This window comes from Ranitomeya variabilis, chromosome 7 (assembly GCF_051348905.1).
Source record: "Ranitomeya variabilis isolate aRanVar5 chromosome 7, aRanVar5.hap1, whole genome shotgun sequence".
In the NCBI taxonomy this organism is placed as follows: domain Eukaryota; kingdom Metazoa; phylum Chordata; class Amphibia; order Anura; family Dendrobatidae; genus Ranitomeya; species Ranitomeya variabilis.
This window is the reverse complement of record NC_135238.1, coordinates 63319125-63463303: the sequence shown is the minus strand read 5'-3', so window position 1 is coordinate 63463303 and position 144179 is coordinate 63319125.

Sequence of the window (144179 nt, the reverse complement as noted above, 5' to 3'; positions counted from 1 at the left end):
ACGAATTCCAACTTCAGCACAACAACTTAAGCAAGCCAGGAAGCAAAACTTTCACATGCAGGGATGAGAAGTTCTGGCCAGGTTTTATAGAGAAAGAAAATGAGCAGGACAGGAGCAGCTGTGAGATGGAGCTTCATGTCTCTAATCAGCATACAAAGAGTCGTTAACCTCTTCAGCTCCAAAGGAAACAAAGTCTATTTAATATGAGGAACAAAACACACAGGCTTAATGGGAGACCTGCGATTCACAGTATGTAAAGATCGCCTAACCCCAGATCTACCAGGAGGATGTAACAAACTCATGACATGTAGAACGTGATTGCATATCAGTAGCGTATTATGTGATATTAGTGAAGGTAAGTAGCACCCTTATGAATTATGACCCTTAAATGCTTATTTGTTCAGATCCCTGGTTGGTAGCATCACTCTACTTGTGATATACCAAAGAGACCTATGTCAGACCCCAGTGATCATACATAAAATAACCTAATGATAGAAATACCTTTTTTTACTAGATTCTAAAATGCTTCTAGACAGTTCAATGCCTACCTCCCACTCTAAAAAAAAATGACTACCAAATAGGATGTGCAGTAATACTGATTATGGACAACCCAGTCCTTCTGCATCTGGTATGTCTTTAAGTCTTATCCATACCTCAACACTACAGACAGGAGAGGCATGGTTTAAACTTACCGCTGTGTTCCCCATGCTACTGCGACAGTCATATTGTTTACACTAGAATTGGAATTCCTTGGTCTTAAGGCCCCATCTCACATAGCGATTTACCAACGATCACGACCAGCGATACGACCTGGCCGTGATCGTTGGTAAGTCGTTGTGTGGTCGCTGAGGAGCTGTCACACAGACAGCTCTCTCCAGCGACCAACGATCAGGGGAACGACTTCGGCATCGTTGAAACTGTCTTCAACGATGCCGAAGTCCCCCTGCAGCACCCGGGTAACCAGGGAAAACATCAGGTTACTAAGTGCAGGGCCGCGCTTAGTAACCCGATGTTTACCCTGGTTACCAGCGTAAATGTAAAAAAAAACAAACAGTACATACTCACCATCTGATGTCCGTCAGGTCCCTTGCCGTCCGCTTCCTGCTCTGACTGAGCCGCCGTACAGTGAGAGCAGAGCGCAGCGGTGACGTCACTGCTGTGCTGCGCTCTCACTGTACGGCCGGATCTCAGTCAGAGCAGGAAGCAGACGGCAAGGGACCTGACGGACATCAGATGGTGAGTATGTACTGTTTGTTTTTTTTTACATTTACGCTGGTAACCAGGGTAAACATCGGGTTATTAAGCGCGGCCCTGCGCTTAGTAACCCGATGTTTACCCTGGTTACCAGTGAAGACATCGCTGGATCGGTGTCACACACACCGATTCAGCGATGTCAGCGGGACCTCAACGACCAAAAAAAGTTCCAGGCCATTCCGACACGACCAGCGATCTCGTAGCAGGGCCCTGGTCGCTGGTACGTGTCACACATAGCGAGATCGCTACTGAGGTCGCTGTTGCATCACAAAACTTGTGACTCAGCAGCGATCTCGCTAGCGATCTCGCTATGTGAGACGGGGCCTTTAGTGGAGATGTCAGCAGCATGAAGAGTCAGACTTATCATTGGTGAAACCTCTGCAATTGCCCAGGGCCAAAGAGATAAGGGGGCCACTTCCACCTTCATAGGAGTACTTAAAGGGGTGCATTATGATAAACTTTGGATGATAAAAGACCCACATGCTTTTTGCACAAAAGTCCTCTTTTGTCTCTTCCCATACATGGCAAATAAACAGTGGCACAATGGAGGATCACTTTATAGTTCTTTCTCATGTTCTAATACTGTGCTAAATCTGACTAATTGCATTTTTTGCGTACAACTGATTGTGTATGGAGGTGGACAAGAGAGAAGACAAGTACAGTGAATGCCTAATTGAGTAACTGCAAGTGAACACTGGCATCTGCTGGTTAAATGAAATTGAAGTGAATGTTCTCGGGGAGAAGATTGAAGAAGAAACCAGATCAGGTGGAGTTGGCGCTAGAACCTGCACCATGTAGGTCATTTGGCTGTGAGGTGGGCTTACAGCCACCATCACCACAGAAAGGTCCGAGAACGGTCAGCAGTGCCAGTAGAGGACTCAAACAGCACCAGTAGAAGTCCATAAGCAGCACCAGTAGAAGACCATGACCAGATCTTAACGAGACTACAAAGGATCCAGCTGTATCAGAGCACCGTTCCTATGGGCTGTTACTTCAACTGTAGATGTATGGAACAGAGTATGGGCCAGGGTCGTGCTTGGTGACCCCCATTAGAGCCGGTGTAATGATCAGAGGAACTTACAGAGACTACGATGAGGATATGCCAAGTACTGAGCGTGAACGCTTGTTAAGCTGAGCCATAAAGGTATTAATAGTAATAGGAACATTAAAAACAGTTTTTATAATAGAATGTTGCTTATATATTCTATTTAGTCGCATTACTGTGTGCTGACAGTGTAATAATATACAGTATTGACTTTGCTATCATTAGCCATAATATAGTGCTTATTTGTGTGTGTTTGTATATATACATATATATACAGTATATGCACTTACAGTGGCATGTAAAAGTCTGGAGCAAGTTGAAGGTGAAATGATCTCTAAAGAGCCTATTGTTAAAGATGACACATTTCCTTTGCATTTTAGGCAAATATACAGCTCTGGCAAAAATTAAGAGACCACCACATCAAAACCCTGTCATGGGCAGCCCAATCTCCAGACCTGAACCCCATTGGAAACCTCTGGAATGTAATCAAGAGGATGATGGATAGTCACAAGCCATCAAACAAAGAAGAACTGCTTAAATATTTGCTCCAGATGCAGTGTGAAAGACTGGTGGAAAGCATGCCAACATACATGAAAGCTGTGATTAAAAATCATGGTCATTCCACAAAATGTTGATTTCTGAACTCCTCCTGAGTTAAAACATTAGTATTGTTGTTTCTAAATGATTATGAACTTGTTTTCTTTGCATTATTTGAGGTCTGAAAGCACTGTTTGTTTGTTTTGTTAATTTTGACCATTTTTCTTTGTCAGAAAAAAAATACAAAAATTATTGCTTGGAAATTCGGAGACGTTGTCAGAAGTTTATAGAATAAAAGAACAATTTACATTTTACTCAAAAATATACCTAGAAAGAGAAAAATCAGACAAACTGAACATGTTGCAGTGGTCTCTTAATTTTTGCCAGAGCTGTAGATATATATGTGTGTGTGTGTATATATATATATATATATATATATATATATATATATATATGTATATATATATATATACATATACATATATACACACACATATATATATATATATATATATATATATATATATATATATATATACCGTATTTTTCGGATTATAATATGCTCCGGATTATAAAACGCACCCCAAATTTTGAGGAGAAAAATAAGAAAAAAATATTTTTTAATAAATTGGTGGCACTTCTTATAATCCTTGCATCTTATTGCTTACCGGGGTTGGTGGCTGCAGTGAAGCGGGGTCCCAGGGTCGCTGCTGGAGGAGGCAGGAGTGGGACATGCTCCAGGCCACAGGCAGGGATGAGTGGGGGCTCCGATGTGTGGCGCGCTGCTTCGGGGATCTTGTGCTGCTGCAGGGTTCTTGTGCTGCTGCGGGGTTCATGTGCTGCTGCGGTGTTCAATTGCCCGGCGGTTGCTGGCCGTTGCTGCGCGTGTCTCCGGTGCTCAGCGGTGCTGCGTGGGTATCCGGTACTGCCCAGGATGGCACATGCACTGATGGTGATCTCGGGATCAAGATCTTGAGAGATGAGATTTCAGTGCTGAAATCTCAAAATCTCATCTCTCGAGATCTTGATCCCCTGCGGTGGCCATATTCCCGGAGACCAGCTCACATGGAACCCTGGTTGTGCCGGTGCTCTGGCCTGTCGCCAAATGTTGGCAGAGCCCCGGGCAGCGCCGGACACCCACGCGGCACCGGAGACATCCGCAGCAACAGACAGCAATCGCCGGGCACCCAGAGACCCCGGGACACCACCCAAGTAAAGCATGTTCGCTTTCTAAGACGCACCCCCATTTTTCCCCCAAGTTTGGGGGAAAAAAGTGTATCTTACAAAGCGAAAAATACGGTATATATATATATACAGTATATAGAGAGAAAAAAATGAGCTTGGTTTAACCCCTTCGTGCCATGCGCCGTACTAGTACGGCGCTGCCGACACTGCATTAGTGCCAGCCGCAGTACTAGTACGGCGCCCCGATCACCGCGGTCTCACGCTGAGCGCCGCGGTGATCGGGTGCGGGTGTCAGCTGTATATGACAGCTGACACCCCGCAGCAATGCCCACGATCGGTGCTGTCGCCAATCGCGGGCATTTAACCCCTCTGATGCCGCTGTCAATAGTGACAGCGGCATAGAGGGGGATCGCGCAGGGACGGGGGCTCCCTGCGCTCTCCCACCGGAGCAGCGCGATGAGATCGCGCTGCTCCGGTGACCTGGAAGGAGTCCCCGGATCCAAGATGGCCGCGGGACTCCTTCCGGGTCATAAGATGACCCTGCTTGCCGGCGTCTGCTGAGAATCCTCATAGCAGGCGCCGGCAAGCCTGTGGAACGTGCCTGTCACATCGGTGATCAGACAGAGTGCTATGCACACGGTCTGATCACCGATCTGTGATGTCCCCCCTGGGACAAAGTAAAAAAGTTAAAAAAAAAAATTTCCACATGTGTAAAAAAAAAAAAAAAAAAAAATTCCTAAATAAAGAAAAAAAAAAAAATATTCCCATAAATAAATTTCTTTATCTAAATAAAAAAAACACCACACAATAAAAGTACACATATTTAGTATCGCCGCGTCCGTAACAACCCCACCTATAAAACTATATCACTAGTTAACCCCTTCAGTGAACACCGTAAAAAAAAAAAAAAAAAACGAGGCAAAAAACAACGCTTTATTCTCATACCGCCAAACAAAAAGTGGAATAACATGCGATCAAAAAGACGGATATAAATAACCATGGTACCACTGAAAATGTCATCTTGTCCCGCAAAAAAAAAGCTGCCATACAGCATCATCAGCAGAAAAATAAAAAAGTTATAGCTCTCAGAATAAAGCGATGCAAAAACAATTATTTTTTATATAAAATAGTTTTTATTGTGTAAAAGCGCCAAAACATAAAAAAATTATATAAATGAGTTATCGCTGTAATCGTACTGACCCGAAGAATAAAACTGCTTTATCCTTTTTACCAATCGCGGAACGGTATAAACGCCCCCCCTAAAAGAATTTCAGGAATTGCTGGTTTTTGTTCATTCCGCCTCCCAAAAATCGGAATAAAAAGCGATCAAAAAATGTCATGTACCCGAAAATGGTACCAGCAAAAACGTCAACTCGTCCCGCAAAAAACAAGATCTCACATGACTCTGTGGACCAAAATATGGAAAAATTATAGCTCTCAAAATGTGGTGATGCAAAAACTATTGTTTGCAATAAAAAGCGTCTTTTAGTGTGTGATGGCTGCCAACCATAAAAATCCGCCCAAAAAACGCTATATAAGTAAATCAAATCCCCCTTCATCACCCCCTTAGTTAGGAAAAATAATAAAATTTTAAAAAATATATTTATTTCCATTTTCCCGTTAGGCTACTTTCACACTAGCGTCGGTACGGGGCCGTCGCGCTGCGTCGGCCCGACCTACCAACGCATACTGTGCAAGCGCCGCACAACGGGGGCAGCGGATGCTGTTTTTCCACGCATCCGCTGCCCCATTGTGAGGTGCGGGGAGGTGTGGGCGGAGTTCCAGCCACGCATGCGCGGTCGGAAATGGTGGACCGTCAGCACAAAAAAAGTTACATGTAACGTTTTTTGCTGCCGGCGGTCCGCCGCAACACGACGCAACCGTCGCACGACGCTTGCGACGTGTGTCAATACGTCGCTAATGTTAGTCTATGGGGAAAAAACGCATCCTGCAGATGACTTTGCAGGATGCGTTTTTTCGCCAAAACGACGCATTGCGACGTATGCAAAAAAACGCTAGTGTGAAAGTAGCGCTAGGGTTAGGACTAGGGTTAGGGTTGGGGTTAGGGTTTCAGTTAGAATTGGGGAGTTTTCACTGTTTAGGCACATCAGGGGCTCTCCAAACGCGACATGGCGTCCGATCTCAACGCGTTTGTTTGCGTTAAAAACGCATGCGTTTTTATAGAAAAAAAACAGAACACACACTGAAAAGTCACCCACCACCATCAAGGTGATAAAGGGATTCAAACCCTAACCCTAACCCTACCCCTAAACTCATCCCTAACCGTTTAATGAACATTTTCTGACAGTCATAGTGCCACGTATTTCAGTGCCACGTATTTCAGTGCCACGTATTTCAGTGCCACGTATTTCAGTGCCACGTATTTCAGAGCCACGTATTTCAGAGCCACGTATTTCAGTGCCACGTATTTCAGTGCCACGATATTTCAGTGCCACGTATTTAAGTGCCACGGTATTTCAGTGAAATACGTGGCACTGAAATATCGTGGCATTTACGTGAAATACGTGGCACTTAAATACATGGCACTTAAATACGTGGCACTTAAATACGTGGCACTTATATACGTGGCACTTAAATATCGTGGCATGTACATGAAATACGTGGCACTTATATACGTGGCACTTATATACGTGGCACTTATATACGTGGCACTTATATACGTGGCCACTGAAATATCGTGGCACTTATATACGTATATATCTATATACGTATATAAACGTATTTCAGTGCCACGTATTTCAGTGCCACGTATTTCAGGTTAGGGGTAGGGTTAGGGGTAGGGTTAGGGTTTTTTGGTTTTTTCTTGTTTTCTTGTGTTTTTCTATAAAAACGCATGCGTCTAAAAAAACGCATGCGTTTTACCGCGATTACATGCGTTTTTTCACACATGCGTTTTTTTAAAAAACGCAAGTGTGAAACCAGCCTTACCCTTGGGAAAATAAAAACATGGGGGCTAAAATATAATTTTCGTGGAAAAAAATATATTATTTATTTTCGCGGCTCTGCGTTATAAACTGTAGTGAAGCACTTGGGGGTTCAAAGTTCTCACAACACATCTAGATAAGTTCCGTGGGGGGTCTAGTTTCCAATATGGGGTCACTTGTGGGGGGTTTCTACTGTTTAGGTACATCAGGGGCTCTGCAAATGCAACATGACACCTGCAGACCAATCCATCTAAGTCTGCATTTCAAACGGCGCTCCTTCCCTTCCGAGCTCTGCCGTGCGCCCAAACAGTGGTTCCCCCCCATATATGGGGTATCAGCGTACTCAGGACAAATTGCACAACAACTTTTGTTGTCCAATTTCTCCTGTTACCCTTGGGAAAATAAAAATGTGGGGGCTAAAATATAATTTTCGTGGAAAAAAAAATATTTTTTATTTTCATGGCTCTGCGTGATAAACTGTAGTGAAACACTTGTTGGTTCAAAGTTCTCACAACACATCTAGATAAGTTCCGTGGGGGGTCTAGTTTCCAATATGGGGTCACTTGTGGGGGGTTTCTACTGTTTAGGTACATCAGGGGCTCTGCAAATGCAACATGACACCTGCAGACCAATCCATCTAAGTCTGCATTTCAAACGGCGCTCCTTCCCTTCTGAGCTCTGCCGTGCGCCCAAACAGTGGTTCCCCCCAATGTATGGGGTATCAGCGTACTCAGGACAAATTGGACAATAACTTTTGTGGTCCAATTTCTCCTGTTACCCTTGGGGGAAAAAAAATTGCGGGCTAAAACATCATTTTGTGGAAAGAAAAAATGATTTTTTGATTTTCACAGCGCTACATTCTAAACTTTAGTGAAACAACTGGGGGTTAAAAGTGCTCACCACACATCTAAATAAGTTCCTTAGGGGGTCTTCTTTCCAAAATGGTGTCACTTGTGGGGGTTTCCACTGTTTAGGCACGTCAGGGGCTCTCCAAACACGACATGGATTCCGATCTAAATTCCAGCCAATTTTGCATTGAAAAGTCAAATGGCGCTCCTTCCCTTCCGAGCTCTGCCATGCGCCCAAACAGTGGTTTATCCCCATATATGAAGTATCAGCGTACTCAGGACAAATTGCACAACAACTTTTGGGGTCCAATTTATCCTGCTACCCTTGGGAAAATAAAAAATTTGGGGCAAAAAGATCATTTTTTGTGAAAATTAATATTAATTTTTTTACGGCTCCACATTATAAACTTCTGTGAAGCACTTGGAGGTTCAAAGTGCTCACCACACATCTAGATTAGTTCCTTAGAGGGTCTACTTTCCAAAATGGTGTCACTTGTGGGGGTTTCCACTGTTTAGGCACGTCAGGGGCTCTCCAAACACGACATGGGTTCCGATCTCAATTCCAGCCAATTTTGCATTGAAAAGTCAAATGGCGCTCCTTCCCTTCCGAGCTCTGCCATGTGCCCAATCAATGGTTTACCCCAACATGTGGGGTATCGGCGTACTCAGGACAAATTGTACAACAACTTTTTTGGTCCAATTTCTCCTGTTACCCTTGGTAAAATAAAACAAATTGGATCTGAAGTAAAAATTTTGTGAAAAAAAAGTTAAATGTTCAATTTTTTTTAAACATTCCAAAAATTCCTGTGAAGCACCTGAAGGGTTAATAAACTTTTTGAATGTGGTTTAGAGTACCTTGAGGGGTGCAGTTTTTAGAATGGTGTCACTTTTGGACATTTTCTGTCATATAGACCCCTCAAAGTCACTTCAAGTGTGAGGTGGTCCGTAAAAAAAATGGTTTTGCAAATTTTGTTGCAAAAATGAGAAATCGCTGGTCAACTTTTAACCCTTATAACTCCCTAACAAAAAAAAATTATGTTTCCAAAATTGTGCTGATGTAAAGCAGACATGTGGGAAATGTTGTTTATTAACTATATTATGTGATATAACTCTCTAATTTAAGGGCATAAAAACGAAAAATTTGAAAATTGCTAAATTTTCATAATTTTCGACAAATTTCAGTTTTTTTCACAAATAAATGCAAGTCATATCGAAGAAGTTTTACCACTATCATAAAGTACAATATGTCACGAGAAAACAATCTCAGAATCACCAGGATCCGTTGAAGCGTTTCAGAGTTATGACCTCATAAAGTGACAGTGGTCAGAATTGTAAAAATTGGCCGTGTCACTTAGGTGAAAACAGGCTTTGGGGTGAAGGGGTTAAGTTGGTATACATGCAGCACGTAAACATAACATATAAAACCGTAAGACGGTATTTACATAGTGCATCTGTTGTCTTCAGAGGCAGGAACAGGGTAAGACAGTCCACATAGCTACAGTACATATACAGAGAGCCTGGTGTGGGCAGTGGCAGCTTCCTCAGCTCTGCTGCATTGCTAATTCTAAAAGCTCTGATTGTGTGAGAACGGCTGCACCCAGGAATCTAAGTGATACATCATTGCATTCAGCTTCTCTTGCCTACATCAGGCTACTCTCAGATGAGGTAGCAGAAACCTGCTGACAGATTCCCTTTAATACATCTTCACCCATTGATAAATGACCAGTAGTAAATATTACACAGCTGTAAACAGCAAATCATTAGCATTATCACTGCATATAAAAGTGCAATTCATCTGGCCTTCATTACATAAGGTAAGATTATGTCACACTGTAAGACTAAGAAGAATGAATCTTTAATAACACAGTTTTCTATTTTGATTCACCACATTTTCATTTCTGCAATTAGCTTGATAAACTTCACTCATTTAATTGAACATCGCATGGCATCAAAACTTTTACCACTCAATTACCGTATTCAAATTCTGTCAAATAGTAAATGTTTCCTTCCTAAATGAATATACGAAACGGACAGTCACTGCCAAACAGAAAAACAGGTGTGAACAGGTGCAAGCTAAGAGAGCATTGAAGTTCAGCTTTAATTTGTTAGTCACATATGGAAACTGCAGTAATTTGTCTTCCAGATAGATTCTAATTAGAAGACGAAAGGTTATCAATAATTGAGTATTCAAAATTTTACACACCTTACTGTGTTGTGCTGCAATGTTTTTCTTCCCACACATTGGGTGTGTATTAAACATTAGTTTCACACTTACACCCATTGATTATGTCTAAAGCATGTGGATAAACTTAGATTTATATAGTATTCATGCTCCATACATATATAAACGGCATAACAAATAACATGTCTTAGGAAGAACATATGATACACATAACTTGTCCTTTAATACAGACTTCAATCAACTAAATTGTACATGTCATCAGATGATGACTCCTTTACTGAATGCTACTGCTTCTGCGCAAGTGAGCCTTATAAAATGATTTGTTGATCTGTTGAAGGGAATCTGTCACCAATTGTTTTCTACTAGATCTGAGAGCAGCATGATGTAGAAGCAGAGACCCTAAATCCAACAGTGGATCACCTTACTGTTTTGATTTATCTGCTGCAGATTTAGCAGTTCTCTGACAGTTGATTATTTATAACCCCGCCCACACCATTAATTGGCTGCTTTCTGTGTACACTGTGCATAAGCAGAAAGCTGCCAATCAGTGGAGGGGGCGTGGTTGGACTTCCTGGCGGCAGGCCAAGTAGTCCTCTAGTGTTAATCTCCTGGTGATAAAACAGTGATTTTATCAAAACTCCACTAAGCAGACCCGTAATTGATACATCTCTGGAATCAGAGTATTCTCCCCTACATTATGCTGCTCTCCAATTAGATAGCAAAAAGTTGGTGACAGATTCCCTTTAAATAGCCTGCACAAGACAACCCACTTTAGTACCTTCAAATTTCATCAATTGTTGCAATAAGGCCCAGTTATTACAAATACTCTTACAGGCTATGGGCACCTATTATATTGGGAAACTGGAACATCAACCAGTAATTTGTCTCCTCTCTTTACAGGGCCTTGAATGAGCTGATTTTTCAGTATATATTCTTATCATCAAACCCCCAATGCTTTCAAAATAGGAACCATCAAATCCACAATGCACCCTTCATTTTCCTGCCTTTGGATAAGAGCAGCACTCACTTATTATATTTTATGGAAACTGAAGTAACGAGTAGCCCGCATGTTACAGCTTGGTAGTGAAATATTCACTACAAATGAATCAGCTGATTTCTTGATAGAATATAATATAATGAGAGGATATTATGCTGCTTGTAAAAGTCAGGGAACAGTCAGTACAGAGAATTAAATAAGTACAACATGTCATTACATCTTTCCTGGCTTCTATTGTTACACAGTTATGATAATTCCATTAAACTGCAGATAGATGACAATATAAAGTAAACTATGAAAAATGCAAATACATTTCAACTAGACCTCTGTTGTCTATTATCAGATATGGAAAGCTAATCCATAATACTGAGATTAGCATTGCTTATTATATGGTCAGTAATTATTACTAAAGACGCCCCTCAGAGGACTTTGCCACGCACTTCAAACATAAGATAGACCAAACAAGGCAAGTCTTTGTTTTCCGACCACCACAAGCTCCTTGTATGCCAGACCAATGGACCAATGCCCTAACCCCATAACTTCCCTCTCCAAAATCACTGAAGGACAGCTTGCTCATCTTCTCTCCAAATCACACCTCACCACTTGTGCACTTGACCCCATCACAACCCACCTCCTCCCCAACCTCACCACTAAGCTAATCCCATCCCTAACCCATCTCTTCAACCTATCACTAACTTCTGGTATCTTTCCCTCTGCTTTCAAACATGACACAATATCACCTATCCTCAAAAAGCCATCCCTTGACCCGAGCGCTATGTCCAGCTATCGCCCCATATCTTTGCTCCCATTTGCTTCCAAACTCCTTGAGCAGCACGCCCACACTGAACTTTCCTCTCACCTTGCATCTAACTCACTCTTCGACACCCTACAATCTGGCTTCCATCCCCACCATTCCACTGAGACTGCCCTGACCAAGCTTACAAATGACTTACAGCCAAGGCTAACAGACAATTCTCTATACTCCTCCTCCTAGACCTGTCCTCTGACTTCGATACAATTGACCACTGCCTCCTACTACAGATCCTCTCTTCCGTTGGTGTCAAAGACCTCGCCCTATCCTGGATCTCCTCATACCTTACCAAATGCACATTTAGCATTTCCTACTCCCATTCTACCTCTTCACCTCACCCTCTCTCTTTTGGTGTCCTCAAGGGTCTGTCCTAGGACCCCTTCCCTTCTCAATCTATATCCTTGGCCTGGGACAACACATAAAGTCCTATGGCTTCCAGTACCATCTATATGATGATGACACTTAGATCTAACTCTATGGCCCAGATGTCAACTCTCTGCTCTCCAGAATCCCAGAGTGCTTATCAGCCATATCCTCCTTCTTCTCCTCTCGCTTCCTCAAACTCAATGTGGACAAATCTGAACTAATTATCTTTCCTCCATCTTGCATATCCTCCCTACCTAATCTATCTATAACAATAACTGAATTCACACTTCACACTTTCCCCTGTCCCGGTAATCCGCTGCCTCGGAGTAACCCTTGACTCTGCCCTGTCCTTCAAACCGCACATCCAAGCTCTTGCCACCTCCTGTCGCCTCCAGCTCAAAAATATTTCCAGAATCCATTCTTTCCTCAACCCTCACTCTACCAAAATGCTTGTGCATGCCCTAATCATCTCCCACCTCAACTATTGCAACATCCTCCTCTGTGGCCTACCTTCTAACACTCTCCCACCCCTCCAGTCCATCCTTAACTCTGATGCCTGACTAATTAATCTCTATCCTCGCTACACTCCTGCTTCCCCTCTTTGCAAATCCCTTCACGGGCTCCCAATTTCCCAGAGTATCCAGTTTAAACTACTAACACTGACCTACAAAGCCATCCATATCCTTTCTCCTCCATATATTTCCGAACTAATCTCTCAATATCTTCCCTCATGTAATCTCCAGTGCTCCCAAGACCTCCTTCTCTCCTCCACGCTTATTTGCTCCTCACCCAATCGCCTCCAAGACTTCTCCCGAATATCCCCCATCATCTGGGATTCTGTGCCCCAACACGTCCGGTTAGCCACCACATTTGGATCCTTCAAATGGAACATGAAAACCCATCTCTTCAAAAAAGCTTACAACCTAATGACCACACGGCCACCTCAACACCATGGGAGCTATTGCAACCCCGACCTACTGTCTCCTTCCCCATAATCCTGTAGAATGTAAGCCCGCAAGGACAGAGTCCTCTTCCCTCTGTATCAGTCTGTCATTGATAGTTTTGTTTACTGTAAGTGATATTTGTATTTTGATGTAACCCTGTCTAATGTACAGCACCATGGAATTAATGGTGCTATACAAATAAATAAATAATAATAATTATAATGGGTTAGTAACACTTTTCTGGACAAAGTAGAGTGCTACATGTACTATACTGTTCTCCACTTGTACTACTTGCATTATTATTATTTATTTCTATAACACCATTGATTCCATGGTGCTGTACATGAGGAGGGATTACATAAAGATAGAAATATAAAATACGGCAAACAAACTAACAATGACAGACTGGTACAGAGGGGAGAGGACCCTGCCCTTGCGGGCTTACATTCTACAAGATGGTAGGATAGGATACAGTGGGTTTGAGGGTTTACGGCAGCTTAGATTGGGGTGAGGTGGCAGAGGGGTCATTGCAGGGTGATTTCATAGGATGGAGGACACTCGGGAAAAGTCATGGAGGCGAATGAGTGAGGAACGTGTGAGTGTGAAGGAGAGAAGGAAGTTCTTGGAGGAACGGAGGCTGCATGTTGGAAGATAAATTGAGATTAGTTTGAAGATATACTGAGGAAACCTATTACGGAGTGTTGAGTGTTCTGCATGTACTGTACTGCTCTAAAAGTATATTATATGTACAGCAGTGCTCTCTACCTGTATTTCTTTTATTATTTTTTATCTGCCTGTACTACTTGCACTATCTTGCTCTTTAACTGTACTATATGTACTGTAGTGCTCTCTCACTGTACTACTCGTACGGTACTACTGTACTTAATTCTATTTGTGCTGCCTTTAATGTTCTTCTATCTATGTATAATACCTGTCTGTGTCCTCCACAGCTCGCCCCCTGCCATCTAGTTCTCAAAGCAGCCTTATTCTTTCACCCATTGTACACCGCATGTCCAGGCCCATTCATTTTAGGCCTGGGAATACTGGCTGAAACCAGGCCTTGCATCACATGTCGCGACATCAGGGACATGCAACGTGCCATGACATTAGAGACCTCATTGTGGCCGGAAGTCCTGGACTAGTGAGAACATACCAGAGCTACGATGGCACAAAGAAGAGGCCCTGAGGACCAGAAAGCAGACAGTGAGCAGTGCTGTCTACTGTCCAGTCCTCTTATTTCCACTGTCTTCTTCAACCTTTGTGCAGAATCTTAAGAGAGATTCGATTTGCAGCTAATTTATTCTTCGCAAATTGAAAGTACCTTATTATGGTCTGTGGTCTCTCCAGACCCCAGAGCATAATAAATGTATGATGCAAAAAAAAATAAAATAAAATAAACAAAATGAAATTCTTTGGTGAAAAATGTGTGCTAAAATGTATAAGTTGTTGAGATAACTTGGGACACTCCCAAGTAACAGAGGAATTAGAGAAAGCCACAAACTCCCATACATGACTTTATGCCTCCAAATTATCACATACCATATTTTGCGAACTACAAGATGCACTTTTTCCCCCCCAAAAAGGGGGGAAAATGAGGGGTGCGTCTTATAGTTGGGATGCAGGCTTACCGGCAGTGGTGTGGCGGCGGCAGAGGTGCGTCGGCAGAGGTGCAGGGATGATGAGGCGCAGTGAGTGGTATGGCATGAGCAGGGTCCCTTCCACAGGTGAGGTGACGCAGCGGCCCGGTAAGCAGCAGAGCCGGGTGAATCATGGCTTTATCGGTGGCAGCGGCCATCTTCCTGAGGCCACGCGTGCGCAGATGGAGTGCTCTGCTTCCCGAGGCTTCAGGAAAATGGCCGCGGGAGGCCGCGCGTGTGCAGATTGAGATCGCGGCGGCCATTTTCCTGAAGCCGAGATCTAAATTTGTGAACTCGGCTTCAGAAAAATGGCCGCCGCGATCTCCATCTGTGCACGCCCGGCCTCCCGCGGCCATTTTCCTGAAGCCCCAGGAAGCAGAGCACTTCATCTGTGCATGCGCGGCCTCAGGAAGATGGCCGTTGCCACCGATAAAGCCATGATTCACCCAGCTCTGCTGCTTACTGGGCCCCTGCGTCACTCCACCTTTGGAAGGGACCCTGCTCATGCCATACTGCTCACTGCGCCTCATCATCCCTGCACCTCTTCCGCCACCACAGCACTGCTGCAACCCCCCATGGACACCAGGCCATGGCGTCGCCCACCTAAACAGGAAGGGACCCTGCTCAGGTGCACGCCATATCGTCCACCGCATCACCACACCTCTGCCGAGACCATGCCTCCTGTGACCCTACTCTGCAACCGCCAGCCCTCAGGTAAGATACTGTAAATTCTAAAGTTAGACATTTTCTGCAATTTTCACCCCAAATTTGGGGTGCGTCTTATGGTCTGGTGCGTCTTATAGTCCGAAAAATAAGGTACTTTTTTGTAAGATGTAATAAGCTTTATGAAGCTTGCTCCAAATTGCTGGTGCTGTTGAGGCCCATAGCAAAGTATTAACTCAACCTACTGATTTTTATGTAGGAGCTAATAAAAAAATATGTGGTTTTGCTTTAAAATTCAACTTAAACAGAAGTCATTACAGCAGTCCAAGTCTCAGCAAGGAACTAGGTCTGCGGTATTAAAGATGGATGAAGTAATATAACTAAAACATTTTCCAGTTATGATGGTTTAATTTTTTGCAAGAATATTTGGATACTTGAGCAAGGCATTAAGTAAAATAGTAACAGGAATCCTTAAAATATCATCAGCGACTAAAGGACAAAACAGGAGGAAAAAGTTTCATGAAACACCTGTGATGTCACAGCTAATGGAACAAAAGGTTTCTGGCATTTTCTATTTTGTGAACACCGCGCTTGCTTCTGAAGCACACACTAAGGCTACTTTTACACTTCCGGTTTTTTGAGTCCTTCGTAGTGCAGCAAAATGACGGATCGATGGACGTCATGAAAATAGTGGAAAATGTGTGTGAAGCATCCAGTGTAATGACGGATGCGTCGTCCACAAATTCCGGGAAAATAAATGTCCGGGGACGAGAGAGAGAGAAGGAGAGAGAGACAGAGAGAGAGATCCTGCATTCTCAAAAATCGATGGATTCTGATGGGAGCTGAAAGATGGAAGTGTGAAAGTAGCCTACGAGAAATTATTTTCCACTCCATAAATTGTTTTCCATAATTCTATATAACAATATTCACCGCGCTGAATAAAAGAGACTATGTAATGTGATGTGAGTATCAAAAATTAAGGTATATTCACTTTTGTAGTGGAGGTAGTTGGAAACTATTCATAGAGCCATAAAAGGATGAAATATCTGATGGTAGAAGCTGATGAGGTGATACGGTAATTAGTACCCGATATCAGTATAATTATAGTGACATACGAACTGGTTCTGAATAGTAGATAATTACTTACTCCAATAAACAGATGAAAAAGTACCGAAACTAGTCCAAAAAAGAAGCCATAGGCAGTAAGGGACTACAACACCACCACGCTAGAGGAAGGCTTTCATCTCCACCTGGTAAAGGGGAACTCTGGATTCGCTCATTCTTTACTGCATCGTTCATGATCCTCATCTATACACCTGGAGCCCTGGGGACACACTTCACCTGTGTGAAGTTATACCATCTAGCTGCCATAACATCACCCCAGTGGACCCCTCTAAGCAGCGTCGGTCCCTACTGACCGAATACCACAGGTGGTGTCACGAACAAACTCTATTCACCAATCCCTTTAAAGACTTTCCCCTTTTACATGGGTGCCCAGGGCCACGGACCGGGTTGCCGCCACCGTGACATCCCCCTGTGAACACCAGACCCGGTACCGGGTACCCCATGGCCCTGGCGGGCGACTCACTTCTACCATCGGATATTTCATCCTTTTATGGCTCTATGAATAGTTTCCGACTGCCCCCACTACAAAAGTGAGTATGCCTTACTTTTTGATACTCACATCACATTACATAGTCTCTTTTATTCAGCGCAGTGATTATTGTTATATAGAATTATGGAAAACAATTATGGAGCGGAAAATAATTTATCTTAGTGTGTGGCCCAGAAGCAAGCGCAGTGTTCACAAAATAGAAAATGCCAGAAACTTTTTGTTCCATTAGCTGTGATCTCACAGGTGTTTCATTATTATTATTATTATTATTATTATTATACATTTTTATAGCGCCATTTATTCCACGGCGCTTTACATGTGAAATATGGGGCAAATATAGACAAATACATTAAACATGAGCAAAAAACAAGGCATACGGGTACATAAGGAGGGAGGACCCTGCCCGCGAGGGCTCACAGTCTGCAGGGGACGGGTGATGATACACTAGGAGATTAAACTTTTTCCCCCGTTTTGTCCTTTAGTTGCTTACGATATTTTAAGGATTCCTGTTACTACTTTACTTATTGCCTTGTCCAAATATCCAAATATTCTTGCAAAAAATTAAACCATCAAAACTGGAAAATGTTTTAGTTATATTACTTCATCCATCTTTAATACCGCAGACCTAGTTCCTTGCTGAGACTTGGACTGCTGTAATGACTTCTGTTTAAGTTGAATTTTAAAACAAAACCGCATATTTTTTTATTAGCTCCTACATAAAAAAAACAATAGGTTGAGTTAATACTTTGCTATGGGCCTCAACAGCACCAGCAATTTGGAGCAAGCTTCATAAAGCTTATTACATCTTACAAAAAAGTATGTGATCATTTGGAGGCATAAATTCATGTATTGGAGTTTGTGGCTTTCTCTAATTCCTCTGTTACTTGAAAGTGTCCCAAGTTATCTCAACAACTTATACATTTTATAGTATTATCTGTTTTCCATAAGTCAACCCACCTCTGAGAAAACTGAGGCAAGACTTGGCGGAGATGGTCAAGAAAAAAGTTATTTCCTCTAGAACTTTTGTAATATTGCTCACGTACACATTTCCATAAGCCAATCAGACGATCAGAGTGATACAGGAAAAGGGTTGATTGAATCCAGAAACACAGCTGAAATCCCTGAGTAACAGAGCTAAGGAGACATTTCTGAGTTTCTGGCCAACTCATACTGTTCTAATTTTCATTAAAAAGAGAACTTGGTCTGAAGCTTTCGGATCTCTGAGCCACACAAAGTGTCTGACTCAGCAGGCTGGTTATGATAGTCTCTATTCTTTGTGGATTTACCAGGATTATTTTTTCAATGTTGGCAATGATCTTGTACAGATCTAACAGTACAAAGGCTTTAAAAGAAACAAGACATAAGTCCCTTATCTTTTTTTTTTTACTTTATAATTGTATTGAAAGTAAATCATTTATATATGACGGTATATGATTTCAGCTGTCAAAGAGCCATTTTAGTAACCATCTGGCATCACTGTCATTATGTTACCCTTCTTCTATGCATGGAATCGGAGGTACACAAAACACAAAATACACAAACAAATTAAATAACACTTAACAATTTCTCCTTTAAAGGAGTTGTCCTGGTCAGTAAAAAAGATCCCGCTTTTTCCTGCGATGTCTGCTTCTGTCACCAGGCGCCGGTGTAGAATGGAACCTGAAGATCTTGGCATGCAGGTTCTGTCCAGTCACTAAGATTAGGGCAGCTGGGATCATTAAGTCCGACAGTATGGGTGCGTGTGCTGTCCAGCTGGAGAAATCAGCTCCCTGCTTAAGCCAATTTGAAAGCACCACATCCTGCTAAAGCTCCCAGATATTTCCTTGCTCTCCTCTGGTACAGTCCTATGTGTTCAGCTCCTGTCTTGCGTATTTGTTTCCTGTTTTGACCTAAGCCTCTTTACTGACTAATCTTGTATCTTCTGATTTTGTACCTTTTCTGCCCTCCTGGTCATGACATGTCTACATGACCACTCCTGCCAGCAGGGGCTGGCTGGCAATTTTCAGCCTGGGAGGCAATCACAAGGCAGTGGCCCTCCTTTTCCCTGCTTATATCTGGCCACTGCATTAAAGTAGCAGGGATAACAGGCTTTAAAAACAGGCTGGTACACAGATATGGGAACTGAACGGAGCTTGCTGCATAGATATGGGAGCAGAATCGAGCTTACTCCAGAGATATGGGAACAGAACGGAGCTTACTACAGAGATATGTGAACAGAACAGAGCTTACTACAGAGATATGGGAGCAGAACAGAGCTTATTATAGAGATATGGGAGCAGAACCAAACTTACTAGATTCAGAGATATGGGAGCCGAACCGAGCTTACTGCAAAGATATGGGAGCAGAACCGAGCTTACTACAGAGATATGGGAGCAGAACCGAGCTAACAGCAAGGATATGGGAGCAGAACCAAGCTTACTGCAGTGATATGGGAGCAGAACAGGGCTTACTACAGAGATATGGCAGCAGAAACGAGCTTACTACAGAGATAAGGGAGCAGAACCGAGCTTAGTGCAGAGAAATGGGAGCAGAACCAAGCTTACTGCAGAGATATGGGAACAGAATCAACCTTACTACAGAGATATGGGAGCAGAACCAAACTTACTACAGAGATATGGGAGCAGAACATAGCATACTACAGAGATAAGGGAGCAGAACCGAGCTTACTAGAGAGATAAGGGAGCAGAACCGAGCTTAATAAGTCTACTACATGGAACCAAGTCTGCTACATAGAAACTGGAGCAGAACTGAGATTACAACATACATACAGTACCATAATCTAGATTACTACATTGATAGAGTACCAGAACCAAGCTTACTGCTTAGATATGGTGCCATAACGGAGCTTACTTACAAACATACACACAACAATACAGCTACACAGTGCCTAGTACTATCACCACTACACAGAGAATACATAATATTATAATATCACCATTACCTCTACATGAAACTACATTCTATACAAAGACCAATGATGCCACCATACACTCCCTGACACAAGTTATGTCGCTTATCGATGTTATGTAAAGAAAAGCTTATAACCTGATGTTAAATTCATCCATTGGTTGTATAAGTTATTCTTTTGAAAGCTGGAACCCTCCAAAATGTGATTTAGGTTAAGAAAATAAATTGTTATCAAAGCAGAAATATTGATCAGTTAATGGACACAGAATGGTCAGATTTTGGCAAGACAAAATTTTTGTTGTCCACAGACAAATAATTAACTTAAAATACAAATATATGTTGCATAACATTGGTGAATGAAGTTGTGGTGCTCATCTAGATTCTTTGGTTTTGTCTTCCAAGCTTCCTCTTTCATCCTTCCCCAAACATGATCAATAATGTTCATGTCTGGTGACTTGGCTGGCCAGTCCTTGAGCACCTTGATCTTTTTTGCCGGGAGGAACTTTGTTGTAGAGATGGATGTATGAGATGGAGCACCATCCTGCTGCAGAATTTGACCTCTTTTATGATTTGGAATATAAGCGGTAGCTAATACTTCTTGATATTTTAGGCTACTGATATTGCCTTCCACCTTGCAAATGTTTCGCACACCCCCATACTGAATGTAGCCCCAGACCATGATCTTTCAACCACCAAATTTAACTGTCTTTTGGGTGTATTTTGGATCCATACGGGCTCCAGTAAGTCTCCTGCAGTGTTTGTGGCAGCTGTGGTGTAATTCTACTGAAGAGAAATCCATCTTCTGCCACTTCTCCAGTGTCCATCTATTTAGCAGGCTGTGGGAGTTTGCAAATGCCACACGTTTTTTTATTTGCCTTTTGTTTAGTGCTGGCTTCTGGGCACTGATTCGAACCATGGAGGCCATTTTGAGGCAGAATCCTACAAACTGTTCTGGTTGACACAGGTAAAGGTTTAGGTGTGCACTCAGCCTTAATATGGCGAGGTGCTGGTGTAACGGACCAATGGCCCAGAATAACAGTAAAAGTTAAATTCACCGCACTCTCTCTATGTTTCTTATGCAAAGTCTGATATAAATTTATTATACATAAACTGGGAGCGTAACAGAATATTACAGCATCTGCGATTTTTTATATACAACGTTTCGGCTCAACCAGAGCCTTTGTCACGTAATCGCTTGTTCCAGCTAAGATAGTGATATACAGAGAAGGCGGAAAGTCCCAGCGGTGCAGTATAAGCTCTATTGTCATCTAAATGTCTGCCTATGGAAGATCCTGTCCAGTAGTGTGGACCTGCAGTGTCTGTTATGACAAGCGGCGCTCCCGCGCCTTGCTAACGATCGGCGTGTCACGTGCGGTGAATTTAACTTTTACTAGTTGACACAGGGACTTGAGGTGACCAGACCTGTTGGAGCTCTGCTGCTGTGGAAGAGGGGCTTGCTTTGGATTTTCTAACCAACAAACATTCCTCCTGAGCAGTTGTGTTGCGGGTCTGCCGGACCTGGGCTAGTCAAACACATCTCCAGTCTCTTCAAATTTTTTTTTAATTCTTTGTACTTGACGCTGAGACACATTAAAGGTGCCCGCCACCTTTGCAGTGGATCTGGTCTTTAGCCTCTTGATAATCCAGGCTTTGGTCGCAGGGTGGATTTTTGGCATGTTGTCAAGAGCTCAAGTTGCAGTTCAAGTGAAGGTCTGGGGTGCTGGGTTTCTTTTTATACACACACACTAAATAACCGATCATTTACTGAGCACAGGTGAGGATGTAAACTAGGATTGGGTGCATTATATGACCAGGCGACAAAACTTTTGTCTTGCTAAAATCTGACCATTCTGTGTCCATTAACTGATCAATATTTCTGCATTGATGTCAATTTATTTTCTTAACCTAAACCACATTTTGGAAGGTTTCAGCTTTCAAAAGAATAATTTATTCAACCAATGGATGAATTTAACATCAGGTTATAAGCTTTTATTTACATAACATGGATAAGCGACATTACTTCTGTCAGGGAGTGTACAACTTTTACTACTTGTATACTACAATACTGATCATTAATTTTAAAAAAGCACAACACTAAGTGCCATTGTATACAGGAACTCTATTTACGGTCAGTGTAAAGATACTACAGTGATCACTGGTGACATTATACACAGGAGATCTGTATAAGGTGTCAGTGTACAGGTAATACAGTGATCACCACTGCCAGTGACATTATACATAGGAGCTTTGTATATAGTATACAGTGTATAGTGTCAGTGTACAGGTAATACACTGACTCACTAGTGACGTCTCTAGCTGAAGTCCTTCATCTTTGCTTTTCATTTTCATCCAGCACAAACTGCCACCACTTCTTCCAGCCAGGACTCGTCTCTGCATAAAATAACACAGTTACCTAGAGCACGGCTTCCAGACCACATTTCCCACTTTTTCCCTTTCTTCTACACCATGTTCCAAATTATTATGCAAATTATATTTTTCTCGGATTTTCCTAAATGGTCTGTGCAAATGACAGTCAGTCTAATAAAAGTCATCACCCGTTAGAGTATACATCGAATTTTATTGGAGAAACCTCCCAATGATAACAGTATAATCTCCAAAATGAATAAAAACTCAAAATGCACTGTTCCAAATTATTAGGCACAGTAGAATTTCTAAACATTTGATCTGTTTTAAAGAACTGAAAATGCTCATTTGTGGAATTTGCAGCATTAGGAGGTCACATTCACTGAACAAAAAAAGCTATTTAACTCCAAAACATCCTAACAGGCCAAGTCACATGTTACCATAGGAACCCTTATCACCTTCACAATTCTCGCCTCCATTGAACTTGTGAGTCTTTAGAGAGTTTCTGCTTGTATTTCTTTGCATGAAGTCAGAATCGCCTCCCAGAGCTGCTGTTTTGATGTGAACTGCCTTCCACCCTCATAGATCTTTTGCTTTATGATACTCCAAAGGTTCTGTATAGGGTTGAGGTCAGGGGAAGATGGTGGCAATACCATGAGTTTATCTCCTTTTATGCCCATAGCAGCCAATGACTCAGAGATATTCTTTGCAGCATGAGATGGTGCATTGACATGCATGAAGATGATTTTGCTCCAGAAGGCACAATTCTGATTTTTATACCATGGAAGAAAGTTGTCAGTCAGAAACTCTATATACTTTGCCGAGGTCATTTTCACACCTTCAGGTACCTTAAAGGGCCCTTCCAGCTGTTTCCCCATGATTCCAGCCCAAAACATTACTCCTCCATCTCCTTGCTGATGTTGCAGCCTTGTTGGGACATGGTGGCCATCCACCAACCATCCACTACTCCATCCATCTGGACCACCCAGGGTTGCTCGACACTCATCAGTAAACAAGACTGTTTGGAAATCAGTCTTCATGTGTGTCTGGGCCCACTGCAACCGTTTCTGCTTGTGAACACTGTTTAGGGGTGGCCGAATAGTAGGTTTATGCACCACAGCAAGCCTTTGAAGGATCCTACACCTTGAGGTTCGAGGGACTCCAGAGGCACCAGCAGCTTCAAATAACTGTTTGCTGCTTTGTAATGGTATTTTGGCAGCTGCTCTCTTTATCCAATGAATTTGTCTGGCAGAAACCTTCCTCATTATGCCTTTATCTGCATGAACTCTGTCTGTGCTCTGTTTCAGTCACAAATCTCTTCACAGTATGATGATCACTCTTAAGTTTTCGTGAAATATCTAATGTTTTCATACTTTGACCAAGGCATTGCACTATTTAATGCTTTTCAGCAGCAGAGAGATCCTTTTTATTTCCCATTTTGCTTGAAACCTGTGATCTGATTTATAATGTGGAACATCATTTTTAAGTAGTTTTTCTTTAATTAGAATCACCTGGAAAACTAATGATCACATGTATTTAAGATTGATTTCAGTGATCCATTGAGCCCTGAGACACAATACCATCCACGAGTTTATTTGAAAAACAAAACAATTAAATCTTTATGACACTTAAATCCAATTTACATAATAATTTGGAACATGGTGTACACTAGACATCTGAATACAGAGGTGCACCCACAAACAATATATAATTGGTTATTATGCAACCTCATAGATTGTAAGCTTGCGAGCAGGGCCCTCATTCCTTTTGGTATCTGTTGATCTATGTGTTTATTGTTATGCTTAATGTCCATTGTCTGTACAAGTCCCCTCTAAAATGTAAAGTGTTGGCACTATAGAAATAAAATTATTATAATTATTATTATTAACTGACCATTCCAAATATAAATTATAATCCACCACTGTGCACCCACTAACTATAAATAGCCACTTGCCCCATTTAATATATAAATTAATTACCACCTGTACTCTTTCCCCCAATTCATTACCAGTCACTTCATCGTCAACGCCCCCCACTATGTACCTACCACTCTAACCCCGATTCATTATAGTTACACGCCACTCCAGCCCCAATTCATTGTCATGTCTCTCTCTCACCCTCTATTCATTATCAACTGCTCTACCCCACATTCAATACATCATTTACTCCCCCACCCTTAAAATTCATTATTTGTTCTTCCCCTAGATCATCATTTGCTCTCCCCACCCCCTCTTCAATTGATCATTTGCTCTCCCCACCCCCACCTTCAATTAAATTGCTGTCCCCTGTCCCTCACACTGAATTTATCATTTTGCAGTCCCCCCACTTTAAATTTGAAGTCCCCTTACTTCATTCATTGCAGTCCCCTATCACCCCCTCACTTCATCTGCAGTGCCCCTTCATCATTTGCAGCCCCCTATCCCCCTTCCATTTCATCATGAGCAGTCCCACATCAGACACACTTCATCATGTGCAGTCCTGCAGTCCCCTTCTCCCACTTCATCATGTGCAGTCCCCTTACCCCCCCACTTCATCATGTGCAGTCCCCTTACCCCCTACTTCATCATGTGCAGTCACCCTTACCCCCCACTTCATGTGCAGTCCATCTTACACTCCACTTTATCATGTGCAGTCCCCATTACCCCCCACTTCATGTGCAGATCACCTTACCCCCCCACTTCATCATGTGCAGTCCCCTTTAACCCCCAATTCATCATGTGCAGTCCCCCTTACCCCCCACTTCATCATGTACAGTCCCCCTTACCCCCAACTTCATGTGCAGCCCCACTCCCCCTTCATCATGCGCAATCCCCCTTACCCCCACATCATCATGTGCTGCCCCATTCCATCATGTACAGCCCCACTCTCCCCACTTCATCATGTGAAGTCTCCTTTATCCACTAAACTATCATGTGCAGCCCCACTCCCCCTTCATCATGTGCAGCCCCACTCCATCGTGTACAGCCCTACTCAACCTTCATGTGCAGCCCCACTTACCCCCTCACTCCATCATGTGCAGCCTTCTTTAACCCCCAAATTCCATCATGTGCAGCCTCCTTACACCCCCCACTTCATAACTTGCAGTTACCCACCATTAAATTTATTTTAAAAAAAAACCAAAAAAGTTCTTCATACTTACCTCACCAGTCGCTCCCCTGCAGTGCCTCTCTGCTTCTAGCATTCGGGTCATGTCGGCGTGTGCGTGAGGACGCCATCGCGCATGCCCAACACCTAACCTGGAAGTATAGAGAACATGAAGGGAGCAGTAGCTGCGCAGCCGTCAAGGTGACAGCCAAGCATAGCTCCTGGCCCCAGCGCAGACGTGTGCGCTAACTGTGATGCGGCTGTGTCTGCTGTCAGCCATGTCACAGTACAGCAGACATGGCTGCGCACAATTTGCTGTGTGGCTGTAGCCACCATCAGGCAGCCGGCCCTGAACAGCTGCTGGGGGAGTGGCCCGGGGGGCATTTGCCTCTTTGCCACCTGGGCCAGTCAGCCCCTGCCTGCCAGACTGCATGACCACAGAAAGAGGCGTACATAGACATCAAGGGACTCCATAGCAGAAGATCTACTTGGGCCTCTCTCCAAAAAGAATAATTATTTGTTGGGGTCAGAGAAGAGCAAATCTCACAACTTAGTCCTCCATACAATATAATGCCCTCCACACAGTATGGTGGACCCCACACAAACCAAACACTAAGAGGAGACGAAGAGCAATACAAAAAATAATGTGCACATCCAATATAATGCAATCAAAATTCATACAGCTTTATTGATAACATGGACAAACAACTGATTAAAAACATTCAGAAAACATGCAGAGCGTTTACCACAGATGATACTACCTCACGTGCATAGAAAATGCTCCTAGAACACCACAAGATGCCATGATAAGCAAAAAACACAGAAACCATTGATGTAGGGAGAGAACCCCATGCGTATCGCTGTTAAACAACAGCTTCGCTCTGCATATTTTCTGCATTCTCCTTCACTTGCTGGCGTTATTTAAGCATTATTGTTTTCCTGCTTACCAATTGCCCTGCTGTTTGTAGTTCATCTCCAATCTCAGCTAATTCGCCTCATTGTGACCTTTATACCATGCAATGTTACTATTTTTCATTGGGGTTATTTATATATTAAAAAATCCAAATAGGTGGCGCAGAGTATGTGTGCTAGTATAGATTTCCTGCAGCACTACCAAACAAACCTCCACTAACGGTTTGTGGAATAATACAAATATCAGTAATAGTATACCACCAGGTGTATACAGGTAAGTGCAGAGAAAAGCACAATCATAGAGAGACTAGAAGCCTCCTTCACTGGATAGTGACCTATTGTTACAGTGCCCAACCATACCGTGGTGAGGTGGGACAATAAAAATAAAAATAAACAGCAAACTTGACCTCTAATAAATAAAGGAATAAATGTGAGAGTCTTCCTACCTCCGTAGGTAGATGGGAGTCCGCAGCGTTTCTGCTTTCGGTCTGATATCCGGCAGAGAATATAGTAGAAACAGGTGGCTGCCCCGGCCGGCAGCAAGCCACCACTAACTAACCTCCTATGAGAAGCGGGGTCCGGTCAGAGTCAATGCCGCGAGGTGTTCCAGCGGTAAGTGCGAGCGATGTGCTAGTGTGCAGGACCTGCGTGACGCGCTTGGTCACGTGACCGTGGTTCTCAGAAGGTGAAGTACGGAGTGCGGATGGGATCAAAAACCGGGGGTTATTTATATATTAGTTGGAGGTGCTACTAACAGCTATCTTGTCTCACTAGTGCTCCCTGTAGCATGCCTATTTCACCCATACATTTAATATTCAGGGGTGGTGGTAGGTTATTGTATCATGCTTCCATGTTTTAGATGTTTTTAATAAGTTGTTTGTCCATATTATCAATAAAGCTGTATGAATTTTGATTGCATTATATTGGGTGTGCACACCATTTTTTGGTCTAAAGACGTAAAGATGCCATTGCATCAGCTGACGCTCCCTCCTCCAGTATCATTGCTCATTCGGTTGGGTGGGCTGGTGCAGGCACTGGCACCGCCCCCCAGTTCATGAGCCAGCACCTGCCCCCTGGCTCACAGGCCCTATAGCAGTCCCGTGGCCTGATACCATTGGCAGTACACCACTGTCCCTAGCCTAAGGGCCCCTGTGTAAGTCACTGGAGCTAAGGGTTGAAGACCAAGACAATATCTGAGATCTGGTAATTGGCTTGACTAGAGCCTGTTTGTGATAGACACTTTTAGAGCTGCCAGGTGACCACTGAAAGAGCCATCTTATGCCCCAGATCCCATGGACAAACATGGAAATATTCCTTTAAATGAGAAAAAAAGCTGTTTGTTTGTTTCTAATCCTGAGCAATCCTTTTGAAAGGAAACACATTAAAGGTACCGTCACACTGAACAACTTAGCAACGATAACGACAGCGATCCGTGACGTTGCAGCGTCCTGGATAGCGATATTGTTGTGTTTGACACGCAGCAGCGATCAGGATCCTGATGTGACATCGTTGGTCGGAGCTAGAAGGCCAGCACCTTATTTCGTCACTGGATCACCCGCTGACATCGCTGAGTCAGCGTGTGTGACACCGATTCAGCGATGTCTTCACTGGTAACCAGGGTAAACATCGGGTTACTAAGCGCAGGGCCGCGCTTAGTAACCCGATATTTACCCTGGTTACCATTGTAAATGTAAAAAAAAAAAACACTACATACTTACATTCCGGTGTCTGTCGCGTCCCCCGGCGTCCGCTTCCCTGCACTGTGTCAGCGCCGGCCAGCTGTAAAGCAGAGCACAGCGGTGACGTCACCGCTCTGCTTTCCGGCGGCGCTTACACAGGATGCTGGAGGAGTGCAGGGAAGCGGATGCCGGGGGACGTGACAGGCACCGGAATGTGAGTATGTGGGTTTTTTTTTACAATGGTAACCAGGGTAAACATCGGGTTACTAAGCGCGGCCCTGCACTTAGTAACCCGATGTTTACCCTGGTTACCCAGGGACTTCGGCATCATTGGTCACTGGAGAGCTGTCTGTGACAGCTCTCCAGCGACCACACAACGACGAAACAGCGACGCTGCAGCGATCGGCATCGTTGTCTATATCGCTGCAGCGTCGCTTAATGTGACGGTACCTTAATACCTAAAAGTGTCTCCTTCATCTTATTTTATGCGTTTCAATAAATAAAACTTAGGCTAGTTTCACATGTCCGATATTTACAGGCTAAATATGGACAGTGATGTCTCAATCGGTCATGGGACTTGCTGATTCAAACTAGGCATAGGAGTTTGTTGAGTTTGGCTCAGGATACCCGTGGCCAGTCTGGTCATCACAGTCTGTTCTCGAACTGTACATGTCAGATATTTGGAACCAGCTTATTCACAGGTCCTAAAAGTTAGCGTGGTTCTGTGTCTTAATATAAAGGTATAAGACATGTTTATTGTATATACAGTAAAGGAGTAAGGCTTGAGCTTGAAAATCATTATGAAAGAACCATATGGTAATTGTTACTGGCATGAACAGAAGTTTCTTCAGCCAAGAAACAATACAAGACACAATACACAAATACTCTGTCAAAAGTGCTGACACAAAGGCGGTAACCCACCACATGTAAGAAGCTTAGCCAACAAGAGTTTATTTCTTCACCATACTGTTTAATATGGATACACATAAAGAATGTTCAGTATCTCCCAATTTATTCATGCAAACCCATGTATCAGGTACAAAAGTATTACCTAGAAATGAATAAGATGAAGAAAACAAAGCTCGTTGGTTACGCACTACATAGTTTTCTTACAGAACTTTACATAAGCTTTCATTCACAATTCATGGCCACATGCGCAGAATCTAGAGTGCTAGCAAACTATGTGTGGTGCAACATAGTGCCACAAGCTACATAAAGATCGCAAACAATGTCCTTTTGCTAAGACTCTCTTACGTGTGCCTTAATGGACCTAAACATACTGATGTTTTATGAAAAATCTGTTTATTAAGACAAAATGCCTCCTTGTAATTAACTGATCAGATTTTTATTCTCACAATCATTTAATTAATATATTGGACATTTATATACTGTATGGTGCTTAAGATTATTTCTGGTCATGGTCAATAGTTACCTTGAAAACAATCACAAGTTTGGGAATATTTGGAAATAAAAAATGAGCAAAAAGATTTGCAGAATGGTCCAGTGGTCGCATGAGGAATCTGCATAATACGTGCATGTTGGCACACCAGGCCTACTAAACAGAAAAGATAGGGCATCAGTAAGGAGGATGGTTAGTCCATTGGTCACAGACTTCCAAGGGTCCTATATAACATTTTGCTTATCTCAATGGCTCCCTTCACAGATCCGAGAGACACGTTCTAAAAACTAAAAAAAAACTATTTTTGGTCACATCTGACCACATGACCTTCTCCCATGCCTATTCTAGATCATCCAGATGGTTATTGGCGAACTTCAAATGGGCCTGGACATGTGCTGGTGTGAGCGAGGGGACCTTGTGTGCCCTGCATTATTTTAATCCATGACGGAGTAGTGTGCAACTAATGGTAATGTTTGAGACTGTGGTCCCAGCACTCTTCAGGTCATTGACCAGGTCTTCCCATGTAGTTCTGGGCTGATTACTGACCTTTCTCAGAATCATTCTTACCCCACGAGGTGAGATCTTGCATGGAGCTCCAGACTGATGAGGACTGAGAGTTATCTTGTGTTTCTTCCATTTTCTAATAATTGTGCCAACAGTTGTTGCCTTATCCCCAAGCTGCATACCTATTGTCCTGTAGCCTATCCCAGCCTTGTGAAGGTCTACAATTTTGCAATTTTGTCCCTGGTGTCCTTAGGCCGGTTTCACACATCAGTGGCTCCAGTACGTGAGGTGACAGTTTCCTCACGTACCGGAGACACTGACACACGTAGACCCATTAAAATCAATGCATCTGTGCAGATGTCATTGATTTTTTGCGGACCGTGTCTCCGTGTGCCAAACACGGAGACATGTCAGTGTTCGTGGGAGCGCATGTATTACACGGACCTATTAAAGTCAATGGGTCCGTGTAAAACACGTACCGCACACGGACGTTCTCCGTATGCAGTCCCTGTGCCATGCAGGAGACAGCGCTACAGTAAGCGCTGTCCCCCCCACATGGTGCTGAATCCGCGATTCATATCTTCCCTGCAGCAGCGTTTGCTGCATAGAAGATATGAATAATAGTGTTTAAAAGAAAGATCTATCTGTCCCCCGCCCTCCCACCCCCTGTGCGCCCCCCCGCTGTTCTGAAAATACTCACCCGCCTCCCTCGCAGTGTCCTGTCCTGGCCGCACCTTCTACTGTATGAGCGGTCACGTGGGGCCGCCGATTAGAGTCATGAATATGTGGCTCCACCTCCCATAGGGGTGGAGCCGCCTATTCATGACTGTAAATGAGTGGCCCCACGTGACCGCATACAGTAGAAGGTGCGGCCAGGACAGGACACTGCGAGGGAGGCGGGTGAGTATTTTCAGAACAGCGGGGGGGCGCACAGGGGGTGGGAGGGCGGGGGACAGATAGATCTTTCTTTTAAACACTATTATTCATATCTTCTATGCAGCAAACGCTGCTGCAGGGAAGATATGAATCGCGGATTCAGCACCAGATGCTGGTATGTGCGGTGCATGTGGTACCCAGTGGGCAGACGGGCGGCACACGTGTGCCGCACGTGTGCCACACTGATGTACACCAGAAACGTAGGGGCACACGGACACGGATAATTCCGGTACCGATTGTTTCCGGTACCGGAATTATCTGGACGTGTGAGACTGGCCTTAGACAGCTTTCTGGTCTTGGCCATGGTGAAGAGGTTGGAGTGTGATTGAGTGTGTGGACAGGTGTCTTATATACAGGTAACAAGTTCAAACATGTGATTTTCTGTTTTTCATTTTTAAATTCTGACTCTCACAGTACCTGTGATAAAAAGTACAGACCTCTCTATTCTTTGTAGGTGGGAAAACTTGCAAAATCAGCAGTGTGTCAAATACTTATTTTCCCCACTGTATATGGAGCTATTAAGCTATATAAAGGAGTAGTATATTTCCGGTAGCTGAATATCCTCTATTTCTACTTTTAACCACCCTGGGGCCATTAATAAAAAATCTTAAGGCCCCGTCTCACATAGCGATTTACCAACGATCACGACCAGCGATACGACCTGGCCGTGATCGTTGGTAAGTCGTTGTGTGGTCGCTGGGGAGCTGTCACACAGACAGCTCTCTCCAGCGACCAACGATCAGGGGAACGACTTCGGCATCGTTGAAACTGTCTTCAACGATGCCGAAGTCCCCCTGCAGCACCCGGGTAACCAGGGTAAACATCGGGTTACTAAGCGCAGGGCCGCTGTTGTGAATTTGCTTTTTGCTCCCTCTAGTGGTTACTAGTTTTTTGACTCTGGTTTTTCTGTCATTCCTTTTATCCGCACCTGGGTCGTTAGTTAGGGGTGTTGCTATATAAGCTCCCTGGACCTTCAGTTCAATGCCTGGCATCGTAGTTATCAGAGCTAGTCTGCTGTGCTCTTGTCTACTGATCCTGGTTCCAGTTATATCAGCTAAGTCTGCCTTTTGCTTTTTGCTATTTGTTTTGGTTTTGTATTTTTGTCCAGCTTGTTCCAAATCTATATCCTGACCTTTGCTGGAAGCTCTAGGGGGCTGGTGTTCTCCCCCCGGACCGTTAGACGGTTCGGGGGTTCTTGAATTTCCAGTGTGGATTTTGATAGGGTTTTTGTTGACCATATAAGTTACCTTTCTTTATTCTGCTATCAGTAAGCGGGCCTCTCTGTGCTAAACCTGGTTCATTTCTGTGTTTGTCATTTCCTCTTACCTCACCGTCATTATTTGTGGGGGGCTTCTATCCAGCTTTGGGGTCCCCTTCTCTGGAGGCAAGAAAGGTCTTTGTTTTCCTCTACTAGGGGTAGCTAGATTCTCCGGCTGGCGCGTGTCATCTAGAATCAACGTAGGAATGATCCCCGGCTACTTCTAGTGTTGGCGTTAGGAGTAGATATATGGTCAACCCAGTTACCACTGCCCTATGAGCTGGATTTTTGTATTCTGCAGACTTCCACGTTCCTCTGAGACCCTCGCCATTGGGGTCATAACAGTTTGCCAGGCCAGTATTAAATGTTTAATGCATTGCAGAAGAGGGATTATAAGAAAGAAGATTCTGAGGTTTTTTTTTCTCCTTCCCCTTTACCTCAGAGTGGCTATGCTTGCTGCAGACATGAATGTCCAGACCTTGATTACAAGTGTGGACCAGCTGGCTACTCGTGTGCAGGGCATACAAGACTATGTTATCAGAAATCCTAGGTCAGAACCTAAAATACCGATTCCTGAACTGTTTTCCGGAGACAGGTTTAAGTTTAGGAATTTCGTGAATAATTGTAAATTGTTTTTGTCCCTGAGACCCTGTTCATCAGGAGATTCTGCTCAGCAAGTAAAAATTGTTATTTCGTTCTTACGGGGCGACCCTCAGGATTGGGCTTTTTCGCTGGCGCCAGGAGATCCGGCATTGGCTGATCTTGATGCGTTTTTTCTGGCGCTCGGTTTACTTTATGAGGAACCCAATCTTGAGATTCAGGCAGAAAAGGCCTTGCTGTCTATGTCTCAGGGGCAGGACGAGGCTGAAGTGTATTGCCAAAAATTTCGGAAATGGTCCGTGCTGACACATTGGAACGAGTGTGCACTGGCCGCTAATTTTAGAAATGGCCTTTCTGAAGCCATTAAGAATGTTATGGTGGGTTTTCCCATTCCCACAGGTCTGAATGATACTATGGCACTGGCTATTCAAATTGACCGGCGGTTGCGGGAGCGCAAAACCGCAAATTCCCTCATGGTGTTGTCTGAACAGACACCTAATTCGGTGCAATGTGATAGAAAAACCGCAAATTCCCTCATGGTGTTGTCTGAACAGACACCTGATTTAATGCAATGTGATAGAATCCTGACTAGAAATGAGCGGAAAATTCATAGACGCCGGAATGGCTTGTGCTACTACTGTGGTGATTCTACACATGTTATCTCAGCATGCTCTAAACGTATAGCTAAGGTTGTTAGTCCTGTCACCGTTGGTAATTTGCAACCTAAATTTATTCTGTCTGTAACTTTGATTTGCTCACTGTCATCTTATCCTGTCATGGCGTTTGTAGATTCAGGTGCTGCCCTGAGTCTCATGGATCTCTCATTTGCTAAGCGCTGTGGATTTACTCTTGAACCATTAGAAAATCCTATTCCTCTTAGGGGTATTGATGCTACACCATTGGCAGCAAATAAACCGCAGTATTGGACTCAGGTTACCATGTGCATGACTCCTGAACACCGCGAGGTGATACGTTTCCTGGTTTTACATAAAATGCATGATTTGGTCGTTTTAGGGCTGCCATGGTTACAGACCCATAATCCAGTCCTGGACTGGAAGGCTATGTCAGTCTCAAGTTGGGGCTGTCGTGGTATTCATGAGGATTCCCTGCCTGTGTCTATTGCTTCTTCTACGCCTTCGGAAGTTCCGGAGTATTTGTCTGATTATCAGGATGTCTTCAGTGAGTCTGAGTTCAGTGCACTGCCTCCTCATAGGGACTGTGACTGTGCTATAGATTTGATCCCAGGCAGTAAATTTCCTAAGGGAAGACTGTTTAATCTGTCGGTACCTGAACATACCGCTATGCGTTCATATATCAAGGAGTCTCTGGAAAAAGGACATATTCGTCCGTCTTCTTCCCCTCTTGGTGCGGGATTCTTATTTGTGGTTCCGCCACCTTGGTTTCGCCTTTTTTCTGCAACTCTGGTTTCCATCCTCGCTTTTCTTCGGGTCATGTGGAGCCTTCTGACTGTCCTGGGGTGGATTCTGTGGTGGATAGGTTGCAGCAGATCTGGAATCATGTGGTGGACAACTTGAAGTTGTCACAGGAGAAGGCTCAGCGCTTTGCCAACCGCCGCCGCGGTGTGGGTCCCCGACTACGCGTTGGGGATTTGGTGTGGCTTTCTTCCCGCTTTGTTCCTATGAAGGTCTCCTCTCCCAAATTTAAACCTCGTTTTATTGGGCCTTACAAGATATTGGAAATCCTTAATCCTGTATCTTTTCGTCTGGATCTTCCTGTGTCGTTTGCTATTCACAATGTATTTCATAGGTCCTTGTTGCGGCGGTACATTGTGCCTGTAGTTCCTTCTGCTGAGCCTCCTGCTCCGGTGTTGGTTGAGGGCGAGTTGGAGTACGTGGTGGAGAAGATCTTGGATTCTCGCCTCTCCAGGCGGAGGCTTCAGTACCTGGTCAAGTGGAAGGGCTATGGTCAGGAGGATAATTCCTGGGTGGTCGCCTCTGATGTTCATGCGGCCGATTTAGTTCGTGCCTTTCATGCCGCTCATCCTGATCGCCCTGGTGGTCGTGGTGAGGGTTCGGTGACCCCTCACTAAGGGGGGGGTACTGTTGTGAATTTGCTTTTTGCTCCCTCTAGTGGTTACTAGTTTTTTGACTCTGGTTTTTCTGTCATTCCTTTTATCCGCACCTGGGTCGTTAGTTAGGGGTGTTGCTATATAAGCTCCCTGGACCTTCAGTTCAATGCCTGGCATCGTAGTTATCAGAGCTAGTCTGCTGTGCTCTTGTCTACTGATCCTGGTTCCAGTTATATCAGCTAAGTCTGCCTTTTGCTTTTTGCTATTTGTTTTGGTTTTGTATTTTTGTCCAGCTTGTTCCAAATCTATATCCTGACCTTTGCTGGAAGCTCTAGGGGGCTGGTGTTCTCCCCCCGGACTGTTAGACGGTTCGGGGGTTCTTGAATTTCCAGTGTGGATTTTGATAGGGTTTTTGTTGACCATATAAGTTACCTTTCTTTATTCTGCTATCAGTAAGCGGGCCTCTCTGTGCTAAACCTGGTTCATTTCTGTGTTTGTCATTTCCTCTTACCTCACCGTCATTATTTGTGGGGGGCTTCTATCCAGCTTTGGGGTCCCCTTCTCTGGAGGCAAGAAAGGTCTTTGTTTTCCTCTACTAGGGGTAGCTAGATTCTCCGGCTGGCGCGTGTCATCTAGAATCAACGTAGGAATGATCCCCGGCTACTTCTAGTGTTGGCGTTAGGAGTAGATATATGGTCAACCCAGTTACCACTGCCCTATGAGCTGGATTTTTGTATTCTGCAGACTTCCACGTTCCTCTGAGACCCTCGCCATTGGGGTCATAACAGGCCGCGCTTAGTAACCCGATGTTTACCCTGGTTACCAAAAAAAACAAACCGTACATACTCACCATCTAATGTCCGTCAGGTCCCTTGCCGTCTGCTTCCTGCTCTGACTGAGCCACCGTACAGTGAGAGCAGAGCGCAGCGGTGACGTCACCGCTGCGCTCTGCTCTCACTGTACGGCGGCACTCAGAGCAGGAAGCGGACGGCAAGGGACCTGACGGACATCAGATGGTGAGTATGTACTGTTTGTTTTTTTTGGTAACCAGGGTAAACATCGGGTTACTAAGCGCGGCCCTGCGCTTAGTAACCCGATGTTTACCCTGGTTACCAGTGAAGACATCGCTGGATCGGTGTCACACACACCGATTCAGCGATGTCAGCGGGGCCTCAACGACCAAAAAACGGTCCAGGCCATTCCGACACGACCAGCGATCTCGCAGCAGGGGCCTGATCGCTGGTACGTGTCACACATAGCGAGATCGCTACTGAGGTCGCTGTTGCGTCACAAAACTTGTGACTCAGCAGCGATCTCGCTAGCAATCTCGCTATGTGAGACGGGGCCTTTAATGTAGTGGAAAACCTTTTTAAAGTGGTTTTCCATTCCAAAGCTATCCTCCCCAGGAATAAAGATGCAAATTCCCCTTTCAATCAACTTCTGCTATAACCACGAAAAAGCAAACACCCACAGAAAAGTTCTATAGTTCAGTCATTTTTATTATCAGGGAGAATGACTTTAGAATGAAAGGGCACATAAAACAAACTGTTCCAGAATCTGTGGAGCAGCTGCAATTGGGGGAGATAATCACTTTAAGGGATTAAAAAGGGGTTAAAAGTGATCCAGTGAGGGGTTCTTTTAAGCAGTGTACTTTTATATAGCACATATGGTATTCCTGTTATATTATACACTCTCCAAATTTCAAACAGTCATAATAATTAGAAAGTTAACATGACACTGGTGGTCTTGGGAAGTTCCCAAAACAGGCGCTTGTGATCTCTTCCATATGCTGAAGACATTTAAGATGTTTAATTACAGCTCCATTATAAATTATGTAATAAATTAGGCAGTTCAAATATGACATAAACATTGGAAAAAAAACACTCTACGTAGAACTTTGAAGACATATGATGTACAAGCAATTGTTTGATAGTCTAAAATATTTTCTCCAATTTTGTACAAATTGCAAAATAAAAATCTTCAAAAGAGAAGTTTAATTTCTTATCTTTTCAAAATATTTTCAATGCACATCGTTGGAAAAGGTTCAACCCCAATTTGAAAAAGTTGGGACACTGTGTAAAATGTAAAGAAAACAAGAATGCAATAATTTGGAAATCTCGTATCAAATGTTATTTACAACAAAACATAGAGTACAAACCAGAAGAGGAAAGTTAGACATTTATCCATTTTATTTGAAAATATTAATTCATTTAGAAAGTGATGGTAGTGACATACTTAAAAAAAAACAAGTTGGGATAAGGTATTGTCTACCATTGTGTAGCATCCCCTCTTCTTACAAGAGTTGGGAAATATCTGAGAGGTGAGAAGACCAAGTGCTGGAGTTTTGGGAGAGGAATTTTGTTCCCATTCTTGCCTGATGTAGGATTTCACACAGTCCTGTGCTTTATTTGCCAGATTTTTAAATTTCATAATGCGCCAAATGCTTTGGTCAAGTGAAGATGGCCGTAGCTCCTACAATTTATAATGATAATGATTGTTCCTCTAGCTCACTGTCACTATCATTGAAGCTTCCCCTTCTTTGTACTGGTCACTATAGTGAATGTGAATCAAAACCAAAAATTATTGGTCATCGGTTTCCATTGTTGGGTGCTAGAGGGATAAATGTGTTTTTTTTCCACCACAGACCTTTATGGCATTAAAGGGAACCTGTCACCCTCAAAATCGACGATGAGCTAAGCCCACCAGCATCAGGGGCTTATCTACAGCATTCTGTAATGCTGTAGATAAGCTCCCGATGTATCCTGAAAGATAAGAAAAAGAGGTTAGATTATACTCACCCAGGGGCTGTCCGGTCCGGGGCCTCTCATCTTCTTACGATGACTTCCTCTTCTTGTATTCACGCTGTGGCTCTGGCGCAGGCGTACTTTATCTGCCCTGTTGAGGGCAGAGCAAAGTACTGCAGTGTGCAGGCGCTGGGCCTCTCTGACTTTCCCGGCGCCTGCGCAGTGCAGTACTTTGCTGTGCCCTCAACAGGGCAGACACAGTACGCCTGCGCCGGAGCCACAGCGTGAAGACAAAAAGAGGACGTCATCGTAAGAAGATGGGAGGCCCCGGACCAGACCGCGATGCCCATTGGACCGGACCGCAGCGGGACTGCCCCTGGGTGAGTATAATCTAACCTCTTTTTCTCATCTTTCAGGATACATCGGGGCTTATCTACAGCATTCCAGAATGCTGTAGATAAGCCCCTGATGCTGGTGGGCTTAGCTCATCGTCAATTTTGGGGGTGACAGGTTCCCTTTAAACCAAATAACATCCTAAAACAATTATTAGTGGTGTTTTGAACACTATAATTTCTTTTGTCTTACTGGATTGGTACTCAATGTCCACTCTTGATGGAGAGGTGGTCAAGTCTCATCTAAAGGGATTGCTTGGGCTCAGCCAAGGATTTGTTTTATTTTTGGATTTGTGAACATGCCTTAATATTACCCTGTTAGTCTCTTCAGGTTTCTCCCCAGTATTGTCCTTGATGTATGTTATATTGTGATAGCAAATGTGCCAAAATTCTAATTCTGTCATCCAATTTGGCCCAGAAATTCAATTCAAATCAAAGTAATTTAATGTAAACAGAATGTTTCTTTTTATATTCTGGGGTCATTTCATAATAAACATAGGATGCTCACCCATACCACTGCTGGCAGCCTCTGTGCGCTCTTCCATGCAGCTTTTTCCAGCCTCTTCTTTCTGTTTATATTTCACAAAAAAAGCAAAAGTAAAAAAAGTTGTGTACTTTAAAGGTAAGGCTCAAGATGGAGTGTGTTTTCATAGTTAGATATAGAATCATTCATTGCTTGCAGACCATTTACAAGATGAAAATATAGATATTCATCCCTGACATCCTATATTTTAAATGTCAAAGCCAAGGACAGTCATGGAAACTAATATTGCTTATCTATTGCTTATCTATAATGGGGGCTATTTGGTTTCAATTAAGGTGTGCAGCATTTGGTGGATACTTCAATGGAAGCTGAACAGTCTGCATTATAAAGGGACACGTATGATAGTTTTTATATCCATCATGCAACAAATACAGTTTGCAACAAAACTGATGGTGGGTCTGGTGCTATATACCTGCATGGATAGTGGTCCTGATTATGTATTCACGTACTAATGGTGGTTTTGGTCTCATATTCTTGTACTGAGGGTGGTTGTGGTGACATCTTCATATAGTGATGGTTGTTCTGGTGCTGAATTCATGTACTATTGATGGCTCTGGTGATGTGTTCATGCATTGATGATGGTTATGGGGCTCTGTTTATCACCAGAATCATCATCACTACATGAATAAGAAAACAAAATCATCACCAGAGCCATCAACAGTACACAAAAACAGCACCAGAACCACTATCAGTACTTAATAGGTCACTAGAACCACCGTCAGTACATAAATGCATCACCAGAACCTCCATCAGTGCATGAATGTATCACAAGAGCAATTGCCTGTAAATAAATACAATGCCTGTATCATCATCAGTGCATGTATAAGTCACCAGAACCACCATCAGTACATGAATACATCACCAGAATCTCCATCAGCACATGAATGCATCACGAAGCTTAGTACAGCAATCAATTGTAATATCAAGTCAGGCCAATATACACTTGTATCTCATGAACCTACAACTCCCAGTATGTCCTTAACATTAGTGAGGAGATTCTTGGAGTTGTTGTTATCAGTCATTATTAGACTGTGAACCATATAAGAACCACAGTAATGATAAGATGAAGCCAGTATCAACAAGTAAACATTTACAGCCAGGTGACATCTTCTCTGATTGAGTAGTGTCTTTCTTTTTGTATTTATCTTGTCAAGATGTCATGGAGACTTTTCACATCCACAGCTGTTCTCTCCAGACTTCCCTACTATCCAGTCTTCTGTAGCACATCCTGACACATTGCCCTTGAAAATAAGAGTGTTATTTAAATGTCCTCTGCATAAAAATATCTGTCCACTTTATGACCAAAATAAGCCTCCTATGTTATATGGTCTCCACACTGCCTAGCCTTATCAGCTACACCCACCACATTGTTTGCCTTAAAGGCTAGGGTCACATTGCGTTATGTGACCGCGTTTAATGGACTACGTTACACCGCGGCATAACGCGGTGTTAACGTAGTCCGTTAACGCCGCCATAGCCTGTAATGGTGAACGCGTCTCTAGCGCCCGCCCACATTGGGCATGCGCTAGCGATATGCCGTCATTTGAGTGACGGACCTCGGACACTGCTTGCAGCGTCCGCGGCGCGCCCGAGGTCCGTTCCTCGCTAGTGCAGATCGGGGATCTGCGCTAGCGGGGACGCCAAACGCGGACCCTAGAGAAGCATTGCGTTAGCGCAATCCTCTAGCGCTATGCGCTTAACGGATTGCCCTAACGCAATGTGACCCTAGCCTTAATGAGGTATAACCACCCCACTGTCTGCCATTATGAGCTATAACCTCCACACCGTCTGCCTCATGAACCACGGCCTATACCATGGCTCAACTGTTTTCCCTTACACTCTCTATAGCTCCACACTGGTCCCCCCGCCATGCTAACCTCTCTCCATACTGTGCCCCTTTTTCACGCTATGTCCTTATCTTCTGTGGCGCAACTAGAGTCCTATGAACACCATTGCAAAATTTGAACCTAGGCCCACACACACACACAGCACGACGCACCATTTGCTCTACATGTTGGTCAGATGTATGGACTCTTGCAGCGCATCCTATAAGGCAGAGGTGTCAAACTGCATTCCTCGAGGGCCGCCAACAGGTCATGTTTTCAGGATTTCCTTGTATTGCACAGGTGATAATTTAATCACCTGCACAGAATGATTCCAGCACCTTGTGGAATGCTAAGGAAATCCTGAAAACATGACCTGTTGGCGGCCCTCAAGGAATGCAGTTTGACACCCCTGTTATAAGGACATATAAGTAGCCACCCCCATTATATAGTAATATCCCTCATCCTCTGCTTCTTTCTGGTATATGCAGTGGGGAAAATAATTATTTGATACACTGACGATTTTGCAAGTTTTCCCACCTACCAGGAACCCCACTGTATGTTCCCCAACCTAGGCCCATGCTAGTACATATGTCCACCATCCTGATTTTGAAGTCCCTCACCCTGGCCTCATCCTGGTATATACATGCCAGACCTCCAGCCTGGTATATATGTTCCCCATCCTGATATATATGTTCCCCATCTCGGTTAATATGTTTCCCGTCCTGGTATTTATTCCCCCCCATCCTGGTATATATCCCTTATCCTGGACCCCATCTTGGTGTACATGTCCCCCACCCTGGACACATCCTAAGTTATATATGCCTCATCCTCGTTTATATGCCCCTTATCCTGGGCCTCATCATGGTGAATATGTCCCTAATCCTGAGCCCCATCTTGGTATACATGTGCCTTACTCTGGACCTCTTCCTGTTATATTTATCCCCCATCCTGGTATATGTCCCCCAATTTGCCTCTGTTCTTTAATGTATAGAAAAAAAAAAAGTGACTCTACTCACCTTCCCTCCTCTCCCCCGCCGTGCAGCAACCGCTTCTGAAGCTGCAGGCTGACTTCAGCGTGCAAGCAGTATATATAATCACCGCACACTCTTGATTAAATTATAGCAGCAACTTTATTTCACATACAGTGAACGAGAAAGTGGCAATATATGGTGAAGGTACAGGAAATATTTACAGGTGGCAAACGACAAGATAACGTTTCAACCCTGCCAGGATCTTATTCATACAGTCGCTGCAGGAGTGAGATTAGAAGTTTGATAGGTGACCTGTAGAAATATGGTACATAGGTAACCTTATGGTGCGTCTGTATACTGGCACTCTCGCGTCTTCACTATTTGCAGCACAGCATATACATTAGCGTATTTTGTGGACTATAAGATGCACTTTTTTCTCCAAAATTGTGGAGGAAAATGGGGGGGTGTCTTATAGTCCAGATATACCGGCTCTGGCTGTATTGAGGAGGTGGGGGAGCAGCAGTGGTGGAGCAGCGGGGCACAGAGGCAGGAGCCAGCTGCTGCGGCTAACTCCTGTGCCCACTGCTAAAGAGAAATGAATATTCACTGCATTCCACGCCCATGAATATTCATTTCTCTTTATCATCCTGGTATATAATTTCCCATTCCCGTCCTGGTATGCATGGCCCCGTCCTTATTCTGGTATGATTGGCACCCACCCCCATCCTGGTATGCATACTAGGATGGGGGTGGGGGCCAATCATACCAGAATAAGGACGGGGCCATGCATGCCAGGACTGGGATGGGGGCCAATCATACCAGGTTAAGGATCGGGTTATGCATACCAAGATAGGGATGGAGCCATGCATACTAGGATGTGATGGGGACCCTGATTACCAGGATAGGGATGAGGGCGATCATTCCTGCCAGGATGGGGATGAGGGCCATGAATACCAGGATAGGGATAAGGGAACCATGCACACCAGGATAGGGATGAGAGAGCTATGCATACTAGGATAGGGATGAGGGGGCCATGCATACCAGGGTAGGGATAAGGGAGCCATGCACACCAGGATAGGGATGAGGGGGCCATGTGTATCAGGATTGGGATGAGGGGACCATATTTACCAGGATAGGGGATATTAAGTACAGAATTGACCATATTTTTTGCTTCAATTTTTTTTCATAATTTCCTCCTCTAAAACCTAGGTACGTCGTATGGTCCGGTGTGTCTTATAGTCTGAAAAATACGGTATTTGTTTACCTTAACTCAGATTTACACACTCCACATTTTTTGTAGGTATCATGTATTATTCAGGAGTTCAAAAGAAAAAAAAATGTCCAGCTTCACCGAATCCATGAAAAAAAGTTTTCTTTATTCACAAACTTAAACATGGAGGATACAAACTTCAGCACAAACCATATGGGTACAAATCTCAATGTGTTTCTGGAGACTAAGCTCCCTTAATCATGACATGTTTAAGTTTGTGAATAAAGAAAACTTTTTTCACGGAATCGGTGAAGCTGGACATTTTTTTCTCTTGGATTCTACACGCCTGGGCACAGCGGGTCCGTACTCCCGAAACTCAGCTTATGCATCACAGGTGAGCTGGTTTATATTCCTTCTCTTCAAAACTTGTCAGGAGTTCCCTATAGTTAATTTTTTTTTCGGAACCATGATTCTCATGACTATTCATTATGCCTATGTTTGGATATTATGAATATTCTTTCATATACTGTATGTCTGTAGACAAGCGGCAGTAAAGATAATCAGGCATGACCCAACAACATCCCTAGTAATAATAATTAATAAAAGGGTTAATGGCCCCTCAATTTCCTCCAGCTCAAAATTGAAACGTGTAGAAATAAAACGATTGTCCAAAGTCAATAATACATTTTCATCAGTCGTTATTGGAGCTTATCAATAAATATTCAAACTTAAAGAGTGACCACCATTCTACATTTTATACTTTCATAAATCAATGGTACAAGTGATAATAAAAAAAAATGTTATAATATATTGTATTAAAAATAATACAGTAGCTGCTATCTCCTCTTAGACTTATCACTCATTCTAAAAACTCTCAATTCACTGGTAAAATCTGCCTTCAATAAAAACAAATTTTCCTCTGGGAAAGGAGATGGCAGTTGGTGCTCATAAAGTTCTATGAAAAAGAGGCCCATTTTCTGTTTTGTTTTTTTTTAAATGTAAAAAATGACAATATATATTTTTTGCCTAAAATACAGTCATATGAAAAAGTTTGGGCACCCATATTAATCTTAAGCTTAATGTTTTATAAAAATTGTTTTTTTTTTGCAACAGCTATTTCAATTTCATATATCTAATAACTGTTGGACACAGTAATGTTTCTGCCTTGAAATGAGGTTTATTGTACAGAAAATGTGCAATCTGCATTCAAACAAAATTTGACAGGTGCATAAGTATGGGCACCCTTATCATTTTCTTGTTTTAAATACTCCTACCTACTTTTTACTGACTTACTAAAGCACTTTTTTTGGTTTTGTAACCTCATTGAGTTTTGAACTTCATAGCCAGGTGTATGCAATCACGAGAAAAGCTACTTAAAGTGGCCACTTGCAAGTTGTTCTCCTGTTTGAATCTCCTCTGAAGAGTGGCATCATGTGCTCCTCAAAACAACTGTCAAATGATCTGAAAACAAAGATTATTCAACATAGTTGTTCAGGGGAAGGATACAAAAAGCTGTCTCAGAGATTTAACCTGTCAATTTCCACTGTGAGGAACATAGTAAGGAAATGGAAGAACACAGGTACAGTTCTTGTTAAGGCCAGAAGTGGCAGGCAAAGAAAAACATCAGAAAGGCAGAGAAGAAGAATGGTGAGATCAGTCAAGGACAATCCTCAGACCATCTCCAGAGATCTGCAGCATCAACTTGCTGCAGATGGTGTCACTGTGCATCGGTCAACTATACAACGCACTGTGTTTTTTTGCCGCCATGCATAACGCCTTTTTCTATTACCAAACAACTCAATCTTGGTTTCATGAGTCCACAGGACCTTCTTCCAAAAAGAAATCGGCTTCTCCAAATGTGCTTTTGCATACCTCAGCCGACTGTTTGTGGCGTGCTTGCAGAAACGGCTTCGTTCGCATCACTCTCCCATACAGCTTCTCCTTGTGCAAAGTGCGTTGTATAGTTGACCGATGCACAGTGACACCATCTGCAGTTGATGCTGCAGATCTCTGGAGGTGGCCTGAGGTGGATTTTGGTGGATCTGTGAGAGATTTGTTCTTTCCAATGTATTTCTCCTAATTTATGTAGAAAGAGATTGTTTTCCCATTGATATTGTCCTTTTATCTAGATATATTTGGGACAAACAATTTCAATGAAAAGCCCCAGACAACATAGAGGATTTTATCACTTGTATGTACCTCATATACCAGCCCACAATAAGAAGAAAAGAGAAAGATCATGTTTCTAATTAGTATCCGGACTCTCAATTAGAAAGGCAATTATGTAATACTGACCACAATAATTGGTTTAGAATCACTCAGTTAAGCCGGCACTGTATAAAATTACATTTAATTAGTAATTCCTTGTAGAAAACCAGACCATGGAAACAACAATATTATTGAACTTTTTTTGCATTTAAGGTGTGGTATCATGTTTATTTTGGTGAAAGTCAGACTTGTAGAAAAAGATTAACACTATCCACTCCATATATCCATGTTTCATCTCTCTTGTATTAATATTTAAATTCTCTAATAAAAATTAAAGTACAGTTTACATTGTAGAGACATTTATTAGCTCTTTTTCATTTGATAATTTTGAGGAAGCGGAAGATCTGACTAAAGCTTTTGTGACAAGTAGAAGCTGCACTGATGATTTAGAATCATTCAGCAACTAGAGGGGTTAGAGTGGATACAGGAGACAGGGAGAGGTTAGCATAGCCCAAGGGGATTCTGGGAAAGTTGTTGTTGTGTCTGGATTCTCCAGGAGAAAGCTGTGTCAAAGAAAGTTTCCTGTCAGATTGAACTAAGATAAGCTACCAAGACCAGTTCTTTCAGGGAAGTTACAGATGGAAGCATAGAGGCAGTCATTACAACCAGGAGCGATCATTGTTACCTCAAGACAAAAGTGTGAAGGCCCCGTCTCACTAAGCGATTTACCAACGATCACGACCAGCGATATGACCTGGCCGTGATCGTTGCTAAGTCGCTGTGTGGTCGCTGGGGAGCTGTCACACAGACCGCTCTCCCCAGCGACCAACGATCAGGGGAACGACTTCGGCATCGTTGAAACTGTCTTCAACGATGCCGAAGTCCCCCTGCAGCACCCGGGTAACCAGGGTAAACATCGGGTTACTAAGCGCAGGGCCGCGCTTAGTAACCCGATGTTTACCCTGGTTACCAAAAAAAACAAACAGTACATACTCGCCTTTCGGTGTCCAGGTCCCTTGCCGTCTGCTTCCTGCTCTGACTGAGATCCGGCCGTACAGTGAGAGCAGAGCGCAGCGGTGACGTCACTGCTGTGCTCTCACTTCTCACTGTACGGCCGGGAGTCAGTGAGAGCAGGAAGCAGACGGCAAGGGACACCGAAAGGCGAGTATGTACTGTTTGTTTTTTTTGGTAACCAGGGTAAACATCGGGTTACTAAGCGCGGCCCTGCGCTTAGTAACCCGATGTTTACCCTGGTTACCAGTGAAGACATCGCTGGATCGGTGTCACACACACCGATTCAGCGATGTCAGCGGGGCCTCAACGACCAAAAAAAGGTCCAGGCCATTCTGACACGACCAGCGATCTCGCAGCAGGGGCCTGATCGCTGGTACGTGTCACACATAGCGAGATCGCTATGGAGGTCGCTGTTGCGTCACAAAACTTGTGACTCAGCAGCGATCTCGCTAGCGATCTCGCTATGTGAGACGGGGCCTTTAGAGAGCCGATATCAGACTCATACTCTCTCCCCCTCACTGCATAATGAACGTATAGTGCAACTCTGAGTAAAGACACTGTGAGTGAAAAGAAATTGTCTGTGAAGAGACTTTCATATATGTTTGCTGGAAGCATTGTATAAAGAGAGGTGATTCTTGTGATGGAAAGAAGCTTGATTAAAACCTTATAATCAACCTCTGCCTGGAAGCTGTTACCTCACATGACTGTGAAAGATTATGGATAATGGTCGCCCTGAGTAAAATCCCTTCAAGATTTCAAAGAACTCATGTTCCCTTGTGCTGCTTCCATATACTGAATGGTGAATATACAACATTTTGTTCACATCAAGCTTTATTTACACGTCAGTGGCAGCGTCAGGGTTTGTGTCTGAAGTCCTGAAAAACAGGATTCGGATGTATCCACCAAAAGGGCCATTGCGCTTAATGAAGCAGACAGAGTCACATTGTGCTCTGTTGGACATCACTTTAGACTATATCTGCCTATTGAGACAAGCACGAAAACACCTTTTTGGGCCTGCCAAAAATAGGTGGATACTTGTGAAAATGATGTCCAACAGAGCACAAAGTGGCTCCAATAGCTCCGTCTCCTGTTTTCCAAGGCTTTAGACGGAGCCACTGATGTGTGGCTAAAACATGATGTGGATATAGCCTTAAACACAAAGTAATTTTAAGGACCCACTGTCACGACTCAGTTGTCAGGTGACCCGGGACCAGGTGTTCCTACCCTGTCCCTAGCACTAGGGGGTGCCCTAGCTCACCCTATTGGTTCTGAAGGGGAAGATGCCGGGGCCCACGTATCTTGCCTTATTTACTCTATCCATCTGTACCCTTCCCCCACCCAGGGAAGAGGAGAGTAGTACTGTTGGAACGTGTGTTTACCACGGCAGGAGGAGTGATCACAGATAGGCGCATGCACCTGTCCACAGCCAAAGTGGACAAGCTCACATTCATTAAAATAAACCAGGTGTTTATTTTAATGACACAATACTTGTCCATACCTTTGGCTGAATATAGAAGTATACCAGTTGCACCCAGCCACTGTTAGATTGCACCGCAGTTTTATTTGTTCTATTTTCCATTCACAATGTTTTGTGGCCTACCCAAATAAAAAAAATAGAGTGTTTTGCAGAGCACCCCCTCATGGGCTGTTTTGCAGAGTACCCACACAAAGGCTTTTCCAGAGCACTCACACAGAGACGCATGCAAAGTATACACTCGTTTTTCTGGCACAGTATTCACACTGACACGGTTGCAGAGTAGAAAAACTCCCAGAGACACGGGTGCAGAGTATAACTATTTTTTTAGGCACACAACTCGTACAGACACAGCAGCACAATACAATTATTTTTTAGGCACACTACTCACACAGAAACAGCTGCAGAGTACACAAAGATGCTTTTTGGCACAGTACACACATAGGTTTTTTGGCACAGTACTCTCAGAGGCTTTTTGGCACAGTACACACAGAGACTTTTCAGCCCAGGAGTTGAGATCACAGACAGGTGCAAGCACCTGTCCACAGCCAATATGGGCAAGCTCACATTCGTTAAAATGAACCAGGTGTGGATCCCACAAAACTTGTCTGCACCATTGACTAAATATAGAAGTATACCAGTCGCACCCAGCCATTGTTAGACTTCATCACAGTTTGTTTGTTTTATTTTATTTTCACAATGTTTTGTGGCCTACCCAAATTTAAAAATAGGTGTTTTACAGAGTATCCCCACAGAGGCTTTTTTCAGAGCACTCACACAGACTCGCGTGCAGAGTATACACAGGTTTCTTTGGCACAGTATTCCCACTGACACGGTTGCAGAGTAGAAAAATTTGTTTTTACTAACAGTACTCCTGTAAACATGGGTACAGAGTATAACTATTCTTCAGGACATGGACAGGATTTGCAGGAAAACAGAGGAGTGCAGAGAGAAAGGTGTGGAAAACGGTCGTTTCGCGTTAGTCCAACGCTTCTACGAGTCCAGGTAGTATCTGCTGATGACTTCCTGGAAGCAGACTATGTAAACCTGGACTGAGCCTGAAGACATTGCCTGATTCTAGGTATTGTCCGTTTGTCTAAGAGATCGCTATTGTTATCTCTGCTTAAACACCATTACTGACCTCAGGACTGTTTTCTGAATTTGCTTCTACTTGACCCCCGGCTTGCTATGACCTATTGTACTATGAATTTGACCTACAATGTTTTTTTGGATTTTTTTTGCTCTTGTTATTCTAGCTGACCTCACATTGCGGATCTCTGGTTGCTTGACCATACTGTCCTGACCTCTGCTGCAGCTACAGTAACACCAACATGCTTAATATACATTTGTGCAAGACACTCACAGTCCATACAATATATAAATAAAGATAATTTTTGAATAGTTTTAAAAGAGCAAACTATTTGCACGTTTTTAGATTACAAAAATGTTCTGGACATTGGTCATAATGGAATTCTTTATTGTTTATATTGCTGAATGAAGACAATTGGCAAATAATTCAAAATTGGCAAATAAAAAATATTCAAATTTTTTTGGCGGGATGAAGTTGTGCTAAAGGCTGGACCAAGTCTAGGAAGATTCCTAAGCAAACCATTATCCATAGCGCACGCAACGTATTACAATACTCCAAATACATAGAGATAAATTGTGCCTAAATCATAGAGTCATACAGTGCAACAGGAATACCAACATTCAGGGTATGTGCACACGTAGGAAAAGAGGTGCAGATTTTTCTGCACAAAATCCGCATCTCCTGGCAGAATCCGCAGCCGCGGATTTACCGCCGTTTTTATGCGGATTTTGTGCAGATTTTGTGTGGATTTTGTGCGGATTTTCAGCGTTTTTTGCCACTGCGGAATTGTAACATGGAAGGGTGCAGAAACGCTGCAGATCCGCACAAAAGAAGTGACATGCACTTCTTTGAAATCCGCAGCAATTCCGCACTGATTTTTCTGCACCATCTGCACAGCTTTTTTTTTTGCCATTGAATAACATTATACTGTACATCACAGTGCAGATCTGCCACATTTCTGCGCGGAAAAATCCGCTGCGGATCCGCCCCAAATCCGCATCATGTGCACAGAGCCTCACTCTCTAAATAACTTCCTGCTGCTGTATTTTGTCTTGAAGGTAAAGGCCCCTAGATGGTGGAGTCCCAGGTTGTATCGCCTTAGGGTACTGTCACACCGTGCAATTTTCGTCGCTATGACGGCACGATCCGTGACGTCGCAGCGTCGTATGAGGATCGCTCCAGCATCGTAGACTGCGGTCACACTTTGCAATCACGGCGCTGGAGCGATGCCGAGGTTCGCTGGTAACCAGGGTAAACATCGGGTTACTAAGCGCAGGGCCGCGCTTAGTAACCCGATGTTTACCGTGGTTACCAGCGTAAAAGTAAAAAAAAACAAACCGTACATACTCACCATGTGATGTCCGTCAGGTCCCTTGCAGTCTGCTTCCTGCTCTGACTGAGTGCAGCCGTACAGTGAGAGCAGAGCGCAGCGGTGATCAGCGCTGTGATCTGCTCTCACTTTCCGGCCGGCGCTCACAGTCAGAGCGGGAAGCAGACTGCAAGGGACCTGACGGACATCACATGGTGAGTATGTACGGTTTGTTTTTTTTTACTTTTACGCTGGTAACCACGGTAAACATCGGGTTACTAAGCGCGGCCCTGCGCTTAGTAACCCGATGTTTACCCTGGTTACCAGCGAACGCATCGCTGGATCGCTGTCACACACAACGATCCAGCGATGACAGCGGGAGATCCAGCGACGAAAGAAAGTTTCAAACGATCTGCTACGATTCTCAGCAGGGTCCCTGATCGCTGCTGCGTGTCAGACACTGCGATATCGTAACGATATCGCTAGAACGTCACGAATCGTACCGTCGTAGCGATCGTAATTGCACTGTGTGACAGTACCCTTACACTCATGCAGCCACCGTACTTACCTAAAGAGCAGAATTGAGTTTGTCTGAATTGTATTAACAAGATTTGCCACAAATGTAGATATAAATGTAAATAAACATTGTTCTTATTCTCACCAGATGCAGCAAATTAGAAATTAAATCCATAGTCGCCAATGTCAAGCAAAGGCTGGCTCAATGGTGAAACAAGGATGCAGTGACCTCCAGATTGCAGACAACTTGTAATTTCAATTTTTACAGGACTCAGAGGACATGAACCTCCGCACAACACAAACCCTTATTCAAATAACAATAGGACCAGCCAAGAATATTTGTAAGCGCTGTTACATTTGGCTTTCATTGTCTTATGTCTAGAGCTATAGACATCTGGCTAGAGGCTTTTGCTTTTTCCTGTTCACCAATTCCCTTGGAAAGTTTGACCAAAGGAACATTAGTAAACATAATGCATCAGTAACTCAACTTGGTAGTTCAGCGGTTTGTGAAAACATATTCAGATTTTCCAGAGCTTCTGATCAAGGTATGCCATACTGTATGTGCGCCCATTTCCACAAGTCAGCTATAGCTACCGCCAGTCTGGCAGTGCTTGCAAGTGCTACCTCACTGACTGGTGTGCGATGTGACCAGGAGCTTGAACTCCACATTACACATGTTGGCAAGACTTTGTGAACAGCAGAGGGCAGTAGTTGAATAGCAGCTACAACATGCCTGTCGGTATTCTGGTCAGCCTCTGCACATAACAACTGACAAGTGGGCATGGATGTCTGACATCTGTGAGGTTTTCCAAAACTTTGAGGAATCAACCAAGATGTTGAGTAGTGATGACTAGAGATGAGTGGACCCCTGCATGTTCGGCTCCGGAGAGTTTGACCGAACAGTTAAGAAAGTTCGAGTTCAGGTACCAGAACAGGATTAGAACCCGAACCTGGAAACCATTCACTTGAATGGGGGGCCTGAACATCCAGTGTTTGCCACGCTGTCATGTGCATGACAGTGCAGCAAACACTGCTTCTGATCAGCGGTAAAATCATTACCGCCGGTCAGACAGCCGCAGTTCCCAGCATGAGCCCGCAGCTGTGATCGGAGGTAAAAAGTTTACCTATGGTCACTGGCGTCAGCTGATGGGACTACTGCTCCTATCAGCCTAAGCCTGCTGCCACTAATAACAGCAAGAGCAGGTGGAGGCTGAGTATTCATCAGCAGGCACCTTCGCTCTAAATAAATAAGTAAAAAAAAAACAGTGTGGGTTCCCATGTATTTTTTATAAACAGCCATTGATACTGACCCCCCTGGCCTGAAAATAGCAGCCCACAGCAACCCAGAAAATGCACTTCTATTAGGTGCGCCAATTCTGGCGCTTTGCCCGATTCTTCACACTTGCCCTGTAGCGGTGGCAAGTGGGATTCATGTTTGTGGGGTTGATGTCACCCTGGTATTGTCTGGTGACATCAAGCCCATGGGTTAGTAATGGAGAAGCATCTATAAGACACCCATCCATTACTAATCCTATAGTTATATCCAACATAAAGACACAGCCAGAACAGTCTTTTATTTGAAATAAAACAAAACATATATTTCCATTTTTATTTTAAAATAACAAACACAGTTACACTCACCTAATACCCATTCCATTGAATCCCTTGTCTCTTGTAATAAAACAAATTTTAAAGAAACCATATCCCTCACCTGTCCGTTGTTCTGTCCAATGCCATAATCCATGTCTGGGGATGAACAGTTTTCAACCTGAACGGTGCCAAGATGTGACGCTGAGAACCATTGGTGAGTAAGCTGCTGCGATCGCAGCATCAGTGACCAGCGGTGACATCATTGAGTCATGTTAGAATAATCATTCAATATTTTTTAGGAGTTGTTCAGAAATAGCTAGGTTGAAAAACTAAAAAACACCAGTCAGAATATCACACCAGGTAAATTAGCAAAAGACAATAGTTGGCAGAGTATATAGCATACAGATTAGATGAAGCCGCTGTCAAGACTGTCGATATCCCATCCTTGGATTAGTGCGCTGACTGGCTCCACTAATTGGTTGGTTAAACAGACTCCAAATAGCAAGAACAACTGTGCAATGCTCACGTGCCATCTAGCATTGCTGCAAGTCCCATCAAAACATCTGTGCTCAAACCGCAAATCCTGATCCAATTATATAGTTGGCTTTGTAAACCAGACTAAAGGTACATTCATTTGTCTTGTCAGAGCTTACATCCGAACCCCCTGCAAATGGGATTCAGGCTTGTGCACTGATGGGGCCATTGACTATAATGGTGTCAACATGTGCTCTGTTTTGTGTCATTTTCGAGAATTTATGTCTACTGTAAGTGTACACTCAGACGTAGTCTGCTGCCCAAAATTATGCATGGCAGACACATGTTGACTCTGTCAGCAATTTTCGGGTCAATGGCCCAATCGGCGCATACTCCTAAATCCTGATTTGCAGGGGGTTTGTACATAAACCTCAACGGGACCAACGAACGTGATGAAGAACACAGTGTGAAAGTGCCCTATCAGCCTCATATACTGTATGCCTGTAAGATTGTTAGATTGGGTCAGGAGACCCACAGCCAGTCCACTCATTGATATCCATGAAACACAGGCGTGTGAATACATCCTTACATGTGTAAGTTATCACAGCCATCGTTCAGATGCTTATGTGACAAACAGAATAAATATTCCATCACTGCTAAAGACATTCTAGATCTACTGTTCCATTCATGCAAGACAAACACATCACACCCTTGCAAATTATGCGGAATATTTAAAACATTTGAGAGAAGCTCTCTAAACAATGAATGGCATTAAATGTGATTATACAGTTCGAATATATATATATATATATATATATATATATATGTAGATATACAGTGTACATATATATATATATTTATTTTTTTTTTAAAGAAAAATACCCTGTATTTTTTCTTTAAAAAAAAAGCAAAAAACAGAGTGTTAAACTGCTTTGCCTTTTTATCGAAGAAGAGCTCAACTCATGCCTCTGAGCGGCGAGTTCAGCCCCAATAATGCTCATTAATCACATCCGGCAGCAGAAATTCTCCTACGTCCCACTGTGGAAGGCTTAACGTATACATATGATTTGAAGTATTTCTCCTTGAAATTTGCATGTGCTCTAAAATTATGGAAATAAATTAATTGTGTAATATTTTCTCAAAATTTTGTTCCATGGTTGAGTCAACTAGTCAATAAACAAAATATGAACTCTACATAGGATGAGACCACTGTAGTTTTTGGTTTCAGCCTACAGATGAGTTGTGTTTTAGGAACAGTAGAAAGATTTTGTTTTTCAGCTCAAGCTCACTGTCTTCGACCAGCGGATGCCTCTGCTAAACAAAATAGGAGCTACAATCTCTAAAAGTACAAGAAAGGAACATTTATTAGTTGGGAATAAAAGGTTTCTCCTTAATTTCCATCCTCTCCTACAAGATTATACAATTAACCACCTGCTGCCCACTGTTTGGTTCCCATGATACACATGCATTGTATGTTTAAAAAGAAAACACCGCCATCCACAGTAATATTATCTTTGTCCTACTCAGTATCAAACATTGCGCTCCGAAACACCATTATTAGTTTCGTACCCAGAACAAAGCCTGGGGCACGGCTGAAACCTGATGACATTTCAAAGCTGCTGAAGTTTTACATTTCAAATTCACATTCTTTGTGTAGCTACAGAGACACGTTCAGGTGAAGAAACTAATCTGTGTGCAAACATAATTGCGAGATAGCTCTCTATCACAATAATAAACCAGATGCAAACCTTAAAGGGTTACTCCTCACTTCTTCCTTCTGGAGCACACCGCTCCCCAGCCTCCCAATTTCCTGATTGCAGGGAATAATGGAGCTCCTGATTGAGGGATAGTTTGGGCCAGCAGCATCGATGTGCAGCTCCCCTGATCAATGCGCTCTTGTCGCTGCTACAGGATACAGCATAGATCGAAAGTGCAGCGGGTCAGAAGCCAACAGAAGGCAACACTTCTGCAATCCTAGCCAGCCTCAAGGCAGGCCTTACAAGCTGAGTAGGAAAAAGCTTGTAATCACTGCTAAGGTTCAATCACCACTAGATATGAGCTGATCAGGCAAAATTCAAATTTGCCTATCCGCGTGGATTTTCATGGGAAACTCGATTTGCGTAGAAGTTATTCTCCTGGAAATTAATGTTCCTTTTATTGCTCTGGGGAGTCTTTAGGACCAGAGGTTTATAAACGTAATATGTAAAAATATAACAAATCCTTTTACTTGTCTTAGTGCTCACCTCTCCATCCCCTCTGCTCCTCACCACCAGCTCTCCAGTTCTCATCCCGTTCCGTCTTCTGATACACACCACTCCTACTGAAATCCCTCTCGCACTGAGACGGGACCTCGGCTCTGATGAGGCCTGGGAGGTTTTTGCGCAAGCGCAAAAGGTCACAACATCTTGATGCCATGAAGTGTGCCATGACCTTGTTTGCGAATTGTTAGAACCGGAAGACCCAGCTCAGTGTAAGAGGTCCAGGGGTATCAGTACTTGTATGGAGAATTAGAAGAGGTGATGGGGACCACACGAATAACAGTGAGGAACGGAGCAGAGAGGTCAGAGTGGTGAGCAGTGGTGTAAGTATAAATATTTTTTTTTGTTTCCGTAACCTTTTGATGGCCCTTTATAGTTCAGATGAATAGAGGCCAGCGACCGCCATGTCACTGAATCCGAGCAGAAGTAAATTACAAAAAAAATCTGTATTTTGGTGAATGCATATGTTTTAAAAATTCAACTAGAAGTCAATTCCACTTAACTTTATTTGCTCATCTGTGGTCAACACTTCTAGATGGTAACAGTGTTCTGTCACCTTGGCAACAAGCTATACAGTGGGGAAAAAAGCATTTAGTCAGCCACCAATTGTACAAGTTCTCCCACATAAAAAGATGAGAGAGGCCAGTAATTGAGATCATAGGTAGACCACAACTATGAGAGTCAAAATGAGAAAACGAATCCAGAAAATAACTTTGTCTGATTTGGCAAGATTTATTTTGCAAATTATGGTGGAAAATAAGTATTTGGTCACCTAAAAACATGCAAGATTTCTGGCTCTCACAGACCTATAACTTCTTCTTTAAGAGGCTCCTCTGTCCTGCACTCATTACCTGTAGTAATGGGACCTGTTTGAACTTGTTATCAGTATAAAAGACACCTGTCCACAACCTCAAACAGTCTGTCACGATGTGACTGTCCTGGTGTGACACAACCTGGCGGATGGTCTGTCACAAAATGGCGAAACACACAAGGGTACACCGGGGACACTTTAACAACGGTGGGCCCTGTCGGTAGGGAACGGGGAATGGGCACCTCCTGCACTCACCTGAGGCTGTGACCTGATCTTGCTACCATCCCTATATGGGTTCTTTCAACCCGTCGCCGACCAGGATACCTTACCCCTCATTTGCCCTGCTCTAATCCCTACGTAGGGAACTGGCAGGTGAGAGCACTGGTCCCACCACTGCACTAATACAACACAGGGGAAGTTACAAATAACAAAGAAACAATAGCACTACACTTAGCTTTCTCTGCTGCAATGCACCGTACAGCAGAGTAAGGCACCAGGAATGAGTATTCAGCTGTAGAACCACAGCACTCAGCAAGCTCCTATTCCAGCAAGGTTGGTGTCCAAAGGACCTGTATAACCAACAGTCAGCTGATGCACCAGGTGACCTTTTAAAGGAAGGTGGGAGTGGTCACCACCCACATCAGCCGAACACGCAGCAATGCAATTACACCAGCGGCCACCGGGGGAAAAACTGCATTAACCCCTGATGACCTGAAAGGAAAAAAAGGTTTTAATCTGAGGGAAACCAGATCTACCACAGATCCAAACATGGATTGTGACACAGTCACACTCCAAACTCCTCTATGGTGAAGACCAAAGAGCTGTCGAAGGACACCAGAAACAAAATTGTAGCCCTGCACCAGGCTCGGAAGACTGAACCTGCAATAGGCAAACAGCTTGGTGTGATGAAATCAACTGTGGGAGCAATAATAAGAAAATGGAAAACATACAAGACCACTGATAATCTCCCTCAGTCCCGCGGGGTCAAAATGATCACAAGAACGGTGAGCAAAAATCCCAGAACCACACGGAGGGACATAGTGAATGACCTGCATAGAGCTGGAACCACTTTAACAAAAGCTACCATCAGTAACACACTACACCACCAGGGACTCAGATCCTGCAGTGCGAGACATGTCCGCCTGCTTAAGCCAGTACATGTTCGGGCCCATCTGAAGTTTGCTAGAGAGCATTTAGATTATCCAGAAGAGTATTGGAAGAATGTCATATGGTCTGATGAAACCAAAACAGAACTGTTTGGTAGAAACAAAACTCGTCGTTTTTGGAGGAGACAGGATGCTGAGTTGCATCCAGAGAACACCATACCTACTTTGAAGCATGGGAATGGCAACAACATGCTTTGGGGCTGTTTCTCTGCAAAGGGACCAGGACGACTGACCTGCGTACATGAAAGAATGAATGGGGCCATGTATCATGAGATTTTGAGTGCAAACCTCCTCCCATCAGCAAGGGCATTGAAGATGAAACGTGAATGGGTCAGCATGATAATGATCCCAAGCACACTGCCAGGGCAATGAAGGAGTGGCTTCATAAGAAGTATATGAAGGTCCTGGAGTGGCCAAGCCAGTCTCCAGATCTCAATCCCATAGAAAACCTTTGGAGGGAGTTGAAAGTCCGTGTTGCCCAGCGACAGGCCCAAAACATCACTGCTCTAGAGGAGATCTGCATGGAGGAATGGGCCAACATACCACCAACAGTGTGTGCCAACCTTGTGAAGACTTACAGAAAAAATTTGACCTCTATCATTGCCAACAAAGGATATATAACAAAATATTGAGATGAACTTTTGTTAATGACCAAATACTTATTTTTCCACCATAATTTGCAAAATAAATCTTTAGTCGCTGACTAAATACTTTTTTCCCCACTGTAAATTATAAAAAAAGATCACTATTAATGTTTTCAAGTGAACAACAAGAAATATTTAATATGAATAGCAAAGTTTCTTGCTTTTACAAACATCATTCAAAAATACCCTCGTATGAATATATGAAAATGTATACAGTGTCAGGCCTCATGTACATGGCTGTATTATGGTTCAGTTTTGTATGGAGCTGTATGAGGGCCACCTTAGAGGTCTAGTGAGTTTCCAATGGAGCCCTGCATGCCTTTGAATTCATATTAAATAAAATATCCCTGTACACACAAAGTGCAATGGAGATTGTACAACAGTGAATGGAGGTGTCTGCACAGGTTCCAGCTCTGCCATGTACAAAATTCATGAACACTAGTCATCTAGTTTGATAAAGGAGCAATATGGCTCCAATTACTTCTGGATTGATGTTTGCCAGGCTCACGTGTGCTAGCAGCAGGCATCGCACCTCTCGAGTTTATGACAGGAGCAAAACACCTGCCGCTTCTGCATGTGAACGTCAGATACAGTATCTGTAGAGGTGAAGTGACAAGCCACACTCACCTCTTGGTATTAAAGTGAACAGAGCCAGATTACCCATTTAACAATAAATCATCTTATCCAGTTAACTATAATCAAAGCTGATGTCGCGACTAACATTGATGGCCTATCCACCGATCAGCTGATATCAGCATTGGCTGCTGCTGGATATAAATGGAGCACAACAGCTCCATACATTGTTTAGTGGTCACTGCCGTATGGAATGGATATCTCTGTGTCTGTGCACCTAGCCTCTAGTGTATACCTAAAGCTTTTCCAGTGGTAACCTCGCGTCCCTTGGACCTCCGTCTAGCTAGCATACTATGTGTGTAACTGTATAGGAAAGGGCTGTAGAATTTTTCTATACAAAGCTACACTACAAAGAAAGTTATACCCCGTGATATATGTTTCTTTGAAGTGGGTCCTTATGTTGGACGGATGCCGCAGCATCCATCCAAACTGTGCACAATAGTTGGGCACAAGCCTCCTGAGTGTATACAGCCAACATAGTCCACAAACCTAATGTGAAACAAGCCACACGAAAGTAAATTTTAAATATAACCTCTAAATAGTAACCATACGTCTTAGTTAGTCCTGGAAAAGATGAAGGCTTGATGATTTTGCAAAGGTGAGTATACAGTTGTGCTCAAAAGTTTACATACCCCGGCAGAATTTTTGCTCTCTTGGCCTTTTTTGCAGAGAATATGAATGATAACACCAAAACTTTTTCTCCACTCATGGTTAGTGGTTGGGTGAAGCCATTTATTGTCCAACTACTGTGTATTATTTTTTTAAATCATAAAGAAAACCCAAAACAACCAAATGACCCTGATCAAAAGTTCACATACCCTGGTTATTTTGGCCTGATAACATGCACAGAAGTTGACACAAATGGGCTTGAATGGCTACTAAAGGTAACATCCTCACCTGTGACCTGTTTGCTTGTAATCACTGTGTATGCATAAAAGCTGAGTGATTTTCTGGGATCCAGACAGACTCTTGCATCTTTCATCCAGCCACTGATGTTTCTGGATTGTGAGTCATGGGGAAAGCAAAAGAATTGTCAACGGTTCTACGGGAAAAGGTAGTTGAGCTCTATAAAACAGGAAAGGGATATAATAAGATATCCAAGGAATTGATAATGCCAGTCAGCAACGTTCAAACTGTGATTAACAAATGGAAAATCAGGGGCTCTGCAAAAACAAATCCATGGTCAGGTAGACCAACAAAAATCTCATCCATAACTGCCAGGAAAATTGTTCGGGATGCAAAGAAAAACCCACAAATAACATCAGCTGAAATGCAGGACTCACTGAAAACTAGCAGTGTGGATGTTTCAAGATGCTCAATAAGGAGGCACTTGAAGAAAAAATGGGCTGCATGGTCAAGTCTCCAGAAGAAAGCCATTACTGCGCAAATGCCACAAAGTATCTCACCTACAATATGCAAAACAGCACAGAGACAAGCCTCAAAACTTCTGGAACAAGAAAATTTGGAGTGATGAGCCCAAAATTGAACTTTTTAGCCACAACCATAAACATTACATTTGGAGACAGGTCAACAAGGCCTATAATGAAAGGAACACCATTCCTGCTGTAAAGCACGGAGGTGGATTGCTGATGTTTTGGTGATGTGTGGGCTACCAAGGCACAGGAAACTTGGTCAAAGTTGAAGGAAAGATGAATGCAGCACGTTATCAGCAGATACTGGTGGCAAATTTGCACTCATCAGCCCGGAAGCTGTGCATGGGACATACTTGGACGTTCCAACATGACAATGATCCAAGACACAAGGCCAAGTCGACCTATTATTGGCTACAGCAGAACAAAGTGAAAGTTCTGGAGTGGCCATCTCAGTCTCCTGACCTCAATATCATTGAGCCACTGTGGGGAGATCTCAAGCGTGTAGTTCATGCTAGGCAGCCCAGGAATTTACAGGAACTGGAGGCTTTTTGCTAAGAATAGTGGGCAGCTTGTTGTGAATTTGGATTCTGGGCTCCCCCGGTGGCTACTGGTGGAATTGAACTTGTGTCATCATCTTCCCTGTTCACCTGTTCTCATCAGATCTGGGTGTCGCTATATAACCTGGCTTCTCTGTTAGTTGCTTGCCGGTCAACAATGTTATCAGAAGCCTCTCTGTGCTTGTTCCTGCTCCCAGACATCTACTAGATAAGTTGGACTTTCGTCCTTGTTTGTTTTTGTTTTTTGGTTCCAGTTCACAGCTGCAGTTTCGTTACTGTGTCTGGAAAGCTCTTGTTGATCAGGAATTGCCACTCTGGTATTATGAGTTAATGCCAGAGTCCTAAAGTAATTTCTGGATGGTGTTTTGTTAGGGTTTTCTACTGACCATGAAAGTGTGCTTTCTGTCTTCTGCTATCTAGAAAGCGGACCTCAAATTTGCTAAAACTATTTTCCTGCTGCGTTTGTTATTTCATCTAAAATCACCGCCAATATATGTGGGGGGCCTCTGTCTCCTTTTTGGGCATTTCTCTAGAGGTGAGTCAGGTCTTATATTTCCCTCTGCTAGCATTATTTAGTTCTCCGGCCGGCGCTGGGCATATAGGGATAAAAAGTAGGACATGCTACCTGGCTACTTCTAGTTGTGCGGTAGGTTTAGTTCATGGTCAGTACAGTTACCATCTTCCAAGAGCTTGTTCCTATATAGGCTTATGCTAGTTCTCTGGCCATGGAGATCATGACAGTTTGACCGGCCCACTAAAGGGTTAAAATCCTTGGCTGAGAAAGGAGAGAAATAAGAAGTCTGCTGAGAGTTTTTTTTTTTTTTTTTTTTTTTTGTGCTCTTAATTGGATCACTTGCCAGTCTGTCTATGCTGCAGTCTTTCTTTTTTTTCTCTCTCCTTCTAATCTTTGAATGGCTCTGTGTTCACCTGTCTATAATGGATCTTCAGAGTGTAACTGCAGGTTTGAATAATCTCGCCACGAAAGTACAAAGTTTGCAAGATTTTGTTGTTCATGCTCCGGTATCAGAGCCGAGAATTCCTTTGCCGGAATTCTTCTCAGGGAATAGATCTGGTTTTCAGAATTTTAGAAATAATTGCAAGTTATTTTTGTCCCTGAAATCTCGTTCTGCTGGAGACCCTGCACAGCAGGTTGGGATTGTGATTTCCTTGCTCCGCGGCGACCCTCAAGACTGGGCTTTTTCATTGGCACCAGGGGATCCTGCGTTGCGCAATGTGGATGCGTTTTTTCTGGCCTTGGGGTTGCTCTATGAGGAACCTCATTTGGAACTTCAGGCAGAAAAAACTTTGATGTCCCTATCGCAGGGGCAAGATGAAGCTGAAACTTACTGCCAAAGATTCCGTAAATGGTCTGTGCTTACTCAGTGGAATGAGTGTGCCTTGGCGGCTACTTTCAGAGAGGGTCTCTCTGATGCCATTAAGGATGTTATGGTGGGGTTCCCTGTGCCTGCGGGTCTGAATGAGTCCATGACAATGGCCATTCAGATCGATAGGCGTCTGCGGGAGCGCAAACCAGTGCACCATCTGGCGGTGTCCACTGAGAAGACGCCAGAAAGCATGCAGTGTGATAGAATTCTGTCCAGAAGCGAGCGGCAGAATTTTAGACGGAAAAATGGGTTGTGTTTCTATTGTGGGGATTCTACTCATGTTATATCAGCATGCTCTAAGCGTACTAAAAAGCTTGATAAATCCGTTTCCATTGGCACTTTACAGTCTAAATTTATTTTGTCTGTGACCCTGATTTGCTCTTTGTCATCTATTACCACGGACGCCTATATCGACTCTGGCGCCGCTTTGAGTCTTATGGATTGGTCCTTTGCCAATCGTTGTGGGTATGATTTAGAGCCTTTGGAGACTCTTATTCCTCTGAAGGGGATTGACTCCACCCCATTGGCTAATAATAAACCACAATACTGGACACAAGTAACTATGCGTATTAATCCGGATCACCAGGAGACTATTCGTTTTCTGGTGCTGTATAATCTACATGATGATTTGGTGCTAGGATTGCCATGGCTGCAGTCTCACAACCCAGTCCTTGACTGGAGAGCTATGTCTGTGTTGAGCTGGGGATGTAGGGGGACTCATGGGGACGTACCTTTGGTTTCCATTTCATCATCTATTCCCTCTGAAATCCCTGAGTTCCTGTCTGATTATCGTGACGTCTTTGAAGAACCCAAGCTGGGTTCACTACCTCCGCACCGTGAGTGCGATTGTGCTATAGATTTAATTCCGGGTAGTAAATACCCAAAGGGTCGTTTATTTAATCTGTCTGTGCCTGAACATGCTGCTATGCGAGAATATATAAAGGAGTCCTTGGAAAAGGGACATATTCGTCCATCGTCATCTCCCTTAGGAGCCGGTTTTTTCTTTGTGTTAAAAAAAAGACGGCTCTTTGAGACCATGTATTGATTATCGGCTTTTGAATAAAATCACGGTTAAATATCAATACCCATTGCCGTTGCTGACTGATTTGTTTGCTCGCATAAAGGGGGCCAAGTGGTTCTCTAAGATTGATCTCCGTGGGGCGTATAATTTGGTGCGGATCAGGCAGGGGGATGAGTGGAAAACCGCATTTAATACGCCCGAGGGCCACTTTGAGTATTTGGTGATGCCTTTTGGTCTTTCTAATGCCCCTTCAGTCTTCCAGTCCTTTATGCATGATATTTTCCGCGATTTTTTGGATAAATTTATGATAGTGTATCTGGATGATATTCTGATTTTTTCGGATGACTGGGACTCTCATGTCCAGCAAGTTAAGAGGGTTTTTCAGGTTTTGCGGTCTAATTCTCTGTGTGTCAAGGGTTCTAAGTGCGTATTTGGGGTTCAGAGAATTTCCTTTTTGGGATATATTTTTTCTCCCTTTTCCATTGAGATGGATCCTGTCAAGGTTCAAGCTATTTGTGATTGGACGCAGCCCTCTTCTCTTAAAAGTCTTCAGAAATTTTTGGGCTTTGCCAACTTTTATCGTCGATTTATTTCTGGTTTTTCGGATGTCGTTAAGCCATTGACCGATTTGACTAGACAGGGTGCTGATGTTGCTAATTGGTCCCCTGATGCTGTGGAGGCCTTTCAGGAGCTTAAGCGCCGTTTTTCTTCTGCCCCTGTGTTGCGTCAGCCTGATGTGGCTCTTCCTTTTCAGGTTGAGGTCGACGCTTCTGAGATCGGAGCTGGGGCAGTGTTGTCGCAGAAAAGTTCTGACTGCTCCGTGATGAGGCCTTGTGCCTTCTTTTCCCGTAAATTTTCGCCCGCTGAGCGGAATTATGATGTTGGGAATCGGGAGCTTTTGGCCATGAAGTGGGCGTTTGAGGAGTGGCGCCATTGGCTTGAGGGGGCCAGACATCAGGTGGTGGTATTGACTGACCACAAAAATTTGATTTATCTTGAGACCGCCAGGCGCCTGAATCCTAGACAGGCGCGCTGGTCATTATTTTTTTCTCGGTTTAATTTTGTGGTGTCATACCTACCGGGTTCTAAGAATGTTAAGGCGGATGCCCTTTCTAGGAGTTTTGAGCCTGATTCACCCGGCAACTCTGAGCCCACAGGTATCCTTAAGGATGGAGTTATTTTGTCAGCCGTTTCTCCAGACCTGCGGCGGGCCTTGCAGGAGTTTCAGGCGGATAGACCGGATCGTTGTCCGCCTGATAGGCTGTTTGTTCCTGATGATTGGACCAGTAGAGTCATCTCTGAGGTGCATTCTTCTGCATTGGCAGGTCATCCTGGAATTTTTGGTACCAGGGATTTGGTGGCAAGATCCTTCTGGTGGCCTTCCCTGTCACGAGATGTGCGAGGCTTTGTGCAGTCTTGTGACGTTTGTGCTCGGGCCAAGCCTTGTTGTTCTCGGGCTAGTGGATTATTGTTGCCCTTGCCTATTCCTAAGAGGCCTTGGACGCACATCTCGATGGATTTTATTTCAGATCTGCCTGTTTCCCAGAAGATGTCTGTCATCTGGGTGGTGTGTGACCGTTTTTCTAAGATGGTCCATTTGGTTCCCCTGCCCAAATTGCCTTCTTCTTCCGAGTTGGTTCCCCTGTTTTTTCAAAATGTTGTTCGTTTGCATGGTATTCCTGAGAATATCGTTTCTGACAGAGGAACCCAATTTGTGTCTAGATTTTGGCGGGCATTCTGTGCTAGGATGGGCATAGATTTGTCTTTTTCGTCTGCTTTTCACCCTCAGACTAATGGCCAGACCGAGCGGACTAATCAGACCCTGGAGACATATCTGAGGTGTTTTGTGTCTGCTGACCAGGATGATTGGGTTGCTTTTTTGCCATTGGCGGAGTTCGCCCTCAATAATCGGGCCAGCTCTGCCACCTTGGTGTCCCCGTTTTTCTGTAATTCGGGGTTCCATCCTCGATTTTCCTCCGGTCAGGTGGAATCCTCGGATTGTCCTGGAGTGGATGCGGTGGTGGAGAGATTGCATCATATCTGGGGGCAGGTGATGGACAATTTGAAGTTGTCCCAGGAGAAGACTCAGCTTTTTGCCAACCGTCACCGTCGTGTTGGTCCTCGGCTTTGTGTTGGAGATTTGGTGTGGTTGTCTTCTCGTTTTGTCCCTATGAGGGTCTCATCTCCTAAGTTTAAGCCTCGGTTCATCGGTCCGTATAAAATATTGGAGATTCTTAACCCTGTTTCCTTCCGTTTAGACCTCCCTGCATCCTTTTCTATTCATAACATTTTTTATCGGTCGTTATTGCGCAGGTATGAGGCACCGGTTGTGCCTTCCGTTGAGCCTCCTGCTCCGGTGTTGGTTGAGGGTGAGTTGGAGTACGTTGTGGAGAAAATCCTAGACTCCCGTGTTTCCAGACGGAGACTCCAGTATCTGGTCAAGTGGAAGGGATACGGCCAGGAGGATAATTCTTGGGTCACTGCATCTGATGTTCATGCCTCCGATCTGGTTCGTGCCTTTCATAGGGCCCATCCTGATCGCCCTGGTGGTTCTGGTGAGGGTTCGGTGCCCCCTCCTTGAGGGGGGGGTACTGTTGTGAATTTGGATTCTGGGCTCCCCCGGTGGCTACTGGTGGAATTGAACTTGTGTCATCATCTTCCCTGTTCACCTGTTCTCATCAGATCTGGGTGTCGCTATATAACCTGGCTTCTCTGTTAGTTGCTTGCCGGTCAACAATGTTATCAGAAGCCTCTCTGTGCTTGTTCCTGCTCCCAGACATCTACTAGATAAGTTGGACTTTCGTCCTTGTTTGTTTTTGTTTTTTGGTTCCAGTTCACAGCTGCAGTTTCGTTACTGTGTCTGGAAAGCTCTTGTTGATCAGGAATTGCCACTCTGGTATTATGAGTTAATGCCAGAGTCCTAAAGTAATTTCTGGATGGTGTTTTGTTAGGGTTTTCTACTGACCATGAAAGTGTGCTTTCTGTCTTCTGCTATCTAGAAAGCGGACCTCAAATTTGCTAAAACTATTTTCCTGCTGCGTTTGTTATTTCATCTAAAATCACCGCCAATATATGTGGGGGGCCTCTGTCTCCTTTTTGGGCATTTCTCTAGAGGTGAGTCAGGTCTTATATTTCCCTCTGCTAGCATTATTTAGTTCTCCGGCCGGCGCTGGGCATATAGGGATAAAAAGTAGGACATGCTACCTGGCTACTTCTAGTTGTGCGGTAGGTTTAGTTCATGGTCAGTACAGTTACCATCTTCCAAGAGCTTGTTCCTATATAGGCTTATGCTAGTTCTCTGGCCATGGAGATCATGACAGCAGCTTTACCGTCTGAGAATATAAAGAACCTCATCCACAACTACCAAAAAAGACTTCAAGCTGTCATTGATGTTAGAGTGGACAATAGACGATATTAAGAAATGGGGTATGTAAACTTTTGATCAGGGTCATTTGGATGTTTTGGGTTGTCATTATGATTTAAAAAGAGAAAACACAGTAGTTTAGCAATAAATGGCTTCATCCAACCACTAACCATGATTGGAGAAAAAGTCTTGGTGTTATCATTCATATTCTCTGAAAAAAGGCCAAGAAAGCAAAAATTCTGCTGGGATATGTAAACTTTTGAGCACAACTGTATTTATTAGGATATGGCACTGGTGAAAACAGATGAATTCCAACGTTTCGTCCAGTACAATGTTTTTTTTTTTCAAGGACATCTGTATTAAGAAAGATACAATTATACAATGATGTGTGGCATTATGGCGAATGCATGCACAAAAGCATCATGCCTTTATCTATTTTCTGTCACCTCTTGTGATTGACCGGACCTCCGTCCTTTCTTACTAAGCACAAACCCTTTACTGCAGTGTTGCCGATCCATTACCATTAGTTAGCCTTGGACTAACCGGGGTAATTTTAGTGAGCAATTTTTTTCATCTCATGACCTATTGTATAAGCACTGACCTAGGCAATAGGTCCCATTGAAAATGTATCCCCTCAGTATGATGTAAGCTTGGCCAATGAAAGATTGCAGAACGTATTTACTAGAATCACAATAAAGAGGAACTGTAAAAAGGTTTCCACATTAGAAGAGGTTTCAGATCTAAATATTTTGGATGGCTTTTAAACTCCAAAGGAAATCTGAGAGTTGACGGAATTTATTTATTGGTCTATTGATGCTCCTCCAACTTAGGATAATTGAATCCAGCTCTACTACTGAATTTCAAAAGATTGTATATGTGAACGTTGTGTTGGAGAGTGAGTATTAAATCATCAAGGACGTTTGTAGGGGTGTAGGATAAGCGGGAAGTGACAATAATGCTAAGAACATATTAGCCTCAGTGACTGGATCACACTTTCCTGAACCACAGCTATGGAAGCACTTAAAGAAGCACTCCTCCTCCTCCCAACAAAGTTTTTTATCCTCTTAATATATTGCAATCTTCATATTATATAGAACTGTGTACTTAGAATTGCTCATTTTGCCTTTCTACCCAGTTAATTCTTTTTTTTTTCCATTAGGCCTATGACAACACGTGATTAAAAACTGACTAGCTAAATCCTTCAAAGCTCTATGTAGAAACAGGAGGTCAAATTTCCCTGTATAAATCATAAGTTACTGCAAAAGTCCCTGGCAGGGGGAGGAGGGGGCAGCTGGGTCTGGAGTTGAAGGGAGGGAATGATTTCTGCAGGGACAAGAGACTTCCTGTTTCTACATAGAGCAGAGAAAGAGAAGAATTAGCTGGGAAGAAAGGCAAAATGAGCAATTGTAAGTACACAGTGCTGGATAATATGATGGCTGCAATATATTAAGAGGATAAAAACTTTAATGGGAGTGCTTCTTTAAATGTAGCTGATATTATACTCTATCATTGATTAATAAAGGTTTTTTCTTTAAGGATTTCCTGGAATTTGCTTTAAATGTAATAACGTAATAAATTCATATTTCAAATTCCCTTCATTTCAAACTTCACCAATGTAATCGCCCCAGATGGTTCGGCATCTGGTCACATCATTCACATAAACACTGGAGTTGACCAATGGCCTCAGCTGTGATGCCGGCATATCTGACATGTTATCACTGAGGCTAGTGACTGGTGCATGGCTTGTGACTAGCTGCAAAGATTACAGGAGCTATACCACTGGAGCAATGGTGAATCTGAAAGATGACTTTACTACATTGACTCTGTTTGGCAAAGTTTATAAGATCTCAATAATTAAAAAGACTTGAAGCCAAAAAGTAATTATTTCTTTAATTATGGATTTATGGGGCAAAAATCAAGAATACTATAGAAAATACATATAAAGCACCTCTCCAGTATTTTTTGTTATTGCAGGACTTGAGTGGTGTCACTAATCTAAGTTCCCTATCCCCAGAATTATACTTACCTGCCGCCATCTTCATTTTTTACCGGTGCCGCTTCTATCGGTCTTCTGCAGATTGTGACCTGCCGAATCACTCCAGTGTTTGCTGATCTGGAAATCACAACTCAATATAAGTCTATGAGAACCAGAACCAGTCTTTCATAAAACTACATTGAGAGCTGGTGACAGTCACCTCTGACTTTTGGACAGTCAGAAGTAACGTTTTTTTCATTGTCATTTTCACCTCCCCTCCTTCCATGAGCCATAACTTTTACATTTTTCTGTCCACATAACTGTATGGGGTTTGATTTGTATTGCGAGACCAGTCGTACTTTTGAATGACACCATTCATTTTTTCACATGATGCACTGTAAAGCAGAAAAAAAATTCCAAGTGCCTTAAAATTGCAAAAAAAAGTGCAATTCCAAAATTGTTTTGGGGGGTTTTATTTACCGTGTTCGCTATATAGTAAAACTTATCTGGTAATATGAGTCTCCAGGTCAGTACAGTTACTCAGATACCAAACGTGTATAGTTTTTTTTATTTAAATGTTAAAAATAAAATCAGAAATTTGTAAAAATAAATAATTTAGCTTGTGTCGCCTTTTTCTGAGACTTGTACCATTTTCAATTTTCGTGTTTTGGCTCTTTGTGAGGGCTTATGAGCTGACATATTTACTGAAGCCATTCTGAGGTAGATATGATATTTAGATCGCCCTTTATAGCATTTCATTGCAATGTAGTGGCAGACAAAGTAATTCTCTTTTGCCACATCAGTGGTGAGTGCCACCTCCTTTCTTTGCTTATTTTTTATTTATATTTATATAAAAAATATAACACATTATAGGACTACTGTGCATTTTGTGTTATTTTTTTTTTAAACCATTATGTGAATAAGACCTTATACTGTAAAAATCATATGACTGGTTACTCATCTTATTAATATAGCGTACATAAAGTCCTTGTTGGTAAGATGTATAGAGACAGTTACCAATTAGCTATCACTGCTAAGATACATTTTTGTTTTTGTATGAATAGTAACATAGCAGCAAAATATTAAAGCGTAAAATTTGTAAAACAAAGAAGGCACTATACCTTGTGAGATGTCATAACTCAACAAACTTACAATACGTTATGGTCACCAGAAATGTTTAGAAACAGAAAATATCTTTGAAAATCTGTGTCACATGGGTACTTTGCAATTATTTCACTTGAAAAATGAAAAATGTAATGAAGAATGTTCTGGCATTCCAAGAATTAACATGTCAAAGCAAACTATTAATATACTGGGTGAGTCAATCGTTAGAGATGCAACCTTTTCAGCATAGGATTTTCAATTTTTAGATATAATAAAACAAGTGATTTTAAAAATGGTGGCAAGTGCTAAACTATTTCACCATTCAGACCATTACATTGCTTCCTGTGTTCCCTAACTAGCCAATGAACTGTACTAAGTTCTGGCATAGAATACATGAAATTTTATCTTGTTTTCATCAGAATAGGATTTAATACAACGTCCCACTGATTGAGAGTTGTAGCAAGATGTCGAGTTGGCTTGTTCTATTATTTAATTTTCGTTTTGATGTCCCATCTCATATCTGAGGGAAGTGTTAGAGAAAAGGGAGAGAAGCAGAAATTAGAAATATTGTATATTCAGTGGGTACAGAAAGTATTCATACCCCTTTAAATTTTTCACTCATAAGGAGGGATTTTAGTGACTCACCTAATGTAAAATCATCAGCATACCACCGCACGTCAGAAAAAAATCAAGGAGACCCATGGGAGAATATTAGACCAATGGGGAAGAATTTATCAACAGAAGAATATATAACTGAAGCCCTTAAAGCATTTGGCAAGTCAATTCAAATAAGCATAAAAAAACACTTTGTTATCCAAAACTCAATAGAAGATATTAATACAAAACTAGAAGTATATGATAGAAAGATAAATAACATGGAACAAGAAATAGAATCACCTAATGAGGACCAGAAAAAAGCAAGTGAGGAAATAACAAATCTAAAAGCATAGATGGAGGACCGAAACAGAAGAAATAACATGAAAATGAGAGGTATCCCAGAGAGTATCACACAATCTATATACATTTGGGGCCTCGCAAGCCCAACCTGTGGTGAAGATTTATAAGGATCCAGGAGCCAACAAAGATCGCTTATATTTTCCTCCCTGAACATTTATTCTTTTTACAGGGATAATGCCAGAACTGTGCACCCAAAGGTTGAGATACATTAAGTTTTAGATTTTTTAAAAATCTTTTTGGCACCATCTGGAGTCAATAGATATAGTGTTAACAGATTCCTTTTCTCTTATATACCAACAATGAATACATTGTGGTTGTGTTACAGTTTTTTTTACTATCAGTGATATGACCCAGCCTATTTTGGCCTTAATGACCTTGCCGTTTTTTGCAATTCTGACCAGTGTCCCTTTATGAGGTAATAACTCAGGAACGCTTCAACGGATCCTAGCGATTCTCAGTTTGTTTTTTCGTGACATATTGGGCTTCATGATAGTGGTAAATTTAGGTCGATCATTTCTGAGTTTATTTGTGAAAAAAACGGAAATTTGGCAAAAATTTTGAAAATTTCGCAATTTTCACATTTTGAATTTTTATTCTGTTAAACCAGAGAGTTATGTGACACAAAATAGTTAATAAATAACATTTCCCACATGTCTACTTTACATCAGCACAATTTTGGAAACAAATTTTTTTTTTGCTAGGAAGTTATAAGGGTTAAAATTTGACCAGTGATTTCTCATTTTTACAACAAAATTTACAAAACCATTTTTTTTAGGGACCACCTCACATTTGAAGTCAGTTTGAGGGTTCTATATGGCTGAAAATACCCAAAAGTGACACCATTCTAAAAACTGCACCCCTCAAGGTGCTCAAAACCACATTCAAGAAGTTTATTAACCCTTCAGGTGTTTCACAGCAGCAGAAGCAACATGGAAGTAAAAAATGAACATTTAACTTTTTAGTCACAAAAATGATCTTTTAGCGAAAATGTTTTTATTTTCCCAAGGGTAAAAGGAGAAACTGGATGACGTACGTTGTTGTCCAATTTGTCCTGAGTACGCTGATACCTCATATGTGGGGGTAAACCACTGTTTGGGCGCACGGCAGGGCTCGGAAGGGAAGGAGCGCCATTTGACTTTTTGAATGAAAAATTATCTCCATCGTTAGCGGACACCATGTCGCGTTTGGAAAGCCCCTGTGTGCCTAAACATTGGAGCTCCTCCACAAGTGACCCCATTTTGGAAACTAGACCCCCCAAGGAACTTATCTAGAGGCATAGTGAGCACTTTAAACCCCCAGATGCTTCACAAATTGATCTGCAAAAATGAAACAGTACTTTTTTTTCACACAAAATTTCTTTTAGCCTCAATTCTTTCATTTTCACATGGGCAACAGGATACAATGGAACCTAAAATTTGTTGGGCAATTTCTCCTGAGTACGCCGATACCTCATATGTGGGGGTAAACTACTGTTTGGGTGCACGGCAAGGCTCGGAAGGGGAGGCGTGCCATTTGACTTTTTGAATGGAAAATTAGCTCCAATTGTTAGCGGACACCATGTCGCGTTTGGATAGCCCCTGTGTGCCTAAACATTGGAGCTCCCCTACAAGTGACCCCATTTTGGAAACTAGACCCCCCAAGGAACTTATCTAGATGCATAGTGAGCACTTATAACCCCCAGGTGCTTCACAGAAGTTTACAACGCAGAGTGTCATGATCTCTGCAGGCAGAGATCATAGCAAGCCTATAGAGGGACAAGCTCTCGGAAGATGGAACTATACTGACCATGAACTAAGCCTGCCGCGCAACTAGAAATAGCCAGGTAGCATTTCCTATTAATCGCTAGATGCCCAGCTCTGGCCTAAGACCTAAATAGCTAGCAGAGGGAAATATAAGACCTGGCTCACCTCTAGAGAAATATTCCAAAGAAGACAGTAGCCCCCCACATATAATGACGGTGAGTTCAGATGAAACAACAAACGCAGCAGGAAAATAGTCTTAGCAAATTTGAGGTCCGCTTACTAGATAGCAGAAGACAGACAGTATACTTTCATGGTCAGCAGAAAAATACTAACAAAACACCATCCAGAGATTACCTTAAACTCTGGCATTAACTCATAACGCCAGAGTAGCAATCCCTGATCGACGAGAGCTTTCCAGACACAGTAACAAAACTTCAGCTGCGAACTGGAACAAATAGGCAAAACAAAACATGGACAAAAGTCCAACTTATCAGTAGTTGTCTAGAAGCAGGAACAAGCACTGAGAGGCATCAGATAACATTGTTGACCGGCAAGAAACCACCAGAGAAATGAGCTTAAATAGCGACACCCACTACTGATGGAATCAGGTGAAACAGGAAAGAGGATGACAAGTCCAATTCCACAAGCGGCCACCGGGGGAGCCCAGAATCCAAATTCACAACAGTACCCCCCCCTCAAGGAGGGGGCACCGAACCCTCACCAGATCCACCAGGGCGACCAGGATGAGCCCTATGGAAGGCACGAACAAGATCAGAAGCATGAACATCAGATGCATTGACCCAAGAATTATCCTCCTGGCCGTAACCCTTCCAGTTGACCAGATACTGGAGTTTCCGTCTGGAAACACGAGAGTCCAAAATTTTCTCCACAACGTACTCCAACTCACCCTCAACCAACACCGGAGCAGGAGGCTCAACAGAAGGTACAACAGGTACCTCATACCTGCGCAATAACGACCGATGAAAAACGTTATGAATGGAAAAGGACGCAGGGAGGTCCAAACGGAAAGAAACAGGATTAAGAATCTCCAATATTCTATAAGGGCCGATGAACCGAGGTTTAAACTTAGGAGAAGAGACCCTCATAGGGACAAAACGAGAAGACAGCCACACTAAATCTCCAACACAAAGCCGAGAACCAACACGACGATGACGGTTGGCAAAACGCTGAGTCTTCTCCTGTGACAACTTCAAATTGTCCATAACCTGCCCCCAGATGTGATGCAATCTCTCCACCACCGCATCCACTCCAGGACAATCCGAGGATTCCACCTGACCGGAGGAAAATCGAGGGTGAAACCCCGAATTACAGAAAAACGGGGACACCAAGGTGGAAGAACTGGCCCGATTATTGAGAGCGAACTCTGCCAATGGCAAAAAAGCAACCCAATCATCCTGGTCAGCAGAGACAAAACACCTCAGATATGTCTCAAGGGTCTGATTAGTCCGCTCGGTCTGGCCATTAGTCTGAGGATGAAAAGCAGATGAAAAAGACAAATCTATGCCCATCCTAGCACAGAATGCCCGCCAAAATCTAGACACAAATTGGGTACCTCTGTCAGAAACAATATTCTCAGGAATACCGTGCAATCGGACAACATTCTGAAAAAACAGAGGAACCAACTCAGAAGAAGAAGGCAACTTGGGCAGAGGAACCAAATGGACCATTTTAGAGAAACGGTCACAGACCACCCAGATGACAGACATCTTCTGGGAAACAGGCAGATCTGAAATAAAATCCATCGAGATGTGTGTCCAAGGCCTCTTAGGAATAGGCAAGGGCAACAGCAGTCCGCTAGCCCGAGAACTACAAGACTTGGCCCGAGCACAAACGTCACATGACTGCACAAAGACTCGCACATCTCGTGACAGAGAAGGCCACCAGAAGGATCTTGCCACCAAATCCCTGGTACCAAAAATTCCGGGATGACCTGCCAATGCAGAAGAATGTACCTCAGAGATGACTCTGCTGGTCCAATCATCCGGAACAAACAGTCTATCAGGCGGACAACGATCCGGTCTATCCGCCTGAAACTCTTGCAAGGACCGCCGCAGATCAGGAGAAACGGCCGACAAAATTACTCCCTCCCTAAGGATACCTGTGGGTTCAGAATTACCAGGAGAGTCCGGGTCAAAACTCCTAGAAAGGGCATCTGCCTTAACATTCTTAGAACCCGGTAGGTATGACACCACAAAATTAAAGCGAGAAAAAAATAAAGACCAGCGCGCCTGTCTAGGATTCAGGCGTCTGGCAGTCTCAAGATAAATCAAATTTTTGTGGTCAGTCAATACCACCACCTGATGCCTAGCCCCCTCGAGCCAATGGCGCCACTCCTCAAACGCCCACTTCATGGCCAAAAGCTCCCGATTCCCAACATCATAATTCCGCTCTGCGGGCGAAAATTTGCGAGAAAAGAAGGCACAAGGCCTAATGACGGAGCAGTCGGAACCTTTCTGCGACAACACTGCCCCAGCTCCGATCTCCGAAGCGTCAACCTCAACCTGAAAAGGCAGATTAACATCAGGCTGACGCAACACAGGGGCAGAGGCAAAACGGCGCTTAAGCTCCTGAAAGGCCTCTACAGCATGAGGGGACCAATTAGCAACATCAGCGCCTTGTCTGGTCAAATCAGTCAGTGGTTTAACGACATCCGAAAAACCAGCAATAAATCGGCGGTAAAAGTTGGCAAAGCCCAAAAATCTCTGAAGACCCTTAAGAGAGGAGGGCTGAGTCCAGTCACAAATAGCTTGCACCTTGACGGGATCCATCTCAATGGAAGAGGGAGAAAAAATATACCCCAAAAAGGAAATTTTCTGGACCCCAAAAACGCACTTAGACCCCTTCACACATAAAGAATTAGACCGCAGAACCTGAAAAACTCTCCTGACCTGCTGGACATGAGAGTCCCAGTCATCAGAAAAAATCAGAATATCATCCAGATATATTATCATAAATTTATCCAGAAAATCGCGGAAAATATCATGCATAAAAGACTGGAAAACTGAAGGGGCATTAGAAAGACCAAAAGGCATGACCAAATACTCAAAGTGGCCCTCGGGCGTATTAAATGCGGTCTTCCACTCATCCCCCTGCCTGATCCGCACCAAATTATACGCCCCACGAAGATCAATTTTAGAGAACCACTTAGCACCCTCTATACGAGCAAACAAATCAGTAAGCAATGGCAATGGGTATTGATACTTAACAGTGATCTTATTCAGAAGCCGATAATCAATACATGGTCTCAAAGAGCCGTCTTTTTTTGAGACAAAGAAAAACCCAGCTCCCAAGGGAGAAGAAGATGGACGAATATGTCCCTTTTCCAAAGACTCCTTTATATATTCCCGCATAGCAGCATGTTCCGGCACAGACAAATTAAACAAACGACCCTTTGGATATTTACAACCCGGTATCAAATCTATGGCACAATCGCACTCACGGTGCGGAGGTAACGACCCAAGCTTGGGTTCGTCAAAGACGTCTTGATAATCAGAGAGGAACTCAGGGACTTCAGAGGAAATGGACGACGAAATAGAAACCAAAGGTACGTCCCCATGAATACCCTTACATCCCCAGCTCAACACAGACATAGCTCTCCAGTCCAAGACTGGGTTGTGAGACTGCAACCATGGCAATCCCAGTACCAAATCGTCATGTAAATTATACAGCACCAGGAAACGAATAATCTCCTGGTGATCCGGATTGATACGCATGGTTACTTGTGTCCAGTATTGTGGTTTATTATTAGCCAATGGGGTGGAGTCAATCCCCTTCAGAGGAATAAGAGTCTCCAAAGGCTCTAAATCAAAACCACAACGATTGGCAAAGGACCAATCCATAAGACTCAGAGCGGCGCCAGAGTCAACATAGGCGTCCGTGGCAATGGATGACAAAGAGCAAATCAGGGTTACAGACAAAATAAACTTAGACTGAATGGTGCCAATGGAAACAGACTTATCAAGCTTCTTTGTACGCCTAGAGCATGCCGATATAACATGAGTAGAATCCCCACAATAGAAACACAATCCATTCTTCCGTCTAAAATTCTGTCGCTCGCTCCTGGACAGAATTCTATCACACTGCATACTTTCTGGCGTCTTTTCCATAGACACCGCCAGATGGTGCATCGGTTTGCGCTCCCGCAGACGCCTATCAATCTGAATAGCCATTGTCATGGACTCATTCAGACCTGCAGGCAAAGGGAACCCCACCATAACATCCTTAACGGCATCAGAGAGACCTTCTCTGAAAGTTGCCGCCAAGGCGCACTCATTCCACTGAGTAAGCACAGACCATTTACGGAATTTTTGGCAGAAAACTTCAGCTTCGTCTTGCCCCTGAGATAGTGCCATCAAAGTTTTTTCTGCCTGAAGTTCCAAATGAGGTTCCTCATAAAGCAAGCCCAAGGCCAGAAAAAACGCATCCACATCGCGTAACGCAGGATCCCCTGCTGGCAATGAGAAGGCCCAATCTTGAGGGTCACCCCTGAGCAAGGAAATCACAATCCTAACCTGCTGAGCAGGGTCTCCAGCTGAACGAGACTTCAGGGACAAATAAAGCTTACAATTATTTCGGAAATTCTGGAAGCTAGCTCTATTCCCTGTGAAGAACTCCGGCAAAGGAATTCTCGGCTCAGATACCGGAGCATGTACTACAAAATCTTGTAAATTTTGTACTTTCGTGATGAGATTATTCAAACCCGCAGTTACACTCTGGAGATCCATTATTGTCAGGTGCACACAGAGCATACAGAGATTAGGAGGAGAGAGAGAAAAAAGACTGCAGCAAGGCAGACTGGAGGAAAAAAAAAAAAAAAAAAAAAAAAATTCCAGCAGACTTCTTATAACTCTCCTTTCTCAACCTGGGTCTTTAACACTTTATTGGCCGGTCAAACTGTCATGATCTCTGCAGGCAGAGATCATAGCAAGCCTATAGAGGGACAAGCTCTCGGAAGATGGAACTATACTGACCATGAACTAAGCCTGCCGCGCAACTAGAAATAGCCAGGTAGCATTTCCTATTAATCGCTAGATGCCCAGCTCTGGCCTAAGACCTAAATAGCTAGCAGAGGGAAATATAAGACCTGGCTCACCTCTAGAGAAATATTCCAAAGAAGACAGTAGCCCCCCACATATAATGACGGTGAGTTCAGATGAAACAACAAACGCAGCAGGAAAATAGTCTTAGCAAATTTGAGGTCCGCTTACTAGATAGCAGAAGACAGACAGTATACTTTCATGGTCAGCAGAAAAATACTAACAAAACACCATCCAGAGATTACCTTAAACTCTGGCATTAACTCATAACGCCAGAGTAGCAATCCCTGATCGACGAGAGCTTTCCAGACACAGTAACAAAACTTCAGCTGCGAACTGGAACAAATAGGCAAAACAAAACATGGACAAAAGTCCAACTTATCAGTAGTTGTCTAGAAGCAGGAACAAGCACTGAGAGGCATCAGATAACATTGTTGACCGGCAAGAAACCACCAGAGAAATGAGCTTAAATAGCGACACCCACTACTGATGGAATCAGGTGAAACAGGAAAGAGGATGACAAGTCCAATTCCACAAGCGGCCACCGGGGGAGCCCAGAATCCAAATTCACAACAGCAGAGCCGTGAAAATAAAAAATCATTTTTCTTTCCTCAAAAAAGATGTTTTAGCAAGCAATTTTTTATTTTCACAAGGGTAACAGGAGAAATTGGGCCCCAATATTTGTTTCCCAGTTTGTTGTGAGTGTGCTGGTACCCCATATGTGGGGGTAAACCACTGTTTGGGCGCACGTCAGGGCTCGGAAGGGAAGTAGTGACATTTGAAATGCAGACTTTGATGGAATGGTCTGCGGGCATCACGTTGCATTTGCAGAGCCCCTGATGTGCCTAAACAGTAGAAACACCCCATAAGTGACCCCATTTTGGAAACTAGACCCCCGAAGGAACTTATCTAGATGTGTGGTGAGCACTTTCAACCCCCAAGTGCTTCACAGAAGTTTATAACGCAGAGCCGTGAAAATAAAAAATAATTGTTCTTTCCTCAAAAATTATGTTTTAGCAAGTAATTTTTTATTTTTGCAAGGGCACCAGGAGAAATTGGACCCCAACAGTTGTTGCCCAGTTTGTCCTGAGTACGCTGGTACCCCAAATGTGGGGGTAAACCACTGTTTGGGCGCACGTCGGGGCTTGGAAGGAGGGAGCACCATTTGACTTTTTGAACGCAAGATTGGCTGGAATCAATGGTGGCGCCATGTTGCGTTTGAAGACCCCTGATGTGCCTAAACAGTGGAAACCCCTCATTTCTAACTTCAACACTAACCCCAACACACCCCTAATCCTAATCCCAACTGTAGCCATAACCCTAATCACAACCCTAACCCCAACACACCCCTAGCCACAACCCTAACTGCAACACACCCGTAACCCTAATTCCAACCCTAACCCTAATCCCAACCCTAACCCTAATCCCAACCCTAACCACAACTGTAACCCCAACACACCCCTAACCCTATCCTTAACCCTAACCACAAGCCTAATCTTAACCCTATTTCCAACCCTAGCCCTAATTCCAACTCTAACTCTAATTCCAACCCTAACCCTAAGGCTATGTGCCCACGTTGCGGATTCGTGTGAGATTTTTTCCGCACGATTTTTGAAAAATCTGCAGGTAAAAGGCACTGCGTTTTACCTGCGGATTTACAGCAGATTTCCAGTGTTTTTTTGTGCGGATTTCACCTGCGGATTCCTATTGAGGAACAGGTGTAAAACGGAATTTTCCGCACCATGGGCACAGCGGATTTGGTTTTCCATAGGTGTACAAGGTACTGTAAACCTGATGGAAAACTGCTACGAATTCGCAGCGGCCAATCCGCTGCGGATCCGCGGCCAATCCGCTGCGGATCCGCGGCCAATCCGCTGCGGATCCGCGGCCGATCTGCAGCCAATCCGCTGCGGATCCGCAGCCAAATCTGCACTGTGTGCACATGCCCTAACCCTACCCCTAACCCTAACCCTACCCGTAACCCTAACCCTACCCCTAACCCTAACCCTAGTTCTAACCCTAGTTCTAACCCTAACCCTAGTGGAAAAAGAAAAAAAAATATTTTCTTTATTTTATTATTGTCCCTACCTATGGGGGTGATAAAGGGGGGGGTTTATTTATTATTTTTTTTATTTTGATCGCTGTGATAGAACCTACCACAGCGATCAAAATGTACTTGTAATGAATCTGCCGGCCGGCAGATTCGGCGGGCGCACTGTGCATGCGCCCGCCATTTTGGAAGATGGCGGCGCCCATGGAGAAGACGGACCGACACCGGGAGCCTCGGTAAGTATAAGGGGGGGGAGATCGGGGCACGGGGGGGGGCGTCGGAGCTCGGGGGGTGACATAGGAGCACGGGGGGAGCGGACAGGAGGACGGGGGAGCGGAGCACAGGACGGAGGGGACTACGGGACAGATCGGTGGCTTGGGGGGGGCGATCGGTGGGGTGGGGGGGGTCACTTTGGTATTTCCAGCCATGGCCGATGATATTGCAGCATCGGCCATGGCTGGATTGTAATATTTCACCAGTTTTTTAGGTGAAATATTACAAATCGCTCTGATTGGCAGTTTCACTTTCAACAGCCAATCAGAGCGATCGTAGCCACGAGGGGGTGAAGCCACCCCCCCTGGGCTGAAGCACCACTCCCCCTGTCCCTGCAGATCGGGTGAAATTGGAGTTAACCCTTTCACCCGATCTGCAGGGACGCGATCATTCCATGACGCATACGCTGCGTCACAGGTCGGATTGGCACCGACTTTCATGACGCAGCGTATGCGTCAAAGGTCGGGAAGGGGTTAATACATAATACTTACCGTATATACTCGTGTATAAGCCGAGATTTTCAGACCATTTTTTTAGGCTGAAAGTGACTCTCTCGGCTTATACTCGAGTCACCCCCACCGGTCCGTCTCTCTGTCACATCATACTCACCTGCTCCCGGCACGGTCCCTGCCTCTCCCATGGTCTCCGGGCGCCGGCAGCTCTTCCTGTGTTCAGTGGTCACGTGGTACCGCTCATTAAAGTAATGAATATGGACGCGACTCCACTCCCATAGGGGTGGAGCGCATATTCATTACTTTAATGAGCGGTACCACTGATCGCTGAACACAGAAACAAGCTGCCGGCACCGGAGAGACCATCGCATCAGAGAAGCAGGGACGTGCGGACTGCGCCAGGAGGGTGAGTATGACGGAGGAGGGTGAGCATTGTGATATTCACCTGTCCCATTCCACCGCCGGGTGCCGCTCTGTCTTCCGCATCCTTAGGCTGTGACGTTCAGGTAAGAGGGCGCGATGACGTGTTTAGTGTGCGCACCACCCTCTGCCTGAAAGTCAATGCAGAGAGCCGGAAAACAGAGCGGCACGCGGCGGTGGAACAGGGACAGGTGAATATCGCACCGATGTCCCCGCCTGCTCAGGACAAGAGATGAGTATGTCATTTTTTTTTAAATCGCAGCAGCGGCATATGGAGCAAATGTTTCTATGGAGCATCTTATGGGGCCATGATCAACCTTTGTGCAGCAATATATGGGGCGTATTTTTGTATGGAGCATCTTATGGGGCTCATCATAAACTTTATGGATCATTATATGGGGTGTATTTTGTATGGAGCATTATATGAGGCACATCATGAACTGCATGGAGCATTATATGGGGTGTATTTTTCATGGAGCATTATATAGGGCGTATTTTGTATGGCTTCTGATTCAATATGGATATTCAAAAACACTTAACCTACTGATGTCTCAATTAATTTTACTTTTATTGGTATCTATTTTTATTTTTGATATTTACCGGTAGCTGCTGCATTTCTCACCCTAGGCTTATACTCGAGACATTAAGTTTTCCCAGTTTTTGTGGCAAAATTAGGGGGGTCGGCTTATACTCGAGTATATATGGTAATATTGCTGTAACAAATGTACTGTTTTGTTTTCCATTGTATTAACCTTTTTTACACAGATTAGTACTTTCCAACCACCTGAGGACCCAGAGGGATAAAAATTAAAGTAAGTTTTTTTTATAATTAAATGTAAAGGGTTTGAATAGCCCAAATAAAAGACACACAGTGGGTACAGAAAGTATTCATACCCCTCTTTGTTTCATTGCAGTCATTTGGTAAATTTAAAAAAAGTTCATTTTGTCTCTTTAATGTACACTCTGCACCCCATCTTGACTGAAAAAAACAAAAATGTAGATTTTTTTGCAAATTTATTAAAAATGAAAAACTGAAATATCACATGGTCATAAGTATTCAGACCCTTTGCTCAGTATTGAGTAGAAGCACCCTTTTGAGCAGGGCCGGCTCCAGGTTTTTGAGGGCCCCGGGCGAAAGAGTCTCAGTGGGCCCCCCCCCCTTTAAAATATACCACGATTCATGATGCCCAGATACAGCAGAGAAATATAGGTATAGTACAATGCCAGATTTCACTTCTTACATGAGTGATAGCTATTGTAAATTCTGCAGTGTATATATACAGGGGAGAGGTACTGTGCAGTGTATATATACAGGAGGAGCAGTACTGTGCAGTGTATATATACAGGAGGAGAGGTACTGTGCAGTGTATATATACAGGAGGAGTGGTACTGTGCAGTGTATATACACAGGAGGAGTGGTACTGTGCAGTGTATATATACAGGAGGAGTGGTACTGTGCAGTGTATATATACAGGAGGAGCGGTACTGTGCAGTGTATATATACAGGAGGAGCGGTACTGTGCAGTGTATATACACAGGACAGGAGGAGTGGTTCTGTGCAGTGTATATATACAGGAGGAGTGGTACTGTGCGGTGTATATATAGAGGGGAGTGGTACTGTGCAGTGTATATATACAGGAGTGGTACTGTGCGGTATATATATACAGGGGAGAGGTACTGTGCAGTGTATATATACAGGGGAGATGTACTGTGCGGTGTATATATACAAGAGGAGTGGTACTGTGCTGTGTATATATACAGGAGGAGTGGTACTATGCGGTGTATATATAGAGGGGAGTGGTACTGTGCAGTGTATATATACAGGAGTGGTACTGTGCGGTATATATATACAGGGGAGAGGTACTGTGCAGTGTATATATACAGGGGAGATGTACTGTGCGGTGTATATATACAAGAGGAGTGGTACTGTGCTGTGTATATATACAGGGAGTGGTACTGTGCAGTGTATATATACAGGGGAGGGGTACTGTGCAGTGTATATATACAGGAGGAGTGGTACTGTGCAGTGTATATATACAGGAGTGGTACTGTGCAGTGTATATATACAGGGGAGAGGTACTGTACAGTGTATATATACAGGAGGAGCGGTACTGTGCAGTGTATATATACAGGAGGAGAGGTACTGTGCGGTGTATATATAGAGGGGAGTGGTACTGTGCAGTGTATATATACAGGAGTGGTACTGTGCGGTATATATATACAGGGGAGAGGTACTGTGCAGTGTATATATACAGGGGAGATGTACTGTGCGGTGTATATATACAAGAGGAGTGGTACTGTGCTGTGTATATATACAGGAGGAGTGGTACTGTGCAGTGTATATATACAGGAGGAGTGGTACTGTGCAGTGTATATATACAGGAGGAGTGGTACTGTGCGGTGTATATATACAGGACAGGAGGAGTGGTACTGTGCAGTGTATATATACAGGAGGAGTGGTACTGTGCGGTGTATATATACAGGACAGGAGGAGTGGTACTGTGCAGTGTATATATACAGGACAGGAGGAGTGGTACTGTGCAGTGTATATATACAGGACAGGAGGAGTGGTACTGTGCAGTGTATATATACAGGACAGGAGTGGTGCTATGCAGTGTATATATACAGGAGGAGTGGTGCTATGCAGTGTATATATACAGGACAGGAGGAGTGGTGCTGTGCTGCGTATATATACAGGAGGAGTGGTACTGTGCAGTGTATATATATAGGAGGAGGGGTACTGTGCAGTGTATATATACAGGACAGGAGGAGTGGTACTGTGCAGTGTATATATACAGGACAGGAGTGGTGCTATGCAGTGTATATATACAGGGGAGTGGTACTGTGCAGTGTATATACTTCAACAGCCGCCCAGCCCAGGCCCCCAGCACCTGTCCTGTATATATATTATATACACTGTATCTATACAGGCTGTGCTGGGGGGCTGGGAGGCTGCTGTAGTATATATATATCAGCTGCAACCGCCCAGCCCATGGCCGCCCCAGGTCACCCAGTCCCAGACTGTCAGAACATACAGCGATATAGCATTGCACTCACTCAGGTGCTGGTAGGAGCTCGGTCTCCTTGATAAGTTCAGCAGTGCACACATTTCAGAGCAGGAGAACTCTCCGCCCACAATGTCACGCTGGCTGTGTCCTTAATTAACCCCTATGTGTGCCTGGCCCTGCACTGACAGTGAGAAGATGCTTGTGCCAGTGCAAATTGAAAGGGTAGAAAGGGTTAAAGCAGCCAGATGGCTCTATGACTGTGTGAGTGGGCCCCCCTGTCTCGTCAGGGCCCCGGCACTTGCCCGGCTAGGCCGGGTGTTGACGCCGGCCCTGCTTTTGAGCTAGTACAGCCATGAGTCTTCTTGGGAATGATGCAACAAGTTTTCACACCTGGGTTTGGGGATCCTCTGCCATTCTTCCTTGCAGATCCTCTCCAGTTTCATCAGGTTGGATGGTGAACGTTGGTGGACAGCCATTTTCAGGTCTCTCCAGAGATGCTCAATTGGGTTTAGGTCAGGGCTCTGGCTGGGCCAGTCAAGAATGGTCACAGAGTTTTCTGAAGCCATTCCTTTGTTATTTTAGCTGTGTGCTTGGAGTCATTGTCTTGTTGGAAGGTGAACCTTCGGCCAAGTCTGAGGTCCAGAGCACTCTGGAAGAGGTTCTCATCCAGGATATCTCTGTACTTGGCCACTTTCATGTTTTCTTCAATGACAACCAGTCATCCTGTCCCTACGGCTGAAAAACACCCTCATAGCATGATACTGCCACCACCATGTTTCACTGTTGGGATTGTATTGGGCAGGTGAAGAGCACTACAAGAAACAAATGGGGGCACCACGATCCGTGGGACTCAACCCAGGCCTAGAAAAGCTAAAGATAATATATAGAAAAAAGATAGGCCTGACAAAATGGGAGTCACCACCATAGAACTATAGAGTATCAAATAACAACTTTATTACACACTGATGCAAAAGACAGAACATTTAAAAACATTTAAAAACAAGGGGATGACACATATCCCTATATCACACAGGAAGCCTGTAATAAGGCCTAAGCACCGCACCCCCAACCAAAGGATTAAATACACATGCCCAATATTATAAACAGAATACCCTAAGAACATTGGTCAAATAGCTGACAATAACCAGTCCCCCCGGTCCATGCAAAGGCTCCAATACAAGGAGACAGGTGTAAGCTTAATAGCTAATGTACCATCACCCTGTGATGGCATAAAAATCTGCAAAACAACAATAAAAAACACAATAATATTATATGCAGTAGTCTGTCCAGCTGAGAGAATGGCTGTAGACAGACATGAATACCATACCAACCAGAGGAAACAGGACCGGTGATGTAAAAAATCAGGGCAGTAAATGACCCATGAAGACCAATAGTATAAGCAAGGGCACGTGTATCCTGTAAGAGGTGAGTGCGGGCAGCAGACACCCAACGCGTGTCGCCACGCAGCGGTGGCTTCGTCAGGGGTAAGGTCTGCATGCCCTGTCCTCTGCTTAAATAATGAAAGTATGCGGTAACGTACCGATTAGCAGCTGTATGGGCAAATGAGCCGCATGGAGTAGTAGGAAGGGCAGGTGAAGAGCATTGCCTGGTTTTCTTCACACATACCGCTTAGAATTATCACCAAAAAGGTCTATCTTCATCTCATCAGACCAGAGAATCTTATTTCTCTTAGTATGGGAGTCCTCTGTGTGTTTTTTAGCAAACTCTATGCAGGTTTTCATTTGCCTTGCACTGAGGAGAGGCTTCCGTCAAGCCACTCTGCCATAAAGGCCTGGATGGTGGAGGGCCTGCAGTGATAGTTGACTTTGTGGAACTTTCTCCCATCTCCCTACTGCATCTCTGGAGCTCAGCCACAGTGATCTTGGGGTTCTTCTTTACCTCTCTCACCAAGGCTCTTCTCCTACGATTGCTCTGTTTGGCTGCATGGCCAGGACTAGGAAGACTTCTGGTGGTCCCAAATTTCTTCCATTTAAGGATTATGGAGGCCACTGTGCTCTTAGGAACCTTGAGTACTGCAGAAATTCTGTTGTAACCTCGGCCAGATCTGTGCTTTGCCACAATTCTGTCTCTGAGCTCCTTGGCCAGTTCCTTTGACCTCATGATTCTCATTTGGTCTGACATGCACTGTGAGCTGTGAGGTCTTATATAGACAGGTGTGTGCCTTTCCAAATCAAGTCCTATCAGTTTAATTAAACACAGCTGGCCTCCAATGAAGGAGGAGAACCATCTCAAGGAGGATCACAAGGAAATGGACAGCATGTGACTTAAATATGAGTGTTGAGCAAAGTGTCTGAATACGACCATGTGATATTTCAGTTTTCTTTTTTATTAAATTTGCAAAAATTACTACATTTCTGTTTTTTCAGTGAAGATGGGGTGCAGAGTGTACATTAATGTGAAGAAAATGAACTTTTTTGAATTTACCACATGGCTGCAATGAAGTAAAGAGTGAAAAATTTAAAGGGGTCTGAATACTTTCTGTACCCACTGTATATGCAATGTTACCCCTTCCTGCATACATTTATTGAGATATGGCTTATAAAGTGAGGTGGGGTCAAAATGTAGTTTGTTATATACCATATTATCAGATAACATTGTAACATCTTGGAGTTTATATATGTCTTATCTAGTATGACCACCATACCTCCTTTGTCAGCTTGATGAATGACGATGTCATCCATTGAGTTCAAATCTTCAAAGCTTCTTTTTTCATTTTTAGTCAAATTTTGTGACCCAAATATGTAATGGAAAAATATGATAGAAAAATATAGTGAATGGATCCCGCTGCTAATAATGTAATGATATGTCTTGTTTTCTATTTAAACCCAGCCAAACTCTAGTTCCCATTTTAAAAATCCCCAGAAATTATCTGTTGAATAATTTCCTTTATAGTCTTTCTGCCTGTAGAAAGTTGATTATTTAACCCTTTCAATACCCATCATAGAAGTATTACCTTTGTGTGTTGTAGAAAAATGCATAGAAATTGCAGACACATTACTGCCTGTATCTAACAAATATCTTCTGGTACGGATTTTGAGAGAGCCAGGAGTGCAACCGATACAAATATTGCAGGAAGGGAGATATATAACATATGTCATATTGCAGTAAATGTCATTACTTGCATTTTTCTTAGAACTTATAGGTCCACTATAAGACCGCTACAGCAATAGCCAATAAATGTTACTTGCATTCTGATCTGAGTTATAAAGGGGGGCTCTTGAGTAGGAGACTCTTCTCCATGAGGTCATATATTCAGGGGTTAAATAAGTTAAATAATTGTTTTAACATCACAACAATATAATACAATAGAACAAATGTAAGCTTCACAATATAAAATACAGTATATAATTATAGCGCTGTATTACTGTATGAAATATCAGTAGAAATGACGCAGTAAGTCGGACTAGAATTAATCAGCAATTTATTTATTCCAAAAGCAAGTAAAGCATTCTACAACACACACATGGCCCAAATAAGGATCCTGAGGAAGAATATTCCACTACATGGTGAGGTCTTCCCAGTAATCTTCATCACCACTACAAGGCAAGGAAAGGAGTTGTCTTCTCAGCAGGGTAACTGGTATTGTAGGTAACTCACAGCAACATCTGTACCTGGCATCTCAGCCACACCTGGGGACTCGCTGGCATCTCAGCCACCTCTGGGGACTCGCTGGCATCTCAGCCACATCTGGGGACTCGCTGGCATCTCAGCCACATCCGGGGACTCACTGGCATCTCAGCCACATCCGGGGACTCACTGGCATCTAAGCTACATCTGGAGACTAACTGGCATCTCAGCCACATCTGGGGACTCACTGACATTTCAGCCACATCTGGGGAATCACTGGCATCTCAGCCACATCTGGGGACTCTCTGGCATTTCAGCCACATCTGGGGACTCGCTGGCATCTCAGCCACATCTGGGGAAGCTCTGGCATCTCAGCCACATCTCGGGACTCCCTGGCATCTCAGCCACATCTGGGGGCTCACTGGCATCTCAGCCACATCTGGGGAAACTCTGGCATCTCAGCCACATTTGAGGACTCGCTGGCATCTCAGCCACATCTGGGGGTTTGCTGGCATCTCATCCACATCTGGAGACTCACTGGCATCTAAGCCAAATCTAGGGACTCGCTGGCATCTTAGCCACATCTGGGGACTTGCTGGCATCTCAGCCACATCTGGGGACTCGCTGGCATCTCAGCCACATCTGGGGACTCGCTGGCATCTCAGCCATTTCTGGGGACTCACTGGCATCTCAGCCACATCTGGGGACTCGCTGGCATCTCAACCACATCTGGGGACTCACTGGCATCTCAGCCATTTCTGGGGACTCGCTGGCATCTCAGCCACATCTGGGGACTCGCTGGCATCTCAGCCACATCTGGGGAAGCTCTGGCATCTCAGCCACATCTGGGGAAGCTCTGGCATTTCAGCCACATCTGTGGACTCGCTGACATCTCAGCCACTTCGGGGGAAGCACTGGCATCTCAGCCACTTCTGGGGTCTTGCTGGCATCTCAGTCACATCTGGGGACTTGCAAGCATCTCAGCCTCGCTTCATTTATGGTGGAAAGAGGAGCTGGTACTCGGCGAACTTGCTTATATATGGAGTTGTTGTATTAGGCTGGTGGCTGATGATGATTATGACAACTGTGGTAATTCTGCCTAACAAGGTCCTGTCATTATGATAGGGGAGATTTCTCACAGTTGTGTGGGGCACATGGAGAAGACGTCTTCCTCATATGGGTGGATGGTGATGAAATAGGTAATTTTGCCGACGAAATATCACATGAAGAGCTGCTCTCACGTCGCTGTCCATGCAGGCCACATCACTGAGGACTTCCAGGAACTCGTTATTCTTTCTGTTGTATTCTTCTCGGTGCCGCTTTACTTTATCTCTATATTCCTAGCTATTAATGAGGCTTTTCAGCTTCATCAAAATAAATTCTGAAGAAATGTCAGTGGCTGACCTAAGGATAAAACTTTCCAGCCAGAAAAGTTTTTGTAATATATCTGTCCAGCCACTTCACCGATGTCTCCATCTTGTGCCAGTCATTACATTGGCTACCCATTCACTACAGGGTCCAGTATAAACTCATCTCTCTCACCCACAAAGCTCTCCACAGTTCTGCACCACCTTATATCTCCTCTCTCTCCTCTCTGTCTATCGCCCTACACGTGCCCTCCGTTCTACAAATGACCTAAGGCTAACTTCCCCCGTAATCCGAACCTTGCACCTCCGTCTCCAAGACTTCTCTCGTGCTGCGCCAGCTCTCTGGAATGCACTTCCCCAGACGATCAGACTGATACCTAGCCCCGACCTATTCAAGCGCGCTTTGAAAACCCATCTCTTCAAACAAGCCTACCACATCAACTATTCAGTAAACTAACTTTGCCCTGTTCCCTCCTTCCAAATATTACTCTGAATCGGCACCCTACTTTTCATCTGTCTCCACACCCTCCATGCACATGATAACTGCACTTGATACTTGACTATTGCACTTAAACACACGGGCTGATGACCGGATCATGCAGCTTTATATGAAAATCCCTATTTATTTATTATAATTGCCAGACCTGAAATAACAAGCACTTTTCAACTATTGTGTCCCCCATTTCCTTGTAGATTGTAAGCTTGCGAGCAGGTACCTCACTCCTAATGTCACTGTTTAAATTGTCTTAACTTGTATTGAATTTATTGTCTGTACATGTCCCCGCTTAATTGTAAAGCGCTGCGGAATATGTTGGCGCTATATAAATAAAAATTATTATTATTATTAATCCAATAAACACAGTCAGTTGTAAGATCCAACCAACCAAATCACTCGCTGTGCAGAAAGAACCTTGAGAACTCACAACAGTGACATCACAGTTTTGATGATGTTTTGAAGGCAAAAGGTGGTCATGCTAAATATTGATTTGATAAAGATTAGATTTTGTTCATACAGTGTGATTTGTGTTAATTGACACAAAACATTAACACTTTCATTCTTCCTTTCATTCTTACGTTACAACATTTTTTCACAACTGCCTAAAACTTTTTTAATATGTATAGTATATGTTAAATGAAACAATTTATACTCTACTATAGCTTTTCTAAACTACTATGGGTAGTAAGAAATATTCAGATTTTAGGTCACATTACATGGCATGACAGCTTTTCCTCCATACCTTCCTTTCAGTTCAGTAATTTGTTTAGCAATTGTCCCTATATTAGGAATAAAGCCTCATACTGTATTCCAAGTTAGGGCAGAGTATACAATGCAGGGGACTGACGGATATTGTTTACTGTACATGTGGACAATTCTCCTCTGAGATTCATATATGTACAGTACAGACCAAAAGTTTGGACACACCTTCTCATTTAAAGATTTTTCTGTATTTTCATGACTATGAAAATTGTACATTCACACTGAAGGCATCAAAACTATGAATTAACACATGTGGAATTATATACTTAGCAAAAAAGTGTGAAACAACTGAAATTATGTCTTATATTCTAGGTTCTTCAAAGTAGCCACCTTTTTCTTTGATGACTGCTTTGCACACTCTTGGCATTCTCTTGATGAGCTTCAAGAGGTAGTCACCGGGAATGGTCTTCCAACAATCTTGAAGGAGTTCCCAGAGATGCTTAGCACTTGTTGGCCCTTTTGACTTCACTCTGCGGTCCAGCTCACCCCAAACAATCTCGATTGGGTTTTGGTCTGGTGACTGTGGAGGCCAGGTCATCTGGCGTAGCACCCCATCACTCTCTTTCTTGGTCAAATAGCCCTTACACAGCCTGGAGGTGTATTTGGGGTCATTGTCCTGTTGAAAAATAAATGATGGTCCAACTAAACGCAAACCGGATGGAATAGCATGCCGCTTGTCATTTCAGAGGAGTTTCACACGTGATGTTACAGGAGGCTGGTGCTGCACTCACTTCTCACAGTGTCAATAGCCCCTCCTGGAACAGGATATCATCAGGAGACAGCACTTCAGTTACTTATTAAGATTTCTTGCATCGCCACCCTCTGAAAATGTCCGGGATCCTGAGTGATGGATGCTGTGGGAGATGTGAGTGCAGCATTGGCGTTCTTTTTCTATCTCCACTGCTTATAACAGTGACAAGATGGAAGGGATAGAAGCAGTGAGTGACACCAAGCGCCATGCCACGTCTAGAATCGGGCTCAAACGAATCATCATCACCACTGTGCGGCGATAGAAGCAGTGAGTGAAAAAGTCCAGCCCCCTAATTAGGTGGAGAGCAAACCCTTTAATTTTATAACATATGACATGTGCCTCTATGTTTATTAGCATAGCATGCAAAGTGACCAGGGCCGCCATCAGGGCATGACAGCCATGACTGGCGTATGGGGCCCGGTGAGCAGAGGGGGCCCACATCGGGCCCCGTCTAATCTGCTCACCGGGCCCCACCCTGCCGGCGCTGCGGCCCCCCCCTGCTGGCGCTGCGGGCCACTATTGACATGCGGGCCCGTGCCCGCACGTCAATGGTTAACAGCCGCCGCCAGCCAGTCGGAGGCTGGCAGCTGACTTGAGCGGCCGCAGTGCACAGTCGCACTTCGCCGGCATCTGACGTCATTGTCAGCCGCCGGCGAGTGCGTCCTTCACCTGCGTGGAGGAAGTGAGGTGGTTCCCCGCCGCAGGAGCATGGCAAGGTAAGAACTCTTTTTTTTTTTTTTGAGAGCGGCGATCCCAGGGGGGTGGGGCCTGGGGCAGAACGCTGGACACGCTGGGGCCCGGGGCAGAACGCTGGACACACACGCTGGGGCCCGGGGCAGAACGCTGGACACGCTGGGACAGAAAGCTGGACACGGGCAGTATGCTGGACACAGGGGGCAGAGATGCTGGACACAGGGGGCAGAGATGCTGGACACAGGGGGCAGAGATGCTGGACACAGGGGGCAGTATGCTGGACAAGGGGGCAGAATGATGGACAAAGGGGCAGAATGCTGGACACAGGGGGCAGAGATGCTGGACACAGGGGGCAGAGATGCTGGACACAGGGGGCAGAGATGCTGCACACAGGGGGCAGAGATGCTGGACACAGGGGGCAGAGATGCTGGACACAGGGGGCAGAGATTCTGGACACAGGGGGCAGAGATGCTGGACACAGGGGGCAGAGATTCTGGACACAGGGGGCAGAGATGCTGGACACAGGGGGCAGTATGCTGGACAAGGGGGCAGTATGCTGGACACAGGGGGCAGAATGCTGGACAAAGGGGCAGAGATGCTGGACACGGGGCAGAATGCTGGACACGGGGCAGAATGCTGGACACAGGGGGCAGAATGCTGGACAAAGGGGCAGAGATGCTGGACAAAGGGGCAGAATGCTGGACAAAGGGGCAGTATGCTGGACAAAGGGGCAGAGATGCTGGACAAAGGGGCAGAGATGCTGGACACGGGACAGAATGCTGGACAAAGGGGCAAGATGCTGGATACAGGGGGCAGTATGCTCGACACGGGGCAGAATGCTGGACACGGGGCAGAATGCTGGACAAAGGGGCAGGATGCTGGACACAGGGGGCAGAATGCTGGACACAGGGGGCAGAATGCTGGACACAGGGGGCAGTATGCTGGACACAGGGGCAGTATGCTGGACACAGGGGCAGAGATGCTGGACACAGGGGCAGAGATGCTGGACACAGGGGCAGAGATGCTGGACACAGGGGGCAGAGATGCTGGACACAGGGGGCAGTATGCTGGACAAGGGGGCAGAATGCTGGACAAAGGGGCAGAATGCTGGACACAGGGGGCAGAGATGCTGGATACAGGGGGCAGAGATGCTGGACACAGGGGGCAGAGATGCTGGACACAGGGGGCAGAGATGCTGGACACAGGGGGCAGAGATGCTGGACACAGGGGGCAGTATGCTGGACAAGGGGGCAGTATGCTGGACACAGGGGGCAGAATGCTGGACAAAGGGGCAGAGATGCTGGACACGGGGCAGAATGCTGGACACGGGGCAGAATGCTGGACACAGGGGGCAGAATGCTGGCAAAGGGGCAGAGATGCTGGACAAAGGGGCAGAATGCTGGACAAAGGGGCAGTATGCTGGACAAAGGGGCAGAGATGCTGGACACGGGGCAGAATGCTGGACAAAGGGGCAGAGATACTGGATACAGGGGGCAGTATGCTGGACATGGGGCAGAATGCTGGACACAGGGGGCAGAATGCTGGACAAAGGGGCAGGATGCTGGACACAGGGGGCAGAATGCTGGACACAGGGGGCAAAATGCTGGACACAGGGGGCAGAATGCTGGACACAGGGGCAGTATGCTGGACACAGGGGCAGTATGCTGGACACAGGGGCAGAGATGCTGGACACAGGGGCAGAGATGCTGGACACAGGGGCAGAGATGCTGGACACAGGGGCAGAGATGCTGGACACAGGGGCGGAATGCTGGACAAAGGGGCAGGATGCTGGACACAGGGGGCAGAATGCTGGACACAGGGGGCAGAATGCTGGACACGGGGCAGAATGCTGGACACAGGGGCAGTATGCTGGACACAGGCAGTATGCTGGACACAGGGGCAGAGATGCTGGACACAGGGGCAGAGATGCTGGACACAGGGGCAGAGATGCTGGACACAGGGGCAGAGATGCTGGACACAGGGGCTATGAATGATGCTGGACACAGGGGCTATGAATGATGCTGGACACAGGGGCTATGAATGATGCTGGACACGGGCTATGAATGATGCTGGACACGGGCTATGAATGATGCTGGACACAGGGGCTATGAATGATGCTGGACACAGGGGCAGAATGGAGATATGGGGTATGATGAAAGACATGGGGGCATGACTGGAGACAGATGGGGAAGGATTGGAGACACAGGAGGCATGATTGGAGACACTGACACTGAGGGCAGAATTGGAGACAGATTGTGCAGGATCATGGGGCAGGATGGATACGATGGAGACAGATGGGGCAGGATGGGGAGATCATATGGGGCAGGATGGATACTCATGAGGGCAGGATGGGAGAACATATGGCTGACGCCAGGAATGAGACACACGTGGGCCAGGATGGGGAATATTATTACATAGGGACTAATTAAGGGATATTATTACTGCAGTGATGTATTTATTTTTTGAGGACACTGTTTTAAATGAGGGGGCGGTCCTGTTACTGTGTAGAGTGACACTATGTCACCTCTTTTTCTTTATGCGGTGTAATGTAGAAATTGGGAAAAATTAAGTAATGTGTTCTACAAGCGGAGCTCGAGATAACTGTGTTATTTCCTGCAGAAACGAGTCCTGGCTGGAAGACATGATGGCGGTCTGTGCTGGATGAAAGATGAAGGACTTCACCTAGAGACGTCACTGGTAAGTCAGTGTTACCTATACACTGACACTATACACTGTATACTATATACAGAGGTCCTTTGTATAATTTCACTAGTGATCACTGTATTATCTGTACACAGACACTGCATACTAAGTACAGATCTCCTGTGTATAATTGCACTTATGGTGATAGTGTGGTGCTTTTTTTTTATTACTGATCAGAATTGTAGTATTCAGTAACTATGTGGTGGTAATATGTGGTCTGGACATGGTGTTGCGGTATTTGTTCCTTGTATGTGATATTATTCGATCACTGTGGTGGTAATATGCGGTCTGGTCATGGTGTAGCGGTATTTGTCCCTTGTATGTGATATTATTCGATCACTGTGGTGGTAATATGTCATCTGGTCATGGTGTAGTGGTATTTGTTCTTTTTATGTGATATTATTGGTCATTTTAAAAATTGAAAAATAAATAAAAATATACCTAAATTGTATTGCATATTTTAACAAATATTTAATAGGTTACAGCAGAGTAGGGCCTCACCAAAAGAGTCTACCGTGTTATGGTGGCGGCTTACAAAATCTTTTGGCCAAAACAAAAGCTGCCGGCTATATGTGTGATCTGGTGATGGGAACTGTTAGGGTATGTGTCCACGTTAAGTAAACGCTGCGTGTTTGACGCTGCGTGGGGCCACAGCGTCAAACACACAGCGTCCAGATGTTCCAGCATAGTGAAGGGGATTTTATGAAATCCCGTGTCCACTATGCGTGGTAACACGCACCCGGCGACCCTGCGACTCCGGACATGCGGCGCTTCTTTTAAGATCGCAGCATGTCCGTGTTCCTTGCGGCAGCTGCGCCGCCGCAAGCTATAACACAGGGCCCTATGTGTGGGGTGCGATGATCCCGGATGTGTGCAATGAACACATCCGGCATCATCGCGTCACAGTAGGGGGCGGGGCTTAGCCCCGAGCAGGTTTGCCGCTCCGACGCAACCGCTGGCCATCCTGAAGGTGGATACGTACCCTCAATGTGTGATTGGTGAGAAGTGGAGTTTTTCCAAGAGAGAGCGGTGGGACTGTGGACAGTTTGAGGGGTGGAGCGTGGAGGCGGGGCTGGGGTGGAGCCTGGGCGGAGTCTCAAGGGGGCCCCGAAAATTTTGCCAGTATGGGGCCCCGAAATTTCTAGTGGCAGCCCTGAAAGTGACGGTTACATGATAGTAGTAAATCCTTAAAATATAAGTGGCTTAGCCTTATATAGAATTTGAAGCACATGTAGTTACATTTTGCAGGTACTGCCTGGCTAGATTATAAAGACTGATTCTGGGTAATATTGGCAGCCCTGTACAGGAAATATAGCATGGTATTGTTCTTTATACAGTTCGAACCACATTGGTATCATGGCTTCTACTTTTAACAGTCACCATGACACCGTCATCTGTCACAGTCTGTACAGTGAAGTCTATTAGGAAAGATTACACAGAGGTTTCTCTTACTTTGCTGGCAAAAACAGAAGTGTAAGCTACATTATTCTTTCTGTCAAAATGATAGAAGCCCAAACAAGAAGTGTTCCCATAGTACAATATGGGTTCTTAGTTCTCGGTGATGAATGGAGCGAACATGGAGCTAAATTGAAAATAACTGAAATTTTTTTTGTCTTATATCATTTCATCCCCTTGAGCAAGCAAGTGATGTAGAATCAAGCAAAAAGTCATTACAATGCACAATTTAATACTTTACTGTTAAAAAGCTATATTTGGAAAAAAAATGTAGTAATAAAATAACATTTCTTGAAAAATTAAAAGAAAATGAGCTGGCATCTGATTGGTTGCTATAGTCAATGGTTCCATTTATTTTTTGATTTTGTAGTAGGCACTATGTTCTCTGTTGGAGCTAAAATACATCTTCTCACAAAGACAAGCAAATACATTTTATTGCTGTTTTCGAGGAAATGTAGCTTAAAGTACAGTTTGGATAAGTCAAAGTGTCACTTAAATCTATGTATCTGGGACTTTATGGAAAAACAAAACAAATGTGCCTAAGAACTTACAGGCAGGTAATTGTAACTACCCAGCATGGGTCTCCCCTGACACAGAGTAGTCACAGACCGCTCGTGCCGGAGATTCAGCTGCTTCTGCTGACATGACAGGGCGTGTCTTCCGATTAAATTCTGATTGACAGCCGGCTCCTCCAGTTAGGCAGCGGGGATCCAACTGTCAATCAAAATGACATTGGAAGTCCCGCTCCGTCAACAGAGCAGAGCAGAAAAGAAGCCTCCACTCTGTACATGTGACGTCAGCAGAGGCTTCTGAATCCCCGGCAGGAGCGGTCTGTGACTGCTCTTTGACGGGGAAGAACGCTGCGGGACACAACAGGCAGGTAAGTTGCAATTAAGGTACATTTTTTATTTTTTTTTATAAAGTCCCGGATATACCGTTTAATGTAGGAACATGAGCTTTTTGAAGAATGCAACTTGATTCATGATTGACCTTCTTTGACTTAAAGGCAGGTTTCAAAATTAAATTATTCAGAAAAATGTATATAAATATGTAGACATACGTCTTCTCCAGCAATCAAAAATTCCCAGACATGAGCAAACTTGTAGGCTTATACTCTTCTACATTTTTTTTGCTCCAAGTCATTAAAAATGAAATCTACAAATCACTACTGCATGCAGCCCACAGAAACATCTAAGCGGTTCCTTGTAGATATTTGTATGAACAATTACAAAGTGTAGGAGTTCCCAATAGCGTCACATTCTGTCATTGTCCAGAAAGTAGCAGAACACTTTTTTTGTTTAATCTTGGTTTTAATACATTTAAAGAGGCTGTGTCACGAACAAAAGTACATTTTGATAAACAGACCTTGGAATAAAAATAAACTCCACAATGGGATGTGTTTAAAAAAATTTCCTAAGCTGAAATAATCTTATAAATGTGTCCCTGCTGTGTACTGTGTAATGGCTGTGTCTGACTGTACAGGAACATGGTCTAATCATACCACATCTCCTGGGCAGGGGAGGAAGCAAAAGAGAGTACACAGACAGGACAGCATGGGTCTCCTGGGCAGGGGAGGAAGCAAAAGAGAGGATACAGACAGGACGGCATGGGTCTCCTGGGCAGGGGAGGAAGCAAAAGAGAGGATACAGACAGGACCACATGGGTCTCCTGGGCAGGGGAGGAAGTGAAAGAGAGTATACAGACAGGACCACATTATCAGTGCATGTGTAGGGGGATTAGACTGGATATAGGTAGCGGCCGCACCTGATCCCTTACCCCTGAATACGAATACTGCCAGTGGACATGATTTGCTATGAGCAAATTTATGAGACATGAGTTCTGCTACTAGTACACTCTTGGCCCAGCATAAGCACACTGAGTGGGGAATTTTAAGTCTTATTTCTATTTATACTGATTAATAAAAGTTATGTTTTAGGGTCCATAGTTAGGGATTTATTTGCCTTTGGCAATCTGTGAATTATTGTAGTCACAGTATATCAGTCACATTTTCTCCTGTATAATAGATGTAATATACTGTGGGCACAGACATCCTATTTTATATAGAGATGATATGTCACTGATATATCATATACCATTCACATATTATCTTGTATGCATTGTGACAAATTCACTGGTAAAGTACTGGAAGGGAGATATGTGTCACTACCCTTGATGGTGTCAGTGATAAAAAAAGCCAACATTTTTTATCCAGCACACTAAGTGCTGGAGGGGTTAAGCTAATTTGTTATAATGGGCTAGCTTTTATGTGGACATCCATAGAGCGGGTGGGAGGATATGCACCTTATCTCCACCGAAGGGTGTGGTCTGGGACTTAAGTACCTGGCTTCCAGAGGCAGTCAGCGTTCGGTAGGCCTGAAGAGGGGAGCTCAGTGTGTCGTGTCTTATAAAGGAAAGCTGAACATTTGGAAGCTGATTTCTGCTGAGCGCACGGTTTTCCCCGCACATGAATGAACTACTATTCTTATACTAATATACTATTCTTACATTGTTATACTATTTTGTTTTATTTTTCCTGTTTTGCCCTGAGGGGTTGTGCTTTCATTGTCCTCACCGTGGTTTATGTCGTATGTATATACTGTATGTATATATATATATATATATATATATATATATATATATATATACTGTATTTTTCGGACTATAAGACGCACTTTTTTCCTCCCAAAATGTGGAGGAAAATGGGTGGATGCATCTTATAGTCCTGATATATTGGCTCTGGCTGAGTTGGGGGAGGGGTATCTGAGGAGCAGCGGGTCACAGAGGCAGGAGCCGGCACTGCATTCCACTCACATGGGCGTGGATTTCAATGAATATTCATTTGTTCCTGGCATGATTGATTGGCCCTATCCCCTTGCTGGTGTAAGAGGGTGGTGCTGTTATGCACAGTAAGGAACACGCTGTCACTTTAAGAGACTGCACCCCCTTGTCTAGTGTGATGGAATGTTCTGCTTCTCCCCTGCAAGAGGCTGTGTGAATGAGCTGGACTGTGCAGAGGGTGGGAGTGGAGCCTGATCAGCGTGTGTGAGCTGAAGCTGCTGCAGAGAGAACTTTGTGCTGTTTTCTGCAAGAGCGGACCCACAGCCTGTAACAGAGTGGACTTGTGAGATTTGACAGACTTTTCCGGGTGCAGCGAGAGTGGCTGTCCTGTGTGAGTTTGAGAAGCCACGAAGATACCGAGAAAGGGATTTACAGTTTCCAGGAGCACCTCCAGGACCCAGAAGCAAGGAGAAGACCGTGTTTCACGGAGCTGGCAGAAAGCCATGCGCACCACCGTACTGGACTGTTGGGGGCCCCATGGGACTGGATCTGAGTCCCCACCATCACCGTGAGTTTGTTCCTGTTTTGTGCACATGTTATGGCCTAGTGTAGTCTTCAATAGTCAGTACACGGGAGCCGTGTGGCCTGCTTAGTAATGGCCATGGAGGTTATATGTAGAGTAGCATCATTATTTGTTTATTGTTTGCATTTACTTGTGTGACATATGTTGATTCTGTAACAGTTGGAGCACCGTGCTATTTCACGGACAAGCTAAAGAATATAACTCTTGTAAATTATGTTTTGCCATTGCATACCCCTGTTTGCATCTTCCTCATCCACTTCATTCCTTGCCTTCAAATAAATCTATCCTTTGTTGTTTGCACCTCATCTTGTGTACGGTAGTCTTCCTGCACCGTGGTGGTCCCCCGGCCATCGCTTCACCGGTATGATTGGCCCATCCCCTTGCTGGTATGATTGGCCCCATCCCAGTCCTGATATCCATGGCCCCATCAGAAAACATTAAAAAAAGCAAACCTTTACTCTTTCTTACCTTTGTCCGCTCCCTCACAGTCGCAGCATCCTGCTCCGCTGCCAGCAGCTGATAAATGCTTGTAAGCAGTGCATGGCAGGGACATCATGCGCTGCTCACAAGCAGAGCACAGCTGCCGGAATACTCACCGGGTGTTCATCAGAGGTCACGGTGAGTATCCATTTCTCTTCAGTAGCGCGCAATGTCAGCCGCCTGCTTCCTGCTGTGGCCCGCGGTCACGTGTGCCGACACTTAAGAGAAATGAATATTCTGAATATTCTTATTTCTGGTAGGCAGCACTCAGGGGTTCAGCTACCATATATAGGGTTCCCTTACCTTGCTAATGGGTGGATCCTCTATACTATAGGTGCATACACATATTCTTTGTGTAATACCTTTAAGCGCAGTTCAGATTTTATCTATTCTTTCTGTTATTTTGTGACAGTGCTGGCACCCACCTGTCCTGACACCAGCTGCTGAGGGTATTTACAGACAGGTAGCGCTTGTGTGTTCTAGTGTTTCTGCAAATTATTCAGAATCTGCTCCCTCCTATTCATCTTTCTCCACACCCTCCATGCACCCGATAACTGCACTTGATAATTGCACTTAAAGGGAATCTGTCACCTAATTTTGGCCAAATAAACTACGGCCAATGCTATCAGGGGCTTATCTACAGCATTCTGTAATGCTGTAGATAAGCCCCCGATGTAACCTGAAAGATAAGAAAAACAAGTTAGATTATACTCACCCAGGGGCAGTCCAGTCCGGTCTGGTCCGATGGGCGACGCAGGTTCGGGTCCGGCACCTCCCATCTTCATGCGATGACGTCCTCTTCCTTGCTTCTGTCATGGCTCCTGCGCAGGCATACTGATTTGCGGTTTTGAGGGCAGAGCAAAATACTGCAGTGTGCATGTGCCGGGAAAGGTCAGAGAGGCCCAGCGCCTTCGCACTGCAGTACTTTACGCTGCCTTCAACAGGGCAAAGAGTACGCCTGCACAGGAGCCGCGACAGAAGCAAGGAGGAGGACGTCATCACATGAAGATGGGAGGTGCTGGACCTGGACCTGCGATGCCCATCATAACCGATCCAGGACCGCCCCTGGGTGAGTATAATCTAACTTGTTTTTCTTATCTTTCAGGATACATCGGGGGCTTATCTATAGCATTACAGAATGCTGTAGATAAGCCCCTGATGGCGGTGGCTGCAGTTTATAGGTCCAAAATGAGGTGACAGATTCCCTTTAAACACATTGGCTGATGACCAGATCATGTGCAGGGGGTTACAAGGACTATTCGGCACCCCTAAGCCATGTGTAATGTATTAATGTATGCTGCTGTGTATATCTATATATATAATTGTCTAAGGGTTTTTCCGTCTGTCTGTCCCGTTTATTCATTCTCTGATTGGTCGAGTCCGCCTGGGCCTCAACCAATCAGAGACGGGCATAGCATGGCGACGATGATGTCATAATGGAAATCCCGCGTCTCTGATTGGTCGAGGCCGCCAGGCCTCGACCAATCAGCGACGGGCACGGTATCGACGTAGATGTCATAATGGTTGCCATGGCAACCATGATGTCATAAAGGTTGCCTCGACCAATCAGCGACGGGCCTGGCGGCCTCGACCAATCAGAGACGCGCACAGCATGGCGACGATGATGTCATAAAGGTTGCCTCGACCAATCAGCGATGGGCACAGTCTGCCGCGAATTCGCCTCGACCAATCAGCGACGGGCACAGTACCGACGTAGATGTCATAATGGTTGCCATGGCAACCATGATGTCATAAAGGTTGCCTCGACCAATCAGCGACGGGCCTGGCGGCCTTGACCAATCAGAGACGCGCACAGCATGGCGACGATGATGTCATAAAGGTTGCCTCGACCAATCAGCGATGGGCACAGTCTGCCGCGAATTCGCCTCGACCAATCAGCGACGGGCACAGTACCGACGTAGATGTCATAATGGTTGCCATGGCGACAATTATGTCATAAAGGTTGCCTCGACCAATCAGCGACGGGCACAGTCTGCCGCGAATTCTGGAATCATCATTGTCCATATACTACGGGGACATGCATATTCTAGAATATGTATTATATATTTTCTGCTGTACAGTGTATTTTATACGGACAGTGCAGTTTACAGCTTAGACACTAGATGGGGGCACAAAGTTCTTGAGTGTCAGCTACCCTGTAGATAGTTAACATAGGAAGAGTAAGGCTACTTTCACACTAGCGTCGTGCACTGCACGTCGCAATGCGACGTTGCGGCGCACCGACGCATACTGTGCAAGCGCCGCACAACGGGGGCAGCGGATGCTGTTTTCCAACTCATCCGCTGCCCCATTGTGAGGTGCGGGGAGGAGGGGCGGAGTTCTGGCCGCGCATGCACGGTCGGAACAGACGGGAACGACACACCAAAAAACGTTACAAGCAACGTTTTTTGGTGGCGACGGTCCGATGCAACAGTCGCACGACGGTTGCGACCTGTGGCAATGCGTCGCACTGCGTTGCTAATGCAAGTCAATGGAGAAAAAACGCATCCTGCAAGCACTTTTGCAGGATGCGTTTTTTCGCCAAAACGACACATAGCGACGTGCAGTGCACGACGCTAGTGTGAAAGTAGCCTTAGCTGGGGAGTAAGGTAACTGGACTTTCCTAGATTTAGTGAGTCAGGGCAGGTAGCCCATAGTGCTTAGGTGAGCTATATGCCTGAGCCACCTAGCACCCCCTAATGTTGATGCAGAAGCCCAGCCATCCAGAGACAGTGGGTAACCTAGCGGACTGACAGATGCAGAGAGAAGAGATTGAAGGAACAAAGGATTGAGTTTCCCAGGAAGAATACTGCAGGACAGAACGTGGCAGGACAGATGGGCGGGTCACTCAGAATGTGGAGATTGCTAGCATGGGTGGACTCCCTTGGTGCCGGTTCGAAATGGGTGAGGGACCCCCTGCATACAGTGAGTGTACACAACGAGGACGCCGAGAAAACGTACGATGAGGTACGACCCGATTTTGAACCGTGTGACAGGGAGAGAAGAGAAGAGAGAGATGCAGTATTGTGTAACATGGAAACTATTGTTGTTGTTGATGGAATGTATCTGGATGTGTTGCGAAGATCCAAAAGTAAAGTTTTGCATTTTGAGTTATACTTGGACTTTGTCTCTGTTCATTCAATTGAAGCCAAAGGTGACCCCACTAAAAGGAGGGTAGGCCCTGTTGGTGCCAGGAATGAAGAGGCAAGTAGAATACCAGAGAAATGTGAATTTTCTGTAGGGGGAGGCCAGGGTATATCTTGCCAAAGAGACCCAGCCAAAACTACTGCCCTGGCTGACCTTTACACATGCAGCTTTATATGAAAACCTCTATTTATTATAATGTCTGGACCTAAAATCATGAGCACTTTTCACCTATTGTTTCCCCCCCTATTTCCTTGTAGATTGTAAGCTTGCGAGCAGGGCCCTCACTCCTAATGTAACTGTTTAACTGTCTTATCTTGTATTGAATGTATTGTCTGTACAGGTCCTTCTCAAAAAATTAGCATATAGTGTTAAATTTCATTATTTACCATAATGTAATGATTACAATTAAACTTTCATATATTATAGATTCATTATCCACCAACTGAAATTTGTCAGGTCTTTTATTGTTTTAATACTGATGATTTTGGCATACAACTCCTGAAAACCCAAAAAACCTGTCTCAATAAATTAGCATATTTCACCCGTCCAATCAAATAAAAGTGTTTTTTAATAACAAACAAAAAAACCATCAAATAATAATGTTCAGTTATGCACTCAATACTTGGTCGGGAATCCTTTGGCAGAAATGACTGCTTCAATGCGGCGTGGCATGGAGGCAATCAGCCTGTGACACTGCTGAGATGTTATGGAGGCCCAGGATGCTTCAATAGCGGCCTTAAGCTCATCCAGAGTGTTGGGTCTTGCGTCTCTCAACTTTCTCTTCACAATATCCCACAGATTCTCTATGGGGTTCAGGTCAGGAGAGTTGGCAGGCCAATTGAGCACAGTAATACCATGGTCAGTAAACCATTTACCAGTGGTTTTGGCACTGTGAGCAGGTGCCAGGTCGTGCTGAAAAATGAAATCTTCATCTCCATAAAGCATTTCAGCCGATGGAAGCATGAAGTGCTCCAAAATCTCCTGATAGCTAGCTGCATTGACCCTGCCCTTGATGAAACACAGTGGACCAACACCAGCAGCTGACATGGCACCCCACACCATCACTGACTGTGGGTACTTGACACTGGACTTCAGGCATTTTGGCATTTCCTTCTCCCCAGTCTTCCTCCAGACTCTGGCACCTTGATTTCCGAATGACATGCAAAATTTGCTTTCATCAGAAAAAAGTACTTGGGACCACTTAGCAACAGTCCAGTGCTGCTTCTCTGTAGCCCAGGTCAGGCGCTTCTGCCGCTGTTTATGGTTCAAAAGTGGCTTTACCTGGGGAATGCGGCACCTGTAGCCCATTTCCTGCACACGCCTGTGCACGGTGGCTCTGGATGTTTCCACACCAGACTCAGTCCACTGCTTCCTCAGGTTCCCCAAGGTCTGGAATCGGTCCTTCTCCACAATCTTCCTCAGGGTCCGGTCACCTCTTCTCGTTGTACAGCGTTTTCTGCCACATTGTTTCCTTCCAACAGACTTACCATTGAGGTACCTTGATACAGCACTCTGGGAACAGCCTATTTGTTGAGAAATTTCTTTCTGGGTCTTACTCTCTTGCTTGAGGGTGTCAATGATGGCCTTCTTGACATCTGTCAGGTCGCTAGTCTTACCCATGATGGGGGTTTTGAGTAATGAACCAGGCAGGGAGTTTTTAAAAGCCTCAGGTATCTTTTGCATGTGTTTAGAGTTAATTAGTTGATTCAGAAGATTAGGGTAATAGGTCGTTTAGAGAACCTTTTCTTGATATGCTAATTTATTGAGACAGGTTTTTTGCGTTTTCAGGAGTTGTATGCCAAAATCATCAGTATTAAAACAATAAAAGACCTGACAAATTTCAGTTGGTGGATAATGAATCTATAATATATGAAAGTTTAATTGTAATCATTACATTATGGTAAATAATGAAATTTAACACTATATGCTAATTTTTTGAGAAGGACCTGTATATGTCACCGCTAAGGCTTCTTTCACACTTCCGTCGGTACGGGGCCGTCGCTAAGCGTCGGTGCAACGTACCGACTGACGTTGTGCAAATTCTGCGCAACGTGGGCAGCGGACGCAGTGTTTCAATGCGTTCACTGCCCACTGTAAAGTCCCAGGGAGGAGGGGGCGGAGTTCCGGCCACCCATGCGCGGTAGGAAATGCAGGACAGAATGTATGAAAAAACGTTCCCTTGAACGTTTTTTCGATACGACGGCCCGCCAAATACCGACACATCCAGTGCACGACGTATGGAACGTGTGTCCATACGTCGTGATGCGTCGGTAATACAAGTCTATGTGCAAAAAACGCATCCTGCGGGCAACTTTGCAGGATGCATTTTTTCCACAGAACGACGCATTGCGACGGCCCCTAAACGACAGAAGTGTGAAAGAGGCCTTAATTGTAAAGTGATGCGGAATATGTTGTCACTATGTAAAAAAATAATAATAATTATTATTTTATAAGCCATAATGTTAGATGTCATTACCATATCGTGCTGCATGCTTCCGAAACTTGCGTATCAAATTCCTAAAAGTCCGTAAATCACTACTAGTTCATAGAAAATGGTTCCTTTTCATCTCAGTTTAACTTTGAACTAAAAAAAAAAATAATAACGTCAATCGAATCTGAGTAGTTCCAGTCATTCTGCTGCCTGGGGCAATCCAGTAAACAGTGCTCTCTATTCACTACAATGAGCACCAAAATATACAGGCTTTATACTACTACTACTACTATCTACCAAGAGCAAATATTCATGCAAGATTAGACAGGACATGAATCCCACTTCCATGCTTTGATTATTTGAACTGGGAAATTCTATCAGTTATTCCATCAGTTATGATTATTAGTAGAAATCTCTGATCTTGCAGCTGCACAGTTTTGGCCTTTGTAAGCAAGTATCAGTCAGAAGGTGGGGAGAATAACTGCTGTCACAAAATTGTAAAAAACTGAAAATACTAGCATTTAAAGGGAACTATTCATTAAACTCACGCTAAAATGCCTAAATTATTGGCAGCATGAATCAGGGCCTGGCTGCACAATTACCTGCCTCATTGACCTGACTAGTTTGATGTGGTCCCCGTGTGGCTTCTCCCCTCCTTACTGCAGGTGATTGACAGGTATCTCCATTTGTAAATGCAGGCATAGAGTTGTATGATTGTCAGAAGCAGGTGGTTGCTATGGCAACTCAATGTATTTGGCTGCCTGTCAGTGTAAATGTGACACTGAGTCACTTTTCACTGACAAGCTGAGAGTAGGGATAGTAAAAGACTTGAGTCCAAGGTCAAAAGCCAGAAAACGACTATACATCAAAAACATAGGGAAGCGATAAAGGCTTAGTCAGGCAAGGGTCCGAGGTCAAAATACAAGGATGCTAGAGGATCAGAGCAAAGAGGTTAAACAGACGGAAGGTCAGAATGAGGTCCAAGGTCAGGCAACAAAAGATCAAGCAGAACACAAGGCACAGAGAGAGAAACCACACTTAGCTGAAGCTACATCTGGCGGAGGTCTGGGAGTAACAGCCCAGCTAAATAGCAGAGCAATCACCTGGGATAATGAACACCTGAAGACAGCCAGCACTTCCCAGTCTCAGATTGTACGGCTGAGCTGTCAATCAAAACACAGACATCTCATCATGCCCCTTAACCAGATTGGAGTTGTCAATCAAAGTACTGGGAGCTTCAGTACGCCCTTGTACAAGATTTGACACATGAGCTGTCAGTAACTGCATCCCAGACACACTGATGGGTGGAACCGTGACAGTAAGGCTATATTCATACGAACACATTTTCAGTCCATACGTGTTGTGAATTCTGTTGTGGGTTCTGCTCTTGGGCTCCCTCCGGTGGTTATAAGTGGTAGTGCTGCTGTTTGTCCTTCACAGCAGTCATCAGGTGCTTCCACTTTGGACGGGACTATTTAGTCTGGCTTCACCCTTTAGTGAGTGCCAGTTGTCCATTGTTTTTCTGGAGGATTCACATCTCTGCTGTATTACTGTATTGGTTTCTCCTGCTGGATTGTCCAAATCATCAAAGATAAGTCCTGGCTTTGTTTTTGCAGTCCACATGCGGTGGACTTTATAGTTCAGTGAATTGCTATGTTTTTTCTTGTCCAGCTTTGTCTGTGTAAGGATTTATTCAGCCAAGCTGGAAGCTCTGGAGTCGCAGAGTTACCCTCCATGCCTTTAGTTAGGTGTGGAGCTTTTTGTATTCTCTGTGGTGGATTTTTGTAGTATTTTAATACTGACCGCACAGTACTCTGTCCTGTCTTTTCTTTCTAGGTAGCGTGGCCTCCTTTGCTAAATTCTGTTTTCAGTCTGCGTTTGTAATTTCCCTCTCCTCTCACAGTCAATATTTGTGGGGGGCTGTCTTTCCTTTGGGGATTTTCTCTGAGGCAAGATAGTTTTCCTGTTTCTTTCTTTAGGGGTAATTAGTCCTCCGGCTGTGACGAGGTGTCGAGGGAGTGACAGGAACATCCCACGGCTACTTATAGTTGCGGTGTTAAGTTCAGGGTCTGCGGTCAGTATAGAGGCCACCTACTCCAGAGCTCGTCCATGCTGCTCCTAGGCCACCAGATCATAACAGTACAACTGGCCAACAATGAGTTAACATCATCTCAAAAGAAGGGAAAGAAAGTGCTGAGCCATTTTTTTTTCTGTACTCTGTTGTGTTTTTTTTTCCCTCTTCACTTCTGGGTGGCTCAAGAGTTAGGCGCTGACATGGATGTTCAGGGACTTGCTTCTCGGGTGGATCAACTTGCTGCTAGAGTACAGGGTATTTCTGATTATATCATGCAGACTCCTGTTTTAGAGCCTAGAATTCCTACCCCCGATCTGTTTTTTGGGGACAGGTCCAAATTTTTGAGCTTTAAAAATAACTGTAAACTGTTTTTTGCTCTGAAGCCCCGTTCCTCTGGTGATCCCATCCAGCAGGTAAAAATTGTCATTTCTCTGTTGCGTGGCGACCCGCAGGATTGGGGATTTTCCCTGGAATCTGGGAATCCGGCCTTGCTTAATGTAGACACCTTTTTTCAGGCGCTTGGGTTATTGTATGATGAACCTAATTCTGTGGATCATGCTGAGAAAACCTTGTTGGCCCTGTGTCAGGATCAAGAAGCGGCAGAATCATATTGCCAGAAATTTAGAAAATGGTCTGTGCTTACTAAGTGGAATGAGGATGCTTTGGCGGCAATTTTCAGAAAGGGTCTTTCTGAATCTGTTAAAGATATTATGGTGGGCTTCCCCACGCCTGCAGGTCTGAGTGATTCTATGTCTCTGGCCATTCAAATTGATCGGCGCTTGCGTGAGCGCAGAGTTGTGCACACTATGGCATTGTCTTCCGAGCGGAGTCCTGAGCCTATGCAGTGTGATAGGATTGTGTCTAGAGCTGAACGCCAAGGATTCAGACGTCAGAATAGGTTGTGCTTTTACTGCGGCGATTCTGCTCATGTTATTTCTGATTGCCCTAAGCGTGCCAAGAGAATCGCTAATTCCGTTACCATCAGTACTGTACAACCTAAATTTCTGTTATCTGTGACCCTGCTCTGCTCATTATCGTCATTCTCTGTCATGGCATTTGTGGATTCAGGCGCCACTTTAAATTTGATGGACTTAGAATTTGCCAGACGTTGTGGTTTTCCCTTACAGCCTTTGCGGAGTCCTATCCCTTTGAGGGGTATTGATGCTACACCATTGGCTAAAAATAAACCTCAGTTTTGGACACAGTTAACCATGTGCATGGCGCCAGCCCATCAGGAAGATTGTCGTTTCCTGGTGTTGCATAATTTGCATGATGCTATTGTGCTGGGGTTTCCATGGTTACAGGTACATAATCCGGTGTTGGATTGGAAATCTATGTCTGTGACTAGTTGGGGTTGTCAGGGGGTTCATGATGATGTTCCTCTGATGTCAATTTCCTCCTCCCCCTCTTCTGAAATTCCTGAGTTTCTGTCAGATTTCCAGGATGTTTTCGATGAGCCCAAGTCCAGTTCCCTTCCACCACATAGGGACTGTGATTGTGCTATTGACTTGATTCCAGGCTCTAAGTTTCCTAAGGGCCGACTTTTCAACCTGTCTGTGCCTGAACATGCCGCCATGCGGAGCTATGTAAAGGAGTCTTTGGAGAAGGGGCATATTCGGCCATCTTCTTCTCCATTGGGAGCAGGTTTTTTTTTTGTTGCCAAGAAGGATGGCTCCTTGAGACCCTGTATTGATTATCGCCTCTTGAATAAGATCACGGTCAAATTCCAATACCCTTTGCCTTTGCTTTCTGATTTGTTTGCCAGGATTAAGGGGGCTAGTTGGTTTACTAAGATTGACCTTCGAGGGGCATATAATCTTGTTCGTATTAAGCAGGGTGACGAATGGAAAACTGCGTTTAATACGCCCGAGGGCCATTTTGAATATCTTGTGATGCCATTCGGACTCTCTAATGCCCCATCTGTGTTTCAGTCCTTCATGCATGATATTTTTCGGAATTATCTTGATAAATTCATGATTGTATATTTGGATGATATTTTGATTTTTTCAGATGATTGGGAGTCTCATGTGAAACAAGTCAGGATGGTATTTCAGGTCCTTCGTGATAATGCCTTGTTTGTGAAGGGGTCTAAGTGCCTCTTTGGAGTACAGAAGGTTTCTTTTTTGGGCTTCATTTTTTCTCCATCATCTATAGAAATGGATCCGGTTAAGGTTCAGGCCATTCATGATTGGATCCAGCCCACATCCGTGAAGAGACTTCAGAACTTTTTGGGCTTTGCTAATTTTTATCGCCGTTTCATTGCCAACTTCTCCAGTGTGGTTAAACCCCTGACCGATTTGACGAGGAAGGGCGCTGATGTAGCTAATTGGTCCTCTGAGGCTGTTTCTGCCTTTCAGGAGCTTAAGCGCCGATTTACTTCTGCCCCTGTGTTGCGTCAGCTGGATGTTTCTCTTCCTTTTCAGGTTGAGGTTGACGCTTCTGAGATTGGGGCAGGGGCCGTTTTGTCTCAGAGGAATTCTGATGGTTCCTTGATGAAACCGTGTGCCTTCTTTTCTCGAAAGTTTTCGCCTGCAGAACGCAATTATGATGTCGGCAATCGTGAGTTGTTGGCTATGAAGTGGGCATTTGAGGAGTGGTGACATTGGCTTGAGGGGGCCAAGCACCGTATTGTGGTCTTGACCGATCATAAGAATCTGATTTACCTCTAGTCTGCCAAACGGCTGAATCCTAGACAGGCCCGATGGTCCCTGTTTTTCTCCCGTTTTGATTTTGTTGTCTCGTATCTTCCGGGTTCTAAGAATGTTAAGGCTGATGCCCTCTCTAGTTTTTTGCCTGATTCCCCTGGGATTCTTGAGCCGGTTGGTATTCTGAAGGAGGGGGTGATTCTTTCTGCCATCTCCCCTGATTTGCGACGGGTTCTTCAGGAGTTTCAGGCTGATAAACTTGATCGCTGTCCAGTGGGGAAACTGTTTGTTCCTGACAGATGGACTAGTAAAGTGATTTCCGAGGTTCACTGTTCTATGTTGGCTGGCCATCCTGGGATTTTTGGTACCAGAGATTTGGTTAGTAGGTCCTTTTGGTGGCCTTCTTTGTCACGGGATGTGCGTTCTTTTGTGCAGTCCTGTGGGACTTGTGCGTGGGCCAAACCTTGCTGCTCCCGCGCCAGTGGGTTGCTTTTGCCTTTGCCGGTCCCTGAGAGGCCTTGGACGCATATTTCTATGGATTTTATTTCGGATCTTCCTGTTTCCCAGAGGATGTCTGTTATCTGGGTGGTCTGTGACCGGTTTTCTAAGATGGTTCACTTGGTACCTTTGCCTAAATTGCCATCCTCTTCTGAGTTGGTTCCATTGTTTTTTCAGCATGTGGTTCGTTTGCATGGCATTCCGGAGAATATTGTGTCCGATAGAGGTTCCCAGTTTGTTTCTAGGTTTTGGCGGTCCTTTTGTGCTAAGCTGGGCATTGATTTGTCTTTTTCTTCCGCATTTCATCCTCAGACAAACGGCCAAACCGAGCGAACTAACCAGACTTTGGAAACTTATTTGAGATGCTTTGTGTCTGCCGATCAGGATGATTGGGTGGCTTTCTTGCCATTGGCCGAGTTTGCCCTTAATAATCGGGCTAGTTGGGCTACCTTGGTTTCACCATTCTTTTGTAATTCTGGGTTTCCTCCTCGTTTTTCTTCAGGGCAGGTTGAGTCTTCTGATTGTCCTGGGGTGGACTCTGTGGTTGACAGGTTGCAGCAGATTTGGGCTCATGTTGTGGACAATTTGGTGTTGTCTCAGGAGGAGGCTCAGCGTTTTGCCAACCGTCGTCGGCGTGTGGGTTCCCAGCTTCGGGTTGGGGAATTGGTCTGGTTGTCTTCTCGTCATGTTCCTATGAAGGTTTCTTCCCCGAAGTTCAAGCCTCGGTTTATTGGTCCTTATAGGATTTCTGAGATTATCAATCCAGTGTCTTTTCGTTTGGCCCTTCCAGCCTCTTTTTCCATCCATAATGTTTTTCATAGATCTTTGTTGCGGATATATGTGGTGCCCGTGGTTCCCTCTGTTGATCCTCCTGCCCCGGTGTTGATTGATGGGGAGTTGGAGTATGTTGTGGAGAAGATCTTGGATTCTCGTTTTTCAAGACGGAGGCTTCAGTATCTTGTCAAGTGGAAGGGTTATGGCCAGGAGGATAATTCTTGGGTTGTTGCCTCCGATGTTCATGCTGATGATTTGGTTCGTGCCTTCCATTTGGCTCGTCCGGATCGGCCTGGGGGCTCTGGTGAGGGTTCGGTGACCCCTCCTCAAGGGGGGGTACTGTTGTGAATTCTGTTGTGGGTTCTGCTCTTGGGCTCCCTCCGGTGGTTATAAGTGGTAGTGCTGCTGTTTGTCCTTCACAGCAGTCATCAGGTGCTTCCACTTTGGACGGGACTATTTAGTCTGGTTTCACCCTTTAGTGAGTGCCAGTTGTCCATTGTTTTTCTGGAGGATTCACATCTCTGCTTGGTTTCTCCTGCTGGATTGTCCAAATCATCAAAGATAAGTCCTGGCTTTGTTTTTGCAGTCCACATGCGGTGGACTTTATAGTTCAGTGAATTGCTATGTTTTTTCTTGTCCAGCTTTGTCTGTGTAAGGATTTATTCAGCCAAGCTGGAAGCTCTGGAGTCGCAGAGTTACCCTCCATGCCTTTAGTTAGGTGTGGAGCTTTTTGTATTCTCTGTGGTGGATTTTTGTAGTATTTTAATACTGACCGCACAGTACTCTGTCCTGTCTTTTCTTTCTAGGTAGCGTGGCCTCCTTTGCTAAATTCTGTTTTCAGTCTGCGTTTGTAATTTCCCTCTCCTCTCACAGTCAATATTTGTGGGGGGCTGTCTTTCCTTTGGGGATTTTCTCTGAGGCAAGATAGTTTTCCTGTTTCTTTCTTTAGGGGTAATTAGTCCTCCGGCTGTGACGAGGTGTCGAGGGAATGACAGGAACATCCCACGGCTACTTATAGTTGCGGTGTTAAGTTCAGGGTCTGCGGTCAGTATAGAGGCCACCTACTCCAGAGCTCGTCCATGCTGCTCCTAGGCCACCAGATCATAACAATACGCTGTCCGTGAAAAAAACTGCAAGCACTAGGACCTGTGTTATTCAATTGGGTTGCTCAGGGGACCATTTTTTCCCTCGGACCGAATGTTTGTGTGAAAAATAATAGAGACTCACCTATTCAATTCTATGCGTGAGCCAAAAAAATCAGATCCCATATGGATCAACCGTATAGCGTCCAATTTTTACCGATATATTGCAATGCTTAAGATAGGAAACTGGTTTTCGTCTTGTAAATTTTATTCATTGTAGATGTATTAAAACTGATGCCATACAGTGTCTAAACACTGCTGCAAACACTGATTGCCTTTGGATACCAGTACAGAGGAGAAATCCTCATAAAAATGATATGAAAGATGGCTAAAAAAATGCATAGGCTCCAAAATTACACCAAAAAAACACTATGCCTCCTTTTGCACAAAAACAAGCCCTTGTAGAACTGTGTACTCTGCAAAATGAAAAAGTTATGGTGCTAGGAATATTATGCAAAAATTATATATTTTTAAACATTTTTAGTGCAAAAGTAGTAAAACATTAAAAAAAAAAAAAATGTAGTTACTGTAATTGTATTGACCCTCACTTTAAGGCCTGCGTCACACTAGAGAGGAATATGGACGAGGGAGGGGCGCGAAAACAACGCATTGCACACGAACCAATGATTCTCTATGGAGCAGCTTCCATCAGCCGTATATTTCTTGGCTGTATTTTACGGGCTGAGAAAATCGCAGCATGCTGCGTTTGTCAGTGTATTGCGCAAAAAATCCGCCAATGAAAATCTACGGGTGCGAGAAAAATACGGATTACACACGGACCATGCCTGAGACTTGTGAGAAATATCCAAAACTTTTCCAGGTGACAGGAAATGTGCCAAGCCTTAAATCAGCAAGCTTACACATGCTAATTAGCTTAAAAAACTAGACACATATCCCGGAAGTACGCCGTACGCCTCCACGGAGTCTCCTGCAGCATGGCTTCCCTAATTAATGTAGAAATGCTGCTGGTCCTGGTGCAAGAAATGCCAGAAATCTGGGATCAGAGAGATACCCACTATTCTAACCGGGCCAGAAAAGAGGCGGCATGGAGGAGCATATGTGGCATCCTTTTTCAGGATTTTGGACAGCGGCCACATGAGGGACAGCGGCAACTAAGTAAGTTCCCTCATGTTTCTCAAATAATATTCTAAACTGCAGTAACTAACATGTTTTCACACTATCCCCTTAAATCCTATTCTGATGTTTGTAATCAAATTAATAGTAATGAAGATAATTTTTTTAAAATCCATATTGCTAGGCCACATGACTATGTAAAATCTCTGTAAACACTTTGTACCACTGTGCACAATGCCCTTATACATTATTTTCTTCTCTGTCATTGCAGCGGATGATGTTATGAGACGCTGGCGCAGCATAAGGGACCAATACAGGAGGGAAAGAAAGCAGCGGGCCAGGAGTGGTGCTTCCACACCTACAAAGCGGAAATACATCTATTACGACCGGCTGTCATTTCTTGATCCCAGTATGGATCTGAGACCGAAAGTTCAAACCTCACATCACATTACAAATATATATATTTTATGCTCATATATTAAATTTTATTTTATTATTGTCATACTTTCATAACAGAACTCAGTCCAACCTCACTGACAGGGAGACAGGGTCCGACTCAGAGGCCATCATTGATCCAGTCGGGGAAGGTGAAGAGGTGGCTGGTCCATCTTCTGATCCTTCGAGCTGCATCCCTCCAGGCCCATCTTCCGCAGCACCAGAAGCTCCGCCAACAATAGACCCAGATGCTGCACCAGCACCCACAGCTGCACCAGCTCCATTCAGCCAGGAAGATCCTGGGAACAGCAGCAGCCCTACTGACCCGCTGGAGGCCTCCCCACAGCCTGCTGTTACATCTCTCCGTGGCCGCAGAAGAAGAGAGCTACAGGAAACACAGAGGCATGTGGATACTGAACTATCTGTCCAGGGTTGCCTAGGATGAGGGTGAGGAGGCATATTCCCGCGGCCTGGCCCAGTACTTCCGTCCCCTACCCCTTGAGGTGAGGCTACATGTGAAAGGGTGCTTTCAGATCCTTCTTGATGCATGCACCCCCCAATAGCCAATATGAGTTGTTTCAATACTTGGATAGGTGGCAGCTGTCATCCCGTAAATTCATGCATCTGGAGCTCCCCCACGTAAGGGCTATGGGGTACTCGGCACCACGTCCTTCGGTTCAGGGGATATCACGGTGGCCCGACCTGGTCCGTGGTCCTTTGAGGGAGCGTCCAATAAAAGGAATAGAGTTTTTATGGTTTTGGGAAAGGTCTTTAAAGGGGAAATGTTCGTGACACCACCTGTGGTATTCGGTCAGGGTGACCAACGCTGCTTAGGGGTCAACTGGGGTGATGTTATGGCAGCAAGATGGTATACCTTCCCACAGGTGAAGTGTATCCCCAGGGCTTCCCAGAAGTGTAGGTGGTGATGGTGGATGATGAAAGGCGCAGTGAAGAACGAGGACACAAGGTTGCAGTCTCTTTACCTTTACTGAAGACTTCAGCATCCACAGTCCAGTGTACAGACCACAGGATAGGCAGAATCTGGTCAGTCTGAAGGCAAATCCAGAGTCCTCTTATCCAGGTGGAAATCAGTAGCCTTCCTCTAGCGCCTGTGTGTTGTAGTACCTCCCTGCTGAGCTTCTTGGTAAGGTCCTCACAACTGTTGTAGATGTTCTAGAAGTTATTTCTTCCTCTCTGTCCCCCAGATGGTATGGATAGGACAAACCCATATGACTAATGGCCTGAGGCTTTTTACAGGGACCCTAGAGACACCCCGGCCCCCACAGTTGCCACCGTGCCTCATGGGTATAAGGTCGGGCAGCCAACTTGTAATTGACTGTCCTGACGGTCTCTGGAGCAAGGTTTGGAGACAGTTGCTCCCTCGGTGTTCTGGCCACTGGCTTCTGCGCCTCAGAAGGAGGCAGCCTTTCGCAGGGCAGAACTCCCTCTGGTTTTATCTCCTTGTGCTATGACTTCGTTTCTCACCCGCTACAATACAATTCTCTTCATGTCCTTTCTTAAGATGCTGCCACACGTGGGGCAGGTGCAGCTCCATAGCCTTCTATCTAGGCCTCTGACAGGATCCCACCCGTCAGGGACCCTCTGTCTGCAGCTCAGATGTTCCTCCTTTACCCCTGTCTGCCTGACAGGTCTTGCCTGGGCAAAGCCCAGCCAGCTTCTCCCTAACTTTCTATCCAGCCCACCAGTTTTGCCTAATTGTGAGGAGTGCCCTAGTAGATAGGAGCAAGGCTCCCCCTGGTGGACTGGAGTGTGAAGTGTGGTGTATGGTTTGTAATACCTGGTAGGAAGATCTCCTTTATTGCCTTCAGAAGTAATATCACTCCCCCTGGTGGAAGAATGACATTACTGCAAACACCAGGACTCTGGGGCGCTGCACTCCCCCCCCCCCCCCGTTAAATCCAGTACTCCCGGACTGGGAAAAGAAAACAACAATACTGGCTGTACAAAAGACATGCACAATTTTGAAATGCTATAAAACAAGGTAATATAACAGTGCTTCCCTTTATGGGAGGTAAGGACACTTGAATGTTACAAATAAGAACATATTTATATGACTGATAAGGACAATACAGATGCACAACTAACTATGAAACACAATTACCCGTACAGGTATACTATCTATTAAGTGCAAGTAGAAAACGTTGTTAACTAACTATGAAACACCATTATGAGTGCAATTACCCTTTAAGGGTGTACTATCGTAAAACCTTTAAGTACCAATCAACATTTTCTTTAGTCTTACTCTTCCACACATGTAGGACTATCTATCAACCCCTACGGGCTCACTGTATGTTTCTTTAACTTATTTTACCTCAATTTTATTTAAAGTACATCATTTAACATTCTATTCTTGGCTACATACTGTCAGCTATGTAACATTATTACTATCTAACTATTCAAGACAACATTATCACTCTTGGGCAAAGTGCAACAAACTAACATTCCCTTTAAGAGGAAACCCAAGTCTTTTTCTGGGGTAGTGCAAAATAATCACATCATAAATTTCCAAGTTTGTTTAAAGCGATATGACGTGATGCGATATGAGGGACCCATTACGAACCTCCGAACGTTGGTCTTGGGTGAGCTACAAGACGTGTAATCCTGACCCGGAATTCTGCCGCACCAACGGGTTTTTCTTCAGGCCTGAAAGGCAAAGTTATTTTTACAGCATAATTAACAGCAGTTTCTGTTAAGAGGCAGTCTCTGCAAAAGACTACTATGTAAAACCAGTAGAAAGCACCCTTATGAAGGTGCAAACTATTTACAAGGACAGTTTGTGACCATGCAACAGTCCATGATTCTACAGTTCTTTAGTAAACTTGTGCAAAAAAACATAGGATCCCTTTAAACAGGGGATCCCTTTAAGAGTTAACCCTGGACGGGTTTAAGCAGCAAAGAAAGAACAGTTTGGAGTTTTTGAAACTATCTACATTCGGTGTTTCAAGGCTTATTTAAACCATTCTGGAGGTAGTACCGGTGGGGGTAGTCCTTTTGGATATTGGCTACCACCTGGTATTACGTAGGGAGCTCCTCCACTCCAGGTGGGGGTCTGGGTACCCACAGTTTTCTGTTCAGGTTTAGCCGAAGCACAGACCGCCAAGGGAGTTAACTCTTTAGCCACCACAGTGGTAGTAGTTGTGACGGAGCATGTGGTGGTCCTAATGAGGGTACATGCCGGAGTAACAGTTGTGGTCGTGGTGGTAGCAGTAGCCCATACGCATGGGGACGAGGTGGTTACGGGAGTTAGCACAGCTGGAGCTCCGGTATGGTGTGCCACAATGTCTCTTTTCTTGTGCACATTTAGAGCAAACCAGCCTTTCTCACCGAAATGTCTGGTGTAGGTAACGGTGTCCCCCGGGTACAAGTCTCGGTCTGGGTGGCCCTCCCAGAGGTGGGATTCCACGAACCTCCTATTTACAAAGACCTCGGCATACAGTCCTGGCTCCTTGATAAAACCCCAACCCCCTCAGAGTTTGAAAGCTACGACTGTGCCCTGCTTACGCGGGGCCTGGTGAGTGGTGCGGTCCTTGCAGGCCTTGGCCTTGATTGCTAGGTCGCATTGATCATGAGCCTTGCGTTGGGCCTGGTATCTCTCCTCAGTCTCCTCCCACTGGCGGGCAAGCTGGGCCTGGTAGTCCTCCCAACTCAAAACCTCCACAGTTTCTCCCTTTTGTCGTTCTCCTCCAGGGAATCCCATGTAGTCAGACCCAGGATTCACCCAGCTGTACACAGTCCGCTCCGCGTATACCTCACCCGACAGGGTGGTGGGCACGATTGGGGCCTTCAAGAATTGCTCCATGCCCGTGGCCTGGTCCCAGGGCTCGAGACGCTGGAGTCTATGGGTACCGCGGGGAGGTGGCGCTGCGACGGGGCCTATCAGCAGGTCTTCAGTCACGGGGGCAGGGTCGGCGTTCTTACCAGCCGCAGCGGTGTCCTCGATGTCGTCTGGTTCTGATGGCGGCGGCGTCCGTCATGCTCTGGTCCCGGGCGGCTGGCCATGGCGTCCTCCACGTGGCTAGCTCCTTCCTCGTCCTTTTCCTGCTCTCTCCTGGGGCGGTTTTGTTTTTGTTGTCTCTGCCCGCCATTGAGGATCAGGAGGCGGATCTCCGTTGCTGACGGACACGTCCTCAAGGTACAGAGATATTTAGACTGGGCGGCCATTATTCTTCGCGCTTCTCATTTTGTCTATGCACACAACTCCACGCCCTTCTTCTTCTCCTGCGCTCCTCGTGGCGCCGTAATGGCAGCTGTTTTGGCAGGAATTTTGGTGGTAAATGGCAATACACAGTCTTTAAGCAACTCACAGTTCAAATACAGTTCTGGCACAGGTCTTAGGCGCCCATGGCCCGATTTTCAGGCTTAAGTAGATCCTGTTCGTGACGCCAAAGATGTTGGAGCGCCCCCACGTAAGGGCTATGGGGTACTCGGCACCAGGTCCTTCGGTTCAGGGGATGTCACGGTGGCCCGATCCGGTCCGTGGCCCTTTGAGGGAGCGTCCAATAAAAGGAATAGAGTTTTTATGGTTTTGGGAAAGGTCTTTAAAGGGGAAATGTTCGTGGCGCCACCTGTGGTATTCGGTCAGGGTGACCAACGCTGCTTAGGGGTCCACTGGGGTGATGTTATGGCAGCAAGATGGTATACCTTCCCACAGGTGAAGTGTATCCCCAGGGCTTCCCAGAAGTGTAGGTGGTGATGGTGGATGATGAAAGGCGCAGTGAAGATCGAGGACACAAGGTTGCAGTCTCTTTAGCTTTACTGAAGACTTCAGCATCCACAGTCCAGTGTACAGACCACAGGGTAGGCAGAGTACGGTCGGTCTGAAGGCAAATCCAGAGTCCCCTTATCCAGGTGGAAATCAGTAGCCTTCCCCTAGCACCTGTGTGTTGTAGTACCTCCCTGCTGAGCTTCTCGGTAAGGTCCTCACAACTGCTGTAGATGTTCTAGATGTTATTTCTTCCTCTCTGTCCCCCAGATGGTATGGATAGGACAAACCCGTATGACTGATGGCCTGAGGCTTTTTACAGGGACCCTAGAGACGCCCCGGCCCCCACAGTTGCCACCGTGCCTCCTGGGTATAAGGTCGGGCAGCCAACTTGGAATTGACTGTCCTGACGGTCTCTGGAGCAAGGCTTGGAGACGGTTGCTCCCTCGGTGTTCTGGCCACCAGCTTCTGCGCCTCAGAAGGAGGCAGCCTTTCGCAGGGCAGAACTCCCTCTGGTTTTATCTCCTTGTGCTATGACTTTGTTTCTCACCCGCTACAATACAATTCTCTTCGTGTCCTTTCTTAAGATGCTGCCGCACGTGGGGCAGGCGCAGCTCCGTAGCCTTCTATCTAGGCCTCTGACAGGATGCCACCCCTGTCAGGGACCCTCTGTCTGCAGCTCAGATGTTCCTCCTTTACACCTGTCTGCCTGACAGGTCTTGCCTGGGCAAAGCCCAGCCAGCTTCTCCCTAACTTTCTATCCAGCCCACCAGTTTTGCCTAATTGTGAGGAGTGCCCTAGTAGATAGGAGCAAGGCTTTCCCTGGTGGACTGGAGTGTGAAGTGTGGTGCATGGTTTGTGATACCTGGTAGGAATATCTCCTTTATTGCCTTCAGATGTAACATCACTCCCCCTGGTGGAAGAGTGACATTACTGCAACGACCAGAACTCTGGGGCGCTGCACATCTTCAACCAACCCAACAAGTGCATGCTCAACAGGGATCTGATGCACCTCCTCCACGTGTGCCTACACCTCAACCGTTCCCCCCCAAAACCAACCATTAGCACAACATATCCAAATGCCATCCTACCAGCAACCTTCCCAATATGGCCACTTGTACAGACCCAGTATTGGAGGCTGGTCCCAACCTGGCCATATTGGGGTTATGAGTCACGTGGCTTCTATAATCCTCACGAGACCCATACTCAAAATCCCTATGGGCTCTTGGCAAGTGGACAATACGAGCATGGCCAATATTTATAGTATGGGCAAGAGTTAGTACCCACACAGGGTTAAAGACAATTGGGGCAACAAAGGCAGCAAGATCAAGGAACTGGACTGCCGCCATCACCTCCACCAACTTTCCAAAACCTTTAAGTTTATTTTGGTCAGATATTTTGTTCCTGCAAAAATATTGTTTTTTTCTGCTGTGATAGTTGAATAATATGTTGGATATATGTTAGGCCAAATTTAAATGGCCACAAAAGCCATATGAGGTCGATATAGTTTTTGAAAATAAGTATTTGGCTATATAAAAAAAACTTTCAAAAGCCAATTTGGAACAATCATTAGTACACCATACATAATTATTACTGTAGATTCAAAACCATCTCTTAAATAAGTAAATTCAACACACGCAGTAACTTAACATAAGAAATTTGTAATATATATATTTTATTTATTATTATTATTTATTTATTTATATAGCACCATTGATTCCATGGTGCTGTACATGAGAAGGGGTTACATACAAGTTACAGATATCACTTACAGTAAACAAACTAACAATTACAGACTGATACAGAGGGGCGAGGACCCTGCCCTTGCGGGCTTACATTCTGCAGGATTATGGTGAAGGAGACAGTAGGTTGGGGGTTGCAGGAGCTCCGGTGTTGGTGAGGCGGTAGCTTCGGTAGTGATGAGGAGGCAGCGGGGTCAGTGCAGACTGTAGGCTTTCCTGAAGAGATGTGTTTTCAGGCTCCGTCTGAAGGATCCGAATGTGGTGGATAACCGGACGTGTTGGGGCTAATGTTGAGCGATACCGTCCGATACTTGAAAGTATCGGTATCGGAAAGTATCGGCCGATACCGGCAAAGTATCGGATCTAATCCGATACCGATACCCGATACCAATACAAGTCAATGGGACTCAAGTATCGGACGGTATTCCTGATGGTTCCCAGGGTCTGAAGGAGAGGAAACTCTCCTTCAGGCCCTGGGATCCATATCAATGTGTAAAATAAAGAATTAAAATAAAAAATATTGCTATACTCACCTCTCTGACGCAGCCTGGACCTCACCGAGGGAACCGGCAGCGTTGTTTGCTTAAAATGCGCGCGTTTCCTGCTTCCCGCGACGTCACGGCTTCTGATTGGTCACGTGCCGCCCATGTGGCCGCGACGCGACCAATCACAGCAAGCCGTGACGTAATTTTAAGGTCCTGGATGCCTAATTCTAGGCATTCAGGATTTTAAAATTACGTTCCGGCTTGTGATTGGTCGCGTCGCGGTCACATGGGCGACGCGACCAATCACAAGCCGGAACGTAATTTTAAAATCCTGAATGCCTAGAATTAGGCATCCAGGACCTTAAAATTACGTCACGGCTTGCTGTGATTGGTCGCGTCGCGGTCACATGGGCGACGCGACCAATCACAAGCCGTGACGTCACGGAAGGCAGGACACGCGCGCATTTTTAAAATTACGTCACGGCTTGTGATTGGTTGCGTGCCGCCCATGTGGCCGCGACGCGACCAATCACAGCCAGCCGTGACGTAATTTCAGGTCCTGAATGCAGAAATAGGCATTCAGGACCTGAAATTACGTCACGGCTTGCTGTGATTGGTCGCGTCGCGGCCACATGGGCGGCACGCAACCAATCACAAGCCGTGACGTAATTTTAAAAATGTGCGCGTGTCCTGCCTTCCGTGACGTCACGGCTTGTGATTGGTCGCGTCGCCCATGTGACCGCGACGCGACCAATCACAAGCCGGAACGTAATTTTAAAATCCTGAATGCCTAGAATTAGGCATCCAGGACCTTAAAATTACGTCACGGCTTGCTGTGATTGGTCGCGTCGCGGCCACATGGGCGGCACGCGACCAATCAGAAGCCGTGACGTCGCGGGAAGCAGGAAACGCGCGCATTTTAAGCAAACAACGCTGCCGGTTCCCTCGGTGAGGTCCAGGCTGCGTCGGAGAGGTGAGTATAGCAATATTTTTTATTTTAATTCTTTATTTTACACATTAATGTTGTATTTTACACATTAATGTTGTTTCGATACCGATACCCGATACCACAAAAGTATCGGATCTCGGTATCGGAATTCCGATACCCGCAAGTATCGGCCGATACCCGATACTTGCGGTATCGGAATGCTCAACACTAGTTGGGGCAAAGAATTCCAGAGGATGTGGGATATTCGGGAGAAGTCTTGGAGGCGATTGGATGAGGAGCGAATAAGTGTGGAAGAGAGAAGGAGATCTTGGGAGGACCGGAGATTACGTGAGGGAAGATATATGGAGATTAGTTCAGAGATATATGGAGGAGGCAGGTTATGGATGGCCTTGTAGGTCAGTATTAGTAATTTGAACTGGATACGCTGAGGGAATGGGAGCCAGTGAAGAGAATTGCAGAGGGGGGAAGCAGAGGAGTAGCGAGGAGAGAGATGAATTAGTCGGGCAGCAGAGTTAAGGATGGACTGGAGAGGTGCAAGGGTGTTAGCAGGGAGGCCGCAGAAAAGGATGCTGCAGTAGTCAAGGCGGGAGATGATGAGGGCATGCACAAGCATTTTAGTAGATTGAAGGTTGAGGAAAGGACGGATTCTGGAGATATTTTTGAGCTGGAGGCGACAGGAGGTGGAAAGAGCTTGGATGTGTGGTTTAAAGGACAGGGCAGAGTCGAAGGTTACTCCGAGGCAGCAGACTTCCGGTACGGGGGAAAGCATGATGTCATTGATTGCGATAGATAGGTCAGGTAAGGAAGATCTGTGGGATGGAGGAAAGATGATGAGTTCAGATTTGTCCACATTGAGTCTGAGGAAGCGAGAGGAGAAGAAGGAGGATATGGCTGATAGGCACTCTGGGATTCTGGACAGCAGAGCGGTGACGTCTGGGCCAGAGAGGTAGATCTGAGTGTCATCAGCATAGAGGTGGTACTGGAATCCGTGGGACTTTATGAGTTGTCCCAAGCCAAGTGTATAGATTGAGAAGAGTAGGGGTCCTAGAACAGAGCCTTGGGGGACTCCAACAGAGAGAGGGTGGGATGAGGAGGTAGTGTGTGAGTGGGAGACGCTGAAAGTGCGTATATATATATATATACTAAATTTCAAATTATAACATAGAGTCAGCATTATCTTGCCAGGGAGTAGCACCCTGAGGTGAAAGAAAATAATTTGTAAAAATATCACGGACTTTGAGTCCTGAAAGTGGACGACGCTGAGGGATGTCATGTGGTGTAGGCCTACCCACATTGCCCAACACACCTTCAGCACCATCAGCTGAAGAGCACTCATGTAGTCTGGTGAAGTTATGTAATACTACACAAGCTTTTATAACTTCATTTATGTTGGCTTCACTCAGCTGAATTGCAGACTGGAGGACCCACCATTTGGCACAAAGAATGCCAAAGGCTCACTCCACCAGTCGCCGTGCCGTCATAAACGTAAGTTAAATATCCGCCGCCGGTGGTCCAGGTTTTGACTGGGATATGGCCTTATGACATAGTTACATAGTTACATAGTTATTAAGATTGAAGGAAGACTGTAAGTCCATCTAGTTCAACCCATAGCCTAACCTAACATGCCCTAATATGTTGATCCAGGGGAAGGCAAAAAAAACCCATGTGGCAAAGAGTAACTCCACCATGGGGAAAAAAATTCCTTCCCGACTCCACATACGGCAATCAGACTAGTTCCCTGGATCAACGCCTTATCAAGGAATCTAGTGTATATACCCTGTAACATTATACTTTTCCAGAAAGGTATCCAGTCCCCTCTTAAATTTAATTAATGAATCACTCATTACAACATCATACGGCAGAGAGTTCCATAGTCTCACTGCTCTTACAGTAAAGAATCCGCGTCTGTTATTATGCTTAAACCTTCTTTCCTCCAGACGTAGAGGATGCCCCCTTGTCCCTGTCTCAGGTCTATGATTAAAAAGATCATCAGAAAGGTCTTTGTACTGTCCCCTCATATATTTATACATTAAAATAAGATCACCCCTTAGTCTTCGTTTTTCCAAACTAAATAGCCCCAAGTGTAATAACCTATCTTGGTATTGCAGACCCCCCAGTCCTCTAATAACCTTGGTCGCTCTTCTCTGCACCCGCTCCAGTTCAGCTATGTCTTTCTTATACACCGGAGACCAGAACTGTGCACAGTATTCTAAGTGTGGTCGAACTAGTGACTTGTATAGAGGTAAAATTATGTTCTCCTCATGAGCATCTATGCCTCTTTTAATACATCCCATTATTTTATTTGCCTTTGTAGCAGCTGCCTGACACTGGCCACTGAATATGAGTTTGTCATCCACCCATACACCCAGGTCTTTTTCATTGACGGTTTTGCCCAGAGTTTTAGAATTAAGCACATAGTTATACATCTTATTACTTCTACCCAAGTGCATGACCTTACATTTATCCCCATTAAAGCTCATTTGCCATTTATCAGCCCAAGCTTCTAGTTTACATAAATCATCCTGTAATATAAAATTGTCCTCCCCTGTATTGATTACCCTACAGAGTTTAGTGTCATCTGCAAATATTGAAATTCTACTCTGAATGCCCCCTACAAGGTCATTAATAAATATGTTAAAAAGAAGAGGGCCCAATACTGACCCCTGTGGTACCCCACTGCTAACCGCGACCCAGTCCGAGTATGCTCCATTAATAACCACCATTTGTCTCCTATCCCTGAGCCAGCTCTCAACCTACTTACACATATTTTCCCCTATCCCCATTACTCTCATTTTATGTAACAACCTTTTGTGTGGCACCGTATCAAAAGCTTTGGAAAAGTCCATATATACTACGTCCACTGGGTTCCCTTGGTCCAGTCCGGAACTTACCTCTTCATAGAAGCTGATCAAATTAGTCTGACATGAGCGGTCCCTAGTAAACCCGTGCTGATACTGGGTCATGAGGTTATTCCTCTTCAGATACTCCAGTATAGTATCCCTTAGAATGCCCTCCAGGATTTTACCCACAGTAGAGGTTAAGCTTACTGGCCTATAATTACCGAGTTCAGTTTTTGCCCCTTTTTTGAATATTGGCACCACATTTGCTATACGCCAGTCCTGTGGTACAGACCCTGTTATTATGGAGTCTTTAAAGATTAAAAATAATGGTCTATCAATGACTGTACTTAGTTCCTGCAGTACTCGGGGGTGTATCCCATCCGGGCCCGGAGATTTGTCAATTTTAGTGATTTTTAGACGCCGCCGTACTTCCTGCTGGGTTAAGCAGGTAACCTTTAATTGGGAATTTTTATCACTAGTCATATTGGCTGCCATGGGATTTTCTTTTGTAAATACTGATGAAAAAAAGTCATTTAGCATATTGGCTTTTTCCTCATCCTCATCCACCATTTCACCCAGACTATTTTTAAGGGGGCCAACACTGTCATTTTTTAGTTTCTTACTATTTATATAGTTAAAGAATATTTTGGGATTATTTTTACTCTCTCTGGCAATGAGTCTCTCTGTCTCAATCTTTGCTGCCTTGATTTGCTTTTTACAGAATTTATTTAATTTTCTATATTTATTTAATGCCTCCTCACTACCTACTTCCTTTAATTCTCTAAATGCTTTCTTTTTGTCCCTTATTGCGCCCCTTACAGCTCTATTTAGCCATATTGGTTTCCTCCTATTTCTAGTATGTTTATTCCCATACGGTATATACTGTGCACAGGTCCTATCCAGGATGCTAATAAACGTCTCCCATTTTCTTTGTGTATTTTTATGTCTCAGGATATCGTCCCAGTTAATTGCACCAAGATCCTCTCTCATCCGTTGGAAATTTGCCCTCCTGAAGTTTAGTGTCCTTGTCACCCCCCTACTACCCATCTTATTAAAGGTTACATGAAAACTTATTATTTTGTGATCACTATTCCCCAAGTGACCCCCAACCCTTATATTTGATATGCGGTCTGGCCTGTTGGTTAATATTAGGTCTAGCAGTGCCCCCCTCCTTGTTGGGTCCTGAACCAGTTGTGAAAGGTAATTGTCTCTCATAGTTGTCAAAAACCGATTACCTTTGCTGGAACTGCAGGTTTCTGTTCCCCAATCTATTTCAGGGTAGTTGAAGTCCCCCATAATAATGACTTCTCCTTGAGTCGCAGCTTCATCTATTTGCTTTACGAGGATATTCTCCATTGCTTCCATTAGTTTTGGAGATTTATAACAAACCCCTATCAGTAATTTATTATTTTTTCCCCCTCCCCTTATCTCCACCCACAGGGACTCTACATTTTCATTAAATTCACCTATATTATCACGCAGGATGGGTTTTAAGGAAGATTTTACATATAGACACACCCCTCCCCCTCGCTTATTTGTACGGTCATTTCTGAACAGGCTATAGCCCTGCAAGTTAACCGCCCAGTCATGGCTCTCATCCAGCCACGTCTCAGATATCCCCACCATGTCATAATTATGCTCCAATAACATTAGTTCTAATTCGTCCATTTTGTTGGCGAGGTTTCTGGCATTAGTATACATGCACTTGATGTTCCTCTCTTTACCTCTATTCTTTCTTAAATTATTAACTGTTCTAACCCCACCCCCCATGCCACCGCCACCCCCAACTTCCTTATTTGTGCCCAGGTCTCTATCTGCACTATCTTCCCCTCCTATAAAATGAATACCCTCCCCCCCAATCCCTAGTTTAAACACTCCTCCAACCTTCTAACCATTTTCTCCCCCAGCACAGCTGCACCTTCCCCATTGAGGTGCAGCCTGTCCCTAGCGTAGAGCCTGTAGCCAACTGAGAAGTCGGCCCAGTTCTGCAGGAACCCAAACCCCTCCTTCCTACACCAATTCTTGAGCCACTTACTAACCTCCCTAATCTCCCGTTGCCTCTCTGGCGTGGCACGTGGTACAGGCAGTATTTTGGAAAATACCACGTTGGAGGTCCTTGCTTTCAGCTTGCAGCCTAATTCCCTGAAATCATCTTTAAGGACCTTCCACCTACCTCTAACTTTGTCATTTGTGCCAATGTGCACCATGACCGCTGGGTCCTCACCAGCCCCTCCCAGTAATCTGTCCACCCGATTAGTGATGTGTCGGACTCGAGCGCCAGGTAGGCAGCACACCGTCCGACGATCCCTGTCTTTGTGACAGATTGCCCTATCTGTTCCCCTAATAATTGAGTCCCCCACTACCAGCACCTGTCTGGCCTGCCCTGCTCTCCTTTTTCCCTCCTTACTGGAGCAGTCACTCCTCCGGCTTTCAGAGGACATGCCTGGCTGCAGCAGTGCTACCCCTTTACTGGCACCCCCCTCATCTGCCAACTTAGCAAACTTATTGGGGTGTGCCAGATCAGGACTAGCCTCCCTGGCACTCTTCCCTCTACCCCGCCTTCTATCTGTCACCCAGCTAACTGCCACACTGTCCTGCAGCTCCATCCTACCATCCCCCTCCTCATCTATCCCATTGAGCATCTGCTCTGTGAGCAGAAGACTCCTCTCCATATTGTCTATGGATCTCAGTGTTGCCAGCTGTACATTTAGATCCAGTATCTGGGTTTCCAAATGCACAATGTGCTCACATCTCGCACAGCAGTATGCACCCTCGACCGGCTGGTCAAGGACATGCCTTGTTAACTGGAAGGCCTCATCTGCCACAAGGGCATACGGCACAGCTTCTACATTGGAGTCTGGAAGTTGATGTGGTGGTGGTAGGTCCAACTGGTTATCGCGCAGCCGCCGACTGATAATGAAAGAATTGAAGACTCTAGTCTCCAGTTCTCCCATAGGCCCTAATAGCTACAATTATAAACCTGTAGCAACTGTCAACCACAGGTAACAGCACTACAGAAAAACACTGTTTATAATTATAGAAATGGGACCCTGAGTTCGGCGGCTTACACACACGGATGTGTTTCCCATCAAGGGCTCCAATACAATTTTGGGAATTGACAATGCTCCTGAAAGCCACACGCAATCTGCGTCCAGTCTTCCATCTTGGGCACAGGCATGACCATGTAGTCTGGACCAGATTTCCACACAGGTAGCCTGCACTATGCCGGAGATAGTTGACCTCCCAATTAAAAATTCAATATGTAGGCCAGCATAAGAAAGACCAGTTGTCAGGAAGCTGAAAGCAGACAAAAATCACAATTAACAAGGTTTTAATGCTTTGAAAAAATCATATACAACACGAGTATTGTGTGGAACTAAAAAGCCTGGCTAGCAGAACCTTCAAAAATTAACACTGGCTATGTGAATTTAACATTAACTACATATTCAAACTACATTTTAGTTTATTTTTAACATATAATATTAATCAATTTACCTCAGCTGCTAAGCAAAACTAAATAACACATTTATATTAGAAAAACATCAACATAGAGAATATGAGGATGGGGAATACATACCGTAAAGTAAGGAGAAGACGCTCCTCTGCGGATATACATTTCCGCATCCTGGTGTTCTGAAATGTTATTCCAGGTCACACTGTCTCCAACAAAACATCAAAGGTCACAATACTCATGCGACAATACTGGAAAAATTTGTCTGGATGTGTCCGCAGAGATGCATATAGCCGGTGAAAATGGCCTTTAGTGAGGCGTTGCCTCAAAAGCGGATGGACCCACACTCGTCTCCACCCTCCTCAGATCCACTATCATTGGGTATAGCTGGCCAAAACGACGTGACGAAATCCAGTTATATAACACACGCTCAGTTGGGGTGAAATGCAGAAGGTCAGACATGTTGCCAAAGAACCACCAACACACGAACAGAAGCACAGCAACAAAATGGCCAGATTGGAGGCTGCCACCTGTTGTAGAGACAATAAATAGGGTTGCTGATGATGATTTAAATTAATTTCAGGCCTCAAAACCATTAAATGTCCATTTTGTAAGGTTGCGAGAAAAAAACGCAGTATGGATGCCATATGGATTACATATGGAGGATTACATGAGCAAAATACGCAGCCACACCTTACCAACGGATTACATACGGAACACTGATCAGGGAAATTTTCTGCGTATCTCGGCCGTAAAAAAGGACTGTATTTTTATACGCTAGGTCTGACCCCAGCCTAAGGCTACAGCCACACTATCAGTATTTGGTATTTTACCTCAGTATTTGTAAGGCAAAACCAGGAGTGGGTGATAAATACAGAAGTGGTGCATATATTTCTATTATACTTTTCCTCTATTTGTTCCACTCCTCGTTTTGGCTACTGATGTTAAATACTGACCAAATACTGATGTGAGAATGTGGTCTAGAACTGTATTTTTATTTATCTCAAACGGTGTAAATAAAAAAAAAATAAAAAATACCAGAACTCCTTTTTTATGTTCAACCCTCCTACCAAAAAAATAGAATAAAAAGTAATCAAAAAGTCATATTTATCCAAAAACAGTACCACATTGCAAATCGTCCCACAACAAATAAGATCGACCACTGATCCATTCACACTGGAATCTTCAAAGTTCCGATTATTGGGGGTCTCATCGATCAGGAAGTTATCCGCTATCTAAGAGTTAGGGAATAACTTCTAAGCTTGGGAATACTCCTTCAATCCATAGATTTAAACTGAAATTATTTTGATGGAATGAACTTAAGGGGTTAAATAGTTTCTGGGAAAAAAAACAACAGCACATTATGTTAGTGGTCAGACCATGTGCATATTGTTCCTATGGTTAACGAAGGTTCACATAAACACATGTTTTCTTTTTATGAAAAATAATAAGAAAATCCAGGAAGAATTTTTTTATGAAGACAGATGTTTTATTAAATAGGCAATCAAGGGAATAATAAGAATCTGTACCTGATTGTTAAATGTGGTGCTGTAAATAGTCGATCACATTCCCCATTACAATACATCTGCTTTAGATTTATGCGCCATTCAGAAAACGAACATAGTACTTCATTCATGCGGTAGGATCCATAGAAATCAACATTAACTCAGAGCTGAACCAAAACGTAACAGTCACGGAGCTAAAAAAAAAACAAAAATACAAGGTAATAGATTTCCCCCAAAACTCTGGAATTACAATAGTTAACACTTGCAGCAATCTGTGTGTGATATACCCAATGGGGTCTGTTGAGTGCCGTTGGGGTCAATTGTTGTCTATTGTGTGTTAGATTCATCATATTGATAATCCAACAATAGAAAAATGACATTCCCGAAGGCAGATGTGAACAAAGCCTTAGGCTACTTTCACACTAGCGTTAACTGCATTCCGTCACAATGCGTCGTTTTGCCGAAAAAACGCATCCTGCAAAAGTGTTTGCAGGATGCGTTTTTTCGCCATTGATTAACATTAAGCGACGCATTGTGACGGATTGCCACACGTCGCACCCGTCGTGCGACGGATGTGTCGTGCAGTGGCGGACCGTCGGGAGCAAAAAACGCTACATGTAACGTTTTTTGCTCACGACGGTCCGCTTTTTCCGACCGCGCATGCGCGGCCGGAACTCCGCCCCCACCTCCCCGCGCTTCCCCGCACCTCACAATGGGGCAGCGGATGCGCTGGAAAAATGCATCCGCTACCCCCATTGTGCGGCGGAGACAACGCTAGCGTCGGGAACGTCGGCCCGACGCACAGCGACGGGCCGAGCCCGACGCTAGTGTGAAAGAAGCATTAAATTGAAGCAGCTTTTTAAATGGTCTTTAGTAAATATTTACTGTTTTGTGTCTGCAGCTTCAATGCAAAACTATGTGTCTCAATGAAACCAAAGTAGTCTGATCCTGCAGTCATCTGTCATTCCTCTGTCACCTATCTCCTGATAACAATCTCCTATAGCCAGAAGTACGGGACAGATGCAAGTGAGTGCAGGAGGCAACCACACATACCGCATATACTCGAGTATAAGCCGAGATTTTCAGCCCATATTTTAGGCTGAAAGTGCCCCTCTCGGCTTATATTCGAGTTATTGTTCCAGGGGATCGTGGGGGAGGGGGAGTGGCAGGAGCCGGCGGCTGTCATATCATACTCACCCCCTCCTAACGTGGTCTCTGCACTTTCCTGCTTCTACGATGGTCTTTGGAGCCGGCAGTACTTCCTGTGTTCAGCGGTCACGTGGTACCGCTCATTAAAGTAATTAATATGGTTGCGTCTCCACTCCCATAGGCGCGGAGCCCATATTCATTACTTTAATGAGCGGTATTATGTGACCTCTCAGCACTGGAGGGAGCTGCCAACCCTGGGATGGCAGAGAAGCAGGGAAGTGTGCCAGGAGGGTGAGTATGACGGGGGAGCCATGCGATATTCACCTGTCCCCGTTCCACACCAGGCTCTGTCTTTTGCGTCCTCTGGCTGTGACGTTCAAATCAAAGGGCACAATTACGTGTTTAGTGCGCGCCCTCTGCCTGAACAGTCAGTGCAGAGACCCAGAAGACACAGCGGCACGCGGCGGTGGAACTGGGACAGGTGAATATCGCAAGTGCCCGGGGCTGGAGCCATCGGCGACTCTGGCACCTGGCCCCCATAGCGCGCCAGTGTCCCCGCCTGCTCAGGACACCAGCACCTGGCCCCCAACGACGAGAGGTGAGTATGTCATTATTTTTTTTAATCGTGGCAGCAGCATATGGGGCATATTATTCTATGGAGCATCTCATGGGGCCATCAACCTTTAGGCTATGTGCACACGTTGTGGATTCGTGGGCAGATTTTTCCCCAACGTTTTTGAAAAATCCGCAAGTAAAACACACTGCATTTTACCTGAGGATTTTCCGTGGATTTCCAGCAATTTTTGTGCGGATTTCAGCTGCGTTTTACCACCTGCGGATTCCTATACAGGAACAGGTGTAAAACGCTGCGGTATCCGCACAAAGAATTGACATGCTGCAGAAAATACAACGCAGCGTTTCCGCGCGGTATTTTCCGCACCATGGGCACTGCGGATTTGTTTTCCCATAGGTTTACATGGTACTGTAAACCTGATGGAAAACTGCTGCGAATCCGCAGCGACCAATCCGCTATGGATCCGCAGGCAAATCTGCAATGTGTGCACCTTCCCTCGTGGAGCATTATTTGGGGCATATTATTCTATGGAGCATCTTATAAGGCTATCATTAACCTTTATGGAGCATTATATCAGGCATATTTTTGCATGAAGCATCTTATGGGGCCCATCATGAACTGTATGGAGCATTATATGGGGCTCCTGATTCAATATGGATATTCAAAAACATTTAACCTACTGATGTCTCAATTAATTTTACTTTTATTGGCATCTATTATTATGTTTGAAATTTACCAGCAGCTGCTGCATTTTACACCCTAGGCTTATACTCGAGTCATTAAGTTTTCCCAGTTTTGGGGTGGCAAAATTAGGGGCCTCGGCTTATACTTGGGTCGGCTTATACTCGAGTTTATATGGTAATTTGCTGTTTGTTTTCTGGAAACAAGTAAGTCTCGTTGTTGGCACAAATCTGTAGGAAATATTTGATCATAGCATGCATTCACGTTAGTGCCATTGTTTTCTTTTGTACTGATATATTAGTTTTCAAAACAGTCACTTTTGGGGTCTAGTAGCCTTAGTAGAATTTGCTGGGACCTTTCATATAGCCAAATCAGATCTCACGCTTTGCACTGAGGAGGGGCAACACCCCTAAACACGTGTCTACAAATTGATATTCTGGTTTGGCTTTTATCCTAAGTCATGTGGCAAGGCTTGTTAAAGGGTCGATATTGACTTTTAGGATTGCTGCTTCCAATAGGTGGCGCTAGAGTTCTAGTCCTCTTCCTCTCTGAAGAGGCAATCACTTGGTGCAGAAGGAGACCGTAAAGGAGAAGATACTGAGCAGTAAGTATTTTGATATATGCATCTAAATAACAATGGCTAAAACAGTAGATAATTGAAACGTATTCCAAGTGCTACTTTAAGTGCTTTTGAAATTAATTGCAGGTTCCTAGATGCAAACTGTCATGATTTCAAAGCACATTTCAAACACAAAGCGGATCAATAAAAGACACTGCATCTGTCACTATGCCCTTTAATTTTCATGCAATCATGTTATGGTCTCGTTAATTACAGAAATCAGACCACAAAAATGTTATTCTGTGACATCCTATTCTAGAATTGAAAACAATGTAACATTACATGGTATACTGTATATTAACCATGATAATAAATAAATAAATACACCCAGCTATTGAAATACCACATAGTTAATATAAATTGTAAGATAGTAACAATATAAAAATGTATTCCATAGCCAAAGTACTTGGACAAATAAGGACCCACTGTAGTCAATATGAAAACCACCACAAAGAAGCTCAGAGGAATAAGTCCAAACCAATTATAAATATACCAGATGGTGGCCCGATTCTAACGCATCGGGTATTCTAACATATGTATGTATGTATGTATATAGCAGCCAGATAGTATATAGCACAGGCCACGTAGTATATAGGAGCCATGTAGTATATAGCAGACACGCAGTCTATAACACAGCCACGTAGTATATAGGAGCCATGTTGTACTGTATATAGCAGCCACGTAGTATATAACACAGCCCACACAGTATATAACACAGCCCACGCAGTATATAACACTGCCCACGTAGTATATAACACTGTCCACGTAGTATATAGCAACCACGCATTATATAACACAGCCCAGGTAATATATAGCACAGCCCACGCAGTATATAACACAGGTCACATAGTATATAACACAGCCCACGCAGTATATAACACTGGCCTCGTAGTATATAGCAGCCACGCGGTATATAACACTGGCCTCGTAGTATATAGCAGTGTGGGCACCATATCCCTGTTAAAAAAATAATTAAAATAAAAAATAGTTATATACTCACCCGCCGGTGTCCAGCGAAGCTGTCCTGATGCGTGCTGCTGCCGCCAGCTTCTGTTCCCAGTGATGCATTGCGAAATTACCCAGATGACTTAGCGGTCTTGCGAGACCGCTAAGTCTTCTGGGTAATTTCGCAATGCATCTCTGGGAATGGAAGCTGGCGGCAGTAGCGCGCACACCTGTGGACGACGGAAGGTGAGAATAGCAGGTTTTTTGTTTTTTTATTATTTTTAACATTAGATCTTTTTACTATTGATGCTGCATAGGCAGCATCAATAGTAAAAAGTTGGTCACACAGGGTTAATAGCAGCGTTAACGTAGTGCGTTACCCGCGGCATAACGCGGTCCGTTAATGCTGCCATTTTCCCTGTGTCAGCGCTGACTGGAGGGGAGTATGGAGCGGGCGCCGGGCACTGACTGGACGGAAGTAGGGAGGGACTAATTCTCGGCCGGACTGTGCCCGTCACTGAGCGACCCGGGATTTCCATTACAGACAGACAGACAGAAAGACAGAGAGACAGACGGAAGTACCCCTTAGACAATTATATAGTAGATTGCAAAATTGAATTTATTAATACAAAAGATCAAATGACAGAGACATAGCTAAAAGGTGACAGACCATACCGCACCGCCCCCTGAGGAAGTGTACCCGTGCTTTTCACTATCTGGTACGTTACTGTTATTCATGATATCGATGCATTTATCGGTGCTACTAGGACCTGAGGAATTATATGCCTTTATTTATTGAACAACTGGGGATATCACACTGTCTTTTTCAGCCTTGCATGTGCGGTATGGTCTGTCTCCTTTTAGCCATGTCTCTGTCATTTGATCTTTTGTACTAATAAATTCTATTTTGCAATATATTTATAATTGGTTTGGACCACCAGCCAGAGAGAAAAAAGCCATACCAGGTGTACCACATCAACCTGCTTAAACCGTGGTTAGACAGGAAACCTGTGGAAGCTATATGTCTGGAGGCGCCAATCCTGAAGCCAAGATTGAGGATGTCACAGTGGCAGAGACACTGTCACTGGCCCCGAAGGAACAGTGCCGATGGCCAAATGGTCTTCTGAAGCATAGATGGCATTCCAAGAGTTGAAGCTCTCCCTGTGTAAGCAGCTGATCTTGATCACACCTGATTTCAGTAATGAATTTGTCATATCATGCCTCCCTCAGATGGATGAGTGAAAGGAAGGGGAACTAGGTGGTTTCTATGGCTCCAGGACTTCAGCTTTCCATGTGCAGCATAGGCTTGAAAAGTTGCACGTTAACGCAGATGCAGTGTCTAGACTTCTCTGCTTGGTGACTGAAGGTGCCAAAACCCCTGATTTTGGGCAGAGGAGGCGGATATGTGACAAAGTCACTGGCAAAGTACTGGAGGGGAGACAGGTATCACTGATGTAGTGATGTTATTAGCTTCAGTGGTATGAACCTAGGAAAATGCTCCAGCACACCAAGTGCTTGAAAGGGTTAATTGACCATGTTAAGGGCTAGGTTTAGTGAACAGCTGAAGAGTGGGTGAAAGGCTGTTCATCATATCTCTACTCCAGGGTGGAGTCCAGGTAAATGCACAGCCTTCTGGCTAATTCGGTGTTGGATGTGCCTGAATATCAGAGCTCCAGAGATTTGTGTGGTCATGAAAAGAAAAGTTTACCTTTATTTAGTTTTTTCTTGTTGCCCATGATTGGGGTAAGATGAAAATGCTGGCGGGTTCCCTTTTCCATGTGTTGATGACATAGCCAGTTTACCATTATCAAACAAAACAACATTATAATAGATAACAGAAAAGATCCAATCTATCATTTTAAAATTGTAGATGGTAACTCGGTAACCATAAAGTACATGGTCCTGGTGCAACACATGGTGCACGAATCTAGTGATGTTTGAGTAAATGTAAAGGTTGAAAATGTTCAAAAAATTCAGTTCATCCTGTCTACAATGCAGCTGTAAAACCATCTTATTTTAGTGTTCTCCAAAATGGATAAAACACATTTCAATTTCCATTCTGAGGATGAATAGAGATCCAAAAGTTACCATGAGACTGAATAAATCTTTACCAGCATGAATAGGATTCCTTGGTTTAATTCTTATCGTGCCTCAACACACAAGCCAAATTTTAACAACAGACATCAGTGTTTATATCAGTTTAGGAAGCTATTTAATTATTGTGATTTCATTATACTAAATATATAAAAAATGTACTTTTTGAATTTATGACCATCAATGTGATGCTTGTTGCTTAACCCCTTAAGCCCCGAGGGTGGTTTGCACGTTAATGACCGGGCCAATTTTTACAATTCTGACCACTGTCCCTTTATGAGGTTATAACTCTGGAACGCTTCAATGGATCCCGGTGATTCTGACAATGTTTTCTCGAGACATATTGTACTTCATGATAGTGGTAAAAATTTCTTTGATATTACCTGCATTTATTTGTAAAAAAAAAAAATGGAAATTTGGCGAAAAGTTTGAAAATTTCGCAATTTTCCAACTTTGAATTTTTATGCCCTTAAATCACAGAGATATGTCACACAAAATACTTACGGTAATAAGTAACATTTCCCACATGTCTACTTTACATCAGCACAATTTTAGAAATAACTTTTTTTTGTTAGGCAGTTATAAGGGTTAAAAGTTGACCAGCAATTTCTCATTTTTACAACACCATTTTTTTTTAGGGACCACATCACATTTGAAGTCATTTTGAGGGGTCTATATGATAGAAAATAACCAAGTGTGACACCATTCTAAAAACTGCACTGCTCAAGGTGCTCAAAACCACATTCAAGAAGTTTATTAACTCTTCTTGTGCTTCACAGGAATTTTTGGAATGTTTAAAAAAAAATGAACATTTAATTTTTTGTCACAAAAAATTTACTTCACCTCCAATTTGTTTTATTTTACCAAGGGTAACAGGAGAAAATGGACCCCAAAAGTTGTTGTACAATTTGTCCTGTGTACCCTGATACCCCATATGTGGGGGTAAACCACTATTTGTGTGCATGGCAGAGCTCGGAAGGGAAGCAGCACTGTTTTACTTTTCAATGCAAAATTGGCTGGAATTGAGATGGGACGCCATGTTGCTTTTGGAGAGCCACTAATGTGCCTAAACATTGAAACCCCCCACAAGTGACAACATTTTGGAAAGTAGACCCCCTAAGGAACTTATCTAGATGTGTGGTGAGTAGTGTTGAGCATTCCGATACCGCAAGTATTGGGTATCTTGGGGTATCGGAATTCCGATACCGAGATCCGATACTTTTGTGGTATCGGGTATCGGTATCGAAACAACATTAATGTGTAAAATAAAGAATTAAAATAAAAAATATTGCTATACTCACCTCTCCGACGCAGCCTGGACCTCACCGAGGGAACCGGCAGCGTTCTTTGCTTAAAATGCGCGCGTTTACTTCCTTCCGTGACATCACGGCTTGTGATTGGTCGCGTGCCGCCCATGTGGCCGCGACGCGACCAATCACAGCAAGCCGTGACGTAATTTTCAGGTCCTCAATGCCTAATTCTAGGCATTCAGGATTTTAAAATTATGTTCCGGCTTGTGATTGGTCGCGTCTCGGTCACATGGGCGACGCGACCAATCACAATTCGTGACATCACGGGAGGCAGGAAACGCGTGCATTTTAAAATTACGTCACGGCTTGTGATTGGTTGCGTGCCGCCCATGTGACCGCGACGCGACCAATCACAGCAAGCCGTGACGTAATTTCAGGTCCTGAATGCCTAATTCTGCATTCAGGACCTGAAAATTACATCACGGCTTGCTGTGATTGGTCGCGTCGCGGTCACATGGGCGGCACGCAACCAATCACAAGCCGTGACGTAATTTTAAAATGCGCGCATTTCCTGCCTCCCGTGACGTCACGGCTTGTGATTGGTCGCGTCGCCCATGTGACCGCGACGCGACCAATCACAAGCCGGAACGTAATTTTAAAATCCTGAATGCCTAGAATTAGGCATTGAGGACCTGAAAATTACGTCACGGCTTGCTGTGATTGGTCGCGTCGCGGCCACATGGGCGGCACGCGACCAATCACAAGCCGTGACGTCACGGATGGAAGTAAACGCGCGCATTTTAAGCAAAGAACGCTGCCGGTTCCCTCGGTGAGGTCCAGGCTGCGTCGGAGAGGTGAGTATAGCAATATTTTTTATCTTAATTCTTTCTTCTACACATTAATATGGATCCCAGGGCCTGAAGGAGAGTTTCCTCTCCTTCAGACCCTGGGAACCATCAGGGATATCGTCCGATACTTGAGTCCCATTGACTTGTATTGGTATCGGGTATCGGTATCGGATTAGATCCGATACTTTGCCGGTATCGGCCGATACTTTCCGATACCGATACTTTCAAGTATCGGACGGTATCGCTTAACACTAGTGGTGAGCACTTTGACCCACCAAGTGCTTCATAGAAGTTTATAATGTAGAGCCGTAAAAATAAAATATATTATTTTTTCACAAAAATGAAATTTTCGCCCCCAATTTTTTATTTTCCCAAGGGTACCAGAAGAAGTTGTACCCCAAAAGTTGTTGTGCAATTTGTCCTGAGTACGCTGATACCCCATATGTGGGAGTAAACCACTGTTTGGGTGCATGTCAGAGCTCGGAAGGGAAAGAGCGCCGTTTGACTTTTCAATGCAAAATTGGCTGGAATTAAAAGGGGACGCCATGTTGCATTTGGAGAGCCCCTGATGTGCCTAAACATTGAAACCCCCCACAAGTGACACCATTTTGGAAAGTAGACCCCCCAGAAGTGACCCCATATTGGAAAATAGACCCCCCATGGAAATGATCTAGATGTGTTGTGAGAACTTTGAACCCCCAAGTGTTTCACTACAGTTAATAACGCAGAGCCGTGAAAATAAAAAATAATTTTTTTTACACAAAAATTATCTTTAACACCTAGTTTTGTATTTTCCCAAGGGTAAGAGGAGAAATCGGCCTCCAAATTTATTGTCCAATTTGTCCTGAGTACGCTGATACCCAATATGTGGGGGGGAACCACCGTTTGGGCGCATGGCAGAGCTCGGAAAGGAAGGAGCGCCATTTGAAATGCAGACTTAGATAGATTGGTCTGCAGGCATCACATTGCATTTGCAGAGCCCCTGATGTACCTAAACAGTAGAAACCCCCCATAAGTGACACCATATTGGAACCTTGACCTCCCAAGGAACTTATCTAGATGTGTTGTGAGAACTTAGAACCCCCAAGTATTTAACTACAGTTTATAACGCTGAGCCGTGAAAATAAAAAATATTTTTTCCTACAAAAATGGTTTTTTAGTTCCCCAAATTTTTATTTTCCCAAGGTTAACAAAAGAAATTGGAAACCAGAAGTTGTTGTCCAATTTGTCCTGAGTACGCTGATACCCCATATGTTGGGGTAAACCCCTGTTTGGGCGCACAGGAGAGCTCGGAAGGGAAGGAGCGCTGTTTTACTTTTTCAATGCAGAATTGGCTGGAATTGAGATCAGACGCCATGTCGCGTTTGGAGAGCCCTGATGTGCCTAAACAGTGCAAACCCCCAATTCTAACTGAAACCCTAACCCAAACACACCCCTAACCCTAATCCCAACTACACCCCTAACCCCAAATCCAACACACCCCTAACCCTAATCCCAACCATAACCCTAACCACACCCTTAACCCTGACACACCTCTAACCCTAATCCCAACCATAAATGTAATCCAAACCCTAACCCTAGCCCCAACCCTAGCCCTAACCCTAGCCCTAACCCTAGCCCTTACCCTAGCCCTAACCCTAACCCTAACCCTAGCCCTAACCCTAGCCCTAACCCTAGCCCTAACCCTAATGGAAAAATGGAAATAAATACATTTTTTTAATTTTTTTATTTTTCCCTAACTAAGGGGAATTTTTATGACTGGCAGCCGTCACACACTAAATGACGCTTTTTATTGCAAAAAATATTTTTTTGCATTACCACATTTTGAGAGCTATAATTTTTCCATATTTTGGTCCACAGAGTCATGTGAGGTCTTGTTTTTTGCGGGACGAGTTGACGTTTTTATTGGTAACATTTTTGGGCATGTGACATTTTTTGATCGCTTTTTATTCCGATTTTTGTGAGGCAGTATGACCAAAAAACAGCTATTCATGAATTTCTTTTGGGGGGGGCGTTTATACCGTTTTACGTTTGGTAAAATGGATAAAGCAGTTTTATTCTTCGGGTCAGTACAATTACAGCGATACCTTATTTATATTTTTTTATGTTTCGCCGCTTTTATACGATAAAAACTATTTTATAGAAAAAATAATTATTTTTGCATCGCTTTATTCTGAGGACTATAACTTTTTTATTTTTTCGCTGATTATGCTGTATGGCAGCTCGTTTATTGCGGGACAAGATGACGTTTTCAGCAGTGCCATGGTTATTTATATCCGTCTTTTTGATCGCGTGCTATTCCACTTTTTGTTCGGCGGTATGATAATAAAGCGTTATTTTTTGCCTCGTTTTTTTTTACGGTGTTCACTGAAGGGGTTAACTAGTGGGACAGTTTTATAGGTCGGGTCATTACAGACGCGGTGATACTAAATATGTGTACTTTTAATGTTTTTTTTTTATTATTTAGATAAAGAAATTTATTTATGGGAACAATATTTTCTTTTTTTTCTTTATTTAGGAATTTTTTTTTTTTACACAACTAAATATTTTTTTTTTCACCTTATAACATTGCCCCAGGGGGGGGCATCATGTTATAAGGTCAGATCGCTTATCTGACACTTTACACAGCACTGTGTGAGATCAGCGATCTGACTTACAGTGCTGCAGGCTTACCAGCGCCTGCTCTGAGCAGGCGCTGGTAAGCCACCACCCTGCAGGACCCGGATGTAGTGGCCATTTTAGATCCGGGGCCTGAAGGTAGAAGAAGATAGGAGACCCTCGGAGCAACGAGATCACATCACGTTGCTCTGAGGGTCTCAGGGAAGCCCGCAGGGAGCCCCCTCCCTGCGCGATGCTTCCTTATACTGCCGGGACACTGTGATCATGTTTGATCGCAGTGTGCTGGGGGCTAATGTGCCGGGGCAGTCCATGACCACTCCTGACACATAGTGCCGGATGTCAGCTGCGATAGTCAGCTGACACCCGGCCGCGATCGGCCGCGCTCCCCCCGTGAGCGCGGCCGATCACTATGACGTCCTATCCCGTCCCTGGGAATTAAGTCCCAGGTAACCTTGACGGGATAGTACGTAAAATGGGATTAAGGGGTTAATGATCCTGTGTATTCTGATAGTCTCAATTTATCTTTCATACTGCCAGTGTACATTCGTTCAATGGCAGATTAAGCATGGTCAGGTAATGACCCCTTTAGACCTATCATAGCCATACATCACTTGCATTTGAGGAGCAATTTGTGTCTATTGCAGGTCAAGTGCTAATAGGATAAGTGCCATCTCGCATGGACTACTTAGATTCCTGCAGGATTGTTTATCACCTTAATCTGAACCATTGTGTCATGCTGCTACTGTGCAGTATAGTGCAACCTCCACCAGAGGGAGCATGAGAGGGAAGTGAGACTGCGTACAAAAAAAAACACCATAGAGCAGCAGCACAGGCGCCACCAAGTGGCGAGAGAGTGGTCAGACAAGCCGAGTCAAAAAACAGAGGCAGGAGTACTAATGGGATCAGCAATACACGTGGTCAGGAACAAGCCAAGAGATTCAGCAATGGTCAGGAGTGGATAAGACAAAGTCAGAAGGCAGAAGCGAGTCCGAATACAAGCCAAGTCAGAAACCAGAGAATCAAAGAGACAAACAGGGAAACGCTGGGAAAAGGGCAGACAGAGGGAGTCAACAGATACGGGACAATCAGGGATAAAATCAAATCAAGGGTAACCTGAGTCAGGTTCACACGCCGAAGGCATAACTATAGCTGACACCGCCAGCAGGATGCAAAGGAGCTAAATAGCAAACCTGAACCCAGAATGAGGCAGAGCAAAGTTAACCCTAGACATGATCCGCCCAGGGAAAGGGCAGACAGGATTAAACCCTGGAACGGATCATGACACATTGATATGTAAGAGGATGGAGACTGTCACAGAACTAAACAATTACCTTCCTACAAGTGTATGCTTCAATTGTGGTCCTCCAGTGAAGGTGGATTTAGGTCTGCAGAGAGGAATAGCAACACTGAGATCTTATGAGATAGCTACCAACCATCTCCTACACAATGGCCGTACTCTAGATTTATGTTATAATTGAGTATGCTGATGTGAGTGCTCCCCAAACAGAAGTGGCCTTGAAGAATTAAAACATTTGTGGGACATCCTAGGCCTATAGTCTATGCTATGATTGAGCACAAGTCGAGACACAAGCCGAGACACCCTGGGTGAATTGTGTGGTAAAGATTGTGCCAGCCTACAACCAAATACTGTTAGTTACATTGCAAACCTCCAGAAGAGAATGTTCCTGGTGCTGTTACTACCAGCCAAGCTATGTGCCTCAATACTGGGTACTAGAGTTGAGCGACTTTCATTTTTTTAAGATCGAGTCGGGTTTTGTGAAACCCGATTTTGTCCAGAGTCGAGTCGAGTGCAGTCGGCCGATTATCGCTAAAAGTCGGGGATCGACCGAAACACGAAACCCAATGCAAGTCAATGGGGAAGCATAGTCGGCAGTGAGTGGAGGCCAGGAAAACACCTACAGTGCCCATTTTAATGCCAAAAACATCCATTCTTGTTTCTGAAGCTTGTCAATCTTAATTAACTTTATAATAATAGTTGGGCATAGGGAATTGGGGGTCATTTGGCAAAAGTTGTGGGGGGAGTAGGGCTGGCTCAAGTTTTTCGTGGGCCCAGGAAATGCGGACTACGTCACGGCGGTGTTGCAGGGAAAGGTAAGTATTTCAACGTTGCAAGTGCTGTGATCCTGAGCAAGCAGGGGGGGCCCACTCGTTTGCATTGGCACTGGCACAGGGCCCCTCAAAGTACGGCGGTGTGTTTGCATGGCGGGGGCGCCTCCCACCAGCAGCGACACTTTTGCGTACTCTGAGGGGCCCTGTGCCAGTGACGTCGCCAACGAGTATGCCCCCGCCCACCTGATGAAGGAACCTGCACTTTCATCTGCACCTTCCTCTTTGTCCCTGTGTAAGGTGGTATAACATGCGGGAAGGGGAACCTTACTTTCAGCAGGGTCAGATTCTGGCTGTGTAGAGTGCAAGGGGAATGTAGTGGTCTAGGTCAATGTACCAGCAGACTCATCTAGCAGTGGCTGGGCAATGGGCAGGATGAAGAGGAAACAGATATAGGGCCAAAGAATAAAGTAGGCTAAATGCAGTTCAAAATTGGTAACAGGACTAAACAGGCGGCATTGCTTTGTTCAGTGGAGTAGCAAACCCAAGAGCAGCAGACACTGTTTCAAGGGCCCAACCACACTAGTAGGCCAAATGCAGTTTAATATCTGATAGTATAGGCCGAAAGCCAGAAGGTAGAAGCTCAGCTTTATTCAGTTGAGGACAACACCAGGCAGGGGCAGACACCGTTAGTTGGCCGGAACCACCAATTTTTTAAAAAACAGCAGTTAATCAGAACCAGAAGGTAGAAGCTCAGCTTTATTCAGTTGAGGACAACACCAGGCAGGGGCAGACACCGTTAGTAGGCAGGAACCACCAATTTTTTAAAAAACAGCAGTTAATCAGAGCCAGAAGGTAGAAGCTCAGCTTTATTCAGTTGAGGAAAACACCAGGCAGGGGCAGACACCGTTAGTAGGCCGGAACCACCAATTTTTTAAAAAACAGCAGTTAATCAGAGCCAGAAGGTAGAAGCTCAGCTTTATTCAGTTGAGGACAACACCAGGCAGGGGCAGACACCGTTAGTAGGCAGGAACCACCAATTTTTTAAAAAACAGCAGTTAATCAGAGCCAGAAGGTAGAAGCTCAGCTTTATTCAGTTGAGGAAAACACCAGGCAGGGGCAGACACCGTTAGTAGGCCGGAACCACCAATTTTTTAAAAAACAGCAGTTAATCAGAGCCAGAAGGTAGAAGCTCAGCTTTATTCAGTTGAGGACAAACACCAGGGAGCAGCAAACAGAGGTATTAGGCCCCATCCAGCAATTAAAAAAAAAAAAAAAAAAAAAACTTAATCAGAGCCAGAAGGTAGAAGCTCAGCTTTATTCAGTTGAGGACAACACCAGGCAGGGGCAGACACCGTTAGTAGGCCGGAACCACCAATTTTTAAAAAAACAGCAGTTAATCAGAGCCAGAAGGTAGAAGCTCAGCTTTATTCAGTTGAGGACAAACACCAGGGAGCAGCAAACAGAGGTATTAGGCCCCATCCAGCAATGAAAAAAAAAAAAACTTAATCAGAGCCAGAAGGTAGAAGCTCAGCTTTATTCAGTTGAGGACAACACCAGGCAGGGGCAGACACCGTTAGTAGGCCGGAACCACCAATTTTTAAAAAAACAGCAGTTAATCAGAGCCAGAAGGTAGAAGCTCAGCTTTATTCAGTTGAGGGCAACACCAGGGAGGGGCAGACACCGTTAGTAGGCCAGAACCACCAATTTTTAAAAAAACAGCAGTTAATCAGAGCCAGAAGGTAGAGGCTCAGCTTTATTCAGTTGAGGACAAACACCAGGGAGCAGCAAACAGAGGTATTAGGCCCCATCCAGCAATTAAAAAAAAAAAAAAAAAACTTAATCAGAGCCAGAAGGTAGAAGCTCAGCTTTATTCAGTTGAGGACAACACCAGGCAGGGGCAGACACCGTTAGTAGGCCGGAACCACCAATTTTTTAAAAAACAGCAGTTAATCAGAGCCAGAAGGTAGAAGCTCAGCTTTATTCAGTTGAGGGCAACACCAGGGAGGGGCAGACACCGTTAGTAGGCCGGAACCACCAATTTTTAAAAAAACAGCAGTTAATCAGAGCCAGAAGGTAGAGGCTCAGCTTTATTCAGTTGAGGACAAACACCAGGGAGCAGCAAACAGAGGTATTAGGCCCCATCCAGCAATTAAAAAAAAAAAAAAAACTTAATCAGAGCCAGAAGGTAGAAGCTCAGCTTTATTCAGTTGAGGACAACACCAGGCAGGGGCAGACACCGTTAGTAGGCCGGAACCACCAATTTTTAAAAAAACAGCAGTTAATCAGAGCCAGAAGGTAGAGGCTCAGCTTTATTCAGTTGAGGACAAACACCAGGGAGCAGCAAACAGAGGTATTAGGCCCCATCCAGCAATTAAAAAAAAAAAAACTTAATCAGAGCCAGAAGGTAGAAGCTCAGCTTTATTCAGTTGAGGACAACACCAGGCAGGGGCAGACACCGTTAGTAGGCCGGAACCACCAATTTTTAAAAAAACAGCAGTTAATCAGAGCCAGAAGGTAGAGGCTCAGCTTAATTCAGTTGAGGACAAACACCAGGGAGCAGCAAACAGAGGTATTAGGCCCCATCCAGCAATAAAAAAAAAAAAAAAAAAAAAACTCAATCAGAGCCAGAAGGTAGAAGCTCAGCTTTATTCAGTTGAGGACAACACCAGGCAGGGGCAGACACCGTTAGTAGGCCGGAACCACCAATTTTTAAAAAAACAGCAGTTAATCAGAGCCAGAAGGTAGAAGCTCAGCTTTATTCAGTTGAGGGCAACACCAGGGAGGGGCAGACACCGTTAGTAGGCCGGAACCACCAATTTTTAAAAAAACAGCAGTTAATCAGAGCCAGAAGGTAGAGGCTCAGCTTTATTCAGTTGAGGACAAACACCAGGGAGCAGCAAACAGAGGTATTAGGCCCCATCCAGCAATTAAAAAAAAAAAAAAAAAAAACTTAATCAGAGCCAGAAGGTAGAAGCTCAGCTTTATTCAGTTGAGGACAACACCAGGCAGGGGCAGACACCGTTAGTAGGCCGGAACCACCAATTTTTAAAAAAACAGCAGTTAATCAGAGCCAGAAGGTAGAAGCTCAGCTTTATTCAGTTGAGGGCAACACCAGGGAGGGGCAGACACCGTTAGTAGGCCGGAACCACCAATTTTTAAAAAAACAGCAGTTAATCAGAGCCAGAAGGTAGAGGCTCAGCTTTATTCAGTTGAGGACAAACACCAGGGAGCAGCAAACAGAGGTATTAGGCCCCATCCAGCAATTAAAAAAAAAACAAAAAAAAAACTTAATCAGAGCCAGAAGGTAGAAGCTCAGCTTTATTCAGTTGAGGACAACACCAGGCAGGGGCAGACACCGTTAGTAGGCCGGAACCACCAATTTTTAAAAAAACAGCAGTTAATCAGAGCCAGAAGGTAGAAGCTCAGCTTTATTCAGTTGAGGGCAA